Genomic DNA, 144,179 nt, shown 5'->3' with positions numbered 1-144,179 from the left:
TAGCCCTTTTGTTTCTACATATAGAAGCCATTGTTCAGGAAGAATTATCATTTATAAACATGGGATGGACTCCCAAAAAGTTATAAAAATTCCACTCTTTAATAAAACAGATTAGGAAGGAAGATAAATTTAATTGTTTGAATATATAATATTTTTAGGTAGAGGGCTAAGAGTGCCATGGCTTATTGCCATTTCTTCATAGTATTCTTAGAGCATTTCAGCAAGGCTTTTAAAGCTCTAGTAAATAGTGTTTGGGGATTCTCAAAGGTCTTTTACAATGTTTTCTATCTCTATAGTTTATGTATTTTCAGGTTGATCATTGCATCGATCCTGGAGGGAGACCTGGTTGGAATCACTCGAAGCCAAAACACAGTTGGACTCACACCTGTAATACTAGCTGCTGAGGAGGCTGAGATCTGAGTACCTAGTTCAAAGTCAGCCAGGGCAGGAGGGCTGGGAATTTTGCCTAGTAGCAAGAGAGCTTGCCTAGTATATATGAAGCCCTGGGTTCAATTCCCCAGCACCACATATATAGAAAATGGCCAGAAGTGGCGCTGTGGCTCAAGTGGCAGAGTGGTAGCCTTGAGCAAAAGGAAGCCAGGGACAGTGCTCAGGCCCTGAGTCCAAGGCCCAGGACTGGCAAAAAAAAACCAAACAGCCAGGGCAGGAAAATGATGACCAAAACTCCAGAAGAAGAGCTATGGCTCAAGTGATAGGATGCCACTCTTTAGTGTAAAAAAGCTAAAGGACAGCTTATATACATATATAATATATGTTAGGTTTTTAAAGTAGGAAACCGGTAAAGGAGAACGCCACGCGGTATTCAGGCAGGAAAGAAAGTTTATTACGGAACTGCTGGCCTGTGGCCAAGATGATCCATGGCCGGAGAGAAGGGAGAGAGAGAGAGCAACCCCCATCCAGCCCTGCTTTATTTAGGGCAGGGGCAAGGGGTGTGGCCAGGTGGATTAGGATGTGACCTCAGGGAAAGGGGAGGTAACTGCCTCCAGGTCTTCAGGTTACCCAGGTAACTGGGTGGAGACAATGAGGTGGGGGCATCTGCATGTAGCCCTCAGGGGGAGGACCTAACATTTATTATATATATTATAACTATATTACCAGTCCTTGTAAAGCAGTATAACTTAAGGAAACTGAGGCCTGGTGAAGGCTACTCAGAAATACGGTATTTAGAAATAGAAGTGCCATCTCTGCTTCAAAGAGAGGCAACAGGATGCATTCCTTCCTGAGGGATTAACAACCAATTCTCACCCAAGGATTAACAACAGTCTGACCGGATGCATTCTTACCTGAAACTCAGAATAACACCAGGTGTTCTTAGAGCAAGCCAGACCCCCTGCCTTTACCCTATAATTAACCCAAGAGCACAAGGAGCTATGTGTCTCTCCATCTCTTTCTCTCTGTCTCTCCATGGGTGTCTCTCTATCTCCCTATGACAGTACCCATACTCTGCTAGAGTGTGCCCTTGCCCTTCTATTTGTCTACTTAATTAATAAGGTTCTGCCAAGTTTTCGCACCATCATGACTTGTTCAGACATTCTTATTCTGCTATTGAAGTCAAGACCCTCAGTGAGGAGTTCTCTATTTAAAGGGAAGCTTCACTAAACTTCACCTCTATCCAGTGACTCGAGGGCTTGAATTCAGGGCCTGGGCACTGTCCCTGAGCTTCTTTTGCTCAAGACTAGTGCTCTATCACTTGAGACACAGCACCACTTCCAGCATTTTCTGAGCAGTTTATTGGAGATAAGAGACTATGCCCAGCCTGGCTTTGAACCACAATCCTCAGATCTGAGCCTCCAGAGTAGCTAGGATTACAGGCATGAGGCACCAGCACTCAGCTTAATTCTGGCATTTTGGTCCTTACTTTGCTTCATGAAAAAGCTGAAGAGGAAGAAGGAGGGGGCTGAGGTTTCAATGTCCTGTTCACAGGCTTGTCCTCAATAACTTAATGACCTGTCACTAGGCCCCATCTCCTAAAGGCTCCAAGCCAGGGGCCAAGCCTTCAAACATGGACCTCTGGGGGACTTTTAAGATTTGAATGATAGTCTTTTTTTCATTTATTAATCACCTCTTGGGTTTGGGGAGTTCCATTTTACTAGTTGTTTTTTGTTTGTTTGTTTTTGTGCCAGTACTGGAGCTTAGATTTAAGACCTCAGCATCTCCTTTGGCCTTTTCTGCTCAAATCTGGCACTCTACCATTTAAGCCATGCCTCCATTACCAGCTTTTTGCTGGCTAACTAGAGATAAGAGTGTCTCAGATTTGTCTTCTCACAATGGTTTTGAACCAGAATCTTCAGATTTCAGCCCCTTAAGTAACTAGGATTACAAATATTGAAAGAATCTGTCCTAACCATTCCAGGGGACCATGTGGAGATAGTCATGGACAGGAGAAGAAGGTTTATAAGTGTAGGATTGACCCCCATCCTATTGCCTCAGGCCCATACAGACACCAGGCAGGAACCTCAATATGCAAACCTGCTTTGATATGCAGGCACTAGGCAAAACCTCAATATGGGAACCTGCTTTGATATACAGGCAGAACATCTCACATATGCCCAGCTGTAAAAAAAAAAAAAAAAAAAAAAACCTTTGTGGGCCAAACGGAAAAGCCCCAACTTCCTGGTGCTTTCAATAATCTGCCTCCTTGCCCAGACCTCATATAAACCTGGTCCCAAATTCACCCCATCGCACAAACTCCAATGCCCAGGGAAGGTCTGTGCCCCTCACTGTTCCTCAATAAACAGTCCTCGCCTTTTGATGATCAAGTCCAGCCTATTCCTTTTCCATTCTCCACCATTTTCCCAGCAATACAGAGGTTTTTTAGTAGGACCAAATCTCCCATGGGAGAGGAAACGATATGGCGTCTGCCTCTAAATCCAGGTGGTAACTTCTATAACTCTGGGGCTAGAGGGGAAGTAGGTAGGACTAAGTGATGAGTGGGAGTGGCCAATTATAGCTCTAGGGCAGAGAGTTCAGGTTTGTGTGGAGCCTGGGAGCTTATTTTTATTGTCAAACTGATGTACAGAGAGGTTACAGTTTCATAAGTTAGGAATTGGATACATTTCTTGTACTGTTTGTTATCTCCTCCCTCATTCCCCCTTCCGCCCCTCATTTAGTCTTAACTAGTATACTAGGTATACCCAACTTCTTCCTTCCTCCCCATCTCCCACCAAGGCAGACTCACAATCAAGATTGTGTCACTAGGCGGTGAGAAGGAAAGCCTGCTTTGCTGCTGCTGCTAGCTCTTTATCGTAGTCAGAGTTTCTCAAGGACCGACAAATGTTGGACCGTGCTCAGAATTGTACTGGGGAAATGTTCTTAGGAAACACTGATAGAAGTGTAAATTGAGACAGAAAAAAGGCAAAAAAAATATCAATGAAAGAATTATCAAGCCAATTTCCACTGTGAGCAACTGCAATATAATCTGCTTGGGAAACTGGGAGCAAGGGCAGATGAGGATCCTCAGCTCCTAGGATCCTAAGGCCGGAGGGCTGCACTGGGAGTAGTGTCTGAGCCAAAATCTGCAAAAGAGGTGAGTCTAACTTGGGATCTGTGAGAAGAAATTAGGCAGTGGGGCCAAGTGGCTCACAGATTCAGCCTGTGACGAAGTAGCAAGGAAGCTGGGCAGGTCTACAGCAGACTCTCCTCCATACAATAGGCCTAGAGCCCTTGAGACCCAAAGCAAACTGCCTCCTCCAGGCTTCTTATAGGGTGAAGAGAAAACAAAACCAAACCTCTCATAGTTAAACCTATTGTGTGGGTTATTCTTTCTCCCAACTCTAGCTTACTTTCTACAGATGGTTTTTTGACTTGGAGATCTCTAGTTTAATTTGAGTAGATTTAAGGTTTGGGAAACTGAGGGGCTGGGAATGTGGATTATTAGTAGAGTGCTTGCCTAGCATGCATGAAGCCCTATGTTCAATTCCTCAGCACCACAAAAACAGAAAAAGCCAGAAGTGGCTCTGTGGCTCAAGAGGCAGAGTGCTAGCCTTGAGCAAGAAGAAGCCAGGGACAGTGCTCAGGCCCTGAGTCCAACCCCAAGGACTGGCCAAAAAAAAACCAAAAAAAAAAAAAAAAAAAAAGATTTGGGAAACTGAATCTAGGAGATTGACTGGTGTTTCTGATTTTTGCTTCAATGTGGTGATAATGAAGTGCCAGACTTTGAAGTCAGGCCCCATTTTACCACGTGAACCCCATTTTAGAATCGAACCTTGAGCCAATCAGATTTGTACCTGTGTCCTAATCTTGCTTGCTCGAACAGCTGATTGTTGTAACCTTGTTCTTTGCCTTTATAAGCCCTATGTAATCACAGCTCAGGGCTCCCTCCTAACCTCCGCTGTGTCGGTGGGTAGGACGAGGCCCGAGTTGCAGCTCGCTTAAATAAAGCCTTGCCTTGCTTTTGCATTTCGGAAATGTCTGAGTCTCGGTGGCCTTCTTGGTGGTGGTCTTGCGACTTGGCACAACATTTGGGGTTTCGTCCGGGATGGCCCCAGATACCCCCGAGACCCCAGACTCCGAAGGTAAGAAAATAGCGCTGTTCATTCTGTGTGTCTGTGTCTGTGTGATTTGTAGTTTTGTTTTCTGTTTTGGCCAGCCGCCTGAATCTGAACCTGTAGGTAGTGAAGGACCAGCCGGAGTGGACACGCTCATATGGGCAGTCCTGGAGGACTTGGGAGCACCGCAAACCCTCCACAGGGGGCTCAGGCTTCCCACTACCACCCTGAACCTGAAGGACTGGACCAGAAGGCCCTTCTAAGGGGCACCCGTCCAGTCCACTCTATATTCGGGGTTGTCTGGTCCGCTCCTACACAGGAACAGGAGAGAGCCTCAAGACTGTGTGGTCTGCCCCCTCACAGGGGCAGGAGAGACACAGTGAGACTGTGTGGTCTGCCTCCACACAGGGGCAGGAGAGACACAGTCGAACCTGTAAGCCACGGCTCCCTAACTCTGTCTGTAAGTGTTGTCTGGTCTTTGTGCCTGTGATTATTTTTGTGTGTTTCTTTCTCGCGCTGTGCCTGACTGACAAACGGATGATGGGGAACGTTCCTTCCACTCTCCTGGACTTGACTTTAGCTCACTGGAAAGATGTACAGGTGACAGCCCACAATCAGTCAATCAGTGAGAGTGTCCGCAAAAAAAGAACTCTAGGGGGACCCCCACCCAGCCTTCTTAAGCAGAAAATTGTTTGGTGCGCTAAAATGTTTTACTAAAACTATCAAGCCCTGGAAAATGAGGCTGGAGAATGCTAAAATCATTTGTTAAAGGTTTTTGTCTTAAAATGTACGGCCGATGCTTATTCTGTGCGCTCTAAGATCTTTTGAAAATGTATGGGTGTGCATGTGTGAGTGTGAACATTTTCAAGACTGCGGTATGATGCAAAACTAAGTTTAAGTTTAAATTCAAATGGTCATCAAGTTTGGGCATTACCAAATGCTTTAAAGGTATTATTGCATTGTTTTAAAGAGGAACTAGAGTTAAAAAAGGATTTCTCAGGGTTCTTTAATTAAAATTTAAAAAAATCAGAGCTAAGTGTCAGAAATTTGGATTTAAAAGGATATATATATATATTAAACTAATGGGGATAGAAGTAAACTCTCATTAACTCTATGTATGTAGGAAGAAATTGCAAAATGGGCCAGTGTTTCTCACTAATATATTGGAAAGCTGAATGGATAAGTATTTCTAATTGTGATTCTTGCATTAAGGAAAAATTCAAAGGTCTTCATGCCATGCAGTAACTGGGACTGAAAAAAAAAAAAAGAGGCTCTTTTGAAACAAGCAGCCCATAGGCAAAGGGCGGCACCTGGTTTCAGAATGCCTGTGAGCTTCAGTTTTTCTGATGCAGATAAAAGCTAATATGTTGTTAGTGTTAAAAAGGCTTTGGAAATCAAGAATACATTTCTAGATAAGAAATTTGGAAATAAAATTGTCCTAAATAATTATTGCAAAGTGAGAAAAGGAGAATTATGGCTACCATAATGTTTAATTGCCATTCCAGCTTCTTTGTAGGTTTTTTGTAACAGTTTCCAGCAGGCCCACAGAGAAGCACAGGTGATTCTTACAAGTTTGTCAAGATCTAATACTGACCCTTAATAAGTTCCAGGTAAGAGAGCATGCTTAAAAACTACTTCTGTGTGGACCACCTTGTTGCTTATAATTGGAGTAAAGTGGCCCCTTATAAGACTCACTGATCTGAATCTGTGGTTCAAAGCCAGCCCGGGCAAAGAAAGGTCCCTGTGAGAGACTTGTCTCTAATCAGCCAGCAGAGTGCTGGGAACGGAGTGGTGTGGAGCTCAAAGTGGTAGGGTGCTAGCCTTGAGCTGGAGAGCTGGGGGACAGTGCTCAGGCCCTGAGTCCAAGTCCAGTGGAAAGTCACTCCTCCTGGGACAAAAGTGATGGAGCATCCAGAGGCAGTAAGCCACTGCTTGGATGGCAGAGATGGTGTCAGATCCTAGAGTCACTACTGTTTGGCCTTTCAAAAGTTAATCAAAGCCGGGAAGTCCTAGAAGAATAGTTCATAAGCATGCCTTTCCAATGCCCATGTCTGTCTACTGGGCAGGAATTTGCCAGTCATCTGTGATAGTGGTTAGTAAGGGTAAGTTTGTCAAATGAGAGGATAGATTAAAATCTCACCCCCGCATTTACTCAAAGCTCTGACTGGCAGTGAGAATTTTAAGCTGATACATCTGTTTAGTAAAGAAAGCTTGTAGACCTGAGATTGTGTCCTTATTGAGATCTGTTAAAGGCCTGCAAAGGTATATTGTTAAAAATTGTAAGACCTGTCAGCTTGCCAATGCCCCCAATCCACAGATTACTAAAGGAGCTCGCCTCTGTCAGAATAGGCCAGGCGTGTATTGGGAAGTAGATTTCACAGAAATTACAAATATTTGCTAGTTTTTGTAGACACCTTTTCAGGATGGGTTGAAGCCTATCCAACAAAGCATGAGACTACCAATGTAGTGGCTAAGAAGATCCTGGAAGAAATCCTACCCAGGTATGGCTTCCCATCCACCATTGGGTCAGACAACGGACAGGCTTTCGTCTCAAAAGTAAGTCAGGGAATAGCTGCAGCACTGGGGACAGATTGGAAATTGCATTGTGCTTATAGACCCCAGAGTTCAGGACAGGTAGAGAAAATGAATTGGACTCTAAAAGAAACCTTAACTAAACTGGCCTTAGAGACTGGCGCAGACTGGGTGTCACTCCTTCCTTTTGCTCTGCTTAGAGTAAGACATTCTCCCTATCAGCTTGGCTTTACTCCTTTTGAAATAATGTACGGGTACCCCCCGCCCATTATCCCTAGCCTTCAGACTGAATTGCTTGCTGATTTGGATGATGCTGAATTTTTGTGTAAACTTGATTATTTGCAGCTCATGCACAAGAATGTGACCCCAACTTAAGGCATTATGATTCTGCTTCTGTCCCTACCCCCCATTCAGACCAGGGGACTGAAATCCATAGAACCACGGTGGAAGGAACCCTAGATGGCATCACCACTTGGGTTCATTGCTTCCACGCCAGGCCAGCTGACCCCTTTGCCCTGGACGACGACTACCGTGGTGGAACATGAGGTCTCCAAGCACCCAACTCAGCCTCTTTGCCTTCGCCTCAAGAAAATAAAGTTAGACTGAATATTGTTATAAATTTTCTTTTTGCATTCTTTCCTTACTACCCTGGCTAGTGTTGATGTTATTTTGGCAGCTCACTCAAAAGTGAGGTGACCCCCTTATTTTAGGTAGTTTTGGGCTTGCTCAGGAATACGGGTATAGCCACCCAACCCTTAGAGCACAGCTGAGAAGTTTATGTATTTTGTTGCTTACATTTGGATACTAAACACTATACAGCTAATGGTAAGTCTGTATAGCTGAAAGTTAATTTTCCGTTTGCAGTAATCCTGCAGTCCCTTGGTAAAGTAGACTAAGGTTATAGGTTCCTGGCTAGGTAAGGTCAACGTCCCTGAGTCAGCTTGAAGAAGTTACAGAAGATGGATGATCTTCACCCATCAGCCCCCCTTTAAAACCAAGGGACCGGAGTTGTTTTTGGGAAGATGAGGCAGGATAAACTAGAGGCATGCAAAACAGAGGTACAGAGACTATTCTTGTAAGAAATGGTGACAGGCCCTTTGGTTACTACATTGGGCCCTACTGGCCCATGCCTTACCTCTATATCATCCCCTAGACATGCAAGCCATTGAAATGGACAGAATGGAGCCATGATTGGCTCCCAAGGTACCAAAAAGAAAAAGGGGGAAATGAAGTGCCAGACTTTGAAGTCAGGCCCCATTTTACCACGTGAACCCCATTTTACCACGTGAACCCCATTTTACCACGTGAACCCCATTTTAGAATCGAACCCTGAGCCAATCAGATTTGTACCTGTGTCCTAATCTTGCTTGCTTGAACAGCTGATTGTTGTAACCTTGTTCTTTGCCTTTATAAGCCCTGTGTAATCACAGCTCGGGGCTCCCTCCTAACCTCCGCTGTGTCGGTGGGTAGGACGAGGCCCGAGTTGCAGCTCGCTTATATAAAGCCTTGCCTTGCTTTTGCATTTTGGAATGTCTGAGTCTCGGTGGTCTTCTTGGTGGTGGTTTCGCGACTTGGCACAACAATAAGACATTATGGGAGGGAAGGAAGTTATGAGGTACCTTTGAAACATTGTCCTCACAGTGGTTCATTGTGGAGAGCAGTGAGGGTAAGGGCAAGTCTCTGCATTTCACTTTGATTTGTGAGACCCTCTTGTCCTTCACAGTTCGCCTTGACTCCCAGTTAGGGAACTGAGAACTGACCAAAATATTAAGAATTCAAAACAAAGCCAGGTGCTGGTGGCTCACACCTGTAATCCTAGCTACTCTGAAGCTGAGATCTGAAGCTGAGATCTGAGGAATTCGGTTCAAAGCCAACCCAAGAAGGAAAGACTGTGAGACTCTTGTCTCCAGTTAATTACCCAAAAGCCAGACGTAGATGGGTGAGTCTGGTGGTAAACTGCTGAAGGCTCAGGTACTGCACCCAGCCTGGCACAAGAAGGCCACAGAACTGGCACAATAACTTAAAAAAATTAAAAAGAGGCTGAGCCTTGGTGCCTGGGCTGTGGTACTCTGGAGGCTGAGATCTGAGGATCATAGTTCAAAGCCAATCTGGGCATGGAAGTCCATGAGACTCTTATCTCCAAGTGGAGCTGTAGCTCAAATGAAAAGTGCTAGCTTTGAGGGGAAAAAAGCTCATCATAATCCTGAGTTTACGCCCCAGGAGTGTCACAAAAAGAAAAAAAGATCCAAAGATCTAAATAGGGAAGGAAGAAATCTAAGTATCCCTATTCTCTGATATGATTCTATATGTAAAAGATCCTAAATATTCCACAAAAAACAAACTTCTAGATCTCACAAAAACTTTCAGCACTGTAGCAGGGCACAAAATCAACATGGAAAATTGTTAGCTTTTCTGTAAAAAACAATGAAAAGACTGAGAAAGAAATCAAGATAATAATTCCATTCACAATAACCTAAAAAAGAACATACATACTTAGATATAAATGTGTGCATATATTACATAAAAACATGTGGGGCTGGGAATATGGCCTATAGTGGTAGAGTGCTCGCCTCGTATACATGAAGCCCTGGGTTCCAATCCTCGGCACCACATATATAGAAAAAGCCGGAAGTGGCGCTGTGGCTCAAGTGGCAGAGTGCTAGCCTTGAGCAAAAAGAAGCCAGGGACAGTGTTCAGGCCCTGAGTTCAAGCCCTGGGACTGGACAAAAACAAACAAACAAACAAAAACAAAAAACTCTGTATGATACTGAAGTTCAAATTATACTACTGAGCCTTCGTAACAAAAACCAGGTGGTTCTGGCACAAAAACATACTTGAAGACCCAGAAATAAAACACAACTATAGCCATCTGATCTTTGATAAAGGAGCCAAAAATATACACTGGAGAAAAGACAGCCAGATTCCTCAACACATTGTCCTAAGAGAACTGATTATCTGCCTGCATAAAACTATAACAGACTCCTACCTCTCACCTTGTACCAAAATCTACTCAAAGGAGACAGAAAATCTTATTGTAAGACCTGAAACTTTAAAACTTCAGGAGACAAAGTCATAGATAATTATTTTCTGAATGAGACTTGTTCAATTGCTTAGCAAATATAAGCAAGAATGGATGAATGGGACATCATAAAATTAAAAAAAACTTCTCATAGCTTAGTGCCAGTGGCTTATGCCTGTAATCCTAGCTACTCAGGAGGCTGAGATCTGAGGATCAAAGTTCAATGCCAGCCAGGGCAGGAAAGTCTGTGAGACTCTTATTTCCAGTTAACCACCAGAAAACTAGAAATGGAGCTGTGGCTAGTGGTAGAGTGATATAGCCTTGATCTGAAGAGCTCAGGGATAGAGCCCAGGTCCAGACTTCAAGTCCCATGACAATCAAAAAACAAAAAAATCAAAGCAAAAAAACAAAAATAAACTTCTCACATCAAACGAACCAATTAACAGAACAAATGGACCATTCACAGATTATGAGAAAATCTTTGCCAGCTCCTTTGTGGTTAAAGGATTAATACTGAATATTGAAAGAGATAAAAACTGTTGTAGAGCTGACTCCATCTTGACTAGGGAAACAACATGGCAGGAAATGTTAGGGGGAGTAGATTAGGTCAACCTGACTCCAAAATTCTGTAAATGGCTTGCTTAACTTGTTATTTGCTCTACCCCCGCATCAACTTCCTACATCTGTGGACTTATGGCGTGCTGTACACCCTGCGTCAAGCCCCTACATCTGTGCTACACTTTTACCTTTATAAACCCCAATTTGAGGACTGCTTGGGGGCACAGTGGTAGCTCTTGAGTCTGTGCTGTGTCCCTGGCTGGTCAGCCCGCTTTTCAGGGGCGTAGTTTCAGCTCCCAAGTCTGTGCTACGTCCCTGGCTGGGCAGTTTGCTTTTTGCTTCCCCAACAAACCCATCTTTTTGCTCGAGACTGTCTATGAGTGGTGGACTCTTGTGGGGGGACATGAAACCTCCCCCACACACACCCCGTAACAAAAACCAATTAAGCACAAAAGAACAAATAGTCCAATTAATTACTGGAAAATACAGGAAGAAATGTTTAGCTATTTTATCCAGAATGGAAGTGCAAATCAAAACTATACTAAGATTTCATCTTATACCTGTTATAGTGCAGTCAGTAAGAAAACAAATGCTGGCAAGAGAGCTGGGAATGTAGCTTAGTGGTAGAGTGCTTGCTTTGCAGGCATGAATCCCTGGATTCGTTTTCTCAGTACCACATAAACAGAAAAAGCCAGAAGTGGTGCTGTGTCTCAAGTGATAGAGTGCTAGCCTTGAGCAAAAGAAGCTCAGGGACCATGCCCAGCCCTGAGTGAAGCCCCAGGACTGGGACAAAGAAATGCTGGCAAGGATATGAGGAAAAAACAACTTTAAATACACTGTTGGTAGATTGTAAACTAGTGTGAACCCTATGGAGCTTCCTCAAATAAACTAGAAATAGATCTACCTATGGTTTTGTGATAGTAACCTTGGGCATAAATGGGAAGTATGATAAATAAATTATAGGAAAGATGCCAGCATACTATGTTTATTAGAATTCTGTTCACAATAGCCAAATTAAATCAGCAGATGTACACAAACACTGATAAATGAATAAAGAAAATATGAATAAAGAAAATATGGAATACTATGTAGCCATAAGGAAAAATGAATTTGTCATTTGGGCACAGGTGGTCCATCCTCATAATCCTAGTTACTCAGGAGGCTATGATATAGAGGACTGCAGTTCAAGGCCAGTCCAGGCAGAAAAGTATGAGACTTCATCTCTAAAACAATCATCAAAAAACTGGGCTGAGAACAGACAAAGGCCTAATATCGGTCATCTACAGAGAACTCAAAAAACTAAGCCCCTCCAAGCCCAATAAACCAATTAGGAAATGGGCAAAGGAGCTAAAGAGAGACTTCACAAGAGAAGATATAAAAATTGCAAAGTAACATATGAGGAAATATTCAACATCCCTGGTAGTAAAGGAAATGCAAATAAAAACAACCCTGAGATACCACCTCACCCCAGTTAGAATGGCCTATACTCTGAACTCAGGCAACAACAAATGCTGGAGGGGGTGCGGGGAAAGAGGAACCCTTCTCCATCGTTGGTGGGAGTGCAAATTAGTACAACCACTTTGGAGAACAGTATGGAGGTTTCTCAAAAAGCTTAATATAGACCTACCCTATGACCCAGCCATACCACTCCTAGGCATCTATCCTAAACAGCAAACCCCAAGATATCAAAAAGATATTTGTACTTCCATGTTTATCGCGGCACAATTCACAATAGCCAAAATATGGAAACAACCCAGATGCCCCTCCACAGATGAATGGATCCAAAAAATATGATACTTATACACAATGGAATACTACATAGCGATTAGGAATGGTGAAATATTGTTATTCGCAGGAAAATGATCAGAACTTGAACAAATAATGTTGAGTGAGACAAGCCTCGAACACAGAAAACAAAGGGGCATATATGATATATGACTGTTAAGAAAGGGAGATGGAGAGACAGTAGAGACCAGGTCTGTGAAACCAAAAACTGCTTGTCAAATGCTATTTCCCACAGGATTGGGGCAGCGACCCAACAGTATGTAACTAAAACCAAACAACTACTCAACATATAAAGGTCAAAAATTGACCTCTCAGTGGAATACAACAGCTCAAAAGCTATGTATGTACGTTCATATAAGACTACTGTCGACATATTGTCTAATGTCGACATTACATTTAAAGCCCTAGGTGAATTTTCTTGGGCTTGGCCATGTGGCTACTGTATATGTTCTTGATACAGTGTATATTGTATATATGTCTACCTGACCTAGAGAAGGGAAAGAAAAACAGGGCGTAAGATATCACAAGAAATGTACACACTCCCCTACTGTGTAACTGTACCCTTTTTGCACAACACCTTGTCAAAAAAATTTGTGTTCAATTAATAAATAAATTAAATTAAAAAAAAACTGGGCTGAGGGGCTGGGAATATGGCTTAGCGGTAGAGAGATTGCCTAGCATGCATGAAGCCTGGGTTCCATTTGAGTACCACATAAACAGAAAAAGCCAGAAGTAGCACTGTGGCTCAAGAGGTAGAGTGATAGCCTTGAGCAAAAAGAAGATAGGGAGAGTGCTTAGGCTGAGTTGAAGCCCTGCAATTCTAATAATAATAACTTTAAAAATTAAAAAAAAAAAACTGGGCTGAAAATGCGGCTTATGTGATCAAGTACCAGCCTAACAAGCAAGCTGAGCAAGTTGGAGGCCCTGAGTTCAAATCTCAGTACAGGGGAAGGGCAGAAGGAAAGGAAAACGAAGTTGTCATTTGAAGGAAAATGGATGGAACTGGAGATCATAATGTTGAGTGAGATAAGCCAAGCTCAAAATGCCAGTTATCACATGCCATAGTTCATTTGTGGAGTATAGACCTAAGACGATGATGATGAGGAAAATAATAGCGGTAATAATGCGAAAATATAATGGATATAAAATGGGGTCTGTGTAGGCGGGCATTAGTGAGAGGTGGGAGAGGGAAAGCTTGCTGAGGGGTCATTAGGACTGAAGTACATTACTTATATGTACCTGAAGACAGCATAGTTTGTAAAGACACCAACCACTAAAAGAGGAGAGAGGGGAGAAATGAGAATACGTTGCAGTTCAATATTCAATATATACATGTATGGAATATCACAATAAACCTCAAATAAGAAAATTAAAAAATAAGCTGGATGTAAATGGCTCATGCCTATAATCCTAGCTACTCAGGAGACTGAGATCTGAGGAGTACGATTTGAAAGTCTTTTGAGACTCTTATCGCCAGTAAACTACCAAAAAGCCAGAAATAGTGTGGCTCAAAGTGGTAGAGCACATCCCTTGACACAAAAGTTCAGGGACAGCTCCCAGGCCCTGAGTTCAAGCCCTAGGACAGGCACAAGAACAAAAACAAAAGGCAAGTAGGTATAGAGGGGACATTTTATACCAGAGTATTGATAAATAAACTCATTAAATTTTTTCTCTTTTTCCCCCCTCCCTCCCACTCTCTCTCCCTCCCACATTCCCTCCCTTCCTTCCTTCCTGCAGGTATAAGGTTTGAACTTATGGCCTCACACTTGCTTAGCTTGCTTGCTTGGCTGACCTTCTACCACTTGAACCATACCCTAAACTCAGCTTTGGACTGGTTATTTTGGAAATGGAGTCTTGAGACTTTTCCACCAGAGTTGACCCAAACCAAGATTCATCTACTATCAGCCCTCTGAGTGACTAGGAGACAGGCATAAGCCATGATCCTGCCTAGCTTGAAATATATTAATTTCTGCATAGGAAAAATACTCCAAGACACTTTATGACTGGCTTCATCTGGTCCCATTAATTTCCAGGAAAAGTGAGTCAGACAGTGAGGGTAAAGAAAATGTCCCAAATGAGCCACTGGACCAGGACAGTGATTCATTCTGCCTCCTTGTGGCCCTGCCAGCCACTTCAGTGCCACTTATATTAATTACAAAAGAATGGAAGATTTCTATTGTTGATTTCATTTTCTCTCTACTGGAAATTGAAACAGGCTGTCTACTTTCTTTAGGGTGAAATGTTATGACCTCTGGCTATGGGCTTGCTTGGGCTCCACCACAGTATGAGAACTTTCTCCAGATGAGAGCATGAATGGATATTTTATGCAAAAATATGGGCTGCTTATTTCCTTTCCCTAAAATGTGTGTTTTTCTTTGAAAAATCCCCTTCAGAGAACAGATGTTAAAAAGGGAAAACTGCATCCTCTCCTCGCCACACAATTCTGAGGATTTCTACAAGACAAAGATTAAACTTAGGATCAACTGAGCTTTCTTGGTAGAAAATATGTTGCCTTAGGTCTGAACAGTAGTGGTGAGGTGCCAGACTTTGAAGTCAAGCCCCACCACGTGAACCCCATTTTAGAATCGAACCCTGAGCCAATCAGATTTGTACCTGTGTTCTAATCTTGCTTGCACAGCTGATTGTTGTAACCTTGTTCTTTGCCTTTATAAGCCCTGTGTAATCACAGCTCGGGGCTTCCTCCTAACCTCCGCTGTGTCGGTGGGTAGGACGAGGCCCGAGTTGGCAGCTCGTTAAATAAAGCCTTGCCTTGCTTTTGCATTTCGGAGTGTCTGAATCTCGGTGGTCTTCTTGGGGGTGGTCTTGCAACTTGGCACAACATTTGGGGTTTCGTCCGGGATAGCCCCAGAGACCCCGAGATCCCAGACTCCGAAGGTAAGAAAACAGCACTGTTCATTTGTCTTGTCCTGTAATTTGTCTGTTTTGCTTTTGCTTGTAGGGCGCGAGTCAGTTTGGTTTTTGGCCGGAACTGACCAGGAGGACCTCCTAAACGAGACTCAACCCGCCCACCTTGTACTTGGGTCTGCTCCTTCTGCTTATCTGGCAGGAGGTTGTGGGCCAACTTGGGTCCACTCCTCCCGTACCCTGGCAGGAGGTTGTGGGCCAACTTGGGAGATCTCCAACTCGTAACTTGGGTCCACTCCTTCTGCACCCTTGCAGGAGGTTGTGGGCCAACTCGGGTCCACTCCTTCTTACAGGAGGTTGTGGGCCAACTCGGGTCCATTCCTTCTCCACCCTTGTAGGAGGTTGTGGGCCAGCTTGGGAGATCTCCAACTCGTAACTTTTCTTAGGCCTGTGTGTTTTCCTCCTTTTGTATTAATTGTTTTGTTTTTGTAGCCTTTTGGAAGAAATTTGGAAGTAAAATTGTCCTAAATAATTATTGCAAAGTGAGAAAAGGAGAATTATGGCTACCAAAATGTTTAATTGCCATTCCAGCTTCTTTGTAGGTTTTTTTGTAACAGTTTCCAGCAGGCCCACAGAGAAGCACAGGTGATTCCTACAAGTTTGTCAAGATCTAATACTGACCCTTAATAAGTTCCAGGTAAGAGAGCATGCTTAAAAACTACTTCTGTGTGGACCACCTTGTTGCTTATAATTGGAGTAAAGTGGCCCCTTATAAGACTCATTGATCTGAATCTGCGGTTCGAAGCCAGCCCGGGCAAAGAAAGGTCCCTGCGAGAGACTTGTCTCTAATCAGCCAGCAGAGTGCTGGGAACGGAGTAGTGTGGAGCTCAAAGTGGTACGGTGCTAGTCTTGAGCTGGAGAGCTGAGGGACAGCACTCAGGCCCTGAGTCCAAGTCGAAAGTCACTCCTCCTGGGACAAAAGTGATGGAGCATCCAGAGGCAGTAAGCCACTGCTTGGATGGCAGAGATGGTGTCAGATCCTAGAGTCACTACTGTTGGCCTTTCAAAAGTTAAAGCCGGGAAGTCCTAGAAGAATAGTTCATGAGCATGCCTTTCCAATGCCCATGTCTGTCTACTGGGCAGGAATTTGCCAGTCATCTGTGATAGTGGTTGGTAAGGGTAAGTTTGTTAAATGAGAGGATAGATTAAAATCTCACCCCCCGCATTTACTCAAAGCCCTGACTGGCAGTAAGAATTTTAAGTTGATACATCTGTTTAGGAAAGAAAGCTTGTAGACCTGAGATTGTGTTGTCCTTATTGATCTGTTAAAGGCCTGTCAGCTTGCCAATGCCCCCAATCAACAGATTAACCATGGTGGAGGGGACCCTGGACGGCATCGCCACATGGGTTCATTGCTTCCACACCAGGCCAGCTGACCCCTTTGCCCTGGATGACAACTACCGTGGTGGAACATGGGAGGTCTCCAAGCACCCAACTCAGCCACTTCGCCTTCGCCTCAAGAAAAGAAAGTTAGACTGAATATTGTTATAATTTTCTTTTTGCCTTCTTTCCTTACTACCCTGGCTAGTGGCAGCTCACTCCAAAGTGAGGTGAATCCTGCAGTCCCTTGGTAAAGTAGACTAAGGTTATAGGTTCCTGGCTAGGTAAGGTCAACGCCCCTGAGTCAGCCTGAAGAAATTACAGAAGATGGATGATCTTCACCCATCAGCCCCCCTTTAAAACTGAGGGACCAGAGTTATTTTCGGATACTACTTTTGGCCCTACTGGCCCATGCCTTACCTCTATATCATCCCCTAGACATGCAAGCCATTGAAATGGACAGAATGGAGCCATGATTGGCTCCCAAGGTACCAAAAAGAAAAAGGGGGAAATGAGGTGCCAGACTTTGAAGTCAAGCCCCACCACGTGAACCCCATTTTAGAATCGAACCCTGAGCCAATCAGATTTGTACCTGTGTTCTAATCTTGCTTGCACAGCTGATTGTTGTAACCTTGTTCTTTGCCTTTATAAGCCCTGTGTAATCACAGCTCGGGGCTTCCTCCTAACCTCCGCTGTGTCGGTGGGTAGGACGAGGCCCGAGTTGGCAGCTCGTTAAATAAAGCCTTGCCTTGCTTTTGCATTTCGGAGTGTCTGAATCTCGGTGGTCTTCTTGGGGGTGGTCTTGCAACTTGGCACAACAGTGGGAGGTGGAGATAGTATTATGGGGTTCAAAGGAGGGGGCTTCCCATCCCTCCAAGAGTCCACCAGTCAGTCTCAAGCAAAAAGATGGGTTTATTGGGGAAGCATAAAGCGAACTGACCAGCCAGGGAGGCAGCACAGACTCGGGAGCTGAAACTGTGACCGAGCCATCCTCAAATTGGGGTTTAGAAAGGTAAAAGCATAGCACAGATGTAGGGGCTTGATTCAGGGGGTAGAACAAGCAACAAACAAGCTAAGCAAGCCATTTACAGAGCAAAATTTTGGGGTCAAGTTGATCTAATCTACTCCCAACATTTCCTACCATGTTTCCCTAGTCAAGATGGAGTCAGCTGTACCCCCTACAACACCCCTCCTTTTTCTTTTTTTTTTTTTGGCCAGTCCTGGGCCTTGGACTCCGGGCCTGAGCACTGTCCCTGGCTTCTTCCCACTCAAGGCTAGCACTCTGCCACTTGAGCCACAGCGCCGCTTCTGGCCGTTTTCTGTATATGTGGTGCTGGGGAATCGAACCTAGGTCCTCGTGTATCCGAGGCAGGCACTCTTGTCACTAGGCTATATCCCCAGCCCCCCTCCTTTGTCTTTTAGCCTAGTCAAACACTTGACTTATTTCATTAACATTGGGGGTGTGACTGGATGCTGTAGGGTCATCAATTTTATGGCCTCAATTCTTTTTACACATGTAAATACATTAACACATGGGCCAATCCAGCTTCCTGTGCGTCTAAGTGCTTAAGGTTGGCCAGTAATATCTGTGAGGTCCACCCCCAGGAGGGCTCCACGCAGGTGCTCTCACCTGTTTAAATCTCCATCCAGTTACCTAGGTAACGAGCACACCTGGAGGCAGTTACCTCCCTCCCTTGTCTGAGGTCACACCCTAATCCATCTGGACACACCCCAATACGCCTGGACCCATCTCCCACTCCAGGTATCGCCTGGGAGTGACTCTCTCGCCTGCCACATGTGCTTTATCCAATTTTCTTAATAGAGCTACTCAACTCCAGTCTACTCAGAGGAGTTGGAAGGTCACCACAGAAAGAATGTCCCCCCAAAAATCTTAGTTTCAGCAGATCCAAAGCAGCCTTCCAGCAGGAAATCAGCTGCATGTGATGCAGTCCCATCTGCTTTCACCACGGTAGAGGTACTCGGGGAGAAGATGTAGTTTCCTCCAGATGTCTCTCAGGCCGTCTTCGATCTCAACACATATGGAATGGGCAGAGGCAGTGGCTCCCAGTGGCTCCATTAGAATGTCACACCTTCTGCTGGGTTGCTTGCAACTTCCTGCATAGACTGGTTAAAGAACCATCTCTCACAAGCACAGGTCTTCACTTGTGTATTTGTTACCACTGTTTTGCATGCTTCTAGTTTATCTTGCCTCATCTTCCCCAAAAATGACTCTGGTACCTTGATCTTAAAGGGGAGCTGATGGGTGAAGACCATTCATTTTCTGTAATTTCTACAGGCTGACTCATGGATGCTGGCCCTACTTAGCCAGAAACCTACACTCAGCCTACTTTACCAAGGGGCTGCAGGATCAGATGTCTGTCCATTAGGAGCTTTACTCCAGACTGGAAATTACATACAACAGTTAACTTAACAATTGCACAGACCTCTTCTTTGGCTACAACACTGTAGTCTTTTAGCACTCTGGTTTACAGAAGCATTTTCCTGACTGGCTGGGGAAATTGACCTCCCATAGCCTAACAATGCCTAAATTACCTTTGCAGGCCTTAGCCAGATCTCAATAAAGACACTATCTCAGGTCCACAAGCTTCCTTTCCTGAACAGATATGTCAGCTCAAAATTCACTCAGTTAGGGCTTTGATCAGATGCAGGGGTTGGGATTTTAAACTATACCCCATTTGACAAACTTAGCTTTACTACCCTCTATCATAGATGACAAGTTCCTGCCCAGTTACAAAGTAGACAGACATGGGCATTAGCAAGGCATGCTTACAAACTATTCTTCTAGGACCTCCCACCTCCAATTAACTTTTGAAGGGCCAAACACACATTACTTTAAGATCTGACACCATCTCTGCTATCCTAGCAATGGCCTCTGGATGCTCCACCACTTCTGTCCTAGGAGTGACTTTTCCACTTTTATAGTCGCTGGACTTTGAACTCAGGGCCCGAGTGCTGTCCCTTGGCTCTTCAGCTCAAGGCTAGCACTCTGCCACTTTGAGCCTCAACACAGCTCACAACTCTGTTCCCAGCACTCTGCTGGCTGATTAGAGATGAAGACTCTCACAGGGACCTTTGTCTGCCCAGGCTGGCTGAGAACCCCAGATTTCAGATCAATGAGTCTTAGAAAAGGCCACTTTACTCCAATCAAAAACAAGGTGGTCCACACGGTAGTTTTTAAGCATGCTCTTACCTGGGACTTATTAAGGGTCAAAGTTACATCTGACAAACTTGTAGGAATCGTCTGTCCTCTGTGGGCCTGTCTGCAATTTTTACAGAAAATCTGCAAGGCAAACTGGAGTAGCAATTAAACAATCATTTTGGTAGCCCAATTTTCCCCTTATTCAATTTGAAACATTTAGGACAATTACATTTCCAAATTTCATGCCTGAAATGCATTCTTGATTTGTGAAGTTTTTTACTAACCTCTGCTCTAACACACTTTGGCTTTCACCTGCATTTGAAGATCTCTGAAGCCTAGAGGTACCAGGTACCTGTTAGGTCCTCTCCCTGAGGGCTACATGCAGATGCCCCCACCTCATTAAGTCTCCACCCAGTTACCTGGGTAACCAGCAGACCTGGAGGCAGTTACCTCCCCTTTCCCTGAGGTCACCTCCTAATCCACCTGGCCACACCCCTTGCCCCTGCCCTAAATAAAGCAGGGCTGGGTGGGGGTCGCTCTCTCTCTCTCTCCCTTCTCTCCGGCCATGGATCATCTTGGCCACAGGCCAGCAGTTCCGTAATAAACTTTCTTTCCTGCCTGAATACCGCGTGGCATTCTCCTTTACCGGCTACCTACTTTAAAAACGTAACAGTACCCACTGCTTCAGACTGCTTGTTTTTAAAGAGCCATTTTTTTCTTCAGTCTAAGTTACTGCCTAGAACATCTAAACTCAAATGATGTTCTTTGATGCAAGAATTACAAATACCAGAATTACAATCACAAGAATCCGGACTTAGCGTCTTCACCTTTTCAATACATCCTGTTATGCCCAAGTCTCGAGAAGACCACCAAGAAGAACACCGAGAACCAGACATTCCAAAATGCAAAAGCAAGGCTTTATTCAGGCGAGCTGCAGATAGGGCCTTGTCCTACCCACCGACACAGCGGAGGTTAGGAGGAAGGCCCTGAGCTGAGATTTCACAGGGCTTATAAAGACAAAAAAAAACAAGTTACAGCAATCAGGTGTTCAAGCAAGATTAGGATACAGGTACAAATCTGATTGGCTCAGGGCTCGAGGCATTCTGGGGCGGTTAGAGTTAAGCAGGCAGTATCCTGACCGGCTGGGCCCTAATAAGCTTGTCCTGCTAGCCGGGCTAATTGGTGGCCTGGGTTACTCAAAATTTAAACAGACAACAAAACGGGGGCTGCCTGAAAATGGGGTTTACTTTAACTCTTCAATCCAAATTGCAAACAGCACAGAAGTCAAGTTAGCAGTGGAAATTGTAATGGGGAATCCTAGGGTTAGGGAAATCCCCCATCCCTCCAAGAGTCCACAACTCAGACAGTCTCAAGTAAAAAGCTGGATTTATTGGGGAAGTAAAAAGTATACTGACCGGCCAGGGTCACAGCCCAGACTCAGCGCTGGAACCACAACAGTAAAAAGCAGGCTAGCCCGCCCCGGGCCACACTCAGGGCTGGGTTATAAAGGCAAACACCACATGGTCAAGCCTGCCACACACAGGTGGCCAATGAGGTTACAACACTTACAGAGCATGCCAGGTCACACGCAGGTGGCCAATGGGGTTACAGTCTGTCTCACAGTATCTGTTTGAACCAACCTATCATTCTAGTTAGAATTGGTGCATGGATTTGGCGGGGCTCACATGATGCAGGTGGATACGCCTACTCATTGGAGGGCACAGGTTTAACCTTGAATGTTCCTTGAATGTTCCACAACTCAGGTGGTCAAGCAGTTTACACAATCTTATCACAGCGAAGGGGAAATTCTCTGGATGGGGTGGGGAAGATCTTAGTGAAGATGGAGTTGGCTTCTGCTCTAATCTGACCTGGAGTCAATCTGACACCCTTCCACAGTTAATGATGGCACTGGACAGATCTGACCTCCCTATTATAGAAATAATTTCTAGTTCCCAGTGCCTTTTGGCTAAACCAGATAGCTTGATGACAGTGCAAACAGCCTATGCATTAAGATGCCAAATTTTTCACCCACAAATTAGAGAATTTTTTTTTTTTTTTTGCCAGTCCTGGGCCTTGGACTCAGGGCCTGAGCACTGTCCCTGGCTTCTTTTTGCTCAAGGCTAGCACTCTGTCACTTGAGCCACAGTGCCACTCCTGGCCGTTTTCTGTATATGTGGTGCTGGGGAATCGAACCCAGGGCCTCATGTATACTGAGGTGCCAGACTTTGAAGTTAGGCCCCACCACATGAACCCCATTTTAGAATCGAACCCTGAGCCAATCAGATTTGTACCTGTGTTCTAATCTTGCTTGCACAGCTGATTGTTGTAACCTTGTTCTTTGCCTTTATAAGCCCTGTGTAATCACAGCTCGGGGCTTCCTCCTAACCTCCGCTGCGTCGGTGGGTAGGACGAGGCCCGAGTTGGCAGCTCATTAAATAAACCCTTGCCTTGCTTTTGCATTTTGGAGTGTCTGAATCTCGGTGGTCTTCTTGGGGGTGGTCTTGCAACTTGGCACAACATTTGGGGGCTCGTCCGGGATAGCCCCAGAGACCCCGAGATCCCAGACTCCGAAGGTAAGAAAACAGCCCTGTTCATTTGTCTTGTCCTGTAATGTGCCTGTTTGTTTGTCTTGCTTTTGCTTATTTCTTGAAGGGGTTGTCGAAGCAGATGTACTTACTTGACAATCCTGGTGAGACCGGGGGATGTCCCAGACTCCTCACCCTTAAAGGGGGATCTCTGGAGCCCCGCTTTCAACTTGAATTCACTCTTTCTGCATCCTTGCAGGGGGATGTGTGGGCCAACTTGGGAAATCTCCAGTTTTTCTTGTTCTTGATTTTGCCTATGTTTTTTTCCTTCTGTATTAATTGTTTTGGTTTCTTTTCTTTTGTAGCCTTTTGGACTAAACATCTGATCAGAGCTATGGGTAATGTTCTATCTTGGGGTCCTCCATCTAGCCCCCTAGATTTGACTCTAGTTCACTGGAAGGAGATCAAGGAGATAGCTCAGAACCGAGGTGTGGCCCTTAAGGAGGAAAAGTGGATTACCCTGTGCAAGTCAGAATGGCCCACCCTTGAGAGAGTTAATTGGCCACCTGAGGGAAGCTTTGACATCATTAAGATCAGTACCTTACAAAGCCTAATCGAAGCCCCTCGTTCAGGCTATATAGACCAGATTCCTTATATAGACACCTGGAAAGAACTAGTTGACAGGCACACTCCAGCTTGGGTTCGGCCTTTCTTAACAACTCCCTCCTCCACTCCTTCCCCTACCCCAATATTCACTCAAACACGGGGTGACAAGAGAGAACCTAAGAGGGGAGAAAAGAAATTATATCCACCTGTCCTCCAGGGAGGAAGCACAGAGGAGGAAATGCTTCCCCCTCCATACGCCCCACCCCAGTTAACTCTCCAAGAGGAGGACTCTGAGGAAGATGTTTCAGCTGTGCCCTCTGCCCCGGAGGGCCCCGCTCAATCAACTCGCCGGCACCAAAGAATTACATCTCTTCACAAATCTACTGCCCTTCCCCTACGCCCTATAAGTCCTGTGGATGCGGACGGTCGACAACAATTCCAATACTGGCCATTTGCTACTAGTGATCTTTACAATTGGCGTGCCCAAAATGCCCCCTTTTCTGAGAAACCTCGGGACTTAATTCGCTTGTTTGAAACTATACTTTTCACTCACCAGCCCACTTGGGATGATTGTAGCCAGCTTTTACAGGTACTTTTCACCAATGAGGAGAGAGGTCGTATTCAAGAAGCGGCCCGGAGACTTATCCCTGGCCCCAACGGAGCACCCATCACGGATCCTGCCTTGATTGATACCTATTTTCCCCAGACCCGACCAGCATGGGACTACAATACGGCTGAAGGTAGGGAGCGACTCCTTGTCTATCGCCAGGCTCTGCTGGCAGGTCTCAAGGCGGCGGCTCGCCGACCTACAAATATGGCCAAAGTTTATGATATCAGACAGGGAGAAAGTGAATGGGACTGGCAAAACATCGTCCTCCAATTTTTGTGGAACTTAAAGCTGGAGCTGACCCAGTAAGAGTTTGCCAGTACCCTATGTCACTAGAAGCAAAGAAAGGGATCACTCCTCACATCAGAAAATTGTTAGATTTAGGAGTTCTGAAGCCCACCCAGTCATCCTGGAATACTCCATTGTTGCCTATAAAAAAGTCTAATTCCAATGATTATAGACCAGTGCAAAACTTGAGAGAAGTTAACAAGAGAGTAATGGACATTCATCCAACAGTCCCAAACCCATATACCCTGCTGAGCTCCCTGTCACCGAGCCATGTGTGGTATACTGTGTTGGATCTAAAGGATGCTTTCTTTAGCCTGCCCTTAGCCTCACAGAGCCAAAGCTACTTTGCATTTACTTGGCACGATCCTGAAATCGGGATAAGCGGTCAATTGACCTGGACCAGGCTGCCTCAAGGATTTAAGAATTCGCCTACAATCTTTGATGAGGCGTTACATGAAGACCTAAGTGAGTACCGCTCCCAAAATACTGAAATAAGTCTATTGCAATATGTAGATGATTTGTTAATAGCTGCTCCAGACAAGGATAGTTGTTTAAAGGGAACAGCTAGGCTCTTAAAGACTCTTGGCAATTTGGGCTTTAGGGCCTCCACTAAAAAGGCACAAATTTGTAAACCTGAAGTCACCTATCTGGGCTTCATATTAAAAGAGGGCAAGCGTTGGCTGTCAGATGCACGTAAAAGCCTTCTAGAAGCCCCAGCCTTAGGCCTACCTGACGTGAATAAACCATTCACATTGTTTGTGGCCGAAAAGAAAGGAATAGCAAAAGGGGTGCTCACCCAGCCAATTGGGCCCTGGAGACGACCGGTCGCCTATTTGTCAAAGAAATTGGATCCTGTCGCCGCTGGGTGGCCTCCGTGCTTAAGAATAATAGCTGCAGTAGCCCTCTTGGTAAAAGATGCAGATAAGTTGACTCTGGGACAGAATTTGACTGTAGCCACTCCACATGCTCTAGAGGGGGTGCTAAAACAACCACCTGACCGATGGATGAGCAATGCCCGCATGGTCCATTACCAAACGTTGTTACTTAACCTGGCACGTATCAGCTTCTGTGTACCAACAGCATTAAACCCAGCAACTCTGCTGCCGGATCCGGATCTGGAAGCGCCCCTGCATGATTGTGACCAGATACTGGCCTAAACACATAGCCTCCGGCCAGACTTGCTGGATTTGCCGCTATAACATGCTGAGCACACCTGGTTCTCCGATGGCAGCAGCTTCATTCAAGATGGAAAAAGGTATGCGGGTGCGGCGGTTACTACGGACACTGAGATATTGTGGGCAGAGGCACTCCCTCAGGGGACTTCTGCACAAAGAGCAGAACTAGTGGCACTAACAAAAGCTTTACAGATGGGAAAAGGAATGAGACTAAATATCTATACGGACAGCCGGTACGCTTTTGCCACTGTACACATCCATGGAGCCATTTACCAAGAAAGGGGGCTACTGACAGCTGAAGGAAAGGCCATTAAAAACAGACAGGAGATTTTAAGCCTCATCCGGGCCCTATGGGAACCAGCAAAGATTGCCATTATGCATTGCCCGAGTCATCAAAAGGGAGTTGATTCGGTGACTAGAGGGAATAATCTGGCTGACCAGGCAGCTAAGGAAGCAGCCCTCCAGCCCAGAGCAGAAGTATTGACTCTAGTAGACCCAGGACCACGAGCTTTGCCTCCTGTACCCCAGTATTCCCAGGAAGACTTGGAGTGGATAAAAAAAATTCCCATGACCCACAAAACCCTGGACAGAGAAGGAAACGATGACTGGTGGAAAACTGGTGAAGGGAAACTTATCTTGCCACAAAGGCTGGGTAAGGGGATCCTTAAAAGAATCCACCGAGCTTCTCACATGGGAACCCGAAGAATGCAGGACTTGCTCCGACATTCCAAAGTAAAAATTAGACAAGGAGATCAACTTATTGAAAATATTGTTAAAAATTGCAAGGCCTGTCAGCTTACCAATGCCCCCAATCAACAAGTTACTAAAGGAGCTCGCCTCCGTGGGGATAGGCCAGGCGTGTATTGGGAAGTAGATTTCACAAAAATCAAACCTGGAAAATTTGGATACAAATATTTGCTAGTTTTTGTAGACACCTTTTCAGGATGGGTGGAAGCCTATCCAACAAAGCATGAAACTGCGAATATAGTAGCTAAGAAGATCCTGGAAGAAATCCTACCCAGGTATGGCTTCCCATCCACCATTGGGTCGGACAACGGACCGGCTTTCGTTTCAAAAGTAAGTCAGGGAATAGCCGCTGCACTGGGGACGGATTGGAAATTGCATTGTGCTTGTAGACCCCAGAGTTCAGGACAGGTAGAGAGAATGAATTGGACTCTAAAAGAGACCTTAACTAAATTGGCCTTAGAGACTGGTGCAGACTGGGTGTCACTCCTTCCTTTTGCTCTACTTAGGGTAAGAAATTCTCCCTATCAACTTGGCTTTACTCCTTTTGAAATAATGTATGGGTACCCTCCGCCCATTATCCCTAGCCTTCAGACTGAATTGCTCGCTGATTTGGATGATACTGAATTTTTGTGTAAACTTGATTATTTGCAGCTCGTGCACAAGAAAATGTGGCCCCAACTCAAGGCATTATATGATTCTGCTTCTGTCCCTACCCCCCATTTATTCAGGCCAGGAGATTGGGTGTTCGTCCGGAGGCATAACCCCAAATCCTTAGAACCACGATGGAAGGGACCCTACGTGGTGCTACTGACTACTCCCACCGCCCTTAAGGTAGATGGCGTCACCACTTGGGTCCATTGCTCCCACGCCAGGCCAGCTGACCCCTTTGCCCTGGATGACAACTACCGTGATGGAACATGGGAGGTCTCCAAGCACCCAACTCAGCCGCTTCGCCTTCGCCTCAAGAAAAGAAAGTTAGACTGAATATTGTTATAATTTTCTTTTTGCCTTCTTTCCTTACTACCCTGGATAGCGTTGATGTTATTTTGGCAGCTCACTCCAAAGTGAGGTGACCCCCTTATTTTAGGTAGTTTTGGGCTTGCTCAGGAATACGGCTATAGCCACCCGACCCTTAGAGCACAGTTGAGAAGTTTATGTATTATTTTGTTGCTTACATTTGGATACTAAACACTATAGAGCTAATGGTAAGTCTGTATAGCTGAAAGTTAATTTTCAGTTTGCAGTAATCCTTCAGTCCCTTGGAAAAGTAGACTAAAGTTATAGGTTCCTGGCTAGGTAAGGTCAACGCCCCTGAGTCAGCCTGAAGAAGTTACAGAAGATGGATGATCTACACCCATCAGCCCCCCTTTAAAACCAAGGGACCAGAGTTGTTTTTGGGAAGATGAGGCAGGATAAACTAGAGACATGCAGAACAGAGGTACAGAGAATATTCTTGTAAGAAATGGTGACAGGCCCTTTGGTTACTACATTGGGCCCTACTGGCCCATGGCCTTACCTCTATATCATCCCCTAGACATGCAAGCCATTGAAATGGACAGAATGGAGCCCTGATTGGCTCCCAAGGTACCAAAAAGAAAAAGGGGGAAATGAGGTGCCAGACTTTGAAGTCAGGCCCCACCATGTGAACCCCATTTTAGAATCGAACCCTGAGCCAATCAGATTTGTACCTGTGTTCTAATCTTGCTTGCACAGCTGATTGTTGTAACCTTGTTCTTTGCCTTTATAAGCCCTGTGTAATCACAGCTCGGGGCTTCCTCCTAACCTCCGCTGTGTCGGTGGGTAGGACGAGGCCCGAGTTGGCAGCTCGTTAAATAAAGCCTTGCCTTGCTTTTGCATTTCGGAGTGTCTGAATCTCGGTGGTCTTCTTGGGGGTGGTCTTGCAACTTGGCACAACATACGAGGCAAGCTCTCTTGCCACCAGGCCAGAAATCTTTAAATGTTGTTTCTCTTTAAGACAATGCAATATCCTTTTAGACTTTTTTTTTTTGGACAGTCTTGGGCCTTGGACTCAGGGCCTGAGCACTGTCCCTGGCTTCTTCCCGCTCAAGGCTAGCACTCTGCCACTTGAGCCACAGCGCCACTTCTGGCCGTTTTCTGTATATGTGGTGCTGGGGAATCGAACCTAGGGCCTCGTGTATCCGAGGCAGGCACTCTTGCCACTAGGCTATATCCCCAGCCCCCTTTTAGACTTTTGGTAACATCCAAACTTGACTTTTTGAGTTTAAGCTGACCCATTCCTACATCATGCCGATAACCCTTCATCCCGGAGAAAGCTGGGAGTTCCCTGGAGCAAGACCCAGCCCACAGACAGCACTTGACTCTAGCCCAATTTACTAGTATATTTTACACATCAATTGACCCTTTAAGTACCTTCAGTTGGAAGAAGGGCAGTTACCTGAGGCTGATCTCTTAGCCCACCAGGTGGCCTGACTATCTTAGGCCAACTTTAGCCAGGATCACCTCACAACTTCAATTTGTTAACTTTAGCTAGTTGTTAGTGTTGTGCCAAGTTGCGAAACCACCACCAAGAAGACCACCGAGACCGAGGTGTCTTCCCTCCCCCTGCCCCCCAAAAAAGGTGGTTAAGGACTCTTCCTGGTCAGGGAACCAGTGTTACAGGGTCCCTCCAAGAGTCTACCACTCAGTCTCAAGCAAAAAGATGGGTTTATTGGGAAATCATAAAGTGAACTAACTGGCCAGGGACACAGTGCAGACTCGGGAGCTGCCTCCATGACCCCAAGCAGTCCTCAAATTGAGATTTATAAAGGTAAAAGCGTAGCACAGATGTAGGGGCTTGACGCAGGGGGTAGAGCAAGCAACAAACAAGCAAGCCATTTACAGAAGCAGAATTTGGGGATCAGGTTGACCTAATCTACTCCCCCCAACATTTCCTACCATCTTTCCCTAGTCAAGATTGGGTCAGCTGTACTCCCTACAACAATAGAAGGATCAAGTGTCAGTTCCCTAGCCCAGGAAAAAAGAAAAAGCAATCTATAAGATCCTTTCCAAAACAATAACTAAAGCAGAATGGACTAGGTACTCAGTGGTAGAATGCCTGCCTAGCAAAAGGATGTGCGGTTAGCTTGCTTCTCCCTTTTCTCCCTTTGTGCCTTTCCTCACTCTTCCAAAGGTGTCTTTATTGAGGACTTGCATCTGTGAGAACATGGTATATAGAGCTACCTCACTTCACGTGCACAGTTTCTGCTCCCAAGGAACTCATAACTTCTGAAAAGGCAAACATCAGCCTGTAGTATTGCTGGGACATCTGCAACCCACTCACAAGTTTCAAATTTCGGGGTGTGTGTGTGTGTGTGTGTGTGTGTGTGTGTGTGTGTGCTTAAAGGACAAGAAGCAAGGTTGTGAATTAGATGCATTCTCAGTGTGACCCCATGAATGAGTCAGGACAATAAAGGTGAAAGAGATAAAAAGCATTAGGAATCAGAAACAACAACAACAAAACCACATTGAAACACATTATGAAACAAAGGTCATGCAGGAAAAAGTAGGAAACATCCCTAAGCTCTAGCCCTAGCTCTGTGGTAGGGAAGGGAAGCCAAAGCCACAACTACTGAAGCAGATAAACCTGGTAATGACAAACTAACAGCCACAAGATAATCTCATACTCTCTGCAAATCTTAAATCTACTGTGGAAATTGTGTCACAATGTATCTTCCTTTATGACAGGATAGGACTCATCTATATTTATGGATTGAGAAATAAGGAATAATAATGATGTGAGCAGGACTGGGAATGTTGCTTAGTGGAAGAGCACTTACCTAGCATGCATGAAGCCCTGGGTTCGATTTCTCAGTACCATATTAACATAAAAACTAGAAGTGGCTCTGTGGCTCAAGTGGTAGAGTACTAGCCAAAAGAAGTTCAGGGACAGTGTCCAGGCCCTGAGTTCAAGCCGCAGGACTGACAAAATAATGATGATGCAATCTAGAGCATCCTATCACAAAAAGATCAACACAGGGGGCTGGGGATATAGCCTAGTGGCAAGAGTGCCTGCCTCGGATACACGAGGCCCTAGGTTCGATTCCCCAGCACCACATATACAGAAAACGGCCAGAAGCGGCGCTGTGGCTCAAGTGGCAGAGTGCTAGCCTTGAGCGGGAAGAAGCCAGGGACAGTGCTCAGGCCCTGAGTCCAAGGCCCAGGACTGGCAAAAAAAAAAAAAAAGATCAACACAGGAACTCCAGATTTCAACTGTATCATAGAGAAAATGAACTTAATATCTATAGAATATTCTACCAGGGCTGGATGTAGCTCAGTGGCAAAGCACTTGCCTAGCAACCACAATGTCCTGGGTTCAATCTCCAGTACCAAAAAAGAAAAGATGAAAAAAATACAGAATATTTTACCAGTTACACATTCTTCTTAGCAGCTTATGGAACCTTCCCCAAGATATATATTACATGGTAAGTCATAAAAGCAAATCTTGCCAGCCTGTAATCCCGGCTACTCTGGAGGTTGAGATCTGAAGATTGAAGTTTGAAGCCAGCCTAAACAGGAAAGCCCATGAGACTCTTATCTCCAGTAAACTACTCAGAAAAATCTGGAAGTAATGCTGTGGCTGAAGTAGTAGTGAATTAGCCTTGAACAAAAGAAGCTCAGGGACAGTGCCCAGGCCCTGAGTTCAAGTTCAAGCCCCAGGACTGGCAAAAGAAGCGAGTCTTAACAAATACAAGAAAAAAAATGAAAAAAAATTTTTTTTTATTGGTCATGCAGTTTGAACTCTGAGCCTGGACACTATCCCTGAGTTCTTCAACTCAGAGCTCTTACCACTTGAGCCACAGCATCGCTTCTGGTTTTCTGGTGATTAATCGGATGTAAGAGTCTCACTTTCCTGCTGAGCTGGCTTTAAAACAAGATCCTCAGATCTCAGCCTCCTGAGTAGTTTAGGATTACAGGCATGAGTCACCAGCCCGTGGCTTGAAATAAGTTATTGAAAGGAAACTACAGAAATTTTTGCAATAACATCAGATTTAACAATATACATTTGAAGGATCAGTTGGTAGCTAAGGAAATCATGGAGGAAGTAAAAAATCCCTGGAAGCCAGGCACTGGTGGCTCATGCCTGTAATCCTACCAATTCAGGAGGTTGAGATCTGAGGAGTATGGTTCAAAGCCTGCCTGGGCAGGCAAGTCATTGACATATTTATCTCCAATTAACCACCAGAAAATCAGAAGTGGAGCTGTGGCTCAAAGTGGTAGAGTGCTATCTTTGAGCATAAAAGCTCAGGGACCATGCCCAGGCCCTGAGTTCAAGCTCCACAACTGAAAAAAAGAACTCTCTAGAATCAAATGAAAATAAACATAGAACATGCCAGAACTTGTGGGATATACCAAGGGCAGTCTAATAAGGAAGTATGCAAGTGTGAGTATTTACCATAAAAAATAAGAAATCTCAAATGACCTAATGGTGTACTGCTCTTAGAAAAACGAGAGCAAGGGCTGGGAATATGGCCCAGTGGTAAAGTGCTCACCTCGTATACATGAAGCCCTGGGTTCGATTCCTCAGCACCACATATGTAGAAAAAGCTGGAAGTGGCACAGTGGCTCAAGTGGTAGAATGCTAGCCTTGAGCAAAAAGAAACCAGGGACAGTGCTCAGGCCCTGAGTTCAAGCCCCAGGACTGGCAAAAAACAAAAAACAAAAAACCACCAAAAAACAAACAAACAAAAACCCCAAAACAAAGAAAAACGAGAGCAAGCCAACCTCCAAATTAGTAAATGGAAAGAGATAGAAAGAAGAAATAGAGACCAAATGAACAGTATAAACAATGAACAAAAAATTAAAACTTTTTAATTAAACTTTTTTCTTTATTGTTGAAGTGTGGTACAGAGGGGTTACAGATTCATATGTAAGGCAGTGAGTACATTTTGTTGTGCCAAGTCGCGAAACCACCACCAAGAAGACCACCCAGATTCAGACATTCCGAAATGCAAAAGCAAGGCAAGGCTTTATTCAAATGAGCTGCAACTCGGGCCTTGTCCTACCCACTGACACAGCGGAGGTTAGGAGGAAGCCTTGAGCTGCGCTTATTCAGAGCTTATAAAGGCCAAAAAACAAAGTTACAACAATCAGGTGTTCAAGCAAGCAAGATTAGGACACAGGTACAAATCTGATTGGCTCAGTGTTCGAGGCACCCCAGGGGTGGTCAGAGTTAAGCATTCCCAGCGGTTAGAGTTCTAGACCGACTGGGCCCTAATGGGCTTATCCTGGGTCTGCTCACAGGGTCTGCTTATCTCAGGTTCACGTGGTAAAGTGGGGTTCACGTGGTAAAGTGGGACCTGACTTCAAAGTCTGACACTTCAATTTCTTTAACTGTATTTTCTTTTCTTTTCTTTTCTTTTTTGGTACTGGGGATTGAACCCAGGATGTTCCACTTGCTAGGCAAGCACTTTGCCACTGAGCTACATCCCAGCCCATGAGTACATTTCTTGTTCAACTTGTTACCTCCTCCCTCATTTTTCCCACCCCTCCCCTCTCTCTTACCCTCTCCCCCAAATAACATTTTTAAATAAAAAGGGTGATAAAACCAAGCTAACTAAAAGAAAAAGAGAAAAGACCTAAATTTAAAAAGACAAAGTTCAGTGGATTGGAAAATATTTTGTTGTGCCAAGTCGCAAGACCACCACCAAGAAGACCACTGAGACTCAGACATTCCAAAATGCAAAAGCAAGGCAAGGCTTTATTTAAGCGAGCTGCAACTCGGGCCTCGTCCTACCCACCAACACAGCGGAGGTTAGGAGGGAGCCTCGAGCTGTGATTACACAGGGCTTAAGGCAAAGAACAAGGTTACAACAATCAGGTGTTCAAGCAAGCAAGATTAGGACACAGGTACAAATCTGATTGGCTCAGGGTTCGAGGCACCCCAGGGGTGGTCAGAGTTAAGCATTCCCAGCGGTTAGAGTTCTAGACCGACTGGGCCCTAATGGGCTTATCCTGGGTCTGCTCACAGGGCCTGCTTATCTCAGGTTCATGTGGTAAAGTGGGGTTCACGTGGTAAAGTGGGGCCTGACTTCAAAGTCTGGCACTTCAATTTGAACACATATCTCAATCAATTGGAACAATTGAAGAAATGGATAAGCTGGGTGCTAGTGGCTCATGCCTGTGATCCTAACTACTCGGGAGGCTAAGATCTGAGGGTCATGGTTCAAAATCAACTTGGGCAGGAAAGTCCAAGAAACTTTTGTTTTTTTTTTTTTTTGCCAGTTTTGGGGCTTGAACTCAGGGCCTGAGCACTGTCCCTGAGCTTCTTTTTGCTCAAGGCTAGCACTCCACCACTTGAACCACAGTGCTATGGTCCCAGCTTTTTCTATATATGTGGTGCTAAGGAATTGAACCCAGGGCTTCATGTATATGAGGAGAGCACTTTGCCACAGGGCCATATTCCCAGCCCCCAAGAAACTTTTATCCCTAATTAATCATGGATGTGTTAGCATTTCCCCCACCTCAGGTCCTCTTCCCTCCCACTAGCCCCCAGCTCCAGAACTGAACTCCCTAGACCTGAACTCCTTGCCCTAGAGCTATGACTGGCCACTCCCACTCACCCCTCAGACATATTTGCTTCTCTTCTAGCCCCAGGGTTACACAAGCGACCACCTGGATAAGGTGCAGACACCACATTGCTCCCTCTCCCATGGGAGATATGGCCCCACTAATAAACCTCCTTATAAACCTTCTTCTCCTGTCTGTGACTATCTCCGAGTGGTTCCTGGGAATGGTTCAGACGGATTCTTTCAAAGTGGAGCTGTGGCTCAAGTGGAAGAGTGCTAGCCACGAGCAAAAAAAGCTCCAGGAAAGTGCATAGGCCCAGAGTTCAAGTCCCATGATGAGCAAAAAACAAAAAAGAAAGAAAGAAAGAAAGAAAGAAAGAAAGAAAGAAAGAAAGAAAGAAAGAAAGAAAGAAATGGATAAATTCCTAGACACTATATGACCTGCCAAAACTGAGCTGGGAAGATAGAAAAACAAAAAAACAAAACAAAATAAATCCAAAAAGAGCAATGAGATTAAAGAAATAATAGTCTCCCAGTTGACCTTGGTCATGCCCATAACCCCAGTTACATGGGAAGCATAAACAGGAGGACTAAGGTCAAAGCTGTCAAGGACAACACTGTGAGATCCTCTTACTGAAGGACTGATTCCAGACTTATTCCCCAAGGTCAAGCAAAACAACAGGCCTGCATGCCTGTCCACAGGCAGTTCCAATCTGGACCAGGCCAAGGACATCACTGTTAGTCCCTAGGGGACAATCATGCCTCACCCCAGGTGGAGTATTACACTGTGGGATTCACCAAGGACATCGCCCTGGGCCCCTAGGAGACTATAACCCATTTTGTTTTCTGCTTCCTTGTTAAACCCCATATAAGCCCACTCCAAAATCCAGTCCCAGGCACAACCTCCAGTCCTGAGGGAAGGTCGATGCCCCTCACTGTTCCTCAATAAACAGTCCTTGCCTGTTGATTGGTACAACCTTTTCCTTTACTGTTCTCCTCCATTTTCCCAACAATTCCAAAAATAATGAAAGCAAAAAGGAGTGGGTACATGATTCAAGTGGAAGAGCAGCTGCTACAAGCATAAGACTAAAGCATAAAACGTAAGTTCAAATCTCAGTACTGAAAAAAGTTTTTCAACCATAAAGAGCCTAGGACTAGGTGAGTCCACTGACTGCTGAATTCTATTAGAGCTTTAAAGTGTTAAAGTGAACATCATTATTCTCAAGCAATCCGATAAGGTATAAAAGGAAGGAATGCTACTGAACTTGTTCTGTGAAGCCTACATTTACCCCATACAAACCCAGAAAAGCATAAAACATAGAAAAGGAAGCTATATACCAACTTCCCTGATAAATAAGATGTAGAAATTCTCAATAAAATACTTCAAACCAAATTCAACAGTGCATTAAAAAGACCATATGCAGGCTGGGAATATGGCCTAGTGGTAGAGTATTTGCCTTGCATACATGAAGTCCTGGGTTTGGTTCCTCATCACCACATATATACAGAAAGCCGGAAGTGATGCTGTGGCTCAAGTGGTAGAGTGCTGGCCTTGAGCAAAAAGAAGCCAGGGACAGTGCTCAGGCCCTGAGTTCAAGCCCCAAGACTTGGCAAAACAACACTAAAAACAACCAACAACAGGGCTGGGGATATGGCCTAGTGGCAAGAGTGCTTGCCTCGTATACATGAGGCCCTGGGTTCAATTCCCCAGCACCACATACGCAGAAAACGGCCAGAAGTGGCGCTGTGGCTCAAGTGGCAGAGTGCTAGCCTTGAGCAAAAAGAAGCCAGGGACAGTGCTCAGGCCCTGAGTCCAAGCCCCAGGACTGGCCAAAAAAACAAAAAACAAACAACAACATGACACAGATAACAACTGTCTCAATCTATACAGAAAAAACCTTCCCCCCCCCCCCCCCCCCCGCCCCAGTCCTGGGCCTTGGACTCAGGGCCTGAGCACTGTCCCTGGGTTCTTTTTGCTCAAGGCCAGCACTCTAGCACTTGAGCCATAGCACCACTTTCAGCTTTTTCTGTGCTCGTGGCTCTGAGAAATGGAACCCAGGGCTTCATGTATACAATGCAAGCACTCTACCACTAGGCCATATTCCCAGCCCTCAGACAAAACCTTTGACAAAAATTAAGCATCCCTTCATGATAAAAAACCTTCAAGATACTAGGAAGAGAGAGACATTCATCAACAAAATAAAGGCTAAACACAACAAACCTATAACATTGTATTAATAGGAAAATCCTGAAAATATAAATATTTCCCCTTCCTTCCTTCCTTCCTTCCTTCCTTCCTTCCTTCCTTCCTTCCTTCCTTCCTTCCTTCCTTCCTTCCTTTCTTCCTTCCTTCCTCCCTCCCTCCCTTCCTTCCTTCCTCCCTCCCTCCCTCCGTCCCTCCCTCCCTCAAGGCAAACTCTTCCACTGAGCCAAGCACCACTTCTGGCTCTGTGAGTAGTTTATTGGAGTTGTTTCCCATTGTTTCCTGCATGGGCTGGCTTCCAGCTGTGATCCTCAGATCTCAAATTCCTGAGGAGCTAGGATGACAGGCATGGGCCACTGACACCAGCTTGAAAATATTTCTTCTTCTAAAATCATAAACAAATATTTTCACTCTCTCCATTTTTTTTTTTTTTTTTTTTTTTTTGCGGGGGAGGTCGGTCATGGGGCTTGAACCTGGATGCTATATCTGAGCCTCTTTGTGCCCAAGCCTGAAGCAATCTACCATTTGAGCCACAGTGCCACTTCCAGCTTTTTTTTTTCTGCCAATCCTGGGCCTTGGACTCAGGGCCTGAGCACTGTCCCTAGCTTCTTTTTGTTCAAGGCTAGCACTCTGCCACTTGAGCCACAGTGCCACTCTGGCTTTTTCTATATTTGTGGTGCTGAGGAATGGAACTGTGGACTTCATGTAAACGAGGCAAGCACTTCATGTAAACGAGGCAAGCACTCTTGCCACTAGGCCATATTCCCAACCCCACTTCCAGCTTTTTTGAGTCATTTATTGGAGAGAAGAGTCTCACTGGAGCTTTTCTGCCTAGGCTGGCTTCAAACCTCAATCCTCAGATCTGAGCTTCCTGAGTAGCTAGGATTATAAGCATGAGCCACTGGCATTCATCTTCTTTGTAGATTTTTTTACTTGCATGACCTACCTGTTGGTGACAGAGTGGTATTACACTATGGGTTCTAGCAGTGCTTGGAAGTCTAGAAGTATTTGTTTAATAAGCCTAGGTGTGCCACTATTTGGCATATACATGTTAACAACTGTAATTTCCTCTTGATCAATTTTTGCCCTTTTTAATATGAAGTGTCCTTCTCATTGGTTTAGTCTATTTTATCAGTTATAAATTTGGCTATTCCTTTCTACTTTTTGGGTTCTTTTGTTTGGAAAGGGTTTTGGGGGTTTTTTTTTTGTATCATTTTACCCTAAGTCTGTGTTTGTTAGTGAGATCAAATGGTTGTGATCTGTTCTTTAACCTAATTTGTCATTCTCTATCCTTTGATTTGAGAGTTAATATCATTAACATTTAATGTTAATATTGGAAGGCATATTTCCTTTATTTGTTGTTTTTAGATACTTCTATCTTTCCTATTCCTGTTTTTTAGTTGATTTTTTTTTTCCGATTGGTGTGCTACCCCTAAGCTCTTTTACTTAAGACTAGACCTCTACTACTTTGATCCAAAGTGCCATTTCTTAGATTTCATGTTACCTGTACTTTCCTGTTTTTTATTTTCTTCTTTTGCAGTGCTGGTTTAGTAATCGTTAATTAATTTAGCTTTTATTTATCATGGAAGGTTTTATTTCTCCTTTAATTGTAGAAAGATTGCTTTACTAAGATATGAGTATAAGTTGTCATTTTCAGGGCTTGAATTATGTTGCACTGTGTCCTCTTTGTAATTAAAGTTTAGGTTAAGAAATTTATTATTTTTGCCTGGTGCCGGTGACTTATGCCTATAATCCTAGCATCTCAGGAGGCTGAGATCTGAGGATCATGGTTCAAAGCCAGCTTGGACAGGACAATACTTGAGGTACATAGCTCCAATTAACTATTTAAAAAGTAATTGCTGTGGCTCAAGTGATAGAGTTCTAGCTTTGTGCACAAAAGGTCAGGGACAGCACCCACACCCTGAGTTCAAGCCCTAGAACTGGCACCAAAAGAAAGCCAAAACAGAAACAAAACTAGGCTTGGCATTATAAGTTACTTGTCTTTACTCATTGGAAAATTTCAATATTCTTTGTTTTGCATATCTAGTGTCTTAACTACAATGTGTTTAGAGGTGTTTCTTCTCCAGTTTTCCCTATTTGTTAAGCAACAGCTCCAGCTTTCTTCCTCTTCACTATTACTTAAATCCTACACTGAGGTACGTTGTCTCTATTAAGTGTGTTTTCACTCGAATTTATGTATCTAGGGGCCAAGATTTGATAGAGATGTTAATCTCCTGCAACCTATTTGGTGATCGTTTTTGCAGATTGTTTAAGATTGGGTAATGGCTTGGTTGTCATGTATTTTCCTACTATTAGATGGGAAGGGCAAGTCAAAATTGTCAAATAAACAAAGTTAATGCTCAAGGGCCAGTGTAAGAAACTCTTCTTCCTTCTGGGTAAGGAAGCTTAGCTAGGAAAGTTTTTGCAATTGATAAACCACAATCTTGTGTTTGTGATAATCTCAAAGGAGGAGTAGGCTCCACTATTGCTATAATGTTGTTAGCTGAATATAGAAGCAAAGGTGCATTTTGACAATAGGAGGAAGTTGGGATATCACTAATGAATGATACTAGGTATTTGACTATATAGAGAATAAGAGGTAGGGGCTAAGTCTCATAGGAAAGGTAGAGTAAAGTAGTAGGATAAAAACTTAACTAACAAAAACAGGACATAAGATATCACAAGAAATGTACACACTGCCCTACTATGTAACTGTACCCTTTTTGCACAGCACCTTGTCAAAAAATTTGTGTTCAATTAATAAACAAATAAATTTAAAAAAAAACACTTAACTAACATGCTGAGGTAAGGAGAAGGTGAAGAGAAATGAAGAAAATTATGCCAGCTTGGCCATTGGTCCTCTCAGTAGCAGTGGTAACCTGTAAAGAATGAAGTATTGAGGCTGGGAATATGGCCTAGTGGTAAAGTGCTCACTTTGTATACATGAAGCCCTGGGTTCAATTCCTCAGCACCACATATCTAGAAAAAGCTGGAAGTAGTGCTGTGGCTCAAGTGGTAGAGTGCTAGCCTTGAGCCAAAAGAAGCCAGGGACAGTGCTCAGGCCCTGAGTTCTAGCCCCAGGACTGACAACAAAACAAAACAAAGCAAAGAATGAAGTACTGAAGCTTCCAGCTGGAGTCAGACCCCTGCTTTCTATCACAGCCTGATATGGGCAGGTGTCAGGTTGTGGAGAAGGGATGACCTGCTCTTCAGGATGCCTCACATTGTTTTCACCACAGGTCCAGTAGAACAGCATTTACAATTAAATTTATTTTCATTAAGAAAATGCAGGCATGGACCATGTATAACTTGTCTTTTTTTTTCATTAGGATGCTCTTTCCAGCCTCATATATTGTCTTTTACTTTTGTTAATTTTAGCCTGTTCTTTTTTGTGTTCATTGTTTGGATTAGTTTCTCCTTGCAACTAATAAGGTTGAGGTGAACCTGAATTTTGAATTTGAATCGATAAGCATTGGCTTTTTATTTTTTATCAGTCCTGGGCCTTGGACTCAGGGCCTGAGCACTGTCCCTGGCTTCTTTTTGCTCAAGGCTAGCACTCTGCCATTTGAGCCACAGTGCCACTTCTGGCCGTTTTATGTATATGCAGTGCTGGGGAATTGAACCCAGGGCTTCATGTATTCAAGGCAAGCACTCTTGCCACTAGACCATATCCCCAGCCCAAGCATTGGCTTTTTATATCTTTCTTGATTTGATGTGCAATAAAGAAGCACATTATTATAGCTTCTGGTTATTGTGAGAACAAGAATTCTGTGATTTTTTTTTTTTTAATTCAATGCTGTAAGAAAAGAAAAGAAAAGCCATGCTGTCTACCAGGTTGCTTTTTCTTTTCTTTTCTTTTTTTAAACAATCTGTCCCAAGAACTACCCCTATGGACAGGAACTAATGCACTGAGTGAAGAAATGTTCAGACATTACATTTAAAGCCCTAGGCGACGTGGCCACATGGCTACTGTATATGTTCTTGATACATTGTATATTGTATATATGTCTACCTGACCTAGAGAAGGGATAGAAAAACAGGGCGTAAGATATCACAAGAAATGTACACACTGCCCTACTATGTAACTGTACCCTTTTTGCACAACACCTTGTCAAAAAATTTGTGTTTAATAAATAAATTAAATTAAAAAAAAAAGAAATGTTCAGAGAAAACCTCTCAACAGACTATCTCAGGTTCAATGCTAACTAATTATGTTTGCACTGGAGGTTGTAAAGAGATCCTTCTAAGTATTTGTTAGGTTTATAAAATTACTCACTTTGAAGTGCCAGACTTTGGAGTCAGGCCCCACTTTACCACGTGAACCCCATTTTACCACATGAGCCCCATTTTAGAATCGAACCCTGAGCCAATCAGATTTGTACCTGTGTCCTAATCTTGCTTGCTCGAACAGCTGATTGTTGTAACCTTGTTCTTTGTCTTTATAAGCCCTGTGTAATCACAGCTCGAGGCTCCCTCCTAACCTCCGCTGTGTTGGTGGGTAGGACGAGGCCCGAGTTGCAGCTTGCTTAAATAAAGCCTTGCCTTGCTTTTGCATTTCGGAATGTCTGAGTCTCGGTGGTCTTCTTGGTGGTGGTCTTGCGACTTGGCCAACAACTTGACCAAAATGGAATAAAAGGTTGATGGATAATTGCTAATGGCCAAAAGGGTTGCAATCATTGATGCAAGTCAGAAAATTCTCAAGTGTTGAAATGTGTGGAAAAGTGCATCCTTATCTTTCTGATGAACATAGTTGATTTTTATTCCTTTTCCTAATGGTCATCTTGACCTTTCTTTGCCTACCCTTTGTATTTCCAGGATAACTAATTTTGAACCATTCAACTTCAACAGTAGGGAAAAAAAAATAAGCATATTTTTCATTACTTGACAATGTGGGATAGGTGCAATTTATTCCATTGTCACTAAAATAGAAGAAGCAATTCCATAGGTACTCTACCTACTCCTATTTTAGGTGCCACAAGGTATCTTTTTACACAGCTGATTTGAATACAGGTGTTCTGAGATGGGGTTTTCTATTTTAAAATTACCATATCAAAATAAATGTGCCTGGGGCTGGGGATATGGCCTAGTGGCAAGAGTGCTTGCCTCATATACATGAGGCCCTGGGTTCGATTCCCCAGCACCACATATACAGAAAATGGCCAGAAGTGGCGCTGTGGCTCAAGTGGCAGAGTGCTAGCCTTGAGCAAGAAGAAGCCAGGGACAGTGCTCAGGCCCTGAGTCCAAAGCCCCAGGACTGGCCAAAAAAAAAAAAAGAAAGAAAGAAAGAAAGAAAAAAAAGAAAAACAAAATAAATGTGCCTTTTTATTTTATTTTATTTTATTTATTTATTTATTTGGCCAGTCCTGGGCCTTGGACTTAGGGCCTGAGCACCGTCCCTGGCTTCTTCCCGCTCAAGGCTAGCACTCTGCCACCTGAGCCACAGCGCCCCTTCCGGCCGTTTTCCATATATGTGGTGCTGGGGAATCAAACCGAGAGCTTCATGTGTAGGAGGCAAGCACTCTTGCCACTAGGCCATATTCCCACCCCACATGTGCCTTTTTTAAAATAAAAAAATAACAATGATGTAACATGACCCACAGAAGGTTATTTTTGTATGTCTGGATCAAGAAGCCAGACTGGGTATAAGGTATTTTCAATGAGAAAACAGCATCATTGTGCAGCAATTAATGCAATAGATGCATCTACTTGACAAAGGCTATTTATTGCTCTTTGATGGATTCTGGCAAACACAATCACACACTGTTGGCTCAAGCATGCTTCAGAAGGATGTAAAGTCAAGTTGTATTAGCCCAGAAAGGCTGCTTGTGATGAAGACCTTTACAGAACTCATATTGTTCAACTATTTCTTTCTCTCCTTCCTTCCTGTAAGGTCTGTCCCTGGAAAGCTCCGTGTAGATGCCCCCACCTCATTAAGTCTCCACCCAGTTACCTGGGTAACCAGCAGACCTGGAGGCAGTTACCTTCCCTTTCCCTGAGGTCACATCCTAATCCACCTGGCCACACCCCTTGCCCCTGCCCTAAATAAAGCAGGACTGGGTGGGGGTCGCCCTCTTCTCTCTCTTCTCTGCCTTCTTTCCGGCCATGAATCATCTTGGCCACAGGCGAGCAGTTTGGTAATAAACTTTTTCTCTTTCCTGAATACCGCATGGCGTTCTCCTTTACCAGCTACCTACTTTAAAAACCTAACATATATGGTGCCATGACTCAGATAGGGCTTAAGAGTCAGGACAGGCGGAATTCCCCTCTATTTTTCTTCTTTTTCTGGGAGTATCCCCAGTCCTGATGGCCCTTTTTCCACGAACTAAACTGCTGCGAGACGCCACGTGGAACTTTTCACTAATACCATTGCTGGCCTCCACCTCCACATCCACATCCACACCACTAGGCCATATTCCCAGCCCAAGTCATACAATTTTTAATTTTGTGCCCTAAGCCCTTCCTTTTGCCTTAATTTTTTTAAAATTAATTAATTAATTTTTTGGTCAGTCTTGGGGCTTGAACTCAGGGCCTAAGCACTGTCCCTGGCTTCTTTTTGCTCAAGGCTAACACTCTGCCACTTGAGTCACAGCGCCACTTCTGGCCATTTTCTGTATATGTGGTGCTGGGGAATCGAACCCAGGGCTTCATGTATACGAGGCAAGCACTCTTGCCACTAGGCTATATCCCCGCCTGCCTTAATTGTTTTTGTCCAGCCTCTGCCTCATGAGACTTCTTCCAGGCTTCATTCAAGGACTGGCATCTACCACCAAGGGACCCTGCTGCTCGCCTTCTCCAGGAGGGGCCACATTTCTGCCTTTTACCCCTAATGCCGATGCCCCTTGCCATCAGGAAGCAGCCAGAGTCTTTGCCCTTTTTTATAACTATTAAAAGGCTGGAATGTAAGGTCCGTCCCTGGAAGGCTCCATGTAGATGCCCCCACCTCATTAAGTCTCCACCCAGTTACCTGGGTAACCAGCAGACCTGGAGGCAGTTACCTTCCCTTTCCCTGAGGTCACATCCTAATCCACCTGGCCACACCCCTTGCCCCTGCCCTAAATAAAGCAGGACTGGGTGGGGGTCGCCCTCTTCTCTCCTCTGCCTTCTCTCCGGCCATGGATCATCTTGGCCACGGGCCAGCAGTTTGGTAATAAACTTTCTCTCTTGCCTGAATACCATGTAGCGTTCTCCTTTACCGGCTACCTACTTTAAAAACCTAACCCTTCCTGCCTTCCTGCCTTCCTGCCTTTCTTCTTTCCTAGTTGGTCTTGAACTGAGGGCCTCACACTCTTGCTTAAGCTTCATCACTCAAAGCTGGCACTCTACCACTTGAGCTATGCCTTTACTTCCAACTTTTCCCTGGTTAACTAGAAATAAGACAAGAGTCTCATGGACTTTTTTTGCCTGGGTTATCTTTAAACCACCATTTTCAGATCTCAGCCTCCTGAGTATCTAGGATTACAAGTGTGAGCCACCAGCACCTGACACATTGTTCATGCTTACATGCATGTTGAACAAAGAAAGTCTAGATCCGTATCTATTTTCCAGTGAAATATATCAGGAGTCTTGAGAGTAGGTGAAGTAAGATTGGAAAACATAGAAACAATGAAAGCAGGATCTCATGCAGGGGCTGGCCATAATTCATTCCAGGTTTGTTTGATTGTTGGGTCAGTTGTAGGGCTTGAACTGTGGGCCTGGGCTCTGTCCCTGAGCTCTTCAACTAAAGGCTAGTGCTCTACCACTTGAGCCACAGCTCTACTTTCGGTTTTCTGGTGGTTAATTGGAGATAAGAGTCTCAAGGACTTTCTTTCCTGCCCGGGCTGGCTTTGAACCTTGATCCTCAGATCTCAGCCTCCTGAGTAGCTAGGATTACAGGCATGAGCTACTGAGTCCAGGCCATTGTTTTGGTTTTTAAATACTCTTGTGTTTAGTTTCTTTTACCAAGTTAGGCTATGACAGTTGTTCTCATTATTCTCACTAATGCAGGCACCAGCCTCACTGGGTTAAGTATTAGGTATGTACAAAGACATTGTTATTACTATTAAATGGACTTTAAGAAAATAGGGCTGAACCTAGAATGAGACTCTGATCTGTTTTGTGCTGAAATATGGCTGGAATTCTGGGCCTTGGTGCTTAAACACTTGAGCCACACTCCACTTCTGGCTTTTCGCTGGTTAACTGAAGGTAAGAGTCTCATGGATTTTCCTGCCTGGGCTGTTTTCTAATCACTATTCTCAGATCTCAGCCTCCTTAGTAAGTAGGATTACAGTGGTGTGCCACTAGAATCAGGCTGATCTTTGTTAACTCCATTCCTGTCCTTCACGGATGTGTACTTAGTTCTTCAGCTCATCTGAACTATGCCAGTTATAACTGTACTGATTCTAGTACTGCTTACAGGTTGAGGTAGTAATATGAGCTAAACTTCAAAATGTTGTCCTCAAAATTTCATGAAATTGGGCTGGGGATATGGCCTAGTGGCAAGAGTGCCTGCCTCATATACATGAGGCCCTGGGTTCGATTCCCCAGCACCACATATACAGAAAATGGCCAGAAGTGGCGCTGTGGCTCAAGTGGCAGAGTGCTAGCCTTGAGCAAAAAGAAGCCAGGGACAGTGCTCAGGCCCTGAGTCCAAGCCCCAGGACTGGCCAAAAAAAAAAAAAAAAAAAAAAACAAACATGAAATTGTTTTTTTTTTTTTTTTTTTTTTTTTTTTTTGGCCAGTCCTGGGCCTTGGACTCAGGGCCTGAGCACTGTCCTTGGCTTCTTCCCGCTCAAGGCTAGCACTCTGCCACTTGAGCCACAGCGCCGCTTCTGGCCGTTTTCTGTATATGTGGTGCTGGGGAATCGAACCTAGGGCCTCGTGTATACGAGGCAGGCACTCTTGCCACTAGGCTATATCCCCAGCCCGAAATTGTTTCTAATTCAAGACTCTTTAGATGAAAGTTGACTCAGTGTTGAATGAATATATTACTACTTTGTCATCTGTCTTGGTGTTAACTGTCATTTGAGTTGGCAATTTAGGGACATTATGAATAGCTTGCTTACACCTATAATTTAACATATAACATTCTTAATTTTGTGTGTGTGCTGGTCCTGGGGCTTGAACTCAGGCACTGTTTCTGTGCTTTTTTTGCTCAAGGCTAGTGCTCTACTACTTGAGCCACAGCTCCCTTTCCAACTTTTTGGTGGGTAATTGGAGATAAGAGTCTCACAAAATTTCCTAATTGGGCTGGCTTTGAACGGTGATCTTCAGATCTCAGCTTTCTGAGTAGCTAGGATTACAGACATGACCCATTGGCACCCAGCACACATTTTACATTCTTATACATATTACTTAGTGAGCATATGTGTACTGGGTCACATAGGCTATGTGTTTACTCACCTTCAATAGATAATTCCAATAAATCTTCCTTTCCTTCCTTCTCTCTCCCCCTCCCTCCCTTCCCTCCTTCCTGCCTTTCTATGTAGCCAATTAATTAACTAATTTTTGCCAGTCCTGGGGCTTAAACTTAGGGACTGGGCACTGTCCTTGAGCTTTTTTTTGCCCAAGTCTAATGCTCTACCACTTGAGCCACAGTGCCATTTCTGGCTTTTTCTTTTTCTTTTCTTTTTTCTTTTTTTTTTTTTGCCAGTCCTGGGGCTTGAACTCAGGGCCTGAGCATTGTCCCTGGCTTCTTTTTGCTCAAGGGTAGCACTTTACCACTTCAGCCACAGTACCACTTCTGGCCTTTTAAAAAAATTTTATTAAATTTTATTGACAAGGTGATGTACAGATGGGGTATAGTTACATAATAAGGTAGTGAGCATATTTCTTGTCATATTTGTTACACCCTCCCTTATTTTTCTTTTCCTTCCCTAGTTCAGGTAACCATATATACAATATACAGTGTATCAAAATCATATACAGTATCCACATGGGGTACGCCAAAGGAAATTCACCTAGTACATTAAATGTAATGACAGCAATAAAATCCTCCTGTTTCCTTCTCTTTGAGTTCATTTTGCTTAGCCTCGTCTTATATAATCATATATGTACATAGCTGTTGAGCTATTTTGATCCTCTGATAGGAGGATAGGAAAGAAGTTTGCTATTTTTTTTATTTTGGGTACCTGGTCTCTACTGTTCTCCCTCCCTCCTCCCCCCAACAATAATATATCAAGGAGACCATGCACCTTTGTTCTTTGTGTTCTAGGCTTATCTCGCTCAACATTTGTTCAAGATCTGACCATTTCCCTGTGAATACCAGGGTATGCTGTGGCTTAAGTAGTAGAGTGTTAGCCTTGAGCAAAAAGAAGCAAGGGATAGTGTTCAGGCCCTGAGTTCAAGCCCCAAGAAACTGAGGGTCAGGGCCTAGACCATGACTTCAAGACCCAGTATCACACACACACACACACACACACACACACACACACACATCTTTGTGTAACTCAAAGTTCATTCAAATAGCACCTTCAACTAGAAGTTTAGTTTTACTGTTCACTTGGAGCTACGGTGTATTATTTATTCATTTATTTTTGCAGTGCTACAGCTCAAATGTGGTGCAATTTGTATGATGGATAAGTGCTGAACCATTGAGTGATATCCCCTGTCTATGGGACATCCAGAAACTGTTACTCTATCCTCTGCTATTGTATATGTATACATGTGTATACATATATGCAATATATATGCATATATGGTATATGCATACATTCACATGAAGATGTGTATAGCCAAATATGCTCCTAATCCTTTTTTTTTTTTTTCTCCCAGTCCTGGGCCTTGGACTCAGGGCCTGAACACTGTCCCTGGCTTCTTTATGCTCAAGGCTAGCACTCTGCCACTTGAGCCACAGTGCCACTTCTGGTTGTTTTCTGTATATGTGGTGCTGGGGAATTGAACCCAGGGCTTCATGCATACAAACGAAGCAAGCACTCTTTGCTACAAGGCCATATCTCCAGCCCCTCCTAATCTTTATAGGTCCCAGGCCAAGTGCCAAATGGAGACATGCAAATAAAATGTCTAAATATTTATAAATCATCAATCAAGAAGACAAGGTGTTAAATGAAATATAATCTATTCTCCTATCTTGGCATGTGTACCTTCATAATGTCAAAATTGAAAAATATGTTGGTAGTCATGTTTTATGTGATTGACATTTGGTAAAATTTCAAAGATGACTGAATTTAATTAATAGTGGGCATAACTGGGTGTTGTGTGGATGACTGATGATGTTTGTATGAGTGATGAAACAAACACATTCATAATACCTAAATTATCATGTGTACTCTATAGTTATTTTTCTTCATTCTAGCTAAATAATTAATTTTATTATAATCAAGAAAGTCACATTTGTCTTCACTTCAATTGACAGTAGTGATCTAAAGCTTAAAAATAAAATGTAGTTATATTTAAAATAAAAATTTAATGTTTATACCAAAATTTCAAAAATATGATTCTCAAGTTATTCTTCTTCTAAACATTCAGTATCAACATATTAGAATTAGAAAGCAAAAATTTAGCCCAGATTCAGTGGCTCACACCTATAATCCTAGCTAATCAGGAGTTTGAGATCTGAGAATCAAGATTTGAAGTCAGCCTGAGCAGGAAAGTATGAGATTCTTGTTCTCCAGTTAACCACCAAAAAGCTGGAAGTAGAGCTGTGCCTCAAGTGGTAGAGTACTAGCCTTGAGCAAACAAATCAGAGACAGTGGGTACAAGTGGCTCATGCCTGTAATTCTATCTGCTCAGGAGGCTGAGATCTGAGTTCACAGTTCAAAGCTGGCTGGGGAAAAGAGTCTATCTACAATTAGCCACCTAAAAGCTGGAAGCAGAGCTATTGCTCAAGTGGTAAAGTGCTAGGCTTTGAGAAAAAAATGCTCAGGGACAGTACCAAGACCCCAAGTTCAAGCTCCAGGACCAGTACACAGACACAAAAGAATCAGAGTCGTGAAATGAACTCCATGCTATGGAAACGAGCGTTATATCACTGTTGTAATCACTTTCAACATGCCATGTGAAACCATAGCTTTTTGTTTTGTTGATGATCCTCTTGTATGCCCTTCCTGTGGTTGTCCCCGTGCTATCACTGTATCTTCTCTGAGTACCCTGGGTACTGTATATACTGGTATTAGAACTAGGGAAGGGAATGGGAATATCAAAATCGAGAGACAAAGGATAAAAAGACAAACGAGTCCAAAAGCAATACTTACAAAACCATTTGGTGTAAACCAACTGAACAACTCACGGGGGGAGAGGGAAGGGGGAGGTGGGAAGGGGGTAATTGAGGGAGGAGGTAACATTGTACAAGAAATGTACCCACTGCCTTACATATGAAACTGTAACCCCTCTGTATATCACTTTGACAATAAATGATTATTCAGAAGAAAAGAATCAGTGTCACACTTCATCCATGTTGTACCCAATCTCACACAGACAGACATCCAATAGTAATTTATTTGTTTACTATAGCAAAAAATGTTATAAGATGACATGAGCAATTGTTACTGCAAGTGCTTACAATTCCTCTTCCAAAACATACTGGAAATGAAGAGAAGCTAGAAGAATGGGCCTCACTTAGTTTAAGGGGCAGTGAGAGGTGAGACTTGGTTAGCAAGGATTTGCTGTAGTCCTGCTTCCTGAAAAGCAAGATCTGAGAAGTAATGAATGTGGCTAGAACCCAAACATCATGACTGCTCAAATGCTCCTGTTGTAGGTAGGGGCCCTGCCTCTGAGGTTGATGATCACATAACCCCAGGCTCAGACTACCACCTCACCTCCATGTTACCCCGTTACCTTTTGTACTTGAATGAGACACATACTGAATTTTAGTATGCTGATGCTTTTCCTTGTGTCCCAGTTAATTTATTTTGTACTGATCTCAGAGTAAAACTCATCAGAAACAATTCATTCAGAGCAGATGAAGAAAGTAGCCCTTTTCAAGGTCATGTAGGTTGTACATGAACAACTCTGGAGGCACTATTAATAGTCAAGTTTTGCATTTTCAGATGACAGTTTCTAAAAAAGAAATCAAGAAAATGTCTGGAAGAATGGAAACCCTGAAAAAATTCCCACAAATAGCTGGGTGCCAGTGACTTACGTCGATCATCCTAGCTACCCAGGAGTCTGATCCTTGGCAGACAATCTGAGGGTTTCTCATCTCTAATTAACCAGAAAAATGCCGAAAGTGGAAATGTGGCTCAAGTGTTTGAGTACCAGCAGAAAGCTGGGAGTGCAAGATCCTGAGTTCAAGCCCCCTAGTACTAGTGCATGTGTGTACACAAACACATACACATATACACACACACTGATGGTATGTGGGTGGGGAGGTGGGTTATTCTCTCCAGAAATAACCACTAACAAAAGTTGGATTTGTCATCAGTTATGATAGCTCACACCCATAATCCCACCTACCTGAGAAGCTTGCAATTATGCTACCTTGGGCAAAAAGTTAGTGAGAGCCCATATCAATAAACTGAACATAGTGGTGTGTTCCTGTTATTCTAGATTTGTGGAAGACCATGAATAAGAGCACTGCCAGCCTTAGGCAAAAGAGCTGTACTTTATCTGAAAAATAACCTGAAAGCAAAATGGCACTTCAGGTCTGGCTCAAGTGGGTAGATCATTAGCCTACCAAGTTTAAGATTCTGAGTTCAAACTCCACTAGAATTGTCCTTTTAGATCATAGAGGCACTTCAGACTCCCAAGTGCTGGGATTACAGGTATGGACACTATACCCAGCTCAGCAGATGATGAAATATCTGTATGACAGATGCAGCCCTCTTACCATCCCAGATGGGAAATTGACATTAAGAAAATATCTACACATATTTCTAGAATTGTTCCTATCTCTTTTTTTTTGGCCAGTCCTGGGGCTTTGGACTCAGGGCCTGAGCACTGTCCCTGGCTTCTTTTTGCTCAAGGCTAGCACTCTGCCACTTGAGCCACAGCGCCACTTCTGGCCATTTTCTGTATATGTGGTGCTGGGGAATCGAACCCAGAGCCTCATGTATATGAGGCAGGCACTCTTGCCACTAGGCCATATCCCCAGCCTGTTCCTATCTCTTAAGCTTCCCACATAATTGGTCACTCTTTTACTACTACACTCATTTCTGAAGTGATAGATCCTAAATATTTCCTTGGTCTTTATTTTCTTAGGTTGTTTCCCAGGCAGTGTAAAACTAGTATTAAATAAATCTGTTTGCTTTCTCCTATTATTCTGCTGAATTCTCCATCTTACCTGGGACCCTAAGAGATGGAGATCCTCACACTATCTCCACTGCTTGTCTTTTGTTTTTGTGTGGGGGTTTTAAAAAATGCGTTCTATCACGTTTGAGCAGTTCAAAATGATAGTTAAATGTTCTCTCCTGGTTGTAGTTCTTCTCCTCACTATACAACTACCTTTCATGAGTATTTCACTGATGTACATGGGCTGTGAGTCCATTCATAGAAAACTGTGTAGGTGAATATCAGCATACTTTCTTCTGCAAGAGTTAATATAAACTGGGTTTTGGATACTAAGACAACATGTGCATTACAAACAATAAGGGGTAAGTAATATTTATGATGCTTTTATGTGGAGCAGTACTAGGTTAAATTATTTATACCCATTATCTCCTAACAACAATTCAGTTGATTAGGTATTATTTCACAGATCATCAAACTTAGGTTGGGAGAGGTAAAGGGCTTTGCTAAGGTTATCTAGCTATTAATAGCAGTGAGTCCTTGTACTCATGGGTTTAGCATCCTGGGGTTGAACCTACAGAGGATCAAACATTAAAAAAAAAATTCATCTGTGGGGGGGGGAAGAGAAAGGGAGAGGGGGGAGGGGGGAATGAGGGACGAGGTAACAAACAGTACAAGAAATGTATCCAATGCCTAATGTATGAAACTGTAACCTCTCTGTAATTCAGTTTGATAATAAAAAATATATTAAAAAATCATCTGTATTGATTATGTACAGAGGTTTTTTTTTGCTTTTGTTATCCTTCCCCAAACAATACAGTATAATAACAATATTGACACTGAAGTATTATAAGAAACCTAGAGATAATTTAAAGGATATGTGAGGATGTATGTAAATTATATACAGATATTATACTTTTTTTGTGCAAGTTCTGGGGCTTGAACTAAGCGCCTGGGCACTGTCCTTAAGCTCCTTTTGCTCAAGGCTAGCACTCTACCTCCTAAGCCACTGTACAACTTCTGGCCTTTTCTGTTGATGTGGTACTGAGGAATTGAACCCAGGGCTTCATGCATGGTAGGAAAGCAATCTACCACTAAGCCACATTCCCAGCCCAGATATGCTTTTTTGTATGTGGACTTACATATACTTGGATTGTGGTATCCGTGGGGTTTCCCAGAACCCACCTTCATTGACACAAGGGACTACTTAAAAGCTCTGGCAATTGTGTAAGGAAGCTTTTTGGTCTTGCAGATTGAGCCTTCACCACTGCCCTCTACTGCCTCCACATGGTTAATGACAATAATGCACCCACAAACCGGATTGGGAAGCTCCAAAAAAAGCCCTTAGTTCTTCATGGGAGGGGATATTTCTCCTCTGTCTCTGCCCTTTCACTTTTAATGCCTTTTAGAGCCAGCTATACCATGCTGTAATTAATGTCAAAAGTGAATTTATTTGTTGCATTTATATTCAGTATATGATCAGTGACACTAAGCTTATTATTGTTTCATTGAAGATTATATTTTGTACAGAGTGTATTATTTATTTATTTATTTATATATATTACTTGAAGTAGTTGCACAAGGGGGTTTCAATTCAGCACTAGGCTTTGTTTTAATCAGTTCCCTCCCTCCCTCCTTTCTCTCCCTCCTTTCCTTCCTTTCTCTCTTTCTCTCTTTCTTTGTGCCAGTACTGGGGCCTGAACTCAAGGCCCAAGTGTTATCTCTTAGCTTTTTGGTGCTTTACTTTACCACTTTAGTCACAGCTTCATGTTGGACTTACATTTTTAAAAATTGTTATTATAAAGATGATCACAGAGGTGTTACAGTTTGGGCTTTTTTTTTTGGATGGTTAATTGGGCTGAATTTAACTCGTGAAAATTACTGGCACCTAGCATTTTTTTTTTTTTTGCCAGTCCTGGGGCTTGAACTCAGGGCCTGAGCACTGTCCCTGGTTTCTTTTTGCTCAAGGCTAGCACTCTACCTCTTGAGCCACAGTGTCACTTTTGGCTTTTTTTGTTTGTTTGTTTTGTTTTTGTAGTGAAGAACAGTGAAAGATTTATGCAACAAGGCCATGTTGGGGAGTACAGATAAATGGGTGCAATGACCCCTCCCCCCAACCCAAGTCTGTCTTCAGGGTACTGACAGGAACCTTAGGTTTAAACAGAGGAATTGGGGCAAGGGGCTGGAAAGTTTCATAATTAAGCAATCTTGGGCAAATAGTGCTCTCACTGATCATTTTCTCATTTTCTGCTGCAAGGGGGCATGAAGAATTCCTTACTGCCTGAGAAGACAATCTGGTTCCCATTGGATGATCGTTCCTGCTTGGTGGGCTCTCATAGAGTGATCTGCCTGTAAATCTCTGCTGTTACTGGAATCCATGGTGACTGCAGATATATGACCACTGGAGGGTTTTTGGTGCCTTGGGGGGGTGGGGATGGGGGGCGCTCCATGGCAGAGGTAACGCTGAGATCAGTCAGAAAGGCTTTCTGAGAAGAGCGTCTTGGACCAATGGGTCTGTTCCAGTCGATTCAGGATAAATTGACTCGTGTCAATGAAGCACTCAACACAGTTCACAAAACAGACCTCCGTCCGACTGTTCAACTTTGGCCCCGGCTTGTCTGTGCAATTTTCCCAGCAAAGTCCAGTCACTTGGTGCACCCGCTACTGGAAGCACTGCTTCTGCGTCTCCAGCTGGAGGAAATGCTGCAACTCAGTCTCCATCGCACCCTCCCTGCTTCCAGAGGACCAGGAGAAATCCATCCTGTGCGGCCTCCCTAAGGATACCAGCACCGTGGCACCAGCCTTCCGGCCTCCCCCACTTCTGACATTTTCTATATATGTGGTGCTGGGGAATCCAACCAGGGCTTCATGTATACGAGGCAAGCACTTTGCCACTAAGCCATCTTCCCAGCTCCTGGCATTGTTTTAATCATATTATTATTATTATTATTATTATTATTATTATTATTAGCAGTAGTAGTAGTAGTATTTTGGTTATGGGTCTTGAACTCAGGGCCTGGTGCTGTCCCTGAGTTTTTTTACTCAAGGCTAGTGCTCAACTACTTGAGCCACAGCTCACTTCCGGTTTTTGAGTGGTTTATTGGAGACAAGAGACTCACAGGGACTTTTCTGCTCAGGCTGGCTTCAAACTGCACTCTAAGATCTCAGCCTCCTGAATAGCTAGGATTACAGGTGTAAGTCACTAGTGCCTGGCAACTTTAATCAGTTTTAAGGAGCCAATTTGTTACCTTCTAGTTTGTAACAATAACAGAAATGTCCATTTAAGCAAGATACTTTAACATGCATTAAAACAATAATTTTCTTTAAAAAATTATTTAATATTTTTACCAAGGAATAGAACCCAGGGCCTTGGGCATTCTAGGCAAACACTCTACCTCTAGGCCACATTCCCAGCCCTAAATATGCAACTTGGTTTTTGTTTTTGTTTGTCTTGGGGCTTGAACTCAGGACCCTGACACTGTCCCTGAGCTTTTGGCCCTCAGACTAGGGCTCTATCACTTTGAGCCACAGTGCTACATATTAACATGGATTTTTAACATAAGTTTTGTTATTGTTTCTCTCTCCACCTACTTAACACTCCTGTTGCCTAATTCCCTCTTTCTTCTTCTGTTTTCAGGAATATTTTTGGTGGGAGATGGGGTGGTGGTAGGGGGTCGAAGGTAGGGGCAGCAACCCCAAGGTTTGAATTCTTGGCTGGTGGCTGTCTCTGAGCTTTTTTTCTCAAGGTGGATGCTTTAACACTTATGCCACAGTTCTACTTCTGGTTCTTGGGTGGTTCACAGGAGGTAAGAGTTTCACAGACATTCTTGAGATCTTGAGATCTCAGCCTTTAGAGTAGCTAGGATTATAGGTGAGGGCCTTTTGTGCCTGGCACTCCAAGAATGAAGTTTTTGATAGAGAGAAGGCTGGGAACATGCATCCCACAGGGCATGTTCTGGAAAGGGGCTGCCTTTCTATTAGGCTGTGTGCTTCTTTCAGTGCTTTCAAGACTGGTGAACATAGTTTATCCCTTGCTGATTTTTCTCATTATAGACATTGTGGCGGGGCTGGGAATATGGCCTAGTGGCAAGAGTGCTTGCCTCGTATACATGAAGCCCTGGGTTCGATTCCCCAGCACCACATATATGGAAAATGGCCAGAAGTGGTGCTGTGGCTCAAGTGGCAGAGTGCTAGCCTTGAGCACAGAGAGGCCAGGGAAAGTGCTCAGGCCCTGAGTCCAAGCCCAGGACAGGCCAAAAAAACCCAGACACTGTGGCAAATATTCTAGGGATTGGTCTTCTACTTGTAGTTTCCATTTGTGATAAAGTATGAGGATGTGTTAGATACTAGTAGTGCTTCATCTTGGAGACAAAATTTTCAAGTACTCCTCCAAGTTTTGAATACAGTTGGATCTCCATATCTACTGATCCTACATCCTAAGAGTCGACATGAGACGAAAACTATTTAAAACAAGGTGTCTGTACCTGTATATATATATATATACACATATATATGTATATATATATATATACACTTTTTCCTGGTCATCGTGTAAGTAATACACTATATATAATAACTAGTTGCACAACATTTCCATTGTATTCAGTAATATAAATAATTTAGAGAGAGTTTAGTGCCTAGGAAGATATGTGCAAGTTTTATGAAATGCCACAGCATCTTACAGAAGGGACTTGAGCATCTGGGACATTTTGTTTTTCTAGGTACTGTATGGGAGCTCAGGACCTTGAGCTCTTGCTTGGCTTTCTTGCTTATAGCTCACTCCCTGTCATTTCAGCCATTTCTCTAGTCTGGCATTTTGCTGGTTATTATTTTTATTAGCATATATTAATTATACAAAGTTTATTCATTGTGATATTTCTTTTTTTTCTATATTTTTAGAAAAATTCTTTTGCCAGTACTGGGACTTGAACTCAGGGCCTAGGCACTGTTGCTGAGCTTCTTTTGCTCAAGGCTAGCACTCTACCACTTGAGCCACAGGGCCAATTCTGGCCTTTTCTGTTTATGTGGTACTGAGGAATGGAACCCAGGGTTTTATGTATGCTAGGCAAGCACTAAGCCACATTTCCAGCCCCTCATTGTAACATTTCTATACATGCATACAATGTACCTCATCAACCTCACCCCCTCTAACACTTTCTCTGTTCTCTCTTGACCCTTCTTAAAACAACTGGTTTCATTATTCTTTCCTCTCCTTCTCCCTCTCCCTCTCCCTCCCTCCCGCTCTGTCTTTCTCTCCTTTTTATCTTTTTTTTTTTTTTTTTGTACCAGTACTGGGGCTTAAACTTAAGGCCTGGGAGGCTTAAACTCAGGGCCTGGGTACCATCCCTTAGCTTTTTCCACTGAAAGTTGTCATTCTACCACTTGAGCTACAGTTCTACTTCTGGTCTTTTGGTAGTTAATTGGAGATAAGAATCTCACACACTTTGCTGCTCACACTGACTATGAACTTGATCCTCATATCTTAGCCTCCTGAGTAGCTAGGATTACATACATGAGCCACCAGATCCTGGCTTCATTATTCTATTTTCATACATGCACATAAAATACTCAGCTGTATTCAATGTCATATACCTTCTCCATTAACCTGTCACCTTACCACTAGTATCCACCTTTACTTCTGGGAAATGAGACCCAGAAGTTTTAAGTTATTTTTCCACAATCTCAAAATGAGTGGTAGTAAAGCCAGGATTTGAACTCAGCTACCTTGACTCTAAAAGTCACATTCCAGACAGGATTTGTGCAGGTAAAAACCAGAATGAAGGCCCATCTGTGATGTGTCAGCTATGAATATAGCAAAGAAGCAGGGAGTGTCTCCTGTATTCCTACTGCAGTCCTACATACAAAGAACTGGGAAAGTATTCCATGAAAAACAGATATACAGCAACACCTGACCTTAGCAAACAGGCAGAACTGGTAGGAGTACCAGTTTAGAGCTGGAAACATAGGATTCAGAGATATAATTTCAGGATCAAGTTAAGATAAAACACTGTGTTTTCATTAGTTTGATTAGGAAAGTCAGTGTAAGTATGGACTCTAGATGTGTACATTTCAGGCGGCCCAAGAGTATTTCCTGAATGACATCTTACATGATAACCCACGGCTGCCTAATGGGAAAACTTCACACGCACTATTACGTTATGTTTATTATTCTGTGTTCTTTAGTCTTCCCTAAACACTTTACCTAATCAGTGAGTATTGCCATTTTCCAGCAATCACTATTGGAGGAACCCCCGTCCAAGGTGCAATTTAGGAAGAGCTTCAGAGATTCAAGTTCTTTACAAGATCTCATAGCTTTTCCCCAAATGTTTACGGGAAAAACAGGTTAAAAAAAAATTACAACAACCGACCACATGCCTTCCGCCCAGACAGGCTGTATTATTAAACATCCTATCCGGCTTGTTTATCACATGATCTATGGGGTTCCCTCCCCATAACCAGGTTCTCACGGGTGTCGCTTGCATCCCGCACATGGAGCTGTTTCTCTCGCATCCCAATTTCGGGGAGGAAGGCGGACTTCAGGATGCAGAGCTCCTTGGTGACCCTTTGGGGGCCACCCTAGGCTGCAACAGACTGGGCGGAGTCAGCCAGTGTGGGAGGGGTGGTGGTGGAAAATGATGTCAGGGCGGGTCCGGCAGGCCGGCAGGGGCGTGGGCTGGCTGAGGGGCGGGGCGGGGCGGCCGCACCTGGGCATGACAGCGGAAGCCTGAAGCCTGGTGGCCTTACGCGGGTGGCGGGCACGGAGCACGGGCGCAAGGTCCGTACGTGAGCGGAGCGCGGAGGGGGGGGGCCTGCGCTCGCTCGTGTGCGCTCGCTCGTGTACGCGGAGCGCGCGGGGCTGCGCTCGCTCGTGTGCGCTCGCCACCGCCGCGCCGCGCCTTTGAGTCAGCAAAGTCCACAGCCTGTCCTGCTCCGGCCGGCCCGAGGCGCCTCCTGTAAGTGACCAGGGACCTGTCGCAAGGCCTCCCTGCCCTGGGGTGGGGGGCACGGCCCCCGGGAGGCGTGGGGTCCCCCAGGGCGATCAGGTGCAGCTGCCCGCGGGCTCCCGGTGGGCTCGGGTCCCCCAGGGCTGGAGCCCCAGCCGTTCCTCTCCTGCCCCGCGGGCCGGGAGGGCCGGCCACCGGCGTCTTTGCTCCTTGGCCCAGGGAGAGGGCCCCTGGCTAAAAAGAAGCCTAGGAACCAGGCTGGGGTAAGGTGCGATCGAGGATTCTGAAAAAAGTGTCGTGGCATCTTCCACAAGGCCAAGTTTGGGTGGAGATTTTTTCTTTCTTTCTTTCTTTTAAATTGCCAGAGAAGGTAGAGTTTAGGCACTGGGGGGAAGGGGGAGGCAAGATGTTTTCCTGGGATTTTAGGACTAACGGTCCACACGGATGAACAGGTTTGGTGACACGGAAAGCAACAGTCTGCTTTCCAGTTCAGTGTACATCATACTTTCCTAAAATTACTCGGATTAGTGAGGGGAAAGGTCACAGAATGTAGAGCAGCCAGTCCTGCGTGAAAGGAAGGCTTCCATTTATGCTAAGCACACTTCTGTGTAAGAAAAATGGGATGACAAATCCAGATCAGGAAGGACCTTTCACGTGATCTCCACCATACCTTTCATTTTACAGACAGGAAATCTAGGGTCCAGGAGGAAACAGCCCCTCCTACGGTCAGACAGCTTAGTTGGGAGCGAAAGAACCCAGAAATCTGGTGTTTCTGGATCCCATATTCCTGGACACAATGGGAGCGTGGGACCGGGGTTTGGAAGGCATGAGCTTCCCCTATTCTGGGAATGAGCTGTCATTATGGGCTGCAGTGGGACGGGTAAGATTGGGGGTCCCTCCCAACCATTAGCTTGCCTCTGAAGGGGCTCCTCGGTAAGGAGTGTCGAGGTGAGGCTTGAGGTTATCTGCCATGACCTTTGATATGCCCATTCCCAAGCCAAGAAGTAGCTGGACATTCATTCATTCATTCATTCATGTGCTTGGGATGGAAGCCAGGGCTTTGAGCATTCTAGATCTGTGAGTGCTCTTCCATTGAGCTATGCCCGAGCTTCTGTTTATTTTTAAAGGAATATCAGATTTGAAATTGATTGACAAGGCTGTCTTGAATAAAAATGAAAAAATAGAATACATTTACAAGTAAATATGTAGAGATGAGAAAGGAAATGCTGTGATTCACAATGACTATTATTTCCTGTTTGCTCTGTCAAAAATTCTCCACTCCCCCCACCCCCCTTGGAATTAGGGCTTGAACACAGGGCCTGGGGATTGCCCCTTAGCTTCTTTTGCTCAAAGCTGGCACTTTACCACTTCATCCACACCTCCACCGGGGGCATTTTTGCTGATTAATTGAAGAAAAGAGTCCCTCAAATTAGTCTGCTTAGCCTGACTTCTAATGGAGATTCTCAGATCTCAGCCTTTGGTGTAGCTAGCATTACAGGTATAAGCCACTATACCCACCTCAGCCTAGTCTTTGATTTGGGAGAAGTTGCAAAGAAGAACTGTGGCGGAGGTCTTGATTGACTTCATAGAGAAGTCCCTAGATTTGGGCCTGGTTTCACTGAATATTTTTTCTTTCTCTTAGTAATGTATGTAGGAACGAACACCGATATTCTCCAAATCCTGCTCAAACAAGTGGGTAGGGCAGGGGTTACAAAGGCTACTCGGTTACAGTCAGTTGAAAATAATTTGCTAGTTGAGACACTGGTAATAGGACACTTAGCTATCTCTTAGATCTGAGTTGTCTTTTTAAAAAAAAATTGGTTTGTATTAGTTGTGGGGCAGTGTTTCGTTATTACATTTCCACACATTTCTACTGTATTCCAATTTCAGCCCTTCAACCACACTTCCTGCTCCCCTCCCCCTAATTAATAGCATTCCCAACAGATTTCCTTACTCCATTTTCATAGTTTCAAATAATCAGTTTCAACACTATTCAATCTTCTTTTGGCCAGTCCAATTCTCCTTCTGGTCCCTACCCACCTACAGAGTCTATTTCTCTTTCCCTTAACTGACCTATTTGCTTTTTTTTTTTTTTTTAATCGAGCAAGTATTTATTTTAAAGAGTCAGGACAACAGTTTTCTTCTGGCAACTTCCAGGCACACACACATACAGCAGAGCTGAGGGAATTGATAGAGAACACCAAACCTGTGTCCTGGATTCTTCCACGATTTAGCTGCGTGCTTGGTGGGAGTTCTGTCAACCTGTTCATCCAGCTCAGTTGTTGTTGCTGTTGTGTCAGTACTGGGTCTTGAACTCAGGGCCTCACACTCTTTTTTTTTTTTTTTTTTTTTTGGCCAGTCCTGGGCCTTGGACTCAGGGCCCGAGCACCGTCCCTGGCTTCTTCCCGCTCAAGGCTAGCACTCTGCCACTTGAGCCACAGCGCCGCTTCTGGCCGTTTTCTGTATATGTGGTGCTGGGGAATCGAACCTAGGGCCTCGTGTATCCGAGGCAGGCACTCTTGCCACTAGGCTATATCCCCAGCCCCCCTCACACTCTTTTTTAGAAATTTATTTATTAAGAACACAAATTTTTTGACAAGGTGTTGTGCAAAAAGGGTACAGTTACATAGTAGGGCAGTGTGTACATTTCTTGTGATATCTTACGCCCTGTTTTTCTATCCCTTCTCTAGGTCGGGTAGACATATATACAATATACAATGTATCAAGAACATGTACAGTAGCCACGTGGCCACGCCCAAGAAAGTTCGCCTAGGGCTTTAAATGTGATGTCGATATTAGACAATATGTCGACAGTAGTCTTATATGAACGTACATACATAGCTTTTGAGCTATTGTATTCCCCTGAGAGGTCAATTTTTTGACCTTTATATGTTGAGTAATTGTTTGGTTTTAGTTACATACTGTTGGGTCCCTGCCCCAATCCTGTGGGGAATACTATTTGACAAGCAGGTTTTTTTTTTGCCAGTCGTGGGCGTTGGTTGGACTCAGGGCCTGAGCACTGTTCTGGCTTCCTTTTGCTCAAGGCTAGCACTCTGTCACTTGAGCCACAGCGCCACTTCTGGGTTTTTTTCTATATGTGGTGCTGGGCAATTGAACCCAGGACTTCATGTATACGAGGCAAGCACTCTTGCCACTAGGCCATATTCCCAGCCTGACAAGCAGTTTTTGGTTTCACAGACTTGGTCTCTACTGTCTCTCCATCTCCCTTTGTTAACAGTCATATATCAGGGAGATCATGCCCCTTTGTTTTCTGTGTTCTAGGCTTGTCTCGCTCAACATTATTTGTTTGAGTTCTGACCATTTCCCTGCGAATAACAATATTTCACCATTCCTAATCGCTATGTAGTATTCCATTGTGTATAAGTACCATATTATTTGGATCCATTCATCTGTGGAGGGGCATCTGGATTGTTTCCATATTTTGGCTATTGTGAATTGTGCCGCGATAAAGATGGAAGTACAAATGTCTTTTTGATATCTTGGGGTTTGCTGTTTAGGATAGATGCCTAGGAGTGGTATGGCTGGGTCATAGGGTAGGTCTATATTGAGCTTTTTGAGAAACCTCCATACTGTTCTCCAAAGTGATTGTACTAATTTGCACTCCCACCAACGATGGAGAAGGGTTCCTCTTTCCCCGCACCCCCTCCAGCATTTGTTGTTGCCTGAGTTCAGAGTATAGGCCATTCTAACTGGGGTGAGGTGGTATCTCAGGGTTGTTTTTATTTGCATTTCCTTTACTACCAGGGATGTTGAGCATTTCCTCATGTGTTTCTTTGCAATTTTTATATCTTCTCTTGTGAAGTCTCTCTTTAGCTCCTTTGCCCATTTCCTAATTGGTTTATTGGGCTTGGAGGGGCTTAGTTTTTTGAGTTCTCTGTAGATGACAGATATCAGGCCTTTGTCTGTTGCTGTGCTGGTAAATATCCTTTCCCATATCATTGGCTGTCTTTCTATTTTGGTGGCTATGTCCTTAGCTGTGCAGAAACTTTTTTTTTTTTGGCCAGTCCTGGGCCTTGGACTCAGGGCCTGAGCACTGTCCCTGGCCTCTTCTTGCTCAAGGCTAGCACTCTGCTACTTGAGCCACAGTGCCCCCTCTGGCCGTTTTCCATATACGTGGTGCTGGGGAATCGAACTGAGAGCTTCATGTGTAGGAGGCAAGCACTTTTGCCACTAGGCCATACTCTCAGCCCCGCAGAAACTTTTTAATTTGTAGTAGTCCCATTTGTCGAGTCTTTCCCCTATTTGTTGTGCCCCTGGGACTATGTTCAGGAAGTTCCTTCCTGTGCCTGTAAGTTCTAGCGTCTTTCCTACTCTGTCCTTCAGTAGTTTCAAGGATTCAGGTCTGATATTGAGGTCCTTGATCCATTTTGAATTGATCTTGGTGCATGGTGATAGGCTTGGGTCTACTTTGAGTTTTCTGCATATGGCTGCCCAGTTCTCCCCAGCACCAGTAGTTGAAGAGGCTATGTTTATTCCATTGTATGTCTTTAGCTCCTTTGTCGAATATCAGCTGGCTGTAAGAGTGCGGTTTTATTTCTGGATCTTCAATTCTAATCCATTGGTCTTCCGATCTGTTTTTATACCAATACCAGGCTGTTTTTGTTATGATGGCCCTGTAGTAGAGCTTGAAGTCTGGTATTGTGATACCTCCTGCACTGCTTTTTTTGCCTAGAATTGCTTTGGCTATTCTAGGTTTTTTGCTGTTCCATATGAATTTATGGATTGGTTTCTCTATTTCAGTGAAGACTGTGGCTGGGATTTGGATAGGGATTGCATTGAATTTGTATAACAATTTGGGCAATAGGGCCATTTTCACTATATTGATTCTGCCTACCCATGAGCATGGGAGGTCTTTCCATCTCCTTGTGTCTTCTTTGATTTCCATTATTAGATTTTTATAGTTTTCATTAAATAGGTCTGTCACGTCCTTGGTTAAGTTGATCCCTAGGTACTTTATTCTTTTTTTGGATACTGTAAATGGAATTATTTCCATAATTTCCTTTTCTGTTTGTATATTGCTGGTGTACAGAAAAGCTGCTGACTTTTGTGGATTGATTTTGTATCCTGCTACTTTGCCAAATTGGTTTATTAGGTTTAGGAGTTTGGGTACTGAGTTTTTTGGGTCCTTCAGATATAAGATCATGTTGTCTGCGAATAGGGATAACTTGATTTCTTCCTTGCTAATGTGGATCCCTTTGATGTCCTCCTCTTGCCTTATTGCTATGGCTAGGGATTCCAGCACTATGTTGAAAAGAAGTGGGGAGAGTGGGCATCCTTGTCTTGTTCCTGAGTTTAGGGGGAATGATTTAAGTTTCTCTCCATTTAATATGATATTAGCAGTTGGTCTTGTTGTATATGGCTTTTATTGTTTTGAGGAATGTTCCATCTATTCCTGTTCTCTCCAAAGCTTTTTAATAGGTATGGATGTTGTATTTTGTCAAAGGCTTTTTGGGCATTGACTGAGATAACAATGTAATTCTTAATTTTAGATCTGTTTATGTGGTGAATTACGTTGATTGATTTACGGATGTTGAACCATCCTTGTGACTGTGGGGTAAAGCCTACTTGGTCATGATGTATGATTTTCTTGATCAATTTCTGGATCCTGTTAGCTAATATTTTATTAAGGAGCTTTGAGTCTGTGTTCATTAGTGATATTGGTCTGTAGTTCTCTTTTTTTTTGTTGGGTCTTTGCCTGGTTTGGGAATGAGTATGATATTAGCTTCGTAGAATGAGTTTGGGATTTCTCCCTCTGTTTCTATTTCACGGAAGAGTTTGAGGAGTATTGGTATTAGCTCCTCACTAAAGGTTTTGTAGAATTCGTTGGTGAATCCATCTGGGGCTGGGCTTTTCTTAGTAGGGAGGTTCTTGATCACCTCCTGTATCTCACCGTAAGTTATTGGTTTATTTAGTTGATTTATTTCTTTTTGGTTCAGTTTGGGCAGTTTGTACTTCTCTAAGAATTGATCCATTTCTTTAAAATTATTGTTTTTTGCTGAGCAGAGGTTTTGGAAATAGCTCCTTATGATTGTTTGAATATCATGTGTACTTGTTGTAATTTTTCCAGTGGAGTCCTTGATTTTACGTATATGAGTCTCTTCTTTTTTTTGTAAGTCTTGCAAGGGGTCTGTCAATTTTATTTATTTTCTCAAAGAACCAGTTTTTAGTCTTATTTATTTGTTGAATGGTCTTTCTATTTTCAATCAGATTTATCTCTTCTTTAATCTTTGTGATCTCTCTCCTCCTAGTCGTTTTAGATTCTGTCATTTCTTGTTTCTCCAGTTGTTTTAGTTTCATCGTGAGGTTATTCACCTGCTCTGCTTCCATTCTTTTAATGTGAGTGCTGAGGGCGATGATCTTGCCCCTCAGTACTGCCTTAGCTGTGTCCCATAGGTTTCTTTGTGATGTGTTTTCATTGCCATTGTGGCTTATTCATTGATTTCATCTTTAATTTGGTCTGTGGTCCAAGTGTTGGATAGCAGTGTGGGGTTTAGCCTCCAAGAGTGTGTATAGCCTCTGTGGTATCCTTTGTTATTGAGGGTTACCTTTAATCCACTGTGATCAGATATAATACATGGGATGACGTCAATACTTTTGTATTTGCTGAGGTTCTTTGTGTAGGCTATGACGTGGTCTATTTTGGAGTATGATCCATGGGCTGCTGAGAAGAAGGTGTATTGGGTCTCTGTAGGGTGGAAGATTCTGTATAGGTCTGTCAGATCCGTTTGGGATATGGTGTTACTTAGGTCCTCAGCTCCCTTGCTGATCCTCTGGGGGTTGGATCTGTCTCTTGGAGAGAGTGGGGTATTAAAGTCACCCACTATGATTGTGTTTGTGTCTATCTTGTTCTGTAATTCTGTGAGAATTTGCTTGACATATGTAGGGCCTCTTTTGTTTGGTGAGTATACATTTATCACCGTGATGTCTTGATTCTGGATTTTTCCTTGTATTAATATGTAGTGTCCTTCTTTGTCTTTTTGAGTTGATTTTAATGAAAAGTCCAGCTTGTCTGAAATCAGGATGGCTACACCTGCCGTTTTGGTAGGTGTGTTTGCTTGGTAGATCTTGCTCCATCCTTTCATTCGGAGCCTGTTTTTGTCTCTTGCTGTAAGGTGGGTCTCTTGTAGGCAGCAGATGTCAACTTTTTTGTTTGCGGATCCATTCTGCCAGTCTGCTCCTCTTTATCGGAGAGTTTAAGCCATTTATATTTAAAAAGATCAAGGATAAGGGTGTTTTTCCTCCTTCCATTTTCTTGTTGGGCTGTTTTTTCCTCTTTTTTTTTTTCTTGTCTTTAGTGAGCTGTTCTTTCTGTTCAGCTTTGGCTATTGTAGTTTCTTTCTGTTTCTGTCTGTGTGTCTTGTACAATCTCTGTTGAGTGGGGCTCCCCTCTTAGAATTTGCTGTAGGGCTGGTTTTTTAATTCACATACTCCTTTAGCTCCTCTTTGGTGTGGAAAGATCTGGTTTTCCCTTCGAATGTGGACTCCAATTTCGCTGGATATTTGATCCGAGGTTGCATATTGTTAGCCTGAAGTACTTGGATGGTGTTCTTCCACTCACTTCGTGCTTGGTAAGTTTGTGTGGATAGGTCTGCTGTTATTCGAATCCTCTTCCCATTGTAGAAAATTTCTTTCTTTGCTTTGGCTGAATTCAGAATTTGCTCTTTAATCTTGAGATCTGAAGTCTTGAATATTATGTGCTTTGGGGTGGCTTTTCTGGGGTCTGGCCTGCCAGGTGTCCTATAGGCTTCGGCTACCTGGATGGGGTCCCTTGTGAGATTGGGGAAGTTTTCTGCAATAACTTTATTTTCTGCAATAACTTTATTTAAGCCCTCTGCTCTGGTATTCGGCTCCTTCTTCTATTCCAATTATGCGCAGATTATATCTCTTGTCTTTGTCCATTGGTTCCTGGATTAGTCTGCCCTGAAGCTTCACTGTTTCTAGGAGTGTGGTCATTTTATGGTTGTTGTCGGCTGCTTCATCATCCAGGCGAGAGATTCTGGATTCCATATGGTCAATTCTTTGTGCTGTGGATTCAATTGCGGAGTTTATGGATGTCAGAGAGCTATTTATGGTTGTCAGATCATCTCTGATTGTGGAAATTTCTTCCTCTAAAGAGCTGTATTTTAAATCTATTTTTTCATGCATTTCAATTCTCAGGATGTTAAGGTCTTCTTTAAAGCAGGCTTGCATTGTATCCATTTTTGCTTCCATTTCTTTAAAGGAGGCTTGCATTGTATCCATTTTTTTTTTTTTTTTTTGGCCAGTCCTGGGCTTTGGACTCAGGGCCTGAGCACTGTCCCTGGCTTCTTCCCGCTCAAGGCTAGCACTCCGCCACTTGAGCCACAGCGCCGCTTCTGGCCGTTTTCTGTATATGTGGTGCTGGGGAATCGAACCTAGGGCCTCGTGTATCCGAGGCAGGCACTCTTGCCACTAGGCAATATCCCCAGCCCCTGTATCCATTTTTGCTTCCATTTCTTTCTTGGCTTCCTGGGTGTCCTTCAAGATTTCCGCTCTAAACTCCTGGAATTGTTTTCTGATTTCATTTCTGACGCTTTCTATCATTCCTGTTAACATGGCCTCATTTGCTTTTTTATTCTCCATCTCCTCTTCAGTCGTACTGCTTTTTGGAGCTGGCGAGTTGGCTTGCTCTTTGATGAACTGTGTTATGTTTCTTTGTGATTTGCACATCTGGAGATCTGTGGATGGCTTCTCAGGTTTGGTTTATAGCTCTGCCCTCCCTCCTGTGTAGGCGCGTCTACCAGAGCAGGTGCTGCCTCTGTGGCCCCGCCCACCTGTGCGGGGTACGCCTACCAGAGCAGGCGCTGTCACCGGGGGTCCCGCCCACCTGTGCACTGTGCGCCCGCTACAACAGGCACTGGTGCTGTGTCCCCATCCACTTTAGCGGGGTACGCCTCCCAGAGCGAGCCCCGGTAGTTGGGTTGTGTTTGCGCCCTCCTGTGAGTCCGTTGTGGTATGTGTGGGGCCCAGTGGGATCAACTGTCCTGGTGCAGGTTAGCGCCCTCAGACTGCGCCTCCTTTGCAAACGGGGGGGCGTGATCAGGCCCAGGTGTCCCTGCTGGGCTGGTATTGCCCACCAGCGCCTGTGATTTTAGTTGTAAGAGTCTGCAAGGTCCAGGCGCCTCTGGTGGGGCTTGCACTGCCGGCCATCCCCTGGTCCCTGTTGGGAAGGGGGCAGGGCCAATTCGGCCAGTTCAGGATCCTGTGCGGCCTTGGGGCCGCTCCGCCCTTCCCCTGCTAAACTGACTTCCCAGCGCCTGATGGGAGCTTCCCGTCTGATTTGGGGGTTCTTTGTTCCCTTGGGGTGGGGAGCGGGAGGGAGGGAGATCTAGCTTTTTTGTAGGGCTTGGGTTTCTGATAGCTGGTCTCCTGTTGGGGGAGGGGGGTAATGGGGGACTCACTGATCCTGGATTGTGTGTGTGTCCCGCGCAGCCATTGGATCTTCAGGGGGTGGCAAAGTGTCGTGGTGGCATCCCTGGCTTCCCCCTTCTGCCGCGCTGGGTTCCCCAGCCGCCGTCCGTCCGATCCCGGTGTGGACCCGAACTTCTCGTCGCTGCTGTCATATGTCTTGGTCTGTACTCTCCCTAGTGTCCATGGGGTCCCGCTGTCTGGACTCTGTGCTCCCGGCAGCCTGTCTACCGATTGCCAGGTTCCCCTTTCCCAGCCTGGTCCTGTTTGGGCCAGGGTTGGCTGGTGTGGGGAGGGTGCCCCGGAGATTCTCTGGCTCCGTGTAGGTTTTCGGCCCTTCTTTTTTACTCCTTTGTGTTTTCCTGCGTATCTCCACTGCTTCTGGCTGCTGGTTTTGCTGGGTTCTTGATGTGGTATTGGGTGTTGGAGTTCCCAGCTCGCTATTCAGTTGGAGCGAGTCGGGGTGCCTCCCTACTGTGACGGCGCCATCTTTCCTCTCTGATCATTTGCTTTTGTTGAGTTTCTCTATGCTGCTTTCATAGATACTTGGAATGTGTCATTCACCTGCTTTCTTTTTTTCCTCATCTCCTTTTCTTATCCTAATTACTCTCTTTGCTTGATTCATGTTCCATGTTTAAACATCCAACTAATTGTGAATATATATGTGTATATACACATGTGTTCATGAATGTCTTTTAGGCCAAGCTTCCACATTTCATTTGTATTGTCTCACTAAGTATGTGTGATGTCCTCTATTTGCATCCATTTTCTTGCAAATGATAGAAATTCATTTTTCTTTTTAGTCAGTTGTGGGGCTTGAACTCTGGGCCTGGGTACTGTCCATGAGCTCTTCAGCTCAAGGCAAGCGCTCTACCACTTGAGCCATAGGGCCACTACTGGTTTTCTGGTGGTTGGTTGATGATAAGAGTCTCATGGACTTTCCTGCCCAGGCTGGCTTCAAATTGTGATCCTCAGATCTCAGCCTCCTGAGTAGCTAGGATTATAAGCATGAACCATGGGTGCTTGGCATGAGTTCATTTTTTGATACGGCTGTGTAATAGTCCATAGTATATCTACCACATCTTTTTTATCCACTCATCTGTTGTTAATCATCTTAGTTGATTCCTTTGTTTGGCCAGTCCTGGGGCTTGAACTCAGGGCTAGGCACTATCCCTAGCTTCTTTTTTGCTAAGGCTAGCACTCTACCTCTTGAGCCACAGTGCCACTTCTGGCTTTTTCTGTTTATGTGGTACTGAGGAATCAAACACAGGATTTCATGCATGGTGGCCAAGCACTCTACCACTAAGCCACATTCCCAGCCCTCCATTGTTTGGCTTTTATGAACAGTGTTGTGATGAATATGGATACACAGATGTCTTTCTAGTGTATTGATTTACTCTCCTTCCAATATATTGCCAATAATGGTATAATGGAGCTGTAGGAAGATTTATTTTTAGGCTTTTGAGGAATCTCCATATTGATTTCCATGGAGCCTTTTCTAGTTTACTTTCCTTCCAACAGTGCAGTTTTCTTTTATTTAGAGATGGAAAAGGATAAAGATAATCTTTCCCCTCTAGAATTAATAACAACTACTATTTATTGAATGCCAGGTTTTGTAAAGAGGGTATTTAGGGGTTAGGCATGTTGCTCAGTGGTTGAACGCTTATCTAGCATTTTTCTGTGGGAGTCTCATTAAGTCTCACAACAAATTTATAAAGCAGATTATATTATTGTCCTCACTATACATCTGGAGAAAGTGAAACATCAGTTGATTTATGATTTCCATAAACTCCTCAGCTCACAATTTACCATCCAACAAGTGTGTACCAGGTTTCTATAATTTGTAATAATTGTTTAGATTCAGAGTATGCCAGGCTTTGTTTCAAATGCTCGGTGTATATTGAGATAGGTATTCTTTTTTTTTTTTCCTGCCAGTCCTGGGCCTTGGACTCAGGGCCTGAGCACTGTCCCTGGCTTCTTTTTGCTCAAGGCTAACACTGTTTTCTATATATGTGGTGCTGGGGAATCGAACCCAGGGCTTCATGTATGCGAGGCGAGCACTCTACCACTAGGCCATATTCCCAGCCCCGCACATCTGCTTTTGAGCCATACATCTACTTTTGGCTTTTGATGGTTAGTTGGAGATAAGAGTCAAGCTGGGTATTGGTGGTACACTCATAATCCTAGCTACTCAGGAAGCTGAGATTTGAGGATTGCAGTATGAAGCCAGCCCAGGCAGGAAAGTCTGTGATACTCATCTCCAATTAGCACCAAAAAAGCCAGAAGTGGAGCTCAAGTGTTAGAACTCTAGCCTTGAGAGACAGAGGGAAAGAAAGCTCAGGGGTTCAGGGACAGTGTCTAGGCCCTGAAATCAAGCGCCAGGCTGGCAACAACAAAAGGAAAAAAAAAAAAAGGGAATTTTCTTCCCTGGCTAGCTTCAAATGTCATCATCAGGTCTTAGCTTCCTAAATAGCTAGGCATGAGACACAGATGCCCTGCTCCCGACATCTTTCTTACAAACTCAGTCCTACAAATCCAGTGGGTAAAAGTCAAGAACAAAAGCTTTGTATGTAAGGAATCGAGAGAAGAGATACCACACTGTAATTATCTTCTGATTTCTTCCAATGAGAGTGTCATTGGAAGAGGTGGGGGAGGCAGGTGTTCTTGTTGCACACCATCTGGGTTGGGGGACTTTATCACCATGGCTTCCCTTTCTAGGGTCTCAAAGGGAAAACTCTAAGGCTTTTCATTCGCTTATCTTCTGGTGATTAGGTCCAGTGAAACAGCTTCTTTTGCCCTAACACAGAAAGTTGCTATGCCCAGAAGTCAGAGTCATGATTTGCTCTGAGATGCTGAACTGACACTGGTTCTCTGGTCATCTCCCTGTTGGTTGGTTGAGAAACCTTGAGAAACAGTGACCTCTATTTTGAGAACTTGGCCAAGCTGTCTGTAGATGGGCACGTGTCAAATGACCCTGGACTACATTCAATACTTGTGGCACACAGAATAACAAGTAATAACTTTGGCATTTCACCCCCTTTTAGCAGGACTTTGTCTTATCATTGGGTCCCTGAATCCTGGCTAGGACTTGAATGCCAATGAGGTAATAATCTTGACTTTCACAGGGAGTGGCTGTGATGTGAGCTTCACATGGGGGGAAGGGGCTGAGTTTCAGAGTATATACATTTACATTCTATTTTTAAATTTTGTTATCTTACCTGACAGTTCAGAGACATTTTATTTTGTTTTGTTTTTTTGCCAGTCCTGGGGCTTGGACTCAGGACCTGAGCACTGTCCCTGGCTTCTTTTGCTCAAGGCTAGCACTCTACCATTTGCGCCACAGCGCTGCTTCTGGCTTTTTCTATGTATGTGGTGCTGAGGAATCAAACCCAGGGCTTCATGTATACGAGGCAAGCACTTTACCACTAGGCCATATTCCCAGCCCCCCAAAGACATTTTGAATTTGAACAACATTGTGTGTGTGTGTGTGTGTGTGTGTGTGTGTGTGTATGCACTAATATTAGGGCTTGATCTCAGGGCCTTGGTGCTGTCCCTTAGCTTTTTTTGCTCAAGACTGGCACTCTACCACTTGAGCCACACCTCCACGTTGGTGTTTTTTTTTTTTTTTTCTGGTTGATTGGAGAGAAAGAGTCCTGTGTCATTCCTGCCCTGGCTGACTTCAAACTATAATCCCCAATCTCAGCTTTTTGAGTAGCTAGGATTACAGACATGAACCACCATGAATTGATCCACTCATCTATTGTAGGGCACCTGGGATGTTTCCATATCTTGACTATTGTGAATAGTGTGTCCATGAACATATGTGCAGGTGTTCTTATCATGTCATGGCCCACGGGCCCACGATGTTCAGGGTAGATGCCTAGGGGTGGTATAGCTGGGTCCGTGAGGAACCTCCAGACTGCTTTCCATAGTGGTTGTACTAGTTTACATTCCCAATAGCAGTGCAGTAGGATTCCTTTTCCCCCACATGCTTGCCAGCATTTGTTATTTGAATTCAAAATGTAGGCCAAGGGGCTGGGAATATGGCCTAGTGGTAAAGTGCTCGCCTCAAAATGTAGGCCAATCTAACTGGGGTGAGTTGGAATCTCAGAGTTGTTTTGATTTGCATTTCTTTTATGGCCAGGGCTAACGAGCATTTCCTCATGTGTTTCTTTGCCATTCTTACCTCTTCTTCTGAGAAGTCTCTCCTTAGCTCTCTTCACGCATTCCTCTTTAAAAGAGGAAGTTTTCTCTATAATCTGCATACTTGGAACCTTTCATTAGCATCCAAAGAACACCCTGTGAATATCCTGTACTGTTTGTGATCATGTTCCTAATTGAACCCATCTTCTTCCTCTTTTGTCTATAAACATACCCCTTTTTCCAACTTCCTTATTCGACAATGACACCAACGTTCCTCCAGTCACCCGGGGGTGAGTTAACCCTGATTCCCTTTCTCACTCATGCCTTCTTCCCAAGCTCTTCTTGTTATTTATTTTAATGGTCTTTATTTCTTAGAGCAGTTTTACATGGCTGAGCAGACAGATATAGGCATTATGTGCATCTCCTTGTCCTTCCAGTAGAATATCGACATTCTACTCTAGTTACATATCCTCAGCTGGTGAACCTCTGGCCCAGGTGCAGTTTCTTTTTTTTTGGCCAGTCTGGGAGCTTGAACTCAGGGTCTGAGCACTGTCCCTGGCTTCCTTTTGCTCAAGGCTAGCTAGCACTCTGCCATTTGATTCACAGTGCCACTTCTGGCTTTTTCTATATATGTAGTGCTGAGGCTTCATGTATATGAGGCAAGCATTCCTGCCACTATGCCATATTCCCTAGGTGCAGTTTCTGGTAGGGTTCATTCATGGTGTATTGTGTTCTCTGGGTTTTAGCAAATATATATTGATTATTTATCCTGTTAATAGTATCACACAGAATAGTTTCACTACCCCAGCTCCTCTGTCCTCTGATTCTTATTTTTTCATGTTTTCAAGGCCATGAGCTCTAACCCTGCCTGATGCATTTCAGCTGCTCCTCCCACAATGGAAGAACTAGCCTGTAATTTCTCTCCCTGACAGTCTTCTATCCACCCCTAGGTAATTCGTTGCCATTGTGCCTAGGCTCTTTAAGGAAAGTCTGTTTTTGAGGCTCAGAATGTGGCCTAGTGGTAGAGTGCTTGCACCACATACACAGAAAGAGCTGCAAGTGGCGCTGTGGCTCAAGTGGTAGAGTGCTAGCCCTGAGCAAAAAGAAGCTAGGGACAGTGCTCAGGCCCTGAGTTCAAGCCCCAGGACTGGCAATAAAAAAGTCTTAAAATTTTTTAAAAATGTTTTTGCCAGTCCTGGGGCTTGAACTTAGGGTCTAGACTATGTCCCTGGCCTCTTTGTACTAAAGGCTAGCACTCTACCACTTGAGCCACAGCACCACTTCTAGTTTTTGAGTGGTTAATTGGAAATAAGAGTCTCATGGGGACTTTTCTGGCTGTGCTGGCTTCAAACTGTGATACTCAGATCTCAGCCTCCTCAGTAGCTAGGACTGTGAGCTGATATGAAGGCATATATTATGTTTTTGTTCTTGTTTTTTTTCCTCCACTGCTCAGGATCAAACCCAGGGCCTTATGATATCCCCATCCCTGTAGTAGGTTTTTAAGTAATCTACAGATTATTTAAAGTGTAGGAGCAGATATGCATAGGGTATAAGTAATCCTATAGCTTTTTTGGGCAGACCTTTACTCAGATTGTGTGTAAAGGCATTGAGCCGTGCATATTTTATCATACATAGTTGTATTTTAGAACTAGTTTTCACATATGAGAGAAAATATGTGCATTTTTCCTCTCTGAGCCTGACTTACTTCACTTAACATGATTTCTTCTAGATCCATCCATTTCCCTGCAAGTGACAATATTATTCTGGGATTTTGATGTTTGAGTATTTGTGTCTACATGCTGGAAAACCAGTCTTCTCAGAGGCACAAATCCTGCTTTCTAACAGGATAGAAATGCAGCATTCCCTCCCTCAGGGACTTATGAGTCTAAGGCCCCCATAGTATCCCTTGCAGGTTTGCCTTCTTGTAGTTTTCAGGCATGGTCCCAGCCTCAGGATATGAGCCCTTCATTCCCTCCAAAGCATTGTTGCTTCTTAACCACCCAGGCTGATGGTTTCTGCTTGTCTTAGGGTGAACATCAAAGCCTAGCCGTGTCCTCCTTCCTTCTTTTTGGATCCTCCCTTTGTTCTCCTTCCTGTAGCTCTGTCACTAGTGCTGTTGTTATGCCAAGTCGCGAGAAGACCACCAAGAAGGCCACCGAGACTCAGACGTTCCGAAATGCAAAAGCAAGCCTTTATTCAGGCGAGCTGCAACTCGGGCCTTGTCCTGCCCACCGACGCAGGGGAGGTTAGGAGGAAGCCCCGAGCTGCAATTGCACAGGGCTTATAAAGGCAAAAAAACAAAGTTACAGCCATCAGGTGTTCAAGTAAGACAAAAAGCAAAGTTACAGCAATCAGGTGATCAAGTATGCAAGATTAGGACACGGGTACAAATCTGATTGGCTCAGGGCTTGAGGCATTCTGGGGGCAGTTAGAGTTAAGCATTCCCAGCATTCAGAGTTCTTGACCCGCTGGGCCCTAATAAGCTTGTCCTGGGTTTGCTCACAGGGCCTGCTTATCTCAGGTTCATGTGGTAAAGTGGGGTTCACGTGGTAAAGTGGGGCCTGACTTCAAAGTCTGGCTCTTCACTGTGAGTTTTGCATTTTGAATGACCTGTTTATTATCTGGGGCTTAGAACTTAGGGAGTATTTAATAACTCAAAAAAAAAATACCCCTTACTAGAATCAAACCTAGAACTACACACCACCGTAGCTCTCAGTGCTTATTCATTGAATTGACTTGTCATTGACCTCTAATTATCCTTATGGGGTCCTTTATAGCTAATGACCCTGAGTAGGTCATGTGTTAACTTCCTTTCTGAAAATGAAAGTATCATTTCCTTTTTTATACATTTTTATTATCTTTTAAGGAGTTGCACAAAAAAGTAACCATTCCACAAGTCAGTTTATGAATATAATCCATCTTGATTAATATCACCCCATTCATTATTCTAGAATGATCTTATCCCAGTCTTTCAGTGGAAGCTGAAATCTTGTCACTTTCGAATGCCTGGCTTTTCTTGGGTTAGAACTATAGTCCTACTACATATCCCTAATGCATTTGAACCCATTATGATAACTCAAGTACTTTTGGTTGGTTTCCTCAACTCTTGACTATCCTTTTTTACATTTATTTCTAAAGAGGAAGTGTTACCTATAGTGATTCCTTGTGGTTAGATTCTGTTTATCTAGGGTCAAATATTAGCTTCTTTTCTTACTAGCTTCCTGACTTTAGGTATCATTTCCTTAGTTAAAAATTGGCAGGGGGAAGGGGGACTGGGATTGTGGCTTATTGGTAGAGTGCTTGTCTAGCATGCAGGAAGCTCAGAGTTCAATTCCTCAGTATCACATAAACAGAAAAAGCCAGAAGTAGTGCTGTGGCTAAAGTGGTAGAGTGCTAGCCTTGAGCAAAAAGAAGCTCAGGGACAGTCCCCAGGCCCTGAATCAAGCCCCAGGATTGGCAAAATAAATAAATAAATAAAATTTAAAAAATGGGGGTAGTAATTATGCCTAGTCTGGGGGCTGTCTGGAAGATTTGAAGGATAATTATGTTACAGGGTTCGCAGAGTCCAGAACATAGTTTAAAAAAAAATTAAGTATTCTTTGCCTGATTGCATTATTTAGCTCTTTGAGACAAGGGCTTGATAAATTAGAAAAGCATTCTACTACTGAACTACACCCCCAGCTATTTCTACCATTTTTGATGGCAAAATTTTAGTGTTATTCCCCAATTTGTACTGCATAATCTGGTGGAGTTAAAGAGGAAAGAATGATAGAGGAAAACTTGTTCTCTTTAAGCATTCCTGTCTGGGCTCTTACTGGATCAGAATATTCTTTTCTGCTAGGCGGGAGGGTGGGCTCTGATGGAGGGGAAGTGGCTGGCAGGAGAGGCTGGGTTTTCCTCTCTTCCATCCCAGGTGGCTGGGTGCTTAGCAACTTGATGATGAGGCAGAAATGGAGACAATAGCTGGAACTCATTCAATCTCACTTCATTTACCCAATAGCTGTGGAGCACTGACTTTATCCCAGGCCCTATGCTAAATGCTAGGGTTGTAAAGCATGTCTTGAACAAGGTTCCAGCTCTCAGGAGACTTTTGAGATGAGAGACAATAAACAAGGAAAGATGAATGGATAGACATTGCCAAGTACAATAAAGTCTAAGGCAAAATTAGAAGGGTAGAATGTACCTGGGGGAGTCTGCTTTGGTAAAGGAAAGCTTCACTGGGTCAGGGAAGTTTCTTTGAAGAAGTGCTGAAGAGTTAATGAGGATGGGAAGGAATTGGGGTCAGGGAGGAGTGGGCTGAATGTCAGGACAATGGGAAGTACAAAGAGCCTGTGGTAGGAAAACTAGGGACTTGGTTAGTAAAGCAAGGGTTATGGCTTACAAATACCCCTGTCCTATGGAAAGGGGGTTTAAAATATTTTCCCATGAAAGATATACTTGAGGAGCATGTCCTGGGGAAGGGCCACTTCAATATGGGGGTGCTGTGGTTTGTGATTTTAAAAGGAGCCCTTAGTGATGTCTCTTGCTGCCTCCACTTTCCCAAACTGAGGGTCCCTGCTCTCCCCAGTCTGTCCACACTACTGGGGAGCCAGGCTCATTTTGACTTGGTTTTTGCTCGCTGACTGGGGTAGGCCCGACAAGGGGCATGGGTGCTGTCAGTTATGAGAACATTGGCTAGACGCTTAGGATGAGTCATTGTTTAATTGGATGCCTGTGGCCCATTTAAGTAAATCCTATTTTTCAATAGAAAAACTATCACATTTTGGGGGAAGTAATTTGGAAATGACTTCAAGGATGTACTTAAAGTTTTAATGCATACAGATGTTGGTTGGCCTTTATACTGTTTATGAAAAGTGATGAAAGATATGACTGCTCTCTATAGAGAATCATCTTGGACATATATTTATAATTTTGGAGTAGTAGTAGTCTTTCTATGTATGATGCAAAACTTGCCATAGGAAAATAATTATGAAATTTATTACATTAAAAATGAGCTGGATATAGTGTCTGTAGTTTATAATCCTAGCTACTTGGGAGGTAGAGATCAGGAAGCTTCACATTTGAGGCTCCACAGGCCAGAAAAAATGTGAGACCTTATGTCAACCAACAAGCCAGGTCTGGCAGATTATTACTGTGATCCCAGCTACATGGGAGGTTGTAGGTGGGAGGATCATAATCTTTGAAGAAAACAACAAAACAACTCTTGAGACCCTATCTGAAAAATAAGGCAAAAAAGGGCTAAGGGCATGGCTTAAGTAGTAGAGTGCCTGACTAGTAAACTTGAGGCCCTGAGTTCCAGCCACAGTACCACCAAGAAAAAAAATCCCCAAACCCCCCCCAAAACTGAAAAACTGTGAATGACACCTGCAAGAAGAATACAAAAAGAATCCCTGCAAATCAATTTAAAAAATAGAACAAAGTGGAGCACAGGTGGCTCATGCCTATATTCCTAGCTACTCAGGTGGTTGAGACCTGATGATCAATGTTCAGAGCCAGCCTGGGGAAGAAAGCCTGTGAGACTCTCCTATTAACCACCAAAAAGCCAGAAGTGGGCTCAAGTGAACAATACTAGCTGAGCAAAAAAGTTCAAGGACAGCGCCCAGGCCCTGAGTTCAAATCCTAGGACTGGCACAGAGCCCTCCCCCAGCCCCCCCGCCCCCCAAAAAAACAATACTGTATAAGAAGATGGTCAAAAGCTACTATAATGGTTTGGACATGAAGTAACCCCTTAAAAAACTAAAGTGTTGAAGGCTTGGTTCCCAGCTGCTGGTGCTATTGAGAGACGATTGGATCAAAATGGCACTAATCTGGGGCTGGGGATATAGCCTAGTGGCAAGAGTGCCTGCCTCGGATACACGAGGCCCTAGGTTCGATTCCCCAGCACCACATATACAGAAAACGGCCAGAAGCGGCGCTGTGGCTCAAGTGGCAGAGTGCTAGCCTTGAGCGGGAAGAAGCCAGGGACAGTGCTCAGGCCCTGAGTCCAAGGCCCAGGACTGGCCAAAAAAAAAAAAAATGGCACTAATCTCATCAATGGATTGGTCCATTAGATTTGGGCCAACTTGTGGAAGTGAGTCCCTGGGACTGTCTTTGAAGGGTTTACCTTGTCCTCAGTTGTTTTCCTGTCTTTCTCTGAGGGGAGCAACTTTGTCACAGCCTCCTGCCGCCATGATATGCCTTTTCAGAGGCCTAGAGAAATGGAGTAAGCTGGCTATGGACTGAAACTTGAAACTCTGAGCCAAAATAAATCTTTCCTCCCACTTCCCTTTTTTTTTTTTTTTTTTTTTTTCTGCCAGTACTGGGGTTTGAACTCATGCTCTCACTTTGTTTTATTATTCTCAAGGCTGGCACTCTACTATTAAGCCATACTCCAATTTCCAGCTTTTTGCTGGATAATTGGAGATAAGAAGTCTCTCAGATTTTCCTGCCTGGGCTGGCAGATCCTCAGATCTCAGCTTCTTAATTAGCTAGGATTATACGTGTGAGCCAATGGTGCTCGACTTATCCTGGTAAGAACAGGTAACAGTCCATGTACTTTGACAAACTTTTGAGAGTATAACACAATAGTGTTAGCTGTAGACACAACATGTATCTGATATCATTAGAACCTGTCATTTAAAGTCCTCCCCAGGCTTGTTGCTTTGCTTCCTTGGACTTCTTTTCTCACTTGGACTTTTCCTGATTGTTTTGGACCTACTGTTATCTCTGATAGTCTGAAAAGAATATTCACATGAATTTTTATGCTGGTAAAGACTGCATGCTAACCAAGGAGGTAGATGACTAAAGGCTACAGTAGCTTATCTTTTGCCTGAATGTTCCTGTAACAAGGTTTCATTTCCTGCTTACTTCACACCCTGCCCCCCCAAAAAAAAACCACAACAAAACAAAACTGGATATGCTCTGTGGTGTAGAAATAAATGGTATTGGGAAATCCAGCTTGTCATCTGACTGATAAGCCTCTCTTAAGCCCTTAAGAACTTGTTTCATTCTTAAAATGTTATTCCTTTTTTTGTTTTGTCAGAGTGAACTGGTTTGTTTATGTGGATTTGTTTTCACAGGCTAGTCCATCCTAGCACTGGACTTGATGCTGCTGGCTGTCCTTCATGTGCTGATTGAGTCACAGTCCTGCGTGGCTTGTTGAAAACAGATTGCTTTGAAACTTTGGGCTTTTCTTTGTGACATTGGCTTGTTCAGAAAGAGTACAAAAGTTTAATAACTATTTTTGTACTACAATTTCCTTTATTTCAGTTGCTTTCACTTTCATCATTGAGTGTCAAAAACTGCCTGTGAACTGCATGTGATTCTTCTGAAAGAATTTTAAGTACTTTAAGAAAACAGAGATCAGAGAAAGAGAAGAGCAGATTAAAAGAGCAGGAAAAAGAACCAGAAATTAAGAAGCTGTAGATGGTAAAAACAGTCAACAAGAATGGATTAGAAAAATAGATCAGAAAAATTAGCAAAATTGTGTTAATTGAATTGATGAAGAATAAATAATGAATTTGCATGTTTGATCATGGGATTATTTGTGTGCAGAATTTACAAGGCGAGCACTTTGCCACTGAAAGCATAGGTATCGGCCATACCTATGCTTTCAGCCACTAGGCCATATTCCCAGCCCTTGTGTGCAGAATTTAAACTTAAGACAAAAGCATTCTTCTAGATAACCATAATGCCATTGTTTTACCTAGGAAATGAAACTTTATGTAGTATATACCTAATAAAAGGTTCACTTTTCAAATATTATCAATTGGGCTAGGAAGTAGTTGCTTATGCCTATAATCGTAGCTATTTGGGAAGCTTCAATTTGAGGATCATGGTTTGAAGCCAGTCTGGGCAGACAAATCTGAGACTCTTATCTCCAATTAATTACCAGTGGAGGTGTAGCTCAAGTGGCAGATCACCAGTCATGTGGCAAAAGCCAAGCAAGAGCCAGAATCCTCAAGACTTAGTGCTATCACGCATACAGAGAGACACACAAGTCTCTTGTTCTAGTAATATCTTTGTAACATTTAAAAATTATACAATACTTGAAGTTACTTTTAATTGCAAGATAGCTGAAATGATATCATTTCATTTATATTTGTCATACAAGGAGGGAAGCCATTTGTGAAAGGAGTGGTCTTTTTTAATGTGTGTGTGTGTGTGTGTGTGTGTGTGCTGGTTGGTCCTGGGGCTTGAACTCAGGGCCTCGGCTCTGTCCATGAGCTTTTTTTTCTCAAGGCTAGCAACTTTACCACTTGAGCCACACACAGCCACACACACACACAGCCACTACTTCTAGCTTTTTGGTGGTTAATTGCAGGTAAGAGTTCCACAGTCTTTACTCCCCAGGCTGGCTTGAAAACTTGATAATCAGATCTCAGCCTTTTGGGTAGCTACTGTTACAGGTATCAGCCACTGGTGCCAAACTGGGATGCTTTCTTTCTTTCTTTTGCCAGTCCTGGGGCTTGGACTCAGGGCCTGAGCACTGTCTCTGGCTTCTTTTTGCTCAAGGCTAGCACTCTACCTCTTGAGCCACAGTGCAACTTCCAGCTTTTTCTCTTTATGTGGTGCTGAGAATCAAACCCAGGGCTTCGTGCATGGAAGGCAAGCACTCTACAGCTAAGCCATATTCCTAGCCTCTCCAGCCCCACCCCCTTCTCTCTCTCTTTTTTAGCATATTTTTTCTTTATTGTCAAAGGGAAGTACAGAGGGGTTACAGTTTCATATGTAAGGCAGTGAGTACGTTTCTTGTCCAACATGTCAACATGTTACCTCCTCCCTCATTTTTCCTCCTCCTCCCCTCTCCCAGATGCTTTCTTTTTTACAAATAGAACTGAAGCTGCCAACTTTGAAATCTTGATGTTTGTATTAAATTGGTAGTGAGCAGGTGGGTTCTTGTTCTCTGGAATAGTAAGTTAATAAAGCCAGTAATAGAAAAAAAAGCAACTTGAACAAAAGACTATTGTAAAACAAAAGATAAAGGCTCCTAGCAAGAACAATCAGTCAGACCTGGAAATCAGTAGTCCATTTTGGCTGCTGGGGTACTCTCTTTTATTCCCTTTTACCTGAGTCAGAGTCTACTTCCTAGACCTATTATTGGTGGTTTGAATTAGGAGCAGGGACTGGAGTAGTCAAGCCCACAGGCAGAAGGCCTATTGGTCCATTGGAAACAGAGACAGGGACTCAACTAGGCCAGAGTGATTGCTACCACTGTCTCAGAGTTGTACCTCAAGCAGCCACAAAAGCAACGGTGACAGTGCCAAAGAGTGGAGAAACTGTGCAGTGCAATCTTTTGCTCTTGAAGGAAGAAGAGCTTACCGAAAAGGAACAGCAGTGCTCTATTGCTGCTTGTGCCTTCTGAGGAAAGGAGAAAAAAAAGCTGTGTAACTGTTATAATTAACACCAGATGTTAAAATAGGACTCATTTAATATTCAGGAGGCTGAGATCTGAAGATTGTTGTTTAAAGCCAACTAGGGCAGGAAAGTCTGTGAGACTCTTATCTTCAATTGAGAGCCAGAAAACTGGAAGTGATGCTGTGGCTCAAAGTGATAGGGCACTAGCTGTGAGCAAAAGAGCTCAGAGACAGCGCACAGGCCTGGAATTCAAACCCCATGATTGACCAAAAAAAAAGGGGTGGGGGATGGTGGACTATTCCTTTGAGATAGAGATGTTTGTCAGCTTTCAGGAATGCTGCTAGGGACCCTGGGTTGTGTGTGTGTGTGGGGGGGGGGGGGGGGCGGGGTTGCAGCACAATGGACTGTGGCTTTTTCTATCGAAGTTATATTTAGACTATCTTTTATAAGTTATATGCTTAATATTGTACCTAGAATAAAGATGCAATCCTGTTTTATTCCAGCATTCTTGGGCTACTTTAAAAAGTAAATTGATTAAGAGTCATGCGATTTCAGAACTGAAAGTAACCCAGGTGGTTGCTGAAACCCAGGGTTATTGCTGGGGAAAGCGAATCATTGGTGCAGTTACATATCTTTTAATTGTAATGATTTGCCTTATAGAAAGTATGTACAGGGAAGGCAAGCCCTCACTCCTTAACTCTTATACCAGTAGTGCTTTTTAAATTTTTAAAAATGAGTCATTAGTAGCAGTGATTGTCATGGGTTTATTGTGATCATGGCCTTTAGTCTAAGGCATTTTCTATACATTTAACATATACAGTAACTGTATATGTTTAGTTCTGTTGTCAGTCACCAGTTTAAAGATGAGGATAACAGGGAATAGACTAAGCAAGTGACCCAGGGTCACTTAGCAGGAGCCTTGGTGCCATGACTCCTCAGGAGATGATGTCAAAGTCCATATCTTGCTCAGCTCCTGTCAGAATAAAGATGCTTCTGAGTCTCACCACTGGAGTGTTGGGTTTTGTGATTGTCTTCTAGTCCTGATGAAGACCTCAACACATTCTAGTCCCTCTGATTGCCTGGTGTTGTTGAGCTCACACACCTGTGAGCACTGGGCGGTCTGTGCTTTGTTGGTGCTGTTGCCTAGCTTTGGAGTGATTCTGAGTGCTGGTTTTCTCCAGTCATTCAGTGTACATGCCAGTGTATCTGGTACTATGGTAGAGGCCAGAGATCCTAAGTGAAGAAGAATATGAGGAGCTGTGACATTTGGCATTGATTGGTGTGACGAGAGACTCAATTCATACTCAAATAAGGGTAAAAATATAATTATGGTCAGAGCTACCAAGGAAAAAGGTACATAGGAAGTGTACCTAGGAATTTGACCTTGATGGACTGAATGATAGGGCAAGCTCCCATGAGTTAGTGATGTTATAACTGAGATCTAGATATGACTGGTACTAATGACAAGGGTTTCCTTTCCAGCATTACTCTTGAACATGTTGGTGATCTTGTAATGCTAGTGTTTCACTACTGTAAGCTGAGTGTCTTCATCTGTGAAATGGGTAGTTGTGAGAATTAGAAGAGGCAGTGCACATGACATCTTCAGCATGGGGCTGACACGGTTACAGATGTGGCTGTTTGTCTTACTGCTTTGTATTTTTGCTGGAAACTTCAGAAAGCCACTGAAACCTCTCTTGCTCTGTAGCAAAAGCTGCTACATACCTAAGAATAATTAACCTGAAAAATAAAGTGTTGAACAGAGATTTCATGAGGATCTTTACTGCTAAGGCCAAGTGTCCTTAGCATTTCATATGTGGGAAGATCCCCATAGAGTCATTGGTGTGACTTCACATTCAGAGTGGTTCTTTCTGGAAAGCAGTTGAAGTGTATCTGGAGTATATTAGAATTTTAAGATGTAGTTGCAGTCTATTTCTGATGGTATTCTATCATGAAATACATATCTTCTGTACCAGTACCACTTGGTCATAGCTCCACTTCCCACTTTTTGGTGGTTAATTGCAGATAAGAGTCTCATGGTTTGCCCTTCCCCAGGCCCACTACCTTGTCTAAGCCTGCTGTTTCTAGGGACTCAAAAAAGGAGGTTCCCCTATACCTTTCATTTGGTTTCACAGTTTCAGCTAGTATCTTTGAGTTTGGATAAGGTGCAAATGAAATGTGGGGCTGTCTTAGATGGAAATCTGTCTTCTGTGTCTGTTTCCTGTTTCACTAGCAAGCCCAGTGTAGCTCAGATAGTAAGTAGCTGTAATGGAGTCCCCCCCCCCCCCCCCCCGCTAGGGAGGGGATTCCTGGTAATGGGGTCTGAGGGGAGGGGAAATCCCCCATCCCTCCAAGAGTCCACCACTCAGAGACAGTCTCAAGTAAAAAAGATGGATTTATTGGGGAAGTAAAAAGAGAACTGACTGGCCAGGGCCACAGTCCAGACTCAGGTGCTGGGACCGTGCACCCCGGCGGTGCTCAGGGTCAGGTTATAAAGGCAAACACCACATAGTCAAGCCTGCCACACACACAGGTGGCCAATGAGGTTACAACACTTACAGAGCATGCCAGATCACACGCACGTGGCCAATGGAGTTACAATCTGTCTCATAGTAACTGTTTGAACCAACCTATCATTCTAGTTAGAATTGACACATGGATTTGGCGGGGCTCACATGATGCAGGCAGATATGCCTACTCATGGGAGGTCACAGGTTTAACCTTGAACTGAATGTTTCACAACTCAGGTGGTCAAGCAGTTTACATAATCTTATCACAGGAAGGGGAACTTCCCTGGATAGGGTGGGGGAGATCTTAGTGAAGATGGGAGTCAGCTTCTGCTCTCTTTAATCTGAGATGGAGTCAGTCTGACACCCCCCCACAGTTAATGATGGCGCTAGCCAGATCTGACCTCCATATTACAGTAGCGATCTGTCCTGTGCCCAGTCAAGCTATTCTATGGAGATGATAATTCCCCAAATATCATCCTTCTCAAATTTATGAAGGTAATAACCTATTAATCTTGAATCTTGCATCAATAAGATATGTTTTCTGAGAATTCTATTATATACCATCTTTGCTTCTGGTATGAAGCCAGTCTTGATTTTCCCTCCTTCTTTTGTATTTCTTAGGCTATTTTGTTAATCTTTGGACTTTGAATTGCTGATGAGATCACAAGATCAGCTTTCTTGAAAAAGACTCCTGCTGTTGGCTTAGTTTCATTTGCTCCATTCTGTGCTCCTTCCATGGAGGCCTTTCCTGGTCAGCCTACCTGGACCAAGTGTTCCTTTTGGATTGAACATTGGTAGGTCCCAGAGGTTTTGTTAACGCCGGAAGTGAATCAAGCCCCAGGAGGTAGTAAGTGAGCCTTGATGACCATGGACTTCTTTGATTTCATTGATTTTTTCTCTGTGCTCAGCAGGTATTTCTGTTAAAAGGCTGAAGAACTCAGTACATTTTTTTTCAATTGTTACTATGTGGTTTTATGGAGTCTGGCATATCATGGAGTTGTCTTTGCCAGATACATTACTCATTTCAGTGTCCCTCTGATACATGTAATGGGGTCCCCCCAAGGGAGGGGACCACAATGTAATGGGGCATGAAGGGGGATCCCCCATCCCTCCAAGAGTCCACCACTCAGAGACAGTCTCAAGTAAAAAGATGGATTTATTGGGGAAGTAAAAAGTATACTGACCAGCCAGGGTCACGGCCCAGACTCGGGAGCTGGGACCAGAACCATGAAAAGCAGGCTGGCCAGCCAGGGCCGCAGCCCAGACTCAGGAGCTGGGACCGCACGCCCCGGGTCATGCTCAGGGTCGGGTTATAAAGGCAAACACCACATGGTCAAGCCTGCCACACACAGGTGGCCAATGAGGTTACAACACTTACAGAGCATGCCAGATCACACGCACGTGGCCAGTGGAGTTACAATCTGCCTCATAGCAACTGTTTGAACAAACCTATCATTTTAGTTAGACTTGGCTCTCGGATTTGGCGGGGCTCACATGATGCTGGTGGATACGCCTACTCATGGGAGGGCACAGGTTGAATGTTCCACAACTCAGGTGGTCAAGCAGTTTACACAATCTTATCACAGCGAAGGGGAAGTTCCTTGGATAGGGTGGGGAGATCTTAGTGAAGATGAGTCAGCTTCTGCTCTCTTTAACTAATCTGAGAATGGAGTCAATCTGACACCCCTCAACAGCCAATGATGGTGCTGGCCAGGTTTGACCTCCATATTATAATGTCGAATGGTGTAATCTGAGTTTGTGCCCAGTCAGTGGGAGAATGAACATCTTGGACAATGAACAACAGGTGAGCCTAAGCAGAAAGTAAGATTAAATTCCTACACTACTGGGGCTGGGGATATGGCCTAGTGGCAAGAGTGCTTGCCTCGTATACATGAAGCCCTGGGTTCGATTCCTCAGCACCACATATATAGAAAACGTCCAGAAGTGGCGCTGTGGCTCAAGTGGCAGAGTACTAGCCTCGAGCAAAAAGAAGCCAGGGACAGTGCTCAGGCCCTGAGTTCAAGCCCCAGGACTGGCCAAAAAAAAAAAATTCCTACACTACACAATGGGTTCTCAGCAAGACTGAGCCAAGGCAATGACTTTGTTTAGGATTTTTAACTTATTTTATCTGGGCAAGTTTTGTGGTCCTGCAAAGACAGTCCTGGGATTGGTATATGTCCTTTTTTTTGTGTGTGTGCCAGACCTAAGACTTGAACTCAGGGTACAGGAACTGTCCCTGAGCTTTATTCCTCAAGGCTAGCATTCTACCACTTGAGCGACAGCTTCTCTTCCAGCTTTTTTTTCTGCTTAATTGGAGATGAGAGGCCCACAGATCATTCTGTACAAGCTGGCTTTAAACCTAGACCTTCAGATAGCCTCCTCAGTAGTAGGATTACAGGTGTGAGCCACCAGCACCCAGCTTCTTTTTTCCATACAGGGCTTTGGTGCTAAAGACTGCCACACCCTCATTACTACTACTACTACTACTACTACTACTACTACTATTACTACTACTTCTCCGTCTCCCTCCTTCTTTCTTCTTTTTTCTTTTCCTCTTCCTCTTTCTCTTCCTCTACCACCTCCTCCTCTTCCTCCTTCTTTCTCTTTTTTTGTCCTTACTTAACTGATTTTTTTTTTAAACTTCCTGTCCTTTTTAGCTCATGGCTTCCATTTCATTATTGTTGTTGCATACTGGATACCCAGGTGGACCTTGAACCCACAAAAATAATCACCAGCACTTAGTCAATTGGGCTAGGAGTCTTTATTTATTTAGCTAAGTGCAGCATCTGCTGGCCACCACCAGGATGGTGATAAACAGCGCCGGGGGCCAAATAGGGCTGGGCTTTTAAGGGCAGGTATCACCTGTACCACTCACAGGTGGTCCTGGGGTGAGAATCATATTTACCACATGCAGGTGATCTTGCAGGTTAGGCAAAGTAAGGAAGCAGAATTACTGTTAGTGATTACAATTTCAGTAAACCCCAGGAATCAAAGCAATCACAGCATTATGATTTCTGTAAATTCTAGTGACAAGGCAAAGCAATACAATTTCAGTAAACTCTGGTACACAAGGCAATCAAAGCAATACAATTCCTGGTTCTAGGTGTGACTAGTCTTAGCCTTAAGATTTCTCTTCCTAGAACTTCCCCTAAACTGAGTGGTCTTCCTCATTCCTTTCTTTTGCCTAGGTCCAGTTGTTTTGGGCTTCTGTTTTTCGGCTTAGGTTTGCCCCTCCCCAGGCCCATATGTCTAAGCCTGCTGTTTCTAGGGACTCAAAAAAGGGGGTTCCCCTACACTTGTTTTCCACAGTTATCAGCTTAAAATGCATCCTGCAAGATATGTCAGCCCTGGATTCTCTGACTGCCTGCTTTCCCACTAACTCCTCCCACCTCCACTTCTCTCATGTCACCCTTCTTCACTGCATGACAGGTATCACTGTTTGCTCATGCTCTGTTCCCAGTGAGCCAGCAAACCTCAGGATCTTTCCTCACACTCCAGATCAGCCATTACTACCAGACAAGAGATGATACAACTAAGGACTCAGGAAAGCCCTTGGGGTAGGATTCCAGAATTCTGCGATGAGTGGCATCCAGATTTGTGGAAATTTTTCATTTCGAATTTTTTTTTTTTTGGCAAAAGATCGGGGTCTTTGCATTAGCTTGCTAACCTTTATTTTCCGTGTGTGTGTGTGGGGGTGGTGGCATATGTTTGCACCAGTCCTGGGGCTTGAACTCAGGGCCTGGCCACTGTGCCTGAGTTTTGTTTTGTTTTGTTTTCCTCAAGGCTAGTGATCTACCACTTGAGCCATAGCTCCACTTCCAGCTGTTTTTTTTTTTTTTTGTTTGTTTGTTTTTTTGCCAGTCGTGGGCCTTGGACTCAGGGCCTGAGCACTGTCCCTGGCTTCTTCCTGCTCAAGGCTAGCACTCTGCCACTTGAGCCACAGCGCCGCTTCTGGCCGTTTTCTGTATATGTGGTGCTGGGGAATCGAACCTAGGGCCTCGTGTATCCGAGGCAGGCACTCTTGCCACTAGGCTATAGTGCCCCAGCCCCCTCACTTCCAGCTGTTTTGGTGGTTAGCTGGAGAGAAGAGTCTCACAGACTTTCTGGCAAGGCTGGCTTTGAGCCATGAACCTCAGATCTTACATCCTGAGTAGCTAGGATTACAGGTGTGAGCCGCTGACACTCAGATTCCTTGACCTTTTATGAAAGATATTATATTTGGATGTTTCCAAAGTAGGGAAAATAAAGTCTCATAATACAGGAGAGTCCTTTACATTGAGAGATTTTTTTTTTTTTTTTTGCCTGTCTTGGGCCTTGGACTCAGGGCTTGAGCACTGTCCCTGGCTTCTTTTTGCTCGAGGCTAGCACTCTGCCACTTGAGCCACAGCACCACTTCTGGCCTTTTCTATATTTGGTGCTGAAGAATCAAACCTAGGGCTTCATGCATATGAGGCAAGTACTCTTGCCACTAGGCTATATTCCCAGTCCCAGATTTTTTTTTAACTTTATAAAAAGTATAACACAGGACCAGAGGCATGGCTTAAAAGGTATAACAATTTCCTAGAAAGTATGGGGCCTTGATTTTATAGCCCCAGTTCTGCAAAGTAAATACATAAATACAAAAAGTTAATGCATTGTTTTCCTTCTCCATTTTGCTGTTGCCCTCAAAACTTTGGTCATAGTCTTAAGTGCTATTTGCAAACATTGTAAAATTTAGACTACTGAAAAGTTTTTATATTGGTGGTCCTAAATGTCCTAAATCAAGCTGGAAGACTTGAAGCTTAGAGCTTGATAAAGAAGCTTGTACAATACTCAGACCCCTTGCTGCCTTTTCCCAGGGCTGATCAGGTTCAGAACCGATAAGGTTAAAAATGACCCAAGGGCTCAATTAGATGACTTCCTCAAAGCAGTGCTTGCAGGTTTTTGGGTTCTGCCTTATAATTTTTTTCCTATGAAAATTTCCCAGAAGAGGTAACACTGATCAATGTGTATTGTACTCATAAATAGACATGTTGTCCTGAAATTTCTTTGTATAACTACTTAAAGATATTAGAAACAAATAAAAGAGGGGCTAGGAAGGTGGCTTAGTGGTAGAGTGCTTGCCTAGCACGCATGAAGCCTGGGTTCGATTCCTCAGAACCACATAAACAAAAAAAAGCCAGAAGTGGCTCAAGTGGTAGAGTGCTAGACTTGAGCAAAAGAAACTCAGGGGCAGTGCCTATGCCCTGAGTTCAAGCCCTAGGACTGGCGAGAGAGAGAGAGAGAGAGAGAGAGAGAGAGAAAGAGAGAGAGAGAGAGAGAGACAGAGAGACAGAGAGAGAGAGAGGAGAGAGAGAGAGGTCAGATAAAAATTGATGTTTGACTGACTTGTATGTGGCTTTGTAATAGTGAGGAATATGAAGGCAATTTATTGACTCATATTTGAAACAAAAGTAGATTAGAAATATACACTGATAAACCTAGCTACTAAGGAGGGTGAGAATCTGAGGATTGTAGTTCAAAGCCAGCACATACAGGAACGTCTGTGGGATTCTTCTCTTCCATTAAGCAGCAAGAAGGCTGAAACTGGAGCTGTGGCTCAAGTGGCTAGAGCTTTCCTTGAGCACAAAAGTTTAGGGACAGTGCCTAGGTCCTGAGTTCAAGCTCACAAAATGGAGGAATCTGAGATGCCCGGCCTTGCTCTTGCTCCTGACCAAAGTTAGGAGTCAGTGTTTCTCAGCAAACAGAAGAGTGGAAGCACTTCTTAAAGAACCATCTAGTTTTACCCCAAAACTGGAAGAAACTGGCTTGCTGAGCCAAATTCCTCAAGGGCTTAGATAGACTTCACACTCTGTCCCCACCACAGACATGCCTTGGGGAGAGCATCTTGTCTCCCCGTGCTTTGATAACCCTGCAGCCACTCTCCAAGCCACTCTCCTCTGAGAATACTGGACCAACCTGTCCCCCTTGCCTTTAGTGCAGCTTGCTTTTGGAATCTCAGTCGTTGCGAGGGTTGGCCCTCCCCTCCCCACGATGGAACTCTTCTTTAGCCACCTTTGAACAGCCACCGGACAAAACAGAAGGAAGAGGATTGTAGGGAAGGCAGGGCCTAGCTATGACAGAGTTGCTGAGGGGTGTGAATATGGGTACTCATTGGCTTTCAAATGAGTTTCCCTGGAAGGTGGTAGGAGCCAGGATAGCAGACCTTGTAGAGCTGACTCCATCTTGATTAGGGAAACATGGTAGGGAATGTTGGGGGGAATAGAGCTGACTCCATCTTGATTATTAGGTCAACCTGACCCCCAAATTCTGCTTCTATGCCACACTTGCTCATTTGTTGCTTACTCCACCCCCTGTGTCAAGCCCCTACATCTGGGCTAAGCTTTTACCTTTATAAACCCTGCTAACTGAAGGGTCAGGGCTTTCGATTCACACTGTGTCAGTGATGATCCTCATGAACCCAGGCTTGAGCTTGCAATAAAGACTTCGTGCGTTTGCATCGGAAGTGGCTCCTTGGTGGTTTTTGGGGACCCCAAATCTGGGCATAACGACCTCAGGGGATGGGTGATGCTTGGAGATCCTTTAGCTTGGGCCTGGCATGTGCCAAGGCCATGAATATAAAGGTTTAGGCTCATGGTTTTCTGATAGTACTTTTCAGGAAGCAGTTTTGAGACATGTTTCATATGTTGTACTATTTCCCCTTTAAAGTACACAATTTAGTAATACAGCATATTTGCCCAAAAGTGCAATATTGACCATAGGCAACTTGAGAGTATTTTCATTACTTCATGAAGAAACAGCTATTTATCTTTCGGCTATTGCTTCCCTGTCCTAAGTTTTCTTTTTTGTCCTCAGCATTAAGCACCTAGAACTCAAGAGTCCTATGGTGGTGTCCATTATAGATTTGCATGTGAAGGAAGTCGGATAGTATGGTCACTGCTGTGACTGGCTTCCTTCACTTAGTGTAATGTTTTAATGCAGCATGTACCAGACTTCATTCCTTTTCAATATTCTATTGTATGGATATGCCACAGTTTGTTTATTGATGGAATTTGCTTCTCCTTTCTTGGCTAGTATGTGTTATATTGCTATGACCATTCATATATATGTGTTTCTGTGGTTTTATTTGATTTCTCTTGAATGTATACTTGTAGGAGTAGAATCACTGAGTCAGTCCAGATACTGTGGCTCAAGCATGTAATCCTAGCTTCTTGGGAGGTAGAGATTAAGGAGTCACAGCTGAAGGCCAGCCCAGGTATAAAAGTTTGTGAGACTACATCTCAACTAATGTCTTGGGTCCCCCAACCTATGGGAGACGCTAAATGATAGGGCACAGTGGCACATGTGTATCATCCCCAGTGACACAGGGAAGCATAAGTGTATGGTAGCCTGGGCATAAAGCAAGTCCCTATTTTGAAAATAGCGAATGTGAAAAGTGGTGGAAGGTCTCATGGGGTAGTGTACCTGCTTAGCAAATGTAAGGCTTAGGGGTCAAACCCTGTAACCAGCCAGCCAGCCAAACACCACAGCCAACAACAACAAAAAGAATCACTAAATTAAGTGATAACTTTGGGCAGTTGTTGGAAATTTTGAGATTTGTTCCATATACTGTACAATTCCCCCTTTAAAGCCTACAGTTCAGTAATATAGAATATTTGTCCCAAAGTGCAATATTGACATAGTCAACTTTAAGACTATTTTCATTACTTCATGAAGAAACAGCTCTGTATCTTTGGGTTATCGCTGCTCTGTCTGAAGTTCCCTTTCTTGTCCTTAGCTCTTTTTCCAAGGTGACTGTGCCATTTTTTTGTAGCCACTAAATTATTTCTCTATATCCTTACCAATATTTCTCACCCAACTCTTCACTTCTCACCAATTCTTTCACCTTTGGACACCCATTTCAAAGATTCAAGATTTGACCACAGAGTTGTGGGTTTACTTTACATATGTTGTTCACTTATTTGTTTAGCCTTTTGTCAATACCACGTTGTCTATAGTACTGTTGTTCAGTAGTAAGTTTTGAGATCAGGAAGTGAGATTCATTCAACTTTGATCTTTTTCAGGATTGGGAACCTTTCAGGCATAAAACAACAAACCATTGGGAAGTGGAAAATACTTTTAAGTTTTATGTGGGAGGCTAGGGCTATTTTTGAGGAAAGAGGGCGTCACAATACATGTTCCATGTCACCCATGTGCCTGCTCCTTTCAGTTCTGTCTATTTCTATCCCCACCAGTGGCTCTCAGTATGAATATGAAGTGCCTAGGAGTGAGCCCCAACACACACAAGTAGGCCAATGAGTGTCCAAGGTGGAACATTTTCTAAATGACACAAAATAATTGTGAGGTTAAAATCACTTTTGTTGCCAATTTTAAAAGCCCTGATTTTTTCTTTAAAAAAAAACAAAACTCTGGTTTTGTCCTACTGTCATGTTTATGACTATAAATCAAAAGCATTATGTGTTTTGTAGAGAATAGCAAGTTAGTGGTTTGAATGATTTATGTATTATGAAGCAATATTTTTTATGGAACCATAATCTTAAAAAAGAAATGTTGACCTCTTCATTTGTTTTTTCTTTTGAGATAAGTGGTAGAAATCTAAAATAGCAGTTTTTGTTGTTTCTAACTTTAACGGAATTTCAGTATTCAGCTTGTCCATATTTGTTTGTTCTTTTTCAAGTTCTAAGGCCAAACTGAACTAGAACAGCCTGGGTCTGGTTTAGAGGTGGTTCTACATGCTGATGGGCCCTGCTTTCCTGACTTGGTACAGCTTGATTTTCTTTTTCTTTCACTTTTTGGGTAGATTCTTTTGTTGCACAAATTGGGGTTTCCCTCAGGCTGTAAGTTACAAGGTCTTTACTGGAAGGGCCCTGGGCAGGGGAAGTGAGGAGTAGTAAGCTCTGGACTTTACCAAGTGCTGCTGGCTTGTCTTTTAGCTTTTCTAGGTACCAATATTATTGTTCTTTAAATATCTTTTATCTACCTCATGGCTTCTGTTTGCAGATAGTCTCTGAACTCCGGCTGGGATATGATTATCTCTCCAATTTCTCTTCCATCATTTTCCAGCCTCAGTTCTTAAAGAGCTCACATTTCCTGCTTCAGATGCCATGAGGGAGCCCTGGCTCAGCCCTGTCTTCTTTGTGTCAGGCAATGCCAAAACACTTGGTTAGCTTGAGAATTGAGTTTCCTCTCAAAGATGAGCTACCACTCACTCATCCTGTGTCACCAAGGGTCACAGAAGCAGATGGACCTGAAGAGCTGCCCTAGAACAGGATCCTGCCTCAAGCTCTGAGATCTGGGAGAGCTACAGCCCTACTACATCATGCCTAATGCAGTTGGGTGCCAATGGCTCAGGCCTGTAATCCTCGCTACTCAGAAGGCTGAGATCTAAGGATGCTGGTTTGAAGGTACCCTGGGCAGGAAAAGTCCATGAGACTTAACCTCCAGTTAACCATGACAAAGAGGGAAATGGAGTTGTGCCTCAAGTGGGAGAGTGCTAGCTTTGAGCAAATAAGCTCAGAGATAGCTCCAGGACCCACGTGCACACCCCTCCCCTCCAGGCATACCTAGCAGGATCAAGAGACCACACTAAACTGTGAATTGAAAATAACTTCTTCAGGTGTGAAAGTTAGAAGTCAACAATTATTAAAATTTTAAATAAAAAATAGTTGATATTGTAGGAGGAAATGAAGCAGAAAGAATGAAGTTAACTTTGCTAGTGTGTGTGTGTGTAAAGGATATGAAAAGTATATTTAGTTTTACTTTAAAAAATTATGTTTTCCTGACTTTTGAGGTAAGAAATGCATTGTGATCTTTTGAAAAAGAATGTAGAAACTAGTTTTATCACTAGTTTTTACTATTCCACCACTCAGAAATGACCATTGTTAGCTTTGTCATGTTAAAACATCATATAAATGGATCATAATGGATTCATCCTTTTATGATTAGATTCTTTGTATCTGTAAGACTCCTCTGTCTTGTGGTCCATTAGGATTTCCTTCTCTTTTCAGGCTGAATACTTGATTGTATGCATGTTGCACATTTTGCTTAGTGAGTCTTCTACCTGCCTGCACATTTCAGCTATTGTGAATGAATCTGCTATGAACATGTGTGTACAATATCTCTTTGATATCCCATTTTCAGATTTTTAAAATATATGCCTAGAAATGGGATTACAAAATTCTGTGGCAATTCTGTTTTCAGTGTTTTTAAGGGACTGTTATGCTTTTTTCTGTACCAGTAATACCATTTTACCTCCCAACAGGAACAGGGCTCTGGTTTCTCTGTATCCTCATTGATACCAATTTCTGTGTTCTTTTTTTTTTTCATAGTAGCTATCCCAGTGTACGTGATGTGATTTTTCATTGTGGTTTTGATAGACATTTTTCTGAGCATTAGTATATGTTAGTTACACTTGTCATTACTGTGACAAAATACCCAACATAAGCAACTTAAGGAGGAAAGATTTATTTTCAGAGGTTTTAGTCCATGCCTTATGGCTCCATTGATTCTGGCACTTGGTGAGGCAGAGCATCATGGGAGTGGGAACAGCTGGCAAGGCCTCTCTCTTCCTGGTGACCAGAACCAGAGAAAGAGGATAATTATGTTATTGCACTCACCCTTTTCCCCAATTTGTCCCATCCAGCCCCCCAGCCTGAAGCATGATGTTCTCCACATTCAGAGTGAGTCATCCTCCCTAGTTATCATTCCCTGGAAACACTCTTCCTGACACGTGGGAGGTGTGCTTTCCTAATCTGCTAGGTGCTTCTCAATCCAATCAAGTTGACAGTCAAGATTAACTATCACAATTAGTGATGAACATGCTGTCTTACAATTGCTGACTATATATCATCTTTGGAGAAATAACTATCAAGCCCTTTCCCAATTTTTAATTGTGATACTATGTTTTTATATTGTTGTTGAGTTTGATATTAAAAGACAATATGACAGCTGGGCATGGTGGTTTATCACAGCACTAGGGAGGCTGAGGCAGGAGGATTATGTATATAAGGCCAGTCTGGGCTATCACTGGAACAGTTGAATAAAACAAAACAACAACAGCAAAAGCAAGAGAAAACCTAGTATATAAACACAGTTTTTATTAGTGGCTCATGAATCAGGGAGCATATCTTCTGAAGAGTGAGATGAGGCTTTCCCCAAGCTGAGTGAAGGAGGCTGGCTGTAGGGGAGGCTAAACAAAAATTTACTCATATGCATCAGAAGTCCAAAGGTGCTAAGTTAGGGGACCCAGTGTACAGCCACAAGGTTATGTAATGCCAGCCTAGCATGCCCCAGGACTTGTCACTAAGGCTTTTTGTTCTCCATCTATATGGTCCCCTGGAAAGAGGGACAAGTGCCCATGTGGACACAGAAGGATGAAGGCATGCATGCAGAAAGTGCACACATGGATACATGGACACAGCTTCTTCTCATGATAAATCTTTCTTTTTATAATTGACTTCTGGTGAAATGAATCTTTTTGCCAAAACTATTGGCAAAAATAAACAGACTGACACATTGGCAGTGGCGTGGGCAGCAGCCAGCTGCTGACCCCTAACTCTAGCTTCCTGAGAAGAAATGAAAATTTAGCTGAAGGGCCCAGAGAACCAGAAATAAGTAACAGAAAAGTTGTTACTTGGTTGTTTCCATGATTAACCTTATAGGGTTAAACTAGAATGGACTTGCTTGTCATGATACCTGTTCAGATTCCTTCTGACAAATTACTGTAAATCGTCCATGTTTCTGAAAACTGGTTTGTTTCAAAGTGCATTTTGACCTTGTGGCATTTAGTATGACCTTGAGTCTTGGGGGATGTTTAAGACCCCAACAATAGTAATAGCTTCTCTGGAGGCAGAATTGTGTAGGAAAGAAACAAGTGACTGACACCTTTCTCTAGGTACATTTGTCCCTCTATTGTGTCTCTTCAGTATTAAAGAGGTGTTATGTTACTGAGGTGGCTTTAAACTGGGGGAAAATTCATTGGAGGAGACAGTATAAACGCAAGATGGTGAAACCTGGACAGAAATACTAGAAAGATGCATTATTTGCGTCCTCCTTGTCTCTAAGCTTACACTCTCAGCTTTTACAGCCTAATCTTACATCCTGAACAAAGACAAGGTTAGCTGATTAAAACATATTTTTTAACATTTCATATTAGTATAAATTAATTGTACAAAGGAATTCATTGTGACTTTTCCATGTATATATGTGGTGTGAATGTGCCTACTAAACTCACCCCCTTCATCTCCCTCCACTTCTCTCCCTCCCCTCCTATTCTGTTTTCATGAGGCAAATAAGAGTACTTCAACTGTGAGAGTGAATATGGTCAAGTGTTTTGACTGATGAAAGAAAAGTTGTTTGTAGAGGCCACTTTCTGCCTCTGCTTGTAGAGGTACTTTCTGCCTGCATAAGAACAGCTGAGGCCCTTTGGGGAGACTGGAGACTTGCTTTGAGCCCTTTGTCCATGTCACACCATCATGAAGGCAGTAAGTGAGCAGTCGGGTAGAAAGTAGGTTTGTAGTCTCTCGTTGACTTCAAGATCTTATGCAGCTTAATCCCTCTGACCTTCCTTTTTATTTCCCTCCCTCCGTCCTTCCCTCCCTTCCTCTCTCCCTCTTCTCTCAGTTTCTCTCTTTGTGTGTGTGGACACTGATCCTAGGGCTTGAAGTCAGGGCCTGGGTACTGTCCTTGAACTTTTTTGTTAAAGGCTAGCACTCTACCACTTGAGCCACAGCTCCATTTTTATTTTTTTTTAGATTTTGTGATTAATTGGAGATGAGGCTCAGTAACTTTCCTGCCCCAGCTATCATTGAACTGTTCTTAGATCTCAGTGCCCTGAGTAGCTAGGAGTCCAGGAGTGAACCATCAGTGTTTGGCTTCATTTTCTCAAGTGTGAAGTTGAGAATGTTCAAGTCCTGCTGATAGATGAGGAAATGAAGTGAGATGAAGAAATTCTCTGAAATGGGGAGACAATATGTAAGTATCATGATGCAAGTAGCATTCATATGAGGTGAGGACTGCTGTAGAGGGGGAAGTGGTTTCTGTGCAAAATTGGGGAAGACAACAGTGTTCAGAGTGTCTGGAAAGTGTGGAAGTGTGAGGGGACAGGATCTGCCTGGGCCTAGAGTCCAATTGTTTGCAGCCCAGGCTGTGTGGGGAGGCCAGATTCACCTTCCATTCACTTTGACCTAATAGCAATCTGTTGACTGAATTCCTAGCTCCTCCTCCATCCTGTCTCTGCCTCTTTGTTCCTACACAAGTCCCTCAGCCAAGAAAGTCTTTCACCTTTTAGTGTCTTAGCTAACTCATGTTGTTCATTAGGTCTCGGCTTCAGTGCTCCTTTCTCAGTAAAGGCTCTGTCCTCCTGATTACCCTTATTCTTTAACTAAAAAAATTGTAAAACGCACATAAGCTTTAGGAAGTAAACAGTTGAGTAGGGTTAAGTGAGTTTACAGTGTTGCACAACTGAGCCCTTTCTGTCTGGCAAAACAAATATGCCATTAAAACAACTTCTCATTCTACTATCCTACTTCTGCCTTCACTGTCACTCAAATCTTTTTCAGTACTGGGGGGTTCAACTCAGGGCATTGTATTTGCTAGGCAGGTGTTTTACCACATTAGCCATACTTCCAACCCCTTGGTGGCAGCTAAGTTTAATAGAAGAGGTTGAGGAGAAAAAAGATGAGATAAAAACTCTAATTAAATCTAATTTTAAAATCTAATTAATAGGCTGGGAATATGGCCTACTGGCAAGAGCGCTTGCCTCCTACACATGAAGCTCTTGGTTCGATTCCCCAGCACCACATATATGAAAAACGGCCAGAAGGGGCGCTGTGGCTCAGGTGGCAGAGTGCTAGTCTTGAGCGGCAAGAAGCCAGGGACAGTGCTCAGGCCCTGAATCCAAGGCCCAGGACTGGCCAAAAAAAAAAAAAAAAAAAAAAATCTAATTAATATTACATTGAGGAAAGGAAGGGAAAGGAAAATGAATTTTGAACAGATAAACACATATATGCAAAAACAAAAAACAAAACAATAGATACAAGTCCCCAAAGGACAAATTATATGTTTTTGTTAATAGCTAAGAGTATAGGTAAGAAGGCAGGATTAGGGGTGGGAGAATAGAGGTAGAAGCAAATATGAGTGAAAGAGTCGTTCTGATTGTAGAGAAGAGTAGACTAGTTCCAGTTGGAACTGGAAGAAAATATGATTTAAGATTGAATACTGAAAGGCAGGTGTTCTGGCTCAGATATGATGACAGCAGAGTAAAGGAAGGGAGGCAAAGCAGAACTAAAAAGTAAGTACCAGGTGCCAGTGGCCCACACCTGTAATCCTAGCTATTCAGGAGGCTATGGTTCATGGTCCAAAGCTAGCCTAGGCAGAAAAGTTCAGAAGATACCATCTCCATTTAACTAAAACCAAGTGGAGTGTTTTGAGGCACAGCTGTTCTCCCCAGGCAACTAAGGAGTCTACCCATCTCTGCTCCTGCTGCATGCCTCTACAGGAGTTAAAGGCCTCTGCCAGTCATCTGCAGCAGCTACCTATGGGTTCTGAGCTACCATCATGGCTCTCTGTATCTTTTCTTCCTCCCTCCCTCCCTCCTTCCCTTCCTTCCTTCCTTCCTCCCTTCCTCCCTTTTTTCCTCCCTCCCTCCCTTCTACCCTTCCTTCTTTCTTCCCTCCCTCCCTTCCTTCTTTCTTTCCTTCTTTTCTTCCTTTCTTCCCTTCCCTTCCCTCCTTCCTTCCTTCCTTCCTTCTCTTTCTTTCTTTCTTTCTTTCTTTCTTTCTTTCTTTCTTTCTTTCTTTCTTTCTGTCTTTCTTTCTGTCTTTCTTTCTTTGTACTTGAGCCACAGTTTCACTTCTGGCTTTTTCTGTTTATGTGCTGCTGAGGAGTGGAACCCAGGGATTCATGCATGCTAGGCAAGCACTCTATCTCTAAGCCACATTCCCAACTCCTCCCTGCATCTTTAAAAAAATGAGTTTAATTTACTACATATATTTCACAGGACACATTTTAACCTTCACAATGATGAAAGTCATTCTACTCTATAAAGCTTATGAACTCTATAGACTTTAACAGTTGAAACCATTTCTTCCAATTTGGGTGATATGTACATTTTCCTCTTTGCATCTTAAACTTCTTTGCAGAATCCTGTTGGGCACTCTTCCTTCTCTCAACCACCTCTTGGGACCAATTCACACCCCGATCTATGTCAAGTTCTCCCTGAAACTCCTGGTCCCATGATTCTCCCTTACTCTCAGGCTCCAATCTCTAACAATAGACACTCTTTTCATATGGCATCTTTCTTTTGCCTCTGAGGTAAGGAGAGTGATGGAATGCATTTCTTTACTAAGGCTAGCCTTCCATATCAGAGCAGTCACTATCACAACATGAACCAGGTACTCCGGAAGTTAAGATTTGAGATTTGAAGCTAGTCTTAGCAGGAAGAGTCTGTGAGACTCTTATCTCCAGTTAACCATTAAAAAGTTGGAAGTAGGGCTGGGAATGTGGCTTAGTAGTAGAGTGCTTGCCTAGCATGCATGAAGACCTGGAGCCCATTCCTCAGTAACACATAAACAGAAAAAGCCAGAAGTGGTGCTGTGGCTCAAGTGGTAGAGTGTTAGCCTTGAGCAAAAAGAAGCTTGGGAACAATGCCCAGGCCCTGAGTTCAACCCCAGAACTGGTAAAAAAGAGAGAGAGAGAGAGAGAGAGAGAGAGAGAGAGAGAGAGAGAGAGAGAGAGAGAGAGAGAGAGAGAGAAAGCTGGAAGTGGAAGTGTGGCTCAACTGGCAGCACACACACACACACACACACACACACACACACACACACACACAATTCCTGTGCTCTCAGGATGTATAGTTTTTCTGTTGTTGTTTTTTTCTCCCAAAGTTTGAATTGGCAAGCGGTCACCCAGGATATCTGTTTACCTTGTAATGCAGTCTTCAGCTTTGTCTTCTGTTCCCAAGGAGCTAGGGAAGGTTTGAAACTCTGCCATTCTTCTGGTCAGTAGGTTGGTTTCTCTGTTTCGCCTTCCTAACAACTCCTTTGTGGTTTCTGGTTCTCATCTTTTTCTGTGTTCAGAATCTACTCTGTGTTACCTTCAGACCTTCAGTCATAGTCCATTGTAAGAATACACATGTGTGGATACAGGCAGATAATTTTAATTTTAAGCAGGGATTAGGTGTTAACACCAATGAGCTTATGTACTGAATAGAGTTTAAGGAACAATAGACAGTCCTAGGGATGAGGAAGGCCTGGAATCAAATAATAGGCTGACTGCACTGCCAGCAAGGTCATAGTCAAATCCTGACTCTCACCCCTGTGTAGGCCAGATTATGTCCTGTCTGCCTGTGGAGTAGTTATATGCCTAAAGAATGAACAAACTGGTCCTTGAAGGTTTGGGTTCCCAGTAGAACCATCAGAGCTCTTCCCACTGGTGGGTCTCTCTGGGTCTTGCTTCCATTTTTGTGTGTCTCACTGTTGCTACAGCATTCCCCCAGTCTCATGATTCCTCTCTTTCCTCCACATCTGCTGCCTCGTTACCTAAGGCTCCAGTGCCAGCTGGCTTTGTGATTGGAGGGTCTGTCATCATCCGGCTTGCTGGTGTGGACTGGTCCATCAGAGTGGGCAGGAGTAAAGGAGGGGCAGAGCATCACCTGTGAGGGTCTGTGGGAGGCAGGGAGAGGCCTTTCTATTCCATTGAAGTTCTTTTCACTCAGTGTTGGTATCTTATTTTTCAGATCTATCCTCTGCTGAAGATGTTTCCAGAACAACAGAAAGAGGTATGTCATCATAAATCCAAAATAAATATCCCTTGCATGTCCATTCACTATAGACTAGTTCTTCTTTTATTGACCATAAACTGTGGCATTCTAGAGAACTAATGGAAGAACAAAGCCCCTGCTCTGCTGCCTGCTCCTTTATGCCCCATGATAGGTGAATCTATGGCCTTTATTTTTTCTGCTTCCAATGACTAAGTTGTGGAGCTCTCTGCCACCCACTACTTGTCAAAAGCATCTCTTCTTATGACTCAGAATTCTCTGGGCTCTGCCTCCCACCCTTTCTTTGTTCCATATGGTCTGCTTTCTTGGTTTTTAACTCAACAGAGAATGCTCCCAGCTTTGGGGAACAACATGCCATTAGTTTTACTTGGGCCCTCCTGTTGTCTATTGGATTTTCCCCCTTTCACACAGTTGAGGCAAGACTATTGTCTCTTGACTGCCACCTGGCCTCTCAGAATTCAACTCAGCTTCCTAGCTTCCACCTGGGGGTTAAGCTAATGTGCTTATCCTTTGGTATCCATAGAGGATTGGTTCCAGGCAGATGGGTGCTCAAGTTTCTTGTACAAAATGGCCTACTATTTGCATATATCCTATGCTCTTGCTCCCACATACTTTAAATCATCCCTATATTGCTTATAATGTCAATTGCAATGCAAATTCTATGCTAATAATTTTATACTGCATTTTTTTTTTTTTTTTTTTTTTTTTGGCCAGTCATGGGCCTTGGACTCAGAGCCTGAGCACTGTCCCTGGCTTCTTCCCGCTCAAGGCTAGCACTCTGCCACTTGAGCCACAGCGCCGCTTCTGGCCGTTTTCTGTATATGTGGTGCTGGGGAATCGAACCTAGGGCCTCGTGTATATGAGGCAGGCACTCTTGCCACTAGGCTATATCCCCAGCCCTTATACTGCATTTTTTATGGGAAAAAATGACCAGGAAAAAAGTCTATACATGTTCAGTATAGATGCAAGTTTTTCTTTTTCAAATATTTTTGATGTGTGGTTGGTTGAATCCTTGGATCAAGACTAATGGATATGGAGGTCGACTGTACATTTCATTTAGTTTCCATTTCCTGTAAAGGTCAGGTCATTGCTGCCCACAATACCTGTGCTAATCATGTTAGACTTTGTGGTGGCCAAATCCTCAGGTCAACAAATAAACTCAGGTAGGATGTTCTAGGTCTAGTGAGGTAGGGGGCAGTGCCTAGAACTTATTCTCTTTGGATGGGGTGAATTCTTTTTTTTTTTTGCTTTTTGTTTATGTGGTACTAAGGAATCGAACCTAGGGCCTCATGCATGCTAGGCAAGTACTCTACCACTAAGCCACATACCCAGCCCTGGATGGGGTGAATTCATTACTGTTCACCTGCTTTGGCCAAATACCACTGGATGTCTTTACCTATTACCAGCACTTCCAAATGCACATTTATTTTTACTTTTTTCCAGTCCTGGGGCTTGAACTCAGGGCTTGGGCACTGTCCCTGGCTTCTTTTGCTCAAAGCTAGCATTCTACCACTTGAACCACGGTTCCACTTCTGTATATTTTTCTGTATATGTGGTACTGAGGAATCAACCCCAGGGTCTCATGCAGGCAAGGCAAGCACTCTACCACTAAGCCATGTTCCCACCCAAATGCACATTTAGACTTTTCCTTCTGGGGACAGGAGGAGTGACAACTACCCATGAAAATGACAAAGGCTTATTTGTTTTTTTCTTTCTAATTATAAGAAGCTTTAAAATTTTTAATTACCTGATTTTTATTATAATTTCTGAAGCCTAGACATTAGTATTAACAAAAAATGTAAAGCATTTCACTGACCTTGTATCTTAGTGACAGAGTATTGCCCATAGTATACAGTGCCCTGGATTTAATCCCCAGCACTGCAATAAGAAAAAAAAAAGAAAAACTTTAATTTGCCCAGCATATTGGTTCATCTCTGTAGTCCCAGGGAGTAGGAAGTTTGAGAGTTCAAGGCCAGTATGGGTTATACTCCTAAAAACACTGTATAATATTATTAATTATGAGTTTTAGATGTAAAGTGTTTCAATAAAAAAGGAAACAGATAATGCAAGTAGAAAGAAGCATGCTGTCTGAAAACCTGCTGTAGCTTCTGTTAGCAGGAAATAACCATTATGATCTAGATCTTGGGTGTACTGTGATACAACATCATCTTTTGTCTGTTCATTTCCAACATGTAGCTCCATGAGCTAGCTTCTAATGCATTGCTCTTAGGCCAGAGTCATGGCCTCTCCATGGGCTTTCCAGGGTCTTCAAGGACCCAAACCTGCTTTTTTTCCTCCAAACGTTGCTCCTTTTCCTACTCCACACCAGGATGCTTCCCACGACTTATTTCTGAGCTTATATTCGAGCCTTGAATGCTCAGTGCACACTTGTCCATCTCAGATGGTTACTTACTGCTGAAAATCATCTCTTCTCAGCTTCATACCATGTTGAACAGCTAATGCCTCCTTTCCTTCCACAGCTCATAAGACTTCTTTTTTTTTCTTGCCAGTCCTGGGGCTTGAACTCTGGGCCTGAGCACTGTCCCTGGCTTCTTTTTGCTCAAGGCTAGCACTCTACCACTTGAGCCACAGTTTCACTTCTGGCCTTTCCTGTTTATGTGCTGCTGAGGAATGGAACCCAGGGCTTCATGCCTGGTAGAGAAGCACTCTACTGCTAAGCCACATTCCCAGCCCCTTTTTCTCATTTTCTTTGGTACTTTTTTTTTTTTTCCTGGATAGCCACACTTCTGATCCCTTTTTGCTTTTTTTGGGTAAGTTTTTGAGACCAATCTTCATCTGGTCTTGGACCATGATACTTACACCTTTGCCTCCAGCATAAGTTGGATTGTGGATGCCCACCACCTCCCCTGCTTTTGTTGGTTGAGATGAGGTATTACTAACTTTTGCCTGGGCTGGCCTCAAACCATGCACCACCACACCCAGCTTTTTTGTGTAGTGTAAGCAGCTTCCAATGGGTGCCCATAGGTAGCAGAACTGCCAGTTGGTCATTTGGATAGTGTGGGGATTAAGATGTCTTTGCCATCTTTGAGATACAAGTGGCCTGGAGTGATTTCTTGGTTCTCTGTAACTGGAGAACCAGTGCCAACCTTGAAGTTTTTTGTTTCTTTTCTCTGTGTGTGTGTGTGTGTGTGTGTGTGTGTGTGTGTGTGTGTGTTTTGGATTTGGGCAATGTAGCCGCTCATTAAAATGGCTTTATTACTATAATAAATCTAGCATGAGGAGCAGTGGTAGTGGGAGTCTCCCTTGTTAAACACGTTGCTTTTGAACATTGGTTCAAATTCCCAGCAGAGCAGTTTCTGAGCTGATGGATCTTCTCCATAAAAAGGCCTTGGCATTGAGCCATTGTAAAAATTAAAATGAATTCAGATTCACTCATGCATGCAGCTTTAATTTACAATTAAAATATTATGGTAACATATTTTAATAAGAATAATTAGACGGACTCAACTGAATCAACTCTTGTGTTTAATGAGACAGAACCCAGGATCCAAATGGAAAGGCTAGTGGCTGTGACAGGAGACATGTTTTACCGCATCTTTTCTGGAGAAAGGCATCGCCCCTCTTTTTAGCTTCTTGGTTTCCAGCAGGAGCTGTTTCATTTCCATGCATCCCATTGAAAGTCCTCTTCTGCATTGTGTGAGTGAGCAGCTCCTGTAGGCCACAATTGCTTTCATGGAGGTTGATGTCCTGGCCTTGAAGCCTTGGTGGCTTGCTTCCTCCCAGGAGACACAGGGCTTCTTTCTCAGCCGCTGGTAGCCTAGATCACCACCCCTCCTGCAGCATGGATGAACCTCTTTAGCGAGCGGATCTCTCTGCTCTGCTGAGTGATGGCCCAAGCCTGAGAGGAATTATTTTTTATTTTTATTGTTCTTATTTTTGGTGTCAGTGCTGGGCTTAAACTCAGGGCCTAGGTACTGTTCTTGAGCTTCTTTTGCTCAATGTTAGCACTTGACCACTTGGGCCACAGCTTTTCTTTGGGCTTTTTGGTAGTTTGTTGAAGATAAGAGTCTTATCGACTTTCTTGCCTGGGCTGGCTTCAAACCATGATCCTCAGCCTCACAAGTAGCTAGGATTACAGGCATGAGCCACTAGCACCTAGCTTCTGAGAGCAGTTTTGATATTGAAGACTGACTTGAATGTGACTAGAGCTGGAACAGATGAGCATCACCAAGGAATAGACAGTCTTTCCTGGTGTCTTGTGACATAGGGGCTTTGAAAGGAAGCAGCAAATGCAGCAAACACTCACTCTTCGTCACCGAAGTTCATTCTTCCCCTTTCCCCCTTTTCTTCCACTAAAAACTAAGTTTTTCCACTAAAAACTAAGATGCTTTGCATTAGAGGGAATTTATATTCTTCTGTAGGCACAGAAAGGCCACTTGGAATAGTGTTCCTGCCAAGGTCAGGAGGTCTCAGGTTGCTGCTGTCATTCTGAGCCCCATGTTGTGTTACCATCACTCGAGGCTGTTTCTTCCTGTTAGACCCAAAGAAAGAATATCCTTCCCTTTTCTTTCTTTTTTTTTTTTAAGCTTTACAAAGATATTCTCACGTGCTGGGGATATAGCCTAGTGGCAAGAGTGCCTGCCTCGGATACACGAGGCCCTAGGTTCGATTCCCCAGCACCACATATACAGAAAACGGCCAGAAGCGGTGCTGTGGCTCAAGTGGCAGAGTGCTAGCCTTGAGCGGGAAGAAGCCAGGGACAGTGCTTAGGCCCTGAGTCCAAGGCCCAGGACTGGCCAAAAAAAAAAAACAAACAAACAAAGATATTCTCACTACAGAAAATTTTTGGAAAAGTTTTAAGGTAAAAAAAAAAAAAAAGTGGAAGTTTGAGCTAGATAGCTCATTCCAGTAATCCTCGTTACTCTGGAAACTGAGATACAAGGATCAAGGCTCAAAGCCAACTTAGGCAGGAAAGTCTTATCTCCAGTTAACCAATAAAAAGCTGGAAGTAGAGAGGTGGCTTAAGTGGCAGAGCACCAACCAGCCTTGAGCAGAAAAAGATCACGATAATTCCAGGTCCTGAGTTCAGGCCCTACTACTGGCACTAAACAAACAAATAAGTAGACAAATAAATAATGGAAGTTTGGAATATTTCTCTGTAGTCTTTTTTTTCTGTGCATGTCATTTTTAGGAAGCAGATTATATAGAATTTATAATTTACGCCCTCACTTTATCAGTTTAGTGTGCTAATACTAATTCCAGGAAATACTTGGTCAGTTATGATTACATTAGAGGTTGCTTAGAAAGAGAAACATTAGTGAGCATAAGTTTATTTTCAACTTCATTAAGAAATGGAAAAAAACCACCAAATTTTGGTGAAATCTGAGAAACACTACCTCACCCAGGTAATGAAGGTTGGTGAGATGGGAGGATCATGGTGACAGGTACCTTTGATAAGAGGTGATTAAAGTATCATTTTACCATGTGGCCTTCCTTCCCCAAACCACAAACCCAGCCAGTCCTGAGACAGTCTACAAAGGACCTGACCCATTCTCAACATCATTGGGGTTATCCGAAACAGGAGAAGTGGGAGCAAGGTCCCCGCTAAGGAACTTAAGGAGTCATGGTATCTGTCTAATGTGGTATCTTGCTGGAGGGATGGAGTTTCAGAAGAGATCCAAACTGGCATTTATCTAATTACGAAGTAGGTTAATTTCCTCCTCCAAAATCCCAGTGAGGTTGAACTTTGCCTAGTGTTTACTGTGACTGAAAGAACCACTAGGTAGAACATGTTTGTAAGTCCAGGCTTCAAACCAGGCAACCCAAGTTAGCTGAGTTGCCCTTTGACTTTGGGCCATTTAGCCTCATTTTTCTTATCTGTAGGATTAGACTTGGTGATACTACCAAGCCTTTGGGATTGTTGTGAAGATAGGAAACAATGGGGTGTAAAAATGTGTAAAGATGAGAAACAGTACAGTGGCCAGAGTGTCAGAGCCTTGTACAAGATGGCTATTTTTTTTTTTTTTTCTGGTCCTGGGACTTGAACTTAGGGCCTGGGCATACACTGTCCCTGAGCTTCTTTTACTCAAGGCTAATGCTCTACCATTGGAGTCACAGCGCCACTTCCTTCTTTTTCTGAGTAACGTATTGGAGGGTAGAGGCTCATGGACTTTCCTGCCCAGGCTGGCTTGGAACCATGATCCTTAGATCTCAGCCTCCTGAGTAGCTTGGGAGCCACCAACACCTGGCTAGTACAGCTAAGTTTTTTGGTTTTTTTTGGCCAGTCCTGGGGCTTGGACTCAGGGCTTGAGCACTGTCCCTGGCTTCTTTTTGCTCAAAGCTAGCACTCTGCCACTTGAGTCACAGCGCCACTTCTGGCCATTTTCTATATATGTGGTGCTGGGGAATTGAACCCAGGGCCTCATGTATACGGGGCAAGCACTCTTGCCACTAGGCCATATCCTCAGCCCCACAGCTAAGTTTTTTTTTTTTGGCCAGTCCTGGGGTCTGGACTCTGGGCCTGAGCACTGTCCCTGGCTTCTTTTTGCTCAAGGCTAGCACTCTGCCACTTGAGCCACAGCGCCACTTCTGGCCATTTTCTGTATATGTGGTGCTGGGGAATCGAACCCAAGGCCTCATGTATATGAGGCAGGCACTCTTGCCACTAGGCCATATCCCCAGCCCCACAGCTAAGTTTTAAAACATTAATTTTATTTTCATATTAGGTCTAGAAAAACAAGCTAGACGTAAAGGTTGAAACTGGGTCTGGGAGAGAGGGTCCATTGAAATCTAAGCATGGTTATCACAAGAGAACACAGCAATCATATTTTCACCTGAGGTTTCTCTTAGAGACCTCTTCATATGGAGAGTGTGGTGAGGATCAGTTAGTTTAAATTTTTAATTCTACTCAGCCTTGTGTTTCTCTTCATACTAGATAAAGTCATTAGGCCCAAGAAGTCATTAAAATGTTTAATAAGGTTATTAAATTGACTAACTGCAGCCACGGAAGCCATTTCCATAGGAAATCCATATGATTCCAGGTTTGGAGGCTGGGGCTGTCCTCTGTGGCTGACAGACTGTCAACATTCCCTTGAAGGATGGTGGGCAGGATATGAGGGATGCAGCTAATTAAGAGATTATAGGTGAACTTCAGCTGCCTGGGCGTGCTGTTCCTAGCTGGAAATATGGTGAAACGTCACTAATTCCTACTAATTGCAGAACAGGGGAGGAGAGGCCTGTCTGAATTATGGAATATTTTAAAATAAATGTACTTTTATTACATTCAAGTACATATTTTAACTCCAACTAGGCTAACAAATGGGTGCCTGCTACATGTCTTAGGGGACTAAGTTATTGAAGCTATCAGAATGATTTTCAATTATTTCTACGTAAATAGGCACTTCTGGACTTCGTTCTGGCCCCTGCAAACAGTTTGTTCTCATTGATCTTAAGCATTGCTCTGGTAGCCTTCTGCTGTTAATTGGCATACCTTTAAGGAAGGAGTTTGTTAAATTAAGCTAGACTTCAGACCAGCTTTGAGATAAATTATCATTACTATGTGGATTCTAAGAAACCACATGGATAGTCTTACTTCAACTGAAGTTTAATTTTGTTTTCTTCTAGTCCTACTTCAACTGAAGTTTAATTTTGTTTTCTTCTACTTTGAAATGATTTGTTTATTCCTACAAGCATTTGCATTTATTTATTCATTAGTTGATATTAATGGGGTTCATTGGAGGTGTCATGCACTCAGATCTTAAATGACAACCTAAAGCTGCCCTAGAGAAGCATCATGCCAGCTAGAGGAGGCACCAGGTGAGGGCCATGTAGCACAGTAAGGTTCTTACGGTAAGGGTCTTACTGTGCCTATGGAATGCTCTGAGGGCCAGAGAGGCTCAGACAGTCAAAAAGTCTGCTGGTGGCTCCCACACCTGTAATCCTAGCTATTCAGAAGTCTGAGATCTGAAGATTATAGTTCAAAGCCAGCCTGGGCAGGAAAGTCAGTGAGACTCTTACTTCTAATTAATCCCTAGAAAGCCAGAAGTGGAGCTGTGGCTCAAGTGGTAGAGCATTAGCCTTGAGCAAAATAGTTCAGGGACAGTGCCTAGGCCCTGAGTTCAAGCCCTAGGACCAGCATGCATGCACACACACACACACACACACACACACACACACACACACATGCACACACACGCACAGAGTGTATATCAGTAATCTGAAAAGGGTTTCTGGAAGGTAGGGTGACTGAGCTTCATTTAAAAATGAGTAGGAGATCTAGGAGACATAGTTGGGGCAGAACTTGCCTTGCATCTGCAAGATCCATGTTTCCAAAATAAAATAAAATAAAATAAAATTAGGAAAAAGACTGGTACAAGAAAACAAATGAGCTAGGGACAATTGGGTTAGGGTGAAGAGCCTGTTCAAAGGCACCAAGGTGGAACGCCTGTCATGTGTGGGGATGCAAAATGCAAGCTTTACTTTGGAGCCAGGTGGAGGGAGTCCTGAGTGGCTGTGTGGTACTAGCTGGGGGTCTGAACTTGATCTTGAAGATTACAAGGTGGCCTTTGGTGGGTTTTCCTCAGGGCAGTGACATCATTAGCTGACAGGCCCAGAGGTCAGTCAGCCTCTCTGACCTTAGTTTTTGGGCAAGAGGTTCTTGAAGCTAGGTAGTAACAGAGACCTGAATTGGAGGGCAAACCTGGCAGACTGGATCTGTGTGGGTTTGGAGGGTGAATTAGAGAAGTCTAGGGGAGCTGCTGTTGATGGGGAGAATGCTTACTGAGATGAGGGACTGAGTGATGAGAGAGGGCAGAGATGCTAAGTGCTTGTAGGATGCGTGTAGTTCCTGGTTACATAGAGGGATGCCTGCACCAGGATGGTCTGTGGGAATCACCAGTCCATGTGAGGTATGTGTGGATGAGGTCACCCTAGAATGCTCCAGCAACATCTCAAGAAGCAGAGAAGGAAGAAAAAAGTAGACCAGCCACAAAGGAATAGTGATATTGAGCACTCCAGCCAAGTTAGAGATTTTCATGATTGAAAAAGAAATTCACAGTCTTAATGCAGTGAACTTTGAGTGTGCACTAAAATGTGTTGCCGTGTTGTTAGGAGACCTCCTTTTCCAGCATGGTTGTAGACTATATATTTTCAACATAGTGTCCCTTAGGTAAATGTTAAGCTTAAGGAGTAATACAATACTAGAGTCTAATAATTTCACCCCATTGAGGCAAGGAAGAAATTCTTTTTTTTTTAATTAATTGAACATAAATTTTTTTACAAGGTGTTGTGCAAAGAGGGTGCAGTTACATAGTAGGGCAGTGTGTACATTTCTTGTGATATCTTACAACCTGTTTTTCCATCCCTTGTCTAGGTCAGGTAGACACATATGCAATATATAATGTATCAAGCACATATACAGTGTTCACAGACTTGGTCTCTACTGTCTCTCAGTCTCCCTTTGTTAACAGTCATATATCAGGGAGATCATGCCCCTTTGTTTTCTGTGTTCTAGGCTTGTCTCACTCAACATTATTTGTTCGAGTTCTGACCATTTCCCTGCGAATAACAATATTTCACCATTCCTAATCACTATGTAGTATTCCTTTGTGTATAAGTACCATATTTTTTGGATCCATTCATCTGTGGAGGGGCATCTGGGTTGTTTCCATATTTTGGCTATTGTGAATTGTGCCGCGATAAACATGGAAGTACATGGAAGTACATGGAAGTACATGGAAGTACATGGAAGAAATTCTTTAAAAAAATTATTTTCCAGAACTGGGATTCCAGGGAACATTCCTTAATATAATCAAGGCAGTTTATGACAAACCAACAGCAAGCATAACTCTAAATGGTGAAAAACTAAAGCCATTCCCTTTAAAATCAGGAACAAGGCAGGGATGTCCACTCTCTCCCCTGCTCTTCAACATAGTACTAGAATTCCTAGCCAGAGCAATTAGGCAAGAAGAGAATATAAAGGGGATCCAAATAGGAAAAGATGAAGTTAAACTTTCTCTCTTCGCAGATGACATGATCCTATACCTAAAGAATCCCATAGACTCTACCCCCAAGCTACTAGAGCTGATCCAAAACTTTGGCAAAGTTGCAGGATATAAAATAAACCTTCAAAAATCAACGGCCTTTCTCTATGCTAACAACCCGAAGACCGAGGCTGATATCAGGAAAGCAACTCCTTTTGCAATAGCCCCCCAAAACATAAAATACCTAGGAATAACCTTAACCAAAGAAGTGAAAGACCTCTTTGAAGAGAACTTTAAAAGCTTGAAAAATGAAATTAAGTCAGAACTAAGAAAATGGAAAAACCTCCCATGCTCCTGGATTGGGAGGATTAATGTAATCAAAATGGCAATATTGCCAAAGGCTATCTACAAATTCAATGCAATACCCATTAATATCCCAACACCATTCTTTAACGAAATAGAGGAAGCAATCCAGAAATTCATATGGAACAATAAAAGACCTAGAATAGCAAAAACACTCCTAAGCAGAAAGAACAGTGCTGGAGGAATTACAATACCCAACTTCAAGCTGTATTATAAAGCTATAGTAATAAAAACAGCTTGGTATTGGCACCGGAACAGGCCTGAAGACCAATGGAACAGAATTGAAGACCCAGAATTAAACCCACAGAACTATGCCTACTTAATCTTTGATAAAGGAGCTAAAACAATAGTATGGAAGAAAGATAGCCTCTTTAACAAGTGGTGCTGGCAAAACTGGCTCAACACATGCAACAAACTAAAACTAGATCCTTATATATCACCCTGCACCAAAATCAATTCCAAATGGATTAAAGACCTTGAAATCAAAACAGGCACCCTGAAGACACTAAAGGAAGGAGTAGGAGAAACACTTGGGCTCCTTGGCACAGGACAGAACTTCCTTAACAAAGACCCTGAAAGGCTACAAATCAAAGAAAGGTTGGACAAATGGGACTGCATCAAACTCCAGAGCTTCTGCACGGCAAAGGACATAGCTCTCAAGATAAACAGAAAGCCCACAGACTGGGAGAAGATCTTTACCGGACATTCAACAGACAAAGGCCTCATCTCTAAAATATATGCAGAACTAAAAAAATTACCTTCTTCCAAAACAAAACTGCAAAGAACCAATAGCCCCCTCATCAAGTGGGCTAAAGACTTACAAAGAAACTTCTCTGATGAGGAAATGAGAATGGCCAATAGACATATGAAAAAATGCTCTACATCACTGGCCATAAAGGAAATGCAAATCAAAACAACATTGAGATTCCATCTCACCCCAGCAAGAATGTCATATATCAAGAAAACTAATAATAACAATTGTTGGAGGGGATGTGGCCAAAAGGGAACCCTACTTCATTGTTGGTGGGAATGTAAACTGGTTCAGCCACTCTGGCAAGCAGCATGGAGATTCCTCAGAAGGCTCAATATAGAACTCCCCTATGACCCAGCAGCCCCACTGTTGGGTATCTATCCAAAAGCCCACAAACAAAATCACAGTAATGCCACCAGCACAACAATGTTCATCGCAGCACAATTTGTCATAGCGAGAAGCTGGAACCAACCCAGATGCCCCTCCATAGATGAATGGATCAGGAAAATGTGGTACATTTACACAATGGAATTTTATGCCTCTATCAGAAAGAATGACATTGTTCCATTTGTAAGGAAATGGAAGGACTTGGAAAAAGTTATACTAAGTGAAGTGAGCCAGACCCAAAGAAACATGGACTCTATGGCCTCCCTTATTGGGAATAATTAGTACAGGTTTAGGCAAACCATAGCAGAGCATCACAAGGCCCAATAGCTATACCCTTAGAAACACATAAGATGATGCTAATTGAAATGAACTCCATGTTATGGAAACAAGTGATATATCACAGTTGTAACTACTTTCAACGTCCTATGTGTATGTGTAGTTTCTATTATTGATAATGTTTTGTATCACCTTCCTATGTTTGTACCTACACTATCTCTGTAATCTTATCTGAGTATATTGGAAACCGTGTTTACTGGTATTGGAAGTAGGAAATTCAAAGGGAATACCAAATTCGAGAGACACAGGGTAAAAAAAGAGAAATAACTACAAAAGCAATACTTGCAAAACTGTTTGGTGTAAGTGAACTGAACACCTGGGGGGGGAGGGAAAGGGGGGGAGGGAGGGGGCATGAGGGACAAGGCAACAAACAGTACAAGAAATGTATCCAATGCCCAACGTATGATACTGTAACCTCTCTGTACGTCAGTTTGATAATAAAAATTTGAGAAAAAAAATTATTTTCCAGGAGGTTGAGATCTGAGGATGATGGTTCAAAGCCAGCCTGGGCAGGGAAATTCATGAGATTCTTATCTCCAATTAACTACCAGAAAACTGGAATTGGAGCTGTGGCTTAAAGTGGTAGAATACTAGCCTTGAGCAGAAAAGCTTGGACAGGCCCAGGCCCTGAGTTCAAGCCCCATGACTGACCAAAAATAAAACTCCAAACAACAACAAAAACATGACATTGATGTAATCTTAACTTCTTTGTTTTTTTTTTTTTGTTTGTTTTGTTTTTTTTGGCCAGTCCTGGGCCTTGGACTCAGGGCCTGAGCACTGTCCCTGGCTTCTTCCCGCTCAAGGCTAGCACTCTGCCACTTGAGCCACAGCGCCGCTTCTGGCCGTTTTCTGTATATGTGGTGCTGGGGAATCGAACCTAGGGCCTCGTGTATCCGAGGCAGGCACTCTTGCCACTAGGCTATATCCCCAGCCCTAATCTTAACTTCTTAAGTGTCTGTTTTGGGCTTATAAGCTTTTTCATTATAATTACACTTTACATTGAGGTAGCACTTAATTGAAAGTATTATGCCTGGATTTCTGGTCCCCAAAGACCACCAAGGAGCTGATACCGATGCAAGTGCATGAGAGTCTTTATTGTAAGCTCGAGCCTGGACTCCCAACTGTCACCGACATAGCGGATCTGAATTGAGAGTCCCGACCCTCAGATAGGCAGGGTTTTTACTGTGATTACAAAAGGGGCAGGGTATTTCCAACTTGGCAGATACTTGATTGGATGGCATTTAGCAAGCAAGTCTTGTCTTATTTCTATTGGCTATCTACCCTTTCAGTTATCTATTTTGGCTTTGATAATGGGAACTGGCGTTGGTATCAGGAACTGACAGCAGGTGATCACGTAGCACTAATGCAGGGGGTAGAGCAAGTCACAAATGGTAAGCAAGCCATTTACAGAAGCAGAATATTGCACTCAGGCTGACCTAGTACCACCTTTATTTTAACAATTGTGACCATGTTTTCCCATTACCACTAAGCAAGCTTGAGTGGGCTAAAACAATCCAGTACTCAGTCATAAGTAAACCAACCTGACAGTTACTATGGCATTTCTACTACTATTATGGCTATTTCTACAGTCTATGACTATGATCAGTTTTTACTGTCCATTACCATGGTTGCTACCCAGGAACCGAGGGAAACAAGTGCTTCCTATATTTTTATTTTTTTTTTGTTTTTTTTTTTTTTTTGGCCAGTCCTGGGCCTTGGACTCAGGGCCTGAGCACTGTCCCTGGCTTCTTCCCGCTCAAGGCTAGCACTCTGCCACTTGAGCCACAGCGCCGCTTCTGGCCGTTTTCTGTATATGTGGTGCTGGGGAGTCGAACCTAGGGCCTCGTGTATCCGAGGCAGGCACTCTTGCCACTAGGCTATATCCCTAGCCCCCTTCCTATATTTTTAAATGTCAAACTACAAGAAACTAGTCTCATGGGTGGGGGTGCAGCCCTCTATCATGGAGTCATCACCAGGGTTCAGAAGCTGTTATAATTTTAACAATGAACTTATATTTAGTTACTCCAGTTTTCAGGTCAGCCCTAACAAAAGTATTTTGCTAGTATTTATAGTTTTGATTTACTTAATGGCTGGATGGCATGGACTCCCATTTTCCAGATATAGAAAACGAGGTTCAGTGAATTAAGTTCTTAATTTTAGGAAGTGGGTGAGCCAGAATTTACTTCTAGTCTTGTGGCTAGAAATTTGGTATTCTTTCCATGAAAAAGGATACATTCTTAGAGACACATGAGCTTAGGGTCACAGTTAGTCAAGTATGAACCAACAGGGAAGAGAAGACTGTATTTCCCTTTTTCTTTTTAAAACTATTTGTCATTGCTTAATAATGTGTTATGTGGCTTGGAGGTATATGGCATTGCAGTGACTTAAACAGTTTAGTTCAGATCACACATTTGTAACAAATTGACAAATGTGTTTCCCATGTTTCTTCACTTTTTCATCTCTATAGAGATCTAAGATTTCAATAACAGATAATGTTAATGTGGAATGTTGTGCATTTGGAAATAGATAACTTTTCTTTTTTGGGCAGTCAAGAACTTCTGCCTCTTCAGTGGCAAAATAGCTCTGACTGTGACCTCCAAGGGAGGTGACTTTCACGTCGTCTGTGACTAGGTGCTGTCCCTCCATCCCCCAGTCGGCACAGGGCCCATGGTACTGCTCAGAGCCACTGACAATATTTCATTGCTTTTAAAATGGGAAGAATGAACTTTTGGGTCAAAGAAAGACATTTACTACTACTCCTACTATTATTATTTGTTGGTCATAGGGCTTGAACTCAGAGCCTGGACTCTGTTCTTGTCCTCTTTTGTTCAAGGCTAGTGTTCTGCTACTTTGAGCCACTCTGGTTTTCTGGTGGTTATTTGGAAATGAGTCTTATGTGCTGTCCTGCCCTTACTTGTGTCATTTTAAAAAATGTGTGTGTGTGTGTGTGTGTGTGTGTGTGTGTGTGTGTGTGTGTGATGTGTGTGGTATAGGAAAGGCTCCATAGGGATAAAAGTGTCTTAAGGCTTGGAAAAGCCAGAAAGTAGCTGTGGGTATGTGGAAGGCTGGGGGTGGGGACAGGCAGGCTGGTCTACTCTGGTTTCACTTCCTCTCTTCTTAAACTACTTACCCTTCTGTTGGTTGACTCACTGAAGATTAATCATGTTTAGAAACTCTGTGTATGTGAAAAGTATAAACTTAACAAACTTCGGGGCCAGTAATGTGGCTTAGTGGTAGAGCATATATGAAGCTCTGGGTTCGATTCCTCAGTGCTATATAAACAGAAAAAGCCAAAAGTGGCGCTGTGTACCACTCAAGAGTGGTAGAGTGCTAGCCTTGAGCAAAAATAAGTCTGGGACAGTGCTCAGGTCCAGAGTTCAAGCTTCAAGATTAGAAAATAAAAATAAAAAAAATATTAACAAACTCTCCTGCAACCCTCCTTCCCCCCACCTGAGACTGAGGTGAAAGGCATAGATTAAGCACATAGTGCCTGTAACCTGATGCTTGTGGCTTATGCCTGTAATGCTAGCCACTCAGGAGGCTGAGATCTGATGACTGAGGTTTGAAGCCAGCCCAAGCATGAAAGTCCTAAACTTAACAAACAGTTCAGACATTCAAAAAAAGAAAAAAACAACTTTTCAAGTATTGTTTTCTTACCTGGTATTCCCTGTTCTTATTATCTTAAAGAAAGGACAAAAATTATTCAGTATATATATTTTATAGCCTCTTTAATTCAGTGTGTGTGTGTGTATATATATATATATGTATATTTATAACCTCTTTAATTTTGTAACACAAAGATACAAAGATGAAATGGTGTCATATATATGAAATATACTTAAAAATAGAAAAGTATTGTATAAAAGAGGATGATCATATTTCTCTTAGTAGTCTCATCATGTATATACATATGTACATATGCATTTTTTTTTATTTTTTTTTTGCCAGTCCTGGGCCTTGGACTCAGGGCCTGAGCACTGTCCCTGGCTTCTTTTTGCTCAAGGCTAGCACTCTGCCACTTGAGTCACAGCGACACTTCTGGCCATTTTCTGTATATGTGGTGCTGGGGAATTGAACCCAGGGCTTCAAGTATACGAGGCAAGCGCTCTTGCCACTAGGCCATATCCCCAGCCCTATATATGCATTTTATTTCTTTTGTTTGGCAGTACTGGGTCTGGAACTCAGGGCCTTCCATTGCTAGGCAAGTGTTCTACCACTCGATCCAAATTGCTAGTCCTTTTTCGTTTTTGTTTATTTTCTAGGTAGGACCTCATCCATGGCTTGCTTTCACATGACCTCTCACCCTTAATTTTTTTGTGTTCTAGAAAGGAATCTGCCAGTCAGCATCAGTAGTTATAATTTAGAGATACTGAAAGTAAATAATGACCACATTTAAGACTTAAGAAAAATGTGAAGTTATTTATTGTGATTAAAACATAGAAATCAGTTGTTTAGAGCTTACTTTCTTATGTGTCTTTGGATTGCCTGTAACCTCTTCCATAAGCACGCCCAGCCCAGTTTTGCATTATTTAAACATTCCTTTTATGGCAAATGTGTTTTCTGGTTTGCTCGTGGTGCCTGATTCATTAGCTTTACTTCTTGTTTTCTGATGGGTGACAGTACATTGGCTAAAGCACATTCCAATTTGATTCTAGTGCAGTGTACAGCCTTATCTGATGTTCTGAAGGACAATTCTTGGTTTATTATGCCCTTGCAGGAGTTCGTAAGTGTCTGGGTCCGAGATCCTAGGATTCAGAAGGAGGACTTTTGGCATTCTTATATTGACTATGAGATATGTATTCACGTAAGTATGCACTCAGTAGTCGAAACAATTTTGTTTTTAGGTATGACTTTTGTGGCATGCCATGGTACGCTTAAAATAAAAAAGTTTTTCTAATTCAAAGAATTGAATGATTACATTGAATGCTTACATCTCAAGTGAAGTACTATGATGACACGTGGAATTTTACTTGTTTGAATCCTCTATTGTATCTTCTTAATATTTTAATGTTTATTATCTTTACATGTGAAAATATGACTATATCAAAAATTCATGGGTAAAGAGTATTTATAGCTCATTAGTGGTATTTCTTTGTGATCCATTGTATTTCCAAATAATATATTGCTTGGTAAATCTTAAGTTTTGAGAGGATATAGATTTCTTGTGAAAAGGGATGTGTAATATTTTATATAGCAAGTCAAAAAGTAGGAAATGAGTATGTGCAGTTAATTTGCCTTAGTCTAGATTTGAAACAATTAACAGCAGCTGGAAATTATATACCTTATTTGGAAATTATATTGTATCATAATGTTGATAAAGTTTGTGTGGTTTGTTGCCTACACTGATCATCTTGAACACAGACTAGCAAACGTTTCTGGAAAGGGCGGGTAGTAAATATCTCTAGCTTGGTCCTTGATCTTGAAGCTAGTCACCTTTCCAGTCTTATTTAGTACAGTCTTCTCTTGGCCCAGACAACATAGTACAAGAAAGTAAAAATTACCCATCATTTTATCTCACCATTGTGCATAACTAAATTGGTATTAGTAGACCCCAACCACCACCCATAAGACCATCATTCTTTTTTCTTTCTTTCATAACTCAATAACTTAGAAAATAAGGCCAAGTAAAAACTCAGAACTGCTTTTTTTTTGGTGGGTGGGGGAGGAAGGAGGGCAATAGTGTTGTAGGTTCTTGTCAGGATATGCTCCATATTTTTATTTTGCTTTATTTCCCTACAAGCGGCTCACACAAAGGATGCATTCTATGTGAGAGAAGTAGGAACATAGAAGAAAAAGCATTTGAAATAAAATGAAATATCATCTCAAAAATTTTGTCTTTCTTACATACCTTATAGGAGACATGCAATCTAATTACTCTCAGAAGACAATAAGAAAATAGATGATTGTATACATGATTCTCTGTATAATGTGAATTCAAAAATCTATCTGGAGCTACAAATGATGGGGCTCCATAGATATTACTTGGTGTTGTCCTGGTGTTTTTTTGAGCTTCTGATAAATGGACAATGATTAAACTTTGTTTGCTTGGCGGATAGCAGAGCAAGCTGATTTAGGGGAAATTAATTAGTGATCTCAGTATATCTGATCCCGCCAAGGCTTCCACCGTTGTCCAATTAAAAGTGGGTGTTAGGCGTAGAGTTCGCCATGGCCTCTATTAGAGGTAGAGAAGCTGGGGATTAACTCACTTAAATCAACCTCAAGGGACCTAATAGCAGGTGGCCCAGAAATCTCCACATTTACTTGGAATTATAGCTAGTGGATGATAGAGCTGGGTAGTCCGTTACATCCACTGTCTGGAGTCTGTCCTGTGAATGAAAGGTGCATAGATGGACCTTACTGTGGCATAACCAAATAGATCGGTCGTTTCTGATATCCACAGTGACTATGAGTAGGAAATTAAGGGATTTAAATGGCCCCAGCCTGTACCCACAATATCAGGAGTCCCTGCAGTATCTCTAGTGCTCTCTGGGGAAGGGAACTGAGAGAATGCCTGCCCAAGCTCCTTAGGGTACTAATTCTAGTGTAACATAGCCTGCTAGCTTAGTCCCCCAGGAGCACATTAGGTTGAGCGTGATGAGCTCTGAAATCCATCCACAGAATGTTCATGCTCCCTTTAGCATGTCTTGTTGTCATATCAACAATGATGGCTGGGTTCAGATCAGTGGCTGTTTTGGAGGTTAGTCTCTTAACCTCTACATCCTGAAATTTTTCTGAATTTTATGAAGCTGAAGAATATCATGAAATGTACCATCTATTTCATAGGAACAGTTTAAGCATGAATGCATACAAGCACTTAAATTCCCCAGGGAAAATAACAACTGCTAAGCTTGTTAACTGGAAGAATAGAATTTTTAATTTTGTAATATTATTTTTAATTTTTATTTTAAATAGTTGCACAAAGGAATTTCAGTTCCACAAGTCAGATTATGAGTCCAATGCATTTTGATCAACATCACTCCTTCTGACGTTCTCCCTCATCTCTCCTGATTCCATCCGTACCCCCAATTTATGTAGTTCAACTTTTACATAATGTATGTTGACTATAATGACCCTTCCTCCATTTGTGTGCCCCTCTTCTTACCCTCTTATTATTTTCTAAATAGAAATGCTAGTGGCAAACATTTTGTTTCTCCTTTGGCAATGTAAAAATTATGAAATACAATTTCACAAAAATATAGATAATAGAGATATCCTTATTAAAAATATATTGTGTTATTTTAAGGCGATGTACAGAGGAGTTACAGTTACATGGTAAAGAGTACATTTCTTTTTGGACAGTGTCACCCCTTCCCTCACTCTCACCCAGTTTTTTCCCTCACATTCCACCACAAGTTGTATAGTTCATTTTCAACGTATTTGTCAGTCTCTTGGTTACTCATCTATTTATTGAAGTGAGAGCATGATGGCTTAGCTTAGGCTGGGAACTCTTTTTTTTTTTTTTTGCCAGTTCAGGGACTTGAACTCAGGCCCTGAGCACTGTCCCTGGCTTCTTTTTGCTCAAGGCTAGCACTCTGCCAACTTGAGCCATAGCGCTACTTCTGGCCTTTTCTGTATTGTCATGCTGAGGAATTGAACCTAGGGCTTCGTGTATACGAGGTGAGCACCCTTGCCACTAGGCCATATTCCCAACTCCTAGACTGGGAACTCTTGTGTTTTTGCTTTGTTTGTTTTGGTATTTTTTTCAAGTGTATTTCAGAGCATCTACAAGAAAAGAGACAACTAGCGATTAGGGTATTATTTACCAAGTGTTTGCTGTGGATTCGTACAACTATCCTGTTTTCTACTCAAGAAACTGAGGTTTGCAGGTGTCAGTGGCTCACATTTGGAATCCTCGCTGCTCAGACTGAGATGTAAGGATCAAGGTTCAAAGCCAGCCCAGGCAGGAAAGTCCATGAGACTCTCATCTCCAACTAACCACCAAAAAGTTGAGAATGGAGCTGTGGATTAAGTGGTAGAGCATTTGCCTTTAGCACAGAAGCTCAAGGACAACTCTCAGGCCCTGAGTTCAACACTCAGTACTGGCACAAAAAGGAAAGAGAAAAAGAAACTGAAGTTCAAGTGCCTTGTCCTGGAGCAGAGTGGTACTGGAATCTGTCTATTCATCCCTGTGCCCACAGTGCTCTCCTTACTGGGTTGTGCTCCCTCCCATGTGTGGAGAGCAGGGAACTGCGCTTCTCTAGTTGAATAGTGATTTCAGATTCCTAGTTCCTGGCATGATCTGAAGGGATGGCATGTCAATATGCAGGCCTCTGGGGAGTCTTGTGAAAGGATACTAGGAAGCTGTCTCTAGTCCTCAAAGATGTCTCCAGCTATGTGGACGGCGTTAAACATTTATTTATGTACTTATTTTTGAGACAAGAGTCTTGCTACATATAGCCCATTTTGGCCTGAAATTTGCTATTTTCCGGCCTCTGCCTCTCAAATACTGGAATTACATGTGTGTACCATTACAGCCAGTAGGTTTTATTGTTTATGATTCATCCTTGAAAGCAGTACATGCTGTTAGGAGGGCAGGAGGGTCCTTCAGGGCTCAAGGTGTGCCTGGGCCATGCCCCCTCCAGGATGTGGCTGCTCATTCTTGTCATCTTGGCTGCCCTCAGGGATGCGATTTTGGATAGTTACACTCAAGAATTTAGAGTGCTGGTATATATGTAAATTTAGTTTGGCTGGTTTACATCCTCCTTAGAATAAATATTTGGGTCACATTGTGAGTTTAATTTTTCTATTCTTCTGTACAGACGAATAGTATGTGTTTTACAATGAAAACTTCCTGTGTACGAAGAAGATACAGAGAATTTGTGTGGCTGAGGCAAAGACTCCAAAGTAATGCATTGCTGGTGTAAGTAATTTAAAGAGATAATTGAGCCTTTATCATGATAGCTAATAACTAAAAATTGGTCTGCATTAAGAAATACAAGATAGAAAGCATTTATAGACTTTCTTCTTGATTGAAATATACCGTATACTTTAAATTTTGTAGATACTGCCCCTGAATTTAAAATTTGTCACTTGACTGAACCCACTTTTGTGGATATTGATGACTGAACCTACTTTTGTGGATATTGATGATGAAAGACTTCCCCAAAAAGTTTAAAGTTGGGATTTTCTTTAGGTTAGTTGATTTCCATGTGCCCTTATTATATGACATACAATGATAAGTTATATAAGTAGGTGTATAATAACTATTGTCATGCAAAATTTGTCTTTACTTTGGGGGATTTCTCAAACTAAGTCAACTTGATGTGGTCATTAAAATCGATATATATATATATTTTTTCTTTTTTATAAGGCAAGTGCCGGAATTGCCATCGAAAAACCTGTTTTTCAATATGAACAATCGCCAGCACGTTGATCAGCGTCGTCAGGGTTTGGAAGATTTCCTCAGAAAGTGAGTGTACGGAAATTTTGTGTTCAGACAGGAGGTGTGACAAAGAGCGGTCTGGTGGGGGAGGGTATTACTGTGTCTGAAATGCTAATTGCTCTCCAGCAATGCTCACACCTTCATTTCCTGTATTATAGCACCACCTCGTGGCTCACATCTTATAGTACTCATCTGGAATGGAGCTTGTTTAAAAAGGGAACAATACACTGAATCGAAGAAGAAATATATAGTCTCTTAAGATGCCAAGCACATAGAAATTCCATAAGGGAGTGCAGCTAACAAAAGTAAAACTTCCCAGGAGGCAAATGTATTTTATTATAAAAAGCATGTTTTCAAAACTGTCTTCATTTGCAGTGCCATCTTTAGAAGTGGCTGCTAAGGCAACACTGCTGAGCTCCTCTAAGGGAGTGGCTTGATTCTTGCCTTGGCTTACGGGAGTGGGGGTGGGGTGGGGGGATTGGACATTTGTATAGGAGTGTTTGGTGGCATTTGCATAGTCTTTGAGGTTTGTTCCGGAATTATTTTGGGATGGTAGGTACCTCCGGTAGAGCTACTTGAATTTAGACCATGAGGATTTCCCTTTGTCTTTGGAAGGCCAGCATGCCCATCCCCCAATAGGAGGCTTGGTGTACAGGGGTTTGCACACAGACTCTGAGGCCAGATCTTTGAGGATTTCCAGTCTTGACTCTACCATTAACTAGCTGGAATTGTAGGCAAGTCTTCCCGGCCTGTGCCTGTCTTTTTCACCTGTAAAATAAGGGTAATAATAGAGCCTCTGACTCTGGGAGGATTAAATGTATTAATGAAGGAAAAGCACAACAGTGTATGGCATAGAATGTGTCTGTTTCCTAATGTTTGAATGTTGGCTATAATTATTTTAATACACTTAGACTTGAACAGCCTTGAGCCTATTTTTCTACTTTTCCATTGCATAGATAAGTAAATAGGCGATAGGGTGAGTCCTGTGCGTCCTAGTTAGAGGCAGGGTCCTGTCTCTTAAATGTTCATGTTTTTCCTAGTGGTTTCAAGATCTCCAGTCATCTCCTTTTGAGTTCACTAGATAGCAGCTCAGAACTAGCCTGAAATAATATACTGCTTCTCCCCATATGGCTCATAAAGGACTCGGGTATTAAGTGTGCACATGAATATTAATGATTATTTCTATTATATTTGCATAGTGCCTTTCCTTTGAAGGGGTCACAGAGATATGCAGAAAGACTCAGGCTTATAAATTGATGGAGGACAGAGAGAGGAAAAGAAGCCAGAGGAAAAAATACAAAGAGTCCAGAAGGATGGAATAATGGAGGCAAGCCCTTAAAAATGTTACAATGGTATTTTGATTTGGGGTGTCACAAACGTGACAGAACAAAGAGCTGGTCAATTTTTTTCTGCCCTTTCCCTTCAGGGGCAGCTCTGACTTGAATTGTCTCTGTGGTACCCAGGTGGCTGATGGCCTGGTCCCTTAAGATGTAGCTCAAGTATATACAGTTGCCTCCACCCCAGATGCTGCTCCAAGGAAGCAGCAGCTTGGTCACCATGATGGGGGTCTGGGCAGGGGCAGCTCAATTCCAGTCCCAGCCAGCACTGGGGAGCTGCTGTGGGGAAAGCGCCTCTTGTGACATTAAAAGGCATTGTAGTAATGTCACTAGTTAAATATAGGCCATGTGTTTTTCATAAGAAATCACTTCATTATTTTGAACAGAGCCTCTTTATCCATAGTGGATCTACCAATATTAAACCCTAGTGAGGGTCCTGTGGCCACCAGGGATTCTGCTTGTGCAGGGTATTTTTGTGCTGTCTTATTTGGCAATTGCTGGCCGTTTGATGCAGGTGTTGTAGTAGAGAATATCTTGGTTTAGGAGCTCAAGGAGCTGGGGTCTTGATCTTGCATTTGTCCTGGCTCTGGATTTTATTCCTAGCCACACAACCTTGGAAAAATCACTTGGTTTTTTGGGTCTCATGTGTACTTTGGATTTCTGAGAAGTAGGCTAATATACCCTACACATAGCCAACATCATTGGGGGTTATATTGATCAGATGGTTGCTCAGAAAGGACTCTGAAAGCCATATGATAATTCTTCAATCAGTAGATATTTATTAAGTGACTACTCTGGACCAGGCTGTGTGCTAGGCATGTCCATATTTTCTTGAAGCTTGTGTTCCAGTGAGGAAGACCATGTCCTTGTTGGGGCTGTGGATAAAGTCTTTAAAATCAGATTGGATTGTCATGTAGGAGTCATGGAGCAGACAAGCAATTTTCTTGTGATGTTATTTATCTCAAAATGAATTAGTTTCACAGTAAAAAAAAAAGTTGATGTTTCTCTGTGGCTTGAACCTGAAGGAAAGAAGAATTCAAATACCACCCAGTTAGTTACAGGCCTGATAACCTCTGAGCCCCTCCTTTCTGTGTCTCTGATGCCCACCCACAGCTCTCTGGTTCTTTGTCAGTTTGTGTATAACTAGCATCTTGCATGGTTTCACCCGTGGAGCCCTTTTCCTGCACCCTGCACAAGCCACTTAGGGAAACTGGACATGATATGCAATTCAGCACTGTGCCTGACCTCAGCTTGAGTTCTTTGAGGTCACTGGTTACCTGCTAAGGAGGGCCATGAATCAGTAGCTTATACCTTGTGTTTAGAGGACCTGGAGGAATCAGGGCATTAACACTGCAATGTGCTTGTATTTCAGATGTCAGCATATGTTTTCAAAAAATCTGTTTTTATATAAGTTGGGAAGTTGAGAATTTGAGAACTACAAATGTCCAAACTCTGTAAAAACCAAAACATCTTTGCATGTGTGTATATATGACTGAAAAATACATATTTTTTCAGTTTAAGGTCATTTGTGAAATAATGCATTATTTAATATGAGTCAAGTACAGACTCAGGTTGATCTTTATAGAGGAATGAGAAAATAGTTTATGTGTCAAACAAGAATATACCATTTATTGAACACTAGCTACATGTTTGGTATTTTACATGTCTTATCTCAATACTTCAAGGGAATTAGGAACTGGGCAATTTTGTAGTTAAATTATAGGAAATGAGATATTATATTTATTGTAAGGCTTGGCAAGCTTATGATTAGTAGAACTCTTAGTTGCTAGTGAAATTTGATCAGTATGATTGTGAGATTTTTCAGATACATTGGAAAGTTATAAGCTAAAATTACACTGTAAGTCTCCAACAGAATAATGGGATTGCTACTAATTTTTTAGGTTTATTTTACCTTATGAATAGGAACTGGCTTACTTTCTTTACTGAATAAGGCCTATTGATACAACTGGATTCACCCTAAAAAATGAACTTTTATATTTTGTTTTGTGTCCATAGAGTTATTCCTTGCCTTTCTCCTTCCTCCCTCCCTTCTTCTCTCCGTCCTCCTGCCTTTCCTCTTCTCCTCACACCTCCATATCAAAGACTACCATGGAAAATACTAAGCTAGTTTTACACACACACACACACACACACACACACACACAATTTTTATAAATCTTTGTGTTCAATAGAGGGCACCATAGCACAGACCATGAATATCCTTTGATGAAAATTTGTCTGTTATTTTTTATGGTAAGAGGTAAACATCCTGTTAAAATTTTTAACAGGGTTAAGTTTTTTTCCTACATCAAGCTGCTACCCTTCCATATACAATACAGATGTGTGTAGATATCATTACATTGGTTTCAGTAGACTCAGGACATCCTCAGTTAGGATTAAATGATTTTGTGTAGCCATATATTGTTCTGGACTGAGCCACTCTATAATATACCTAATAAAATCATGTTGAGGAAAACCAGATTTTCAACTGGGTCCAATTCATGGAGAAAGCAGGTCCTGGTTTGTTTAGTTTGAAATTGTTACAAGAAAGGAATAATTTCTGACTTGAGTCATAAATATCTCTTTAGATATTTCTTTAAAATTCTGGAGGCGGTTTTTGGTTTCTCTTATAAAAGCTTGAAAATCAGATACGTTTATTTTTATAGAGGCTTCTAACAATGAGATTTTATTGACTGTTTTACAAGGTACTCTTTATATTAAGTTTGAAGTTGATTTTCTGCTATTAGATTTGTTTGTGGAAAATGTGGTACAAATATGACTGAGGGAAAAATCAGGTTTCTTTTGATGGCTCAGTCACAACACTTTCCCATAGACAGTAAACCAAGGGTAACTTTAGCTAGATGAACTAGTCATGCTCTCTGAACAAGATGGGAAAATTCTTCATGTGTTAAATTTACAGGGAAATATCTAACTGCAAAATAAAAAAGCATGAATACATTTTAAGGTATTTTTACTTATTTAAAATTTATATCTAGCCAGGCTCTGGTAGCTCATTCCTGTGATCCTAGCGACTCAGGAGGCTCAGATTTCAGGATTGAGGTTCTAAGCCAGCCTGGGCAGGAAAAGTCTGTGAGACTCTTATGTCTAAATCAGCCACCAAAAACTCAGAAGTAGAGCTATGGCTCAAGTGGTAGAACACTATTCTTGAGCACAGACGCTCAGGAACAGCACTCAGGCCTTGAGTTCAAGCCCCGGGACTGGCACAAAACAGACAAACTTCTAACTATTCTTTATGTTAGTATAAGATTAGCCTCCAGACAGAGGAGATCCCATTCCTAGCAGACACCCTGATTTTGAACTCCGGACTTAAAGGAGTGTTCAGATGTGTTATTTCGCCTTCTCCGTGCTTCATGGTGAGCTGGTCAGTCAGCTCCTTCCTTTTTCCTATGTATCCTCCAGGTGGCAGTATTAAGCAGAAAAAGTCCAGGAAATAATGAGTCTAATGTACAGTAAAATTGGAAATTGAATTATAGCTCAAGAAAAGGACAGTAGCCTTGAGGTCCCGAGCAACGTGGACTCTGCTCACTTTTGTTTCCTGTACCCATGTGTTAGGTTTCTAGCAAGTTAATCACAGAGTATGAGCAGTTCAAGGCTCAGTAGAATTGCCCTCGACATGAAATAAAGCTAAAATGAATTTGTGTCCAATATCATTGGCATTAGTGCTCATTACTTTTGTGGTGTAATGCCTCAAACCATCCAAAATCAATTTTAAAGATTACCCATTATTTTTTTAAAGAAAATAAAACACATTTTCAACAGAAACAAAGTAGTGAGTATAATCCTGCACACAGTTACTTTGTCCTGTGGCTGGCAGGAAACTACTAACAGGAGGCCACAGGAAATGCTCTGCTCAAACTTCAGTATGTCCAAGTTCATGTCGGTGTGTTCTTGCTATATAATTCTTCCCTAATTTGAAGTATTTAGAACAAGAATGGCAAACATTTCTGTCAGTGTGGGAAATAAATAGAGTGGTGACAGGGATTTACTAGTTGGCTACTTGCACTTGGTAAATGGCACTTTATCATGTGACATACTTATTTTTGGAAAAACTCAGGGCAGAAGACACACAGACAGACATTAAGTTTTTAACTGCTGTGCTTCAGATTTTTCCCCCTTAAAAAGTAAGCACTAAGGTTTTTGTTTTCCTTTTTGCCTTTCTCTTTAGTAAAGAATATTATCCCAAACTATACTGAAGTGAAAGTGAAGGGGATAACCAGGTTTTAGTTTTGATATGTACATGGACACTTCCCTTCTTGAAAAAGTAATTGTGTCATTTTGACTTACTTGGTATTTTAATGAGCTTGGAGTTCAACTAAATTGATACTATACGCCAGAAGAGAAATATATTTCTTTTTTCAAATTTTTATTATCAAACTGATGTACAGAGAGGTTACAGTTTCATACGTTAGGCAATGGATACATTTCTTGTACTGTTTGTTACCTTGTCCCTCATACCCCCCTTCCTCCTCCCCCTTTCCCTCCCTCCCCCCTCCAGGTGTTCAGTTCACTTACACCAAACAGTTTTGCAAGTATTGCTTTTGTAGTTGTTTGTCTTTTTTTACCCTGTGTCTCTCAAATTTGGTATTCCCTTTCAATTTCCTACTTCCAATACCAGTATACACGGTTTCCAATATACTCAGATAAGATTACAGAGATAGTGTAGGTACAACCACAGGAAGGTGATACAAGAACATCATCAATAATAGAAGCTACAGATACACATAGGACATTGAAAGTAGTTACAACTGTGATATAACAATTGTTTCCATAACATGGAGTTCATTTCACTTAGCATCATCTTATGTGTTCATAAGGGTATACCTATTGGGCCTTGTGATGCTCTGCTAAGACTTGCCTAAACCTGTACTAATTATTCCCGAGAAATATATTTCTAATTACTTGTTTAAATATGCAAAATATAAGGTGAGGCTCATTTGGTTTGACATACATGATCTGTTTTTCAAACATCTTCATACTAAACAAATGAAAACCCCACATTAGGCAAAATTACATATGGGTTTTAGGGTTCTAGTTTCATTTTCTACTTTTAGTCTTAACATCTTCTCTCCTAATCATTTAACTGTCAACAGAGACTCAATTATCCTTTGCTAAAATATTTGCTAAAAAGATTGAAAGGTATCATTTAAGTGTAAGAAAATACTTTGCAGTGTAACAGTATACTTTGCTTGACTTCCTATTTTAAGACAAGCATTTCAGAAACACATTCATTGATAATATGAATTGAGCAGGTGTAGATTTTGTTATAGGAGGGTCTTTTTGTTTTTTGCTTTTGTTTAGTGCCAGTCCTGGAGATGGAATTCAGGACTTGGTTGCTGACCCTGTACATTTTTGCTGAAGTCTCACAGTCAGCTGCTCAAATGAGCCACAGCTCCACTTCTGGTGTTTTGGTAATTGATTGGAGATAAGAGTCTCATAGACTTTTCTACCTAGGCTGACTTTGAATTATGCTCTCAGTTCTCAGCCCAAGTAGCTAGAATTATAGGTATGAGCCACCAGCAGCTGATTACAAGGTAGTTTTTAATCTGCCGTGTAGTTCTGTTGCATTAGTTGAAATTTATCTTCCTACCTAAACTGTAATCTTGTATTATTATTATTATTGTTGTTGTTGTTGTTGTTACTATTATTATAGTGTCAAAGTGATGTACAAAGGGGTTACAGTTTCATACATAAGGCAGTTTCATGTAGGAAGTTCAGTATGTAATTATCACAAGTTTATCATATCTTAGTTACATATGGTTTTATGTGGTTGTTTGTTTTGACAACATAGAGATGTAGAACCATGGAAGATTTATTTTTATTTTTATTTTTTTTCCAGTCCTGGTCTTAAACGCCTGGGCCCTGTCCTTGAGCTTCTTTTGTTCAAAGCTTGCACTCTACCACTTGAGCCACAGTGCCACTTCCGGCCTTTTCTGCTTATGTGGCCCTGAGAAATTGAACCAAGGGCTTCAAGCATGCTAGGCAGGCACTCCACCACTATGCCACATTCCCAGCCAGAAAGAATTTTTTGATCTTGTTTCTTTTCAGACAAAGTTTCAGTATGTAGCCTAGATTCCCTTTTGAACTTTGTGATCCTCTGCTTCAACCTCCTGAATGCTGAAACTACAAGTGTTCATCGTCATGTCTGACTTTTGGAAATATTTCTAGTCAACCTTCCTTAGGTATCAAAAGGAAAAAAGCCACCTCCCAAATGAGTGCTTGTAAACATGTACTTCATGAACATACATGTTAAGTGTTGTAAAGTTTTAAAATATAAAACATGCTGAGAAGTATATTGATTTTTTTCATATAAATTTTAGTAGTAGTTGAATGTTTTGGTGTTTCATGACTGCCTATCCAATAAAGACTGGTGAATTGACATGCCATTGGCAGTACATTTTTTAAAGTAGAATAAATTTTTGTGGACTATATAAGCAAAATATTTCCATAATTAATCCACATGGTCAAAGCAGATGGTTAAATGGAAGAAATGTCCTTGAAGTTATTCTTTTAACAGATGTTCAGAACTATTAGCTTCATGTTTTTACTCACCTAAATTTCCAAATAATTGAATAAAAGTTAACATATGCTTTCCATCCCTGTAATGGGCAGAGCCCATCATCAACCCAAAGTTTAGCACCGTAGAGAAATTATCTTCAGTGGTACAATGCTAAGGATTCTGTCTTCTGCCTGGTGTGTGCCCAGCATGCTCACCAGTTAGCTCCCCTTTCTGTCTTTCCCAGAGTCCTGCAGAATGCACTCCTGCTCTCAGACAGCAGCCTGCACCTCTTCCTGCAGAGTCACCTGAACTCCGAGGACATCGAGGCATGTGTCTCGGGGCAGACCAAGTACTCAGTAGAAGAAGCAATTCACAAGTTTGCCTTGATGAATAGACGCTTCCCAGAAGAAGACGAAGAAGGGAAAAAAGAAAATGATATAGATTATGATTCAGAAAGGTATTTCCCTGCATTTTGATTTAATGTGTATGTAGTTATAGAACGTGCAGCACACATGTGCACACACACAGATATATACACACTCTGCTTTTTTGTTGATGTAATACTAAGATAATGAAAAAATTAATTGACTGAGATTTTATTGAGCTGTGACAGCTCATCATAGTAGTCTTCACACACACCTCCGCACTGAATTAATGAATGCAGTAGAAATTCAATTATCTGCATTCTGATTATGTGACTTTCATTTAGTCAGACTTGAATTATTCGCGTTTAAATTATCTAGCTAAAAAAATATCCAACTGCACTCCAAATGGCTAATTAAAAGTCCAAATTTCCTGTCTTTCTTTGTGACTGGAGATAATTAAAGTTCTCCTCTGTTACTCAGGCTTTGAGTGTGTTGTGAAAACCAATTTCCTCTTTTTATTATTTTCCCCCTCTCTTCTTTTCCAGTTCATCCTCTGGGCTTGGACACAGCAGTGATGACAGCAGTTCACAAGGATGTAAAATAAGTACAGCGCCACAGGAATCCTGAAAAAGCATTCGAATGGCACTTCCTTAGGAATAGCAAATTGTGTCCGGTCCATAGAGAAGAGAGCTTGCTAGTAATAAATCCTTACCTAAAGCTCACTGTTACCATACTAGGTATTTAAATTCTTAAAGATAGTGAGTGGGTCGTTTAGTAGTGGTATGTATTTTTATGTTGTCTAATTTTAGCCAAGCTTCTGTATAAAGCAAATGAAAAAAAAAATCTGTGAATGCCATACTGTCCTTTATGTCCAATGTTACTGGTAAACAAGATTTTGCCCTCCAGGGAACTGATTTGTATGATGTTGAAGAAAAAAAACTTAGTTGATTTTATTGAACCTTAAAAGAGATGTAAGATAGCATTTAAAACCCAGATAGAGCCAGGGGCAATTCTTGTGAATGCAGCAGCGTATGTGACATTGGCCACAGTCTAGAGCAACCTGCCCCTCAGACACGTGGCTTTTCCTCTGTAGCTACCTCCCCTGCACTGGCAAAAACATTTTGCTTTTTTGTTTCACTGAACTATTTAACAGTACTCAATAACCTTTCCAGTATTCTATTTCACACTTAGATGGAAATGTGTCTTATGATTAGAGAAATATTAAAATAATGTTTACATCTTAGGAAAAAAGGCAGAAATAGTGCTAGTAATTTCATTTAGTCTTGCAATATGTAGGCTCAGAAGTAGATTTTCATTGTCTAAAATCAACTTGCTATGGTTTCTGACAACAAATCATGTGTTTGCATTATCATTGGGTAATTAGAATTATAATAATGACTTATTTTCTGACCAAATGTGTATAATTTTTTTTAAATCACTCAACACCTTTTATCAACACTGGTGGCTATTTCTGTTTGTGTTTTTAAATCATAAGGACCTTAAAAATTAACATGTTTAATGTTACCAATAAGTATTCCCCAAATTTTGGAAAGGATGTCAACTTGCTACTTTCAGAATTAATGCTGCACTTTTTGGAGCCCCTTAATTGTAGGTGTCTACCTGGAGATGGTTATAATTTCAACAAAATGCCTTTTTTTAGTGGTCCAAGTATAAGATGTTTTAGATAAACAACTTTGAACTAAATTGCAGAAGTTTTGTTTGAATGGTACAGAAGAATACTCTGTGAAAAGAACAGGAAGATACTTCCATATAACTTGGCTAACTTGTTGCTTTGGTTAAATGTTTCCCCGTCTCACTAGAGTATAGCAAAGGCTGCTGCTGCCAAAAATAAAAAATAAATAAAATAAAAAATACCCATTTCACTTTATTTTAGCTAGGAGCAGGAAAGTTATTGTATCATTAAAAACTCTGAGATGATAGTTTCAAAGAACTGACTAAAAGGAAAAAAGTCCAGGAAACTGCAAACTAAAAGAAGTAATTAAATTTACAGAAAGAATGATTTAAAAAAATTTTTTGGTCTAAAGTATTATTAAACTTTTATAAATATTTTGATTTAATGTGTCGTAGGCCCTTTTATTTTATCCTCAGAGACTCATTGTTTAATAAAGGAAGGACGCTTCTGCAGTCCTTATTATCCTGTTGACACATAGGGCTGGCCATCTGGGCATTTCTGAGTAGTTCCCACTCCTGAGCACTGTGTTTGAATTCATAATATTTCAGTTCTGTAGCACTTCTGAAAAGCAGACGATATGTCACTGATTGTAATTTTTTTTAGATAGTGTAACATTCATCAAAATTAATATGAAATAATGCTCAATATCCACTGTGTAAAACTTCATGAGATCTTTTGTTTTCACATTAAACATGAAAAAAGATAAAATTTGTTGGACCACTTATTTTACGTAAGAGCATATATCTCTTCAATGTGTTTTTGGTTTATTGGTAGCCTTTCTTTTGAAGACCTTTGGTAAAACTTGATGTAATATTTGTTTCGGCTGTTGATATTTGCACTAGCTTCATAAAACAAATTTCGTGTAGCTGAAATAGGTGAACTTCAGTTCTCAATAGTTTGCTTTCTTTGTCTCGTATTTTCTTCTGGCATTTAAAAATGATTAATTGAGGAAAAGAAAATAGCTACTTATGCAGCTAAACAAAATAGACTGTTTTTTTAATAACACTATTTTAATGTGAATTAAATTTAAATAATTTTCAATCTTTAAAAGGTAGATTCTTCACCTCTGAGGTGAGCTTGGATTTTTTTTCTAAAATGGACTTCATGTATAGACAAAGGTGTCAACAATGAAAGCCAACCAACACCTGTTACTTAAGGTTTCTCGGTTGGTAGAACGTAATCTAATTCTAGTTAAAATTTTGTTTAAAAAAATGTATTGGAGAAAACGCAAATGTTTATCATGAAGTTATAACCACTTAAGATATTAAATGTATCTTGCCAGAGTTTTTCAAGCATAGATCACACTTTATTGTCTAATTAAATATATGCAAGTGGTATGCAACATAGAAAAGTAGGTATAAAAGTATCTTTTATATGACATTGAGGGATTTAAGCAAATTTGTTTAGTTTAGCCACAATGACCCTCTGTCCAACAGTGGTAAATTGGATATTGTTTTGAACTCAGCTTATGGTTTTTCAGTGCGTTAGGCTTTAGCATTACTGAGCTCCTGTGGTACAAAGAGGGTTTTCAGTGCTTGAGCTGCAGAGGAAGAGCTTGGAAAAAGGCCTGCAAAATTGTAAGACAAGAATAAGGAAAGCTTATTCTGGTTCCCTCTTAATATTTCAGTTACTTAGTTGGTATACAATTACAGTGCAGCATCTTTCAACAAAGGAAATAATTTATTTCAGTACTGTGTTTGCTCTTGTTTTGGAATGTAGACTTTTTCTTAGTTTGTTACATATAAACACACTCTCAAATACAAAATGTTGCTTGCAATTATTTTACTGCAATTTGACATTTAAAACAGACATCATTTTCTTAGCAAGTAAAGATCCTAAGACGTGAATGCATTTTAATAGAGTGGAGTTAAAAAAGTTTAGAAAGATAGAAATAAATAATACCTTTTAAAGTGACACATTTACAAAGGATTTTGGCATCTTACAATCGAGTCCGTTTAAGTCAGACACAATTACTGTTTATTCTCGCAGGAAACGTCTCTCTATCCTTGTTATGAACCGTGTATTGGACACTAATTTATTTTAGTTGCAGAAACTCTCATAGTTAATGCTACTTTTTATAGTTCTCCCAAATTCCAAGATTTCTTTTCAAAAGATACATAGAGGAAAGGAGAGAAGAAAAAAAATTAAACCCTAGTTTTCTGCTGACTGCAAACCCTGATCGCAAGACACTGCAAGTGGTTTATGCTAAGGAGGAAAATACCCTTTCTCCCCCGACGCCGAGTGCGGATTCATCCCAAGCCCCGCTGCCCTCGTCGCCGCTCGAGGCCCCGCGCGGGCATAATTTGCGGTTGTGTTTTTGCTCGTTTCTTACCTCCGGGCCTTCTTTATAGCTGTGCCCCCTCCCCGCCTCACCCCGATCCCGCCGCGGCACCCTCGGCCGCCTGTTGGCTGCGGAGCCTCGGCGGCTCGCGCGCCCTCCCCGCGCCGCGTCCCGCACACGCGCGCTCCCGCCTCCTCCCGCCCGGGCAGCTCCGCTCGGGCGCCGCCGGCGACGGGGTAGCAGGTAGCGAGCCAGCCGGCCACGGTCCGGTAACCCATGGCAACCGCCCTGGTAACCCATAGCAACTGCGCTGCGGAAAGGAAGGGTGGGGTGGGGGGAAACAACGAGTGGAAGGGGCGGGGGTGGGGAGGGGGAACAACGACCATAATAAGACAGCGTTTTTCAGCGCGACCTGCGCCTCCGACCCCACCTGCCTCCAGCCGGGCCACCGCGAGGCCCCTTCCCGCCCGATCGGGACGACTCCGCGGGGCGGGGATAATAAAAATAAAATCATGGCTCGCGGAACGGGCCTCGGTGATGGCTTTGGGGTGGAAGGCGGCTCTGGGCCCTGATGACCCTCTGGGCCTCCGGGTTTCACGCTCGTGGGACACTGGGTTTGTGAGCGCGCGCCTATGCAGCGGGGACCCGCTGGCGGCCGCTCCGCGACTCGAGAGGCCGAGGGAGGTGACGTTCCCCAGCCGGCGCCGCATCCGAGGCTTTGTTCTGCAAAATGCAGTCGTGGCCGGGCCAGAGAAGCCCCGGAGGAACTGCCCGGGTCTGGGTGCGACTGAGGCCCGTGCCCCGAGTGCCTGGAGGCCCGGCAGGGCGGGCGGAGCCCTCTGCGTCCCAAGGGGCTCCTCGCGTGTGCCCACTGCAGACGTTCTTCACCCTGTCCCACTTCGTTCCCACGGAACCCTTAAAACCTTGGCTTCACGCCTCTGCGTGCCTGGAGAAGGGAGGGGACCTTGTGCACCTGGTGGCCGGATTGGGCCGCTGGGCGTGCTTCCGGGCCCATTTCTGGGCCGGATTGGGCGCTGGGCGAGGGCAGGGTGCATCTGAGTGTGAGGGGGGGGCGGGTACGGGGCTCGGAGAGGATAGTCCTCCACCCTAGAGAAGCCCAGCTGGGTCATTTTGCCCCGGAATAAAGAAGTGCGGGGACGGTGACTGCCGGTTGCAAGGTCGCCGTCGGACAGAGGGGGGCGCTGCCGGGACAGCGTAGCGCCTCAGCCTCCCGCCCGAGGGCGCGCCGTCCTGGGCCAGGCTGGCTGACTCGGCGGTGCCCGGCACTCCGGCTCGGGAATGAATGGGACTGCAGCCCACATAGGGTTCAGTCTGTGCTCAGAGCATCATCTGCACGCTCCTGTATTTGCTGAGCCCCCAGCCTGCTGGAAGATGGTTCAGGAAACCCAAGCAGAACGGGTTTCATCCTGTACAAGTCACCCACATGCATCCAAACTACAAGGAATGCAATGGGGTGAAGAGATATGGAGCTAGGAATACAGAGGTTACAGCTTGATGCTAAGTTCCAGTTAGGGGTGGTTTCAAGAACATTTTGATCTTTTCTTTTCTTTCTTTCCTTTCTTTCTTTCAATAGGTTTGGCCTGGGTAATTTTGAGGTGCCGGGAGTCCCCAGTTATCTTCCATTCTGCCGGTGTGTACTAGTTATAAATTCAAAGAGCTTTGCTGTTGGAACATCCCTTTTTTTAAAAAAAATTAAATAAGGCAAAGACCTTCACAAAAGCAATAACCATGTTTGTAAAATATGCTTTCCTTTTCAAATGATGGATCCACAGTGGTTTGTATATCAAATCCTTTTACTGCAGACAAGAGACTGGCTATGTGGAGTCCTGTCTGTATCCTTTCATGAACGTAAACATCCTTTCAATCTATTTTTTGCTGCCACAGATCTTAGGGACACTTGTTTTATTTTCATACACACATGTTCTGGTTCCCAGTACTTACAAACCATCTGGCACAGAGAAGTTAGAGCTAAAATACAAGAACCTTCCTGGCCACCAGTGCCTCATACCTGTAAGCCACTCAACTCAGGGGGCTGAGATCTGAGGATCATGGTTCAAATTCAGCCTGGGCTGGAAAGTCACAACACCCTTATCACCAATTACCCAACTAAAAGCCAGAAGTGGAGCTGTGGCTCAAGTAGTAGAGGGCTAGCCTTGAGCAAAGAAGCTCAAGGACAGTGCCCAGTCCCTAAGTTCAGGCCCTATGACCAGCACAAAACAAACAAAAATCCCATAGGTACCTTAGTATCCTGTGATGCAGTATGATCCCAACACAGTGGGGGTACCAGGAGCCCCGAGCTTTCATTTAATTTTCCTTTTTATTTTTTTTAAACAAAAGCAATTACGGGAAAGTGCAAATTTAACGTGTGACATTTAACATTTTGCCATGGCAGGCAGCCTCCACTTAAATGGGGCCTTTCTGTGGAACAACAGAAGCCAAAAGGCCTTGTGTCGTGGAGTAATGTAAGACACAATCTAGGCTGCAAACGCACAATGAATTGGGAAGGATTTATGTAATTAATTGACCAGTCTTAACCTGTTATCGTGATGTAAGGAATTTGGAACTCATTAATTTGGGCGCTGACAGATTTCATATTAGAGCTGGCAAATATGGATTGAGCCTCTTATTCTTGTAGCAGCTGGAATTTCCATGACAGTGAGGGTTAGTGAAGAAGACCTATTGCTGGAGTCAAACTGGCTCTTTGTAATCAGTAGCCCCACTTGGCATTAAAGGGAAAATGAGAGGAAAAAAAAAGAAAGAAAAAAAAGCATATTACCCGGCATAGAAATGGGAGGGGCTGTCTTTGCTCTGCTTGTCTATTGAGCTTAAAACATTTACAGTTGAATAAAAATATTAATTTCAATCATAAAGTTGTGTGTTTTTCCAAGCACCTGGAGCAAAAAGGTGGAAGTTTCAGGGTGAAGCTTGCTATTATTGTCAAAGTTCACAAGGAATCTTTTAAGATGGAGTCTTTATATTTCCTTTATGTGCACAGAGACTGTGCAGAAAGACTAGAAGGAAATAGGAGTTTTACCAGGGCTAAGTGGGATTCTTTTTAAACTCTATTTTTGTGTTAGTACCTGGGCTTGTATTCAGACAGGGCCCATTCTTTAGCTTTTTATTTTTATTTTTTGTGTGCAAGGGTGGTGCTCTACTACTTGAGCCACACAGCTTTACTTCTGGATTTGGGGTGGTTTATTGAAGATAAGAGTCTCATGGACTTTCCTGCCCAGACTGGCTTCAAATGGTGAACATCATTCAGTCTCCTGAGTAGCTAAGGCTGCAGGCATGAGCCACTGGCTCTGGGCTCAGTGAGATTTCCTGTTCTGTGGTGCCTGTCAATGAGCAATTCAGAGCCTGTCTTTCTCAGGAGCCACTTCTGGTCCCCCAGTCAGCACTCCTGATTCCAGGAAAGCCAGAACTCACATAATGAGTATTTAGTGGATAATCTAATCTGGGTCCACTTCTCATTGCATGATGTTTAATGAACCACTCATTTGGAAATGTCTTTCTTCTTAGAGATTTTACAAAAAGCTCAGTGAAAGACCTTACTTTCATCTCTCCCCTACTGACAGTCAGAAATTTGCTAGGGTAAAAAAAGTTCTCCAAGATTAAATAAAATGTCTTTCTCCCTCTTTCCCAGTAGGTCTCCCTTATTGCTATGCTATGTGATAAGGTTAATCCAACAACTGCCATAAGCATCATTAATATAGGAAGATAAGCAAAGAGGCACATTTAAAACATTTGCAGGCTATCATTTGCCTCTTTTTTGCTGATAAGGAAGACTTTAGTAAAAAATATAGCACATAGGCATTGAATATTTAACTTTTGAGACAGAAAACCCAACTGACCTTCCATAATACATTATTGTTCATAAACACTCTTCAGAGTTGGGTATGAATGCTCTTGAAATAGTTTTTTTTTGTTTTTTGTTTTTGTTTGTGAGTCCTGGGGCTTGAACTCAGGGCCTGAGCACTGTCCCTGGCTTCTTTTTGCTCACCACTTGAGCTATAGTACCACCTCTGGCCATTTTCTATATATGTGGTGCTGAGGAATTGAACCCAGAGCTTCATGTATACGAGGCAAGCACTTTTGCCACTAGGCCATATTCCCAGCCCTTGAAATAGGTTTTTAACTTGCTGATTATCTTGCAAAAATTTCCAAAAAACTTACATTTTTTTATTAATTAAATTTTGTTGACAAGGTGTTGTGCAAAGGGGTTACAGTTACATAATAAGGCAGTGAGTTACATTTCTTGTGATATCTTATACCCTCGTTTTCTTTCCCTTCCCTAGATCAGGTAGGTATATATACAATACCCAGTGTAACAAAATCATATACAGCAACCACGTGGCATACACCAAAGGAAATTCACCTAGAACTTTAAATGTAATGTCAATAATAAAGTCCTCCTGTGTCCTTCTCTTGGAGTTGTTTTTGCTTATCTTCATCTTATATGATCATATGTACTTAGCTGTTGAGCTATTGTGATCCACTGATAGGTCTAATCTAGACCTTATCATGTTTAGTAGTTGCCAAACAACTTACATTTTAACACAACAAATATTGTTATAAAACTTTACAAAATAAAAAAAAAGATTTCCATTGTCCTTCCTCTCTTTTCAGTTGTCTTGATTCTAGCCCAATTCTAAAGTAAAGAATTTGCTTCTTTTTTTCTTTTTTTTTGGGGGGGGGGGTGTTAGTGATTGCATATTTAATGTATCAATGAAGTCTTTGACACAGAGATTTGTTTGTGATTATCTTGTTAAGGAGTGATCTCTTTCACTTTGATTCCATTTAAATGAATACATAAAGATAAACACTAGAAATTCACATCAATACATTAACATCCTTCACATTGTAATCCAAAGGAGTCAGCAGTTGTTGCTGGTATTATTACTGTAGTGGGATAGCAATGAAGATAAACAACTGATAGCAAGGCTTGGATAACTGGTATAAACCATGACAAAGGCGATTAATAGTGTATATAAACACACTCAAAGTTTGTGTACATGATCTCAGCTCTCACCTCGGGATTTCTTTGTGTGTTTTTTTTTTAACAGTGATTTTTTTTTTTAAGTTGACAACTGCAAGGTAATGGACTCCTGTGCTGGGTGTACTGTGTATGTAGCTGATGTGTGGAATTGACACACCAGGCTGGGGCACAATTTACCAGAGGATCAGATTCTGCTGGATCAAAATTCAGATTCTTTGGGCTCTGTTATTGGCTTTATTTTCAAAGGCAGCTCTCAACCTCTCTGGCTTCAGTTTTCCCATCAGAAGAATTTTTTAAAAATTGGATATAGAATGTCCTAAAATGTGTTCTGTGGAATTAGTTCTAGGCAATGTTAATAAAATATAAGGGGGGGGAGATAAGGGGTAGAATGGTGATTTCCATGGTGAATTACATTCCAAGCTAAAACAAAGTACAACATTAACTTTCTGCAAGGGTTCTTAGTACTTTCATATGCTGCTGTTCCCTGTGAATCAATCTCTCTCTCTCTCTCTCTCTCTCTCTCTCTCTCTCTCTCTCTGTATGCTAGTGTGGAAGATTGTAGGTAGCTTCAACAAATTTATTTGAAGAACGAAATAGACTTCAATGATGCTTTGAAACTATAGTAGTGTGGTTTCCCTCTTGAAACAATTTTAACTCTGGGGCACTGGCAGCTCACACCTATAATCCTAGCTGCTTAGGATGTTGAGATCTGAGGAGCCAGTTCACAGCCATTCCAGGCAGACAAATCTACAAGACTCTTATATCCCGTTAACCAGCCAAAAGCTAGAACTGGAGGTGTGACACAAGTGGTAGAGTGCTAGTTGCAAGTGAAAATCCACAAAGTACCTGAATTCAGGCCTCATACTGGCACACACACTTTTTTTTTCAAAGAATCATCAACCCTTGGTATCTTTGAGGCCAAGGTGTGAGGAATAAGTGGACATCACTATGCCTTCAGAGACAAAAGTCTGGAGAGAGGCACAGGTATGTTTCAAAGTCCAAAATTTAGTTTCACTGAAAACAAAATGAGTGACCTGGGGCAAGGCACTTTGACCTCTGAGTTTGCTTCTTCATTTACAACAGGCATTAGTCAAACTTTGCATTGGTATGGAAACCTATCTGACAAAAACAACTGAAGGAGAGGAATGATTTATACTTGCTCACAAGTGTCAAGGTTTTAATCCATCCAACAAGGTTATCAACCCCTGGGGATGGTGTGGTGAAGTGAGACAGCTTACATATGGCATCCAGGAAGCAGCGAGAGAGAGAGAGAGAGAGAGAGAGAGAGAGAGAGAGAGAGAGAGAGAGAGAGAGAGAGAGAGAACGAGAGAGAGAGAGAGAGAGGCAGAGAAAATGTCTGTACTAGCTGACCTCCTCCTCCTCCTCCTCCTCCTCCTCCTCTATCTAAGCCTCAATGATGTTGGTTGGTACCATCCTCATTCTGGGGACATTTCCCCATCTCTGAATTCATCATCTCTGGAAATACCCTCACTGCATACAAGATATCCTAGCTGCTTCTCAATCTAATCAAATGGACAATCAAGAGTAACCCTTAGGTGGGTGCTGTTGTCTCATGCCTGTAATCCTAGCTACTCAGGAATTCTGAGGATCTGAGGATACATTTGAAGGCAGTCAACAGTAAAGGGGTTGGAAGAATGGCTCAAGTGGAAGAGTGCCTGTCTAGCAAGCAAGAGGCCCTGAATTCAGGCTCCAATATGAAAGAAAAGAAGGTAGGAAGAAAGGAAGGAAGAAAGAAAAATAGAGGAAGGACAGAAGGTAGAAAAGAAGAAAGAAAGAAAACACTAAATGAAACCGGTTATGAAGGCACCACAGGAACTTACTGTTTTCTCATCAATATAAAATTAGTTTAATGGGTATTTTAGAGGAGAGAGAAATCCAATGTACAACTAAGTGTATATATGGCCTTTGGCATATTGTCTTTCCAGATGTTACAAAACATATACTTTTGTATACTAAAAAGAGAACAAGATACCACAGAACTTAAGATGAGCATAGGAAGAATTGGTTTGATCCATCTGATGAATCAATGCATGTTAAAACAAAAACATCCTCCTCCCTCAACCAAATTACCACCACCACCACCACCACCACCAGAAAGTTTATTGACCCCTCCAGGGTCAATGAATAACACTGTATCCTGATTCTCTGGGCTCTCAATCTATGGACAGGTGCTGGTGAACACGTCTAACCATAATACAAGGCAGAATGAATTATTTGCTGTAGGTAAGGTCAGCACACCTCCTTTGTCTTACTTGCTTACTATCCATTCTGCTCTCCCCTTTCTTTTTTTTTTTTTCTTTTCCCCTCAGAGCCTCCAGCCCCCTTTCACCCTCTTTCCCTTGGTTTTGATGGAATGGATTCAACTTCCTCTCCCCAAAGGGGCTGCAACTTTAGCCTGACCAATCAGAGCAGTGGCATCTTTTTTCTGACCCAAGTGATTGGTTCAGAAGTGAGCATATGATCCTATCAAAACCAATGACTCCTCCCCCCACCCCACCCCCCCACTCTTTAGAAAAGAAAGTCTCTTTTATGCTTGTGGTGATGAGATAGGATACAAACTTAAAATTTTGAGAAGCCATCTTGTTACTGCATGATGATAGTACTGACAGGAAGATAACAGAGCTGAGCAGGGACAAGAGTGAGCCTCAATGATATCAATTTTTTAAAATTTTATTTTTATTTATTTATTTATTTTTTTGGCCAGTCCTGGGCCTTGGACTCAGGGCCTGAGCACTGTCCCTGGCTTCTTCCCGCTCAAGGCTAGCACTCTGCCACTTGAGCCACAGCGCCGCTTCTGGCCGTTTTCTGTATATGTGGTGCTGGGGAATCGAACCTAGGGCCTCGTGTATCCGAGGCAGGCACTCTTGCCACTAGGCTATATCCCCAGCCCAAAATTTTATTTTTATTGTAAAGGCGATGTACAGAGGGGTTACAGTTACAAAAGTAAAGTAACAAGTACATTTCTTTCTTTCTTTCTTTCTTTCTTTCTTTCTTTCTTTCTTTCTTTTTTGTGTATGTGGTGCTGAGGAATCAAACCCAGGGTTTCATTCATTCAAGGCAAGAACTTTACCACTAAGCCACATTCCCAACCCAGTACATTTCTTTTTGAACAGTGTCACCTCTTCCCTCATTTTCTCCCTTTTTCCCTTCCCCCTAGTCTTCTCCTCTCCAAGTTGTAAAGTTCCTTGTCAGGCAGTAAGCACCTCCTTCATGCCCTTGCACACTTTACCTGTGCTGTTGCATCAACTCTCAGCAACAGTCACCTGGGTAGATAGCAATATTCCCATAGCATAGATGGACCTTCTACTAACTAGCAAGAAAGTCAGGATATAATCCATTTCCTTACATGGTTTCCCTAGAGTCCACGTCCTCTAAAACTAATGCATTCTCACCCACAGAAGTTGTTCCTTTCATCTTTCTTGACAGGGGTGCATGTCTGCGGTGTAAGCGTGGTGGTCTCACGAATCAGAGTGGGGAGCACAAGAATAGGCAGAGGAGGAAGCTAAGAGTAGACACTCAGCTGTGGCCATGATAACTTTGGAGTGTGGGCAAAAGAAGAGAAGAAAAGGGGTTGGATCAAGAGAAAGGTAGGGAGCTGGGAATGTGGCTTAGTAGTAGAATGCTTGCCTAACATGCATGAAGCCCTGGGTTCAATTCCTCAGTTCCACATAACAGGAAAAGCCAGAAGTGGTGCTGTGGCTTAAGTGGTAGAGTGCTAGCCTTGAGCAGAAAGAAGCCGGGGACAGTGCCCAGGCTCTGAGTTTAAGCCCCAGGACTGGGTGGGTGGGGGGAGAGAGATAGATAGATAGATAGATAGGTAGAGAGAAAGAGAGAGAGAGACACAGAGAGAGAGACAGACAGAGAGAGAGAGACAGAGAGACAGAGAGAGAGAACAAATTTTCCAATCCAGGAAAATTGGATAATATTTACAAAAATGCTATCTCATTGAGGCCTTCCTCACTTCAAATTGCTTTAGACTCTCCACAGCACCTATCACCTAGATGTCAATGGGCACTTGTTTGTTTCTGCCTACTCCTTTGCTCCCAGTGACAAGACAGGTGCATTTCTATAGAGAAATAAACCATTGTTGATTGCGGTGTCCCATGTACTAGTGCATAGGAAACATGCTGAATTCATAAGTGAATTTGTTCACTGATGGCAGAGATTTGGAGGAGGTGGAGAGAAGACCAAGAAGGAGATTCAGGAAGAGACAGAACCTGAGAGTTAGAAAGGAAACCAGGGGGCTGGGGATATAGCCTAGTGGCAAGAGTGCCTGCCTCGGATACACGAGGCCCTAGGTTCGATTCCCCAGCACCACATATACAGAAAAAAAAAAAAAACGGCCAGAAGCGGCGCTGTGGCTCAAGTGGCAGAGTGCTAGCCTTGAGCAAAAAGGAAGCCAGGGACAGTGCTCAGGCCCTGAGTCCAAGGCCCAGGACTGGCCAAAAAAAAAAAAAAAAAAAAAAAAAAAAAATAGAAAGGAAATCAGGAAAGAGCAATTCCTGGGGATACAGACAGCACAAAGTTTCATGAAGGTGGCAACAGGCAGTGGGGTGAAATGTTGCAGAGGTAACAAGGTATAGAACCATTTCATCTGTAGTAAAATCTCTTTGGTAATGTTGTATGGCAGCATGGTGTGTGTCTAAGTAGGCTTCCAGCTGCTGTGACAGACTGTCACAGGCTGGGTACATTATAAACAATCAAAGTGTGTTTGGTGACAATATTGGAAGCTGCTTCTGGTGAGGGCCTTCATGATGTATAAAAACATGGCAAAAGGGCAAGCAAGCAATGTGAGACAGGAAAGTTGTGCCAAACTTTTATGTGGCACCTACTTGTAACTAACTAGATCTTACTAATTAACTCACTCACTTCCTTCCTTGATATGAGCTGTAGTCCACTCACGAAGCCTGGTGTCTTATGACTTAATCACCTTTTAAAGGTCCTACCTCCTAATATTGTTCAAATAGTAATTAAATTCCAATATAATTTATTGTTGTTGTGGCAGTTCTGGAACTTGAACTCAGGGCCTCAGTGCTGTCTCTTAGTTTTGGCATTCAGGGCTGGCATTTTACCAAGTGAGTCACACCTCCATCTTGGCTTAAAAAATTATTTTTTTGTGTCATTCCTGGAGCTTGAACTCAGGGGTTGGGTGCCATCCCTGAGCTTCTTTTGCTCCAGGCTAGAGCTCTACCACTTGAGCCACAGCCTCACTTGTTTTTTTTTTTTTTTAGTAGTTTATTGGAGATAAGAGTCTCAGGGACTTTTCTGCTGAGGCTGCCTTCAAATTGTGACCCTCAGATCTCAGCTTTCTGAGTAGCTAGGATTGCTATCTCCAGCTTTTTGATGGTTACTTGGAGATAAGAATTTCACAGACATCAGGGCTGGTTTTGAATCATGATTCTCAGATCTCAGCCTCCTGAGTAGCTAGGATTTTAGGCATGAACCAACAGCACTTGGCTCCAACTTAAGTTTTAGAGAAGACTCAAATTAGAGCAACTATAGCTATATTCAATATTCATTCAATATTGTTACGTTCAATATTTCGTTCAACCAGTCATGAGTCTGAATTCCACTCATGATTATTAGTTATTTAAATTTGAGTAAGTCTCTGATCTGAGACTCAGGTTCTTTACCTGTAAAATGGGTATTATTGACATTATCCCTAAGCATAATTTTGAGGATAAATGAATTATTGAATGAGAAAGAAACACACAGGTGTGTGTTTGTGTGTGTGTGTGATTAACCATTATCACTGATTTTTTGGGGGTAGAATGAACAGATAGTACTAAAGGAAGTCATGTAAAATTCTTTTATCTGTGAATAATTGAGTCAAGATCAAGCAAAATATATGATTCCTGCCATCATTTTTAGCCACCACGTGTATTTATTTGGAAAAACATTGTAAATTTGAATGGAATCATTTTCTTTATCATCCCTGCCTCTGGTTTTTCTGTATAGCTCTTAGCCTAGTCTATTTATGCAAATAGGCAACCTCAAAGAAGAGAGGCCACATTTCAGTCCTCTGGAAGCTGGGCTGGAAAACTACAGGCATTCCCTTCCCCCTCCCCTCCCAGGGGATCTTGCTTTTCACTCTCTAGCCAAGAGGTTGTGTTATCCCCAATTTTATTTATGCATTAGCCTTTGATGCTTTAGATTCTGAGTTAGATTTAGTCTCAGTGACAGAATTTTCTGGATATATATTTTTTCCCCTAAACCACAACCACATTTAGCAGCAAAAGAAGTCAGAGGGATGAATAGGCTCCCATGTTGCTTGGTTATAGATAGGGAGATGCTGGAGGAAATTTGCAAACATTTGCATATATACAATTGTCTCACTGATGCTTGCTTCCATGCGTGCCTCTTCTCCTCTGCCCCCTGCTCCCTTTGTGCAGTGAATTACTAATACAAATACAGATAATGAAATTTCGGATCCCATTCCGCAAAGCAGACGTGCAGTTTGGAAAATATCTGGGGAAAATGGATAGGTTCTCTTGATCTTGTTGCTTTATCCCAGACAGGGCAACGAAGATGAGAAAGTAATTACAAGCACTTGTCTTTGACGGTAGCACGTGTGGCGCTGACAGGGGTTCTTTTCAGGGAATCTTGTAGAGATGCTATTTTCTTGTTAATACCAATAAGTATGATTCCTGGAAATAGAGTTTATGGATTAAATGTGCATCCAGCAGACGGGATGTTGTCGGCAGAAGTACAACACATTCTGTCCTTGCCTCTTCGGAGCAGAGTAGGTCTGGAGCGAGTGGGCATGACCCCAGCCTGAAGTCGATTCCCCCACCCCCACCCCCACGCAGCCCAGAGCCTGCCGATCCCAGCGAGGAGAGAGAATCATTTGCCTCTGAAAGCATCTTTCAGTGAATCACTGCTCCTACAGGCAGCTATGAACAAGCTGTTTCTTAGAAGTGTGACTTGTTTGGGCAAGAGGCTGTAGTGGCTCCCTGGCCCTCCTTGATTAGGCAGCCAGAATGTCAGAAAGGCTCAGTGTGGCTGACATCA

General features: G+C 42.8%; 1 protein-coding gene and 1 pseudogene across 3 annotated transcripts; one reads left to right on the top strand and one right to left on the bottom strand.

The window, feature by feature from the left end:
• Positions 1-52,113: 52,113 nt before the first annotated feature.
• Positions 52,114-52,404, bottom strand: LOC125345785 (annotated as a pseudogene).
• A 4,097-nt stretch (positions 52,405-56,501) lies between these two features.
• Positions 56,502-129,993, top strand: Snx10 (sorting nexin 10). Of its 3 annotated transcripts, none has more exons than XM_048339647.1 (7): positions 56,502-56,597; positions 98,736-98,777; positions 115,273-115,359; positions 119,315-119,415; positions 119,866-119,964; positions 128,036-128,248; positions 128,702-129,993. In XM_048339647.1, the coding sequence occupies exons 2-7, from the start codon at positions 98,754-98,756 to the stop codon at positions 128,781-128,783; spliced, it is 606 nt and encodes a 201-aa protein (XP_048195604.1). In that variant the 5' UTR covers positions 56,502-56,597; positions 98,736-98,753; the 3' UTR covers positions 128,784-129,993. The 3 variants fall into 3 exon arrangements, with proteins under 3 accessions (XP_048195604.1, XP_048195605.1, XP_048195606.1); XM_048339648.1 differs by lacking the exon at positions 56,502-56,597 and adding an exon at positions 82,797-82,815; XM_048339649.1 differs by lacking the exon at positions 56,502-56,597 and adding an exon at positions 83,819-83,825.
• Positions 129,994-144,179: the final 14,186 nt, after the last annotated feature.

The sequence above is a fragment of the Perognathus longimembris genome, chromosome 2, assembly GCF_023159225.1.
Source record: "Perognathus longimembris pacificus isolate PPM17 chromosome 2, ASM2315922v1, whole genome shotgun sequence".
Classification (NCBI taxonomy): Eukaryota; Metazoa; Chordata; class Mammalia; order Rodentia; family Heteromyidae; genus Perognathus; species Perognathus longimembris.
Note: the sequence above shows the minus strand (reverse complement) of the source record. Positions and strands in the feature narration are given on the sequence as shown.

Coding starts and splice junctions, on each gene's coding strand:
- Snx10 (XM_048339647.1), top strand. CDS start 98,754: ATGTTTCCAGAACAACAGAAAGAG. Junction 98,778..115,272: donor TTCCAGAACAACAGAAAGAG/GTATGTCATCAT, acceptor ATGCCCTTGCAG/GAGTTCGTAAGTGTCTGGGT. Junction 128,249..128,701: donor ATAGATTATGATTCAGAAAG/GTATTTCCCTGC, acceptor CTTCTTTTCCAG/TTCATCCTCTGGGCTTGGAC.